We start from the raw sequence: 135,890 nt of genomic DNA, 5'->3' as shown, positions 1-135,890 counted from the left end.
CAAAATGTAGCCAATATGTGCAGGCAAACTTTAACTCTGATTTAAAACAGAGAAAAAAGGGGGTTTTAAAATACATGAGCGCATTAGAAAGCACAACATTTCAGGCTTCTACATTGCGTGTTTGGGATCCAAGCAGTAATCTCTTCCTCTATGGGCTATAAAGCAGCTTTTAAGTTGGAGGGAATTGAATACTGCGTGCATTTGTTGTTTCTGCAGATGAAACGAGAGGCACAGTCACAGCACCGAGCAGTAGAGCCAATTAGGGTGTAGACGCTTAAAAAATTACTGAATGGTTCTTGACTATCAGGAGAGTTTCTGGAGGGATTTTGAGGACAGCCAGGGGCCATCAGGTTTTAAGAAGGAATTTAATCCATTTAGGAGTGGGATTACGTGATATATTTGCTTGCAGGTGCTGGGGCACCGTGGCCTCAGACTTCTTTTGAGTTTCTCCTTGCTCCCGCGAGCTTTGCAGTACACTGACAATGGCTTCTGCTTTATTTTTATTTTTAAGCAAAACTGTTTAATTGGCAAGAGGGAAAGAGTATCTGGGGATGTGATGCTGTGGCAAGGCTCCCCTGCCCAGGGGAGCTGCATGGGGATATAGGCAGGACTTCGTCCCATGTATCCAAGCCTTGGTCTCGCGTGTTTAGTGCATTATTTTGCCAAGGGAGATTTGTTTGGAATCACTCAGCATCACCTCTGGTTTGTAGGGATGTGTCAAAGCCCACAGTAAGGATGAGAGAGCAGAGCTGGTTTTAAAGAAGCAGGGGCGTTTCTAATGCTGCAAGACCTCCTTTAGTAATGTCAAGTTAATATCAGACCGTTAGGAGAAATTGAGAAAAGTAATTAAAATTTGATGGGGAGGTGGCGCCAGGGTCTCTTGTCCCTGACTCACCCCAACTTGGTGTCCACACATGGGCAACCAAAAGCCAAATTCCTACTCAGTCCACTGTGTTTGGGTTATTTTCTGTTTATTTTTTTTTTCCCATCCTTCCTTAACTAGAGATGCATTTATTGCTCCAAGCTGATGTTTTCCGGTTGGAAAGAGGATCTTGGAAATGCCCTGACATAGTCCCCCATTGTGCTTACATCCACCTTCAGCTCAGTTCATTGGAGGCCATGCCCAAATAAACACAGAGGACTTCATAAAACCAACAGCTAAGGAGGAGCAGACCTACCCCCCAGCCTCCTTTGTCTCTAGTAAGAGGCTGTCTTGAATTTAATTAGGCTGAGAGTAACAAAAGAGGTGGTGGTAGGGCAGGATCTGGCCCTTGCTTGCTGGCTGTTGGAGAATGGTCCGGCCCAGAGCATCCCTTGAAGAGTCCTGATGTGTGACTTGATTTTGTGCACTGTGAGCTGTTAGAGGGGGGAGGAGAGGGAGAGGAGTGGCAGGGAAAAAGCTGTCCTGGTCATCCCATAAGTATTTGTGAATTTGTTAAACAGAAAAACCCAAAGCTGGCTGTGCTGGTGGAGTGGAGGCAGGGTGGTATCCATCTCCTGGGTCTCATCCAGCACAGCCGACATCTCACATGAGCACATAGCTCCAGAACTTTGCACCCCACTAGACTGAACCCCAAAAAGGTCACTAAGGGGGTGTCAGTTTAGTCCTGCTCGTGATGCCCATAGGATGGATTTGCTGAGCCTGGTGCTGCTGGTCCATGCTCCTGAGCACGCCCCATTGCAGAACATACTCATATTCCTAGAGGGTTATACATTTATATAAATGTTATGTAAAATTATATCATTTAATATAAATTTTTTTATACTTTTCCATGCCAGGAGGGATAGAAATAAGTATTTATACCACAGGAGGGCTGAGCCATGGGATGCTGCTGCCCACCTTAACCCTCTACACCTCCCTGCTCCCAGCAGGGATGCATCCAGATACCCTGCCCACCAGACACATGGTGGGACCATGCCAACACCTGCGATGCCTTTGAAGATGCGTAGGTGATGAGGCTATACAGAGACAGAGGTGGGCTGGGGATGTTTCGGTGCAGCCACCCTGTCAAAATATGAAGTCCTGTCAATGCTAAAATGCTTGCAAAAATCAGATTTTTTTTCCCCCCCCATTTTTCTAAATTTTCCATGAGCTTTCATTTTCTTGCAGAACAAAACAAGGGAAGTAATAGCCCCCATGTGTGCACACTTGTAGGTACGTCATATAGAGATGTATGAATGGCGGGGGTCGAAATGAGCTAGAACAAGCCAATATATTTCTTGTGCATACCCATCTGCAGCCCAGGACCTCCTCTCTTTAATCTGCACGGGTAAAGGTTGCTGTTATAGATGTATCCCTGCAGGTAATTCCTGTGGGCAGGCAGGGTGGCAGGACCACAGGGAACCGGGGAGCATTTGGCATCATTGCAAGTGCACTGACATCAAACCAACGTCTGCAAATTGCTGACAAACTAGGTTTCCTCTGCGATGGATCAGCGTTGCTTGCAGCCCTTGATCTCTATCACCGCCAACAGAAGCTCTTCAAAAATTTATAAGTTGCCCTTTGAATGACACAAAGAGTGTTATTACTCTGCCTGATGCTCAAAGCTGTCAGCACTAGACATAGGAATGCAGCTGGCCAAGGGACATTGGAGCTGCAGGGAAGGTATCTGAGCTGCTCTGAGCATTGCTGATGGTCTGATGTATTGTGGGGATTTCTCCCAGTGTATCCCAGGACCTTGGAAAAGGGCTCAGGTGCAAGGAGGAGCAGACTGGAAGTGGGTGTCCTTCTGCAGGTGCTTGCAAGCAGCCTCTGGGTACTCCAGGCTGGTAGTTCCCAAGGATGGGTTGAGCTTGGAGGGCAGATTGATGCCCTGGAGACATCTCCACTGCTTGTTATTTTTGGGAGTGGAAAGCCCTCCCCAGCTGATGCTCTTTGTAGGCTCCCTGGTGGGAACAATGCTGGGTTGACTTGGTAGAAGCTTGGTTAAATGTCCATCATGGTCAGAACAAGGGATGGAGGACTCCAGTGGCAAGAGGGATTTGCCTTGCAATGGGGCTAGAGCATCGTTCAGAAAACACATTTTGGATATAAATTTGATGCTGGGCTGGAGGAGCTGTGTGCTTGTTGATGGTGGCGTGGAGATGCTCCCTTCAGAGGTTTGGCTCCGCAGGTCTCAATATCACTCTGTCAATACATGGTGAAGTCAAGGAGGCTATAGGTTTGGGCAAAGGAGATGCTAACCTTCCTGGGCGTGCAGGATCAGGCCTGATGAAGGGGTGCTGTGTGAGCCCCAGGCAGCTGAAGCTGGGAGCGATACCCCTGTGAGATGTTGTAGCACCAACACCACGCAAATGCAGGTGCATCTGCTGAAATCCCACTCCAGGTGACTTTTGACTCCAGCAAAGTTGGACAAAGAAATGGTTGTGTCCTGCCACCCTTTGGAGGGAAAGAAAACACAAACCACTTGTTTCTTTGAAGCCATGTTGGAAACCTGATGTTCATATGGAGCAGATGGGTTGGTCCCACCCAGCCCCGAGCATCCTGCAGTAGCCATTGAGTTTCATTGAAATTCAGCAACTATATAAAAGCTCTGCATTTCTATAAAACTTAATTTATTGATGCATATTCCTCTGGCTGCCTTCTGTCTTCTACTCTGGGGTTTTGGCAGGATTTATGGCCAGATTTTGTGTTCATTAGGAGGAAGGCCCCGCTGGCGCTTGCCCACATGCAAACCTCTGGGGTGTCCAGGTCTCTGGGGCTACTCTGGAAAATTTTTCGTGCAAAACAGCAAAAATGGGCTGGAAACATAGCTCTTCTCTCCTGGATGGCAGGGGTGATGTGCAGTTGCCTGTCTTTGGCCAGACCCTGGGGACAGATGCTGAGTGCCCTATCACTTTGGTGGGAACACCTGGGCCCCTCTCAGCTGTTTCTTCTGAGTAGATGGAAGTTCGACACCAATGATCACCTTGGACATCTCCATGAGCCTTTGAATGGTGCAGGAGGTTGTTTTGCACTCAGAGTGGGGTGGTGGGATTGCAGCCCTGTTGCTGTACCCTGACAGCAATGACAGCCACCGCATTGGCCCCAGGTTTTGCAGGGGCAAGCTTGCATCTCTGGAGGCCCTAGCTGTGATGCCAGCAGGGCAAGCCAGGACCGCTTTGGGGTGCATCATCTCACCTGCACCATGGTCTGGTGATGCTCTATGGAAGGAAATAAATGGAGACCATTGTCTGTGTGAAGCACAGGTGGCTGTGGGGTGTGTCAGTGTCTCTGGCTTGCTAGGAGAAACCCTGTCCTGGAGGGATGCCCAGAGCATCTATCACCCCCTTGCACCACCCTGCCTAGGGATCGCCCGTCCTCGGGGACATCCCCAGCATCCCCCCACCACAGCTCACTTACATACCATCGTGGACTATGACTCACACACGCAGTTGTCCCCACCACACACCTCTCTTCCTTCTCACCCCCAAGCACCTAAATATACCTCCAGCTCCACACTGACACCCCCTCCTGCGCTCCTGAAACCCCACGCCTGCTTTCTCCCACGTTCCTCCTGCACTGATGCTCCCCACACCCCATCTCTCACAAAGAGAAGGGTCCTGTGGGGACACCAGGGACAGCCCGTGCCTGCCCGCGATGCTCCAACCCATTTCTCCCCCGCCACCCGCCTCTGTCAACGTCCTGCCGTTTGTATTAACGCACCGCTCACAATATGAGCTGTGACGGAGGAGATATATTTAGAATAAATGCCTTGCAGGTAATTTTTTTGGGGGGGAAGCAGGGTTTAATTTTTCACTGTCAAGGTTTATCCTTGGGGTCTCTTTCAGAAGCTGAACGTCAACGTCAAAGCCCCCAGGTAGCAAGTGCTTTCGGGGACCCCCCCCGCCATCAAACCTCACTTCTCCTATGCAGATCAGAAACCCGGCAGCACGCATCCGAACCGTCCCCAGACTGTCTACCCATCACTCCTGATAGATTTTTGTGGCAGGATCTCTCTCAATAACTCTTTCTTTTTGGACCCCTTGATCTCGGTGATGTCCCACAGCAGTGAGTTCCCCCAGATGGTTGTGCCCTGCAGCTAAGCAGCCTGTGCTCGCATTCTTTCCCTGAAGGTTTGCATTAGGATAAAAGGGATTTTTTTTTCCCCCGGTGCTCCATGTGCTTGCTCCAACTGTCTAGCAAACACAACATGACTCAAGGTGGTTTTGGTTAGGCTGATCCCAAAAGATGCATGCTTGTACGCTGCCAGCCTGGCTCATGGAAGGGTGATGGCTCCCACCAGGCACATGGCCCCCAAACCCTGCTCTCCATCCATCCATCTCTTCCTTGGTTTTATACCTCTCCATCTGTCTAAGCAAGGAGGTGTTTTCTCTCTTGTGGATGTATAATGTTGCCTCTTACACCTCCACCAAGCAGGCCTGCGATGCAGCTACAGCCTTTCCTCACTCTCCCCATCATCCAGAGCTCTGTCGGGCCGGGAGGGAGGCTGGGCTGGGTCAAACTCTGTGCACAGCAAGCTCTTACTCCGGCCTTATGCAGGATTGAGTCACAACTTGAGTAGTTTCTGGGTCTCCAGTGAGACTTCCATTCCTGGCAAGCACAGAAGTGGTGCCAGCAAAGGTTGCAGGCATCTCACAGGTCTGCTGAGCCCCATCTTCTTCTTCCTGGGAACTGTCAACATGACGGACAGAACACATTGGCAAGAAAATACGGTAAATCGTAACAAATTTCCACCTTCTACAATGAAATTACCTTCCTTTTTTTCTTTTTCCTGTGGTCTAGAAATAAAGCAGCAGTGGACGGGAAGCCCATCATCTGTGGCGTTAGCTGTCTTCAGCGTAGATGATGTTGTGTAAGTGCAAGTTCCTCGCCGGAGTGAAATGGAGGATGGAGAGAGCCCTTGCTCTGTACACCCTGGAGTACCAGCTCCTCTCCTTGCAGGGGTGTGTACCGGGGAAAAGCAGCAGCGTTTGCCAGTTCTTCTGGGGGGCTTTGGGGTTACAGTCATGCTCTGAGCTCCCCGTGTGTCAGGAGTGAATGCTGCCTTGGCAGCATGATTACCGGAGACTGGGAAAAGGGAGAGGAAGGTTTTATCATTTCTCTCCCCCTTCTGTCAAAGAAGGTGTGTTTTATGTCTGCAGACCAAAGACTGATATGGGAGATCAGGATTTATTTGGGAAATAAAGCTCTCTCTAGGTATTCATTTGGGTTTTTTTTTTCCTTTCCATTCCTACAGTCTATTGGTCTAATCCATTTATATCTATTCATCTATCCGTCTCCTGTTTATCTGGAATATCTTTCAATATAAATCGATGCCTGTTCCTTTCTGCATTATCTCTCTTGCCCTCATATATCACCATCAATCTAACTATAAAGTCTCTCTCTCTTTCTCTCCATCTTCTTCAAATAAATTTTGGCTTTTGGACTGTTTCTCTTTCTCGCTCTACCTGTTGCATGCTGCAACTTCTCCTAACCACAACCACCATTCCTCTTGAACCAAGTGTTTTAAGCAAATGTGTCATTAGCGGGGGATTTGACTGATTATGTATGTTATGTGTTTGGTAATGTGATGTGGAGCAGGGGCAAATCCCTGTGATGGTCTGCACCAGAGAGACTTTGGTGACAAGGAAGTGTGTGAAGCCCTGGGGCGATGTCACTAGGTCTTCATCATCTTGGGGAAGGAATAAGCCCTGCTCTCCAAGCTCTCTTTGGGGCTGCAAGCATCAAGTTGGGCTGCTTTGAAGCTATGTTCCTCCTCCACCTCTTGTTCCTGCCAGTGTGACTCAGAGCTACCTCGGCATTCCTGGCAGGTACTGCTTCCCACCAGCTATCAACAGCTCTGACCGGGTCAAACGCTCATTTATAAATCAGCAGCTCAGTGCTGTTTGTGCATTACCAGGCTGCAGGGATTGGTGGGCAGGCAGTTAAATAATTTTTTCATGCTACATCCCGTGGTGCCCTGGATTAATTTTGTTCTCAATGTATCTCAATTTTTGTGCTGAGGTCTCGTCCCCACTGTACTGCTGATATTTAACCTTCTTGATGCTGGCATGGTCAGCCTGCAGCAGGACGTTGTCTCCTCTGCTAGCCCAGCTCAGTGTTCCTTCCTCCTGGGAAGGGTGAATCAACGCGTCCCAAGCCCCATATGTTTTCTTTGGACATAGACACTCAATGCCCTTTCCACCTTTGCAAGTGATGCTGCTTAAACACATTTCTCCAAGAAGCCCGCTTTGCTCCTCATGCCAGGGAGAGGGCTCAAGTGACCCCCAGCAAGAGGAACATCTCCAGAAGTGACAGGCATTGTCAAGAAGCACAAATATGTTTGCTTAAATACTCCATGTCTAGTTACTGTATTAAATTAGCAACAAGCAGCTATGAGAAAGAGAAGACACACCTTTCTCCTGTAATAAGCTTAGTGATGGAGCATCTATTGGGTATGTTGTCTGTAATGTGCTGGTCATGTGGAAGATGGCTGGCACTGATGGCAATTATTTGAGCCTTTCGGGAGACAGAAAAAAAAAAAGAGGGCTTCCTTCCCCTTCACTTTATCAGTGTGAGGTGGGTGCAAATTATGTCTCCAGGAGGCACCTTGATGTTCTTGTAATAGGGATGCTCTTACACAAGCTGTGGTGGGACAGTAAAGGAGCTCCGTTTCAAGGGGAACAGGCTCTGGAGGATGTTTTTGTCTGGAGATTTCCCCTTCCTCCTGTATTTTCACAGTCTTGGTGTTTTTTTCTGAAATCCCTGGTTGCCTGAATCATGCTACTGCCTGAGAGAGAAGCTCAGCGTTTCCTACAGACAACCAAATACATCCCTAGTTTACATGTGTGACCTTGACGAGCCAAGAGAGATGTTGAGCTGTTTCTGGAAGGGGAAGCTCAGCTGTGTAATTACTTGCATTACCAGATGCTGCTGCCTTTAAATCCCCAGGCAGGGCAGGACACCACTTGCTGCCTGCTGACCTGATCCCCATGGTTGTCCCTTCCCATTTCTTTCTGCCTGAGTCCACCTTCTCCAGTAGGACCATCTTCTTGGCCTGCCCCATCTCTCCCCATGCACACCCTCATCTCCTGTGTTGCTGTCTCCATCTCCGTTATCAAGGGCAGATACCTCCTGCCTCGCCTCCCATCACGTCTTTCTGCAGGGTCCTCATCTTGCACTGTCACTCCTTCCATGGTCCCAGGCAACTCTTCCCTGATACATCCCTCATGCCTTCAGCAATCAGCCCCTTTTTTTTTACAGTTGTCTCCTCACTGTTTCATGGCCAAGTGAAGAAGGATCTTGGCTGGACCCTGCTTGCTTGAAGTCCTCCCCAAAAGCGGCCACCAGCCATGGAGCGCCTCACATGGATTACAGTTTTTGAACACCTGGGTCAAGTCCTTCAGGAAGCATATTGGGCATGCATATGCTTTCCTTCATCTTAGCAACAGCTGTCTCTCTTCCTCATGGCCATTTCTTCCATTGCAGAGCTCCCGTGGGACATGTCTCAGGAAAACAAGGTAAACTCACTGAAATTATTTCCCAAATGTAAGTTATTATCATGAATTTCTCATCAAAAAACAATAACGGGGATTTATCTTCTTTTTTTGTTTTGATGGAAGCCGAGATGCATAAGAGAGCCAGTAACACATATCCACTAGATAATTAGATTGAAAGAAAACCACCCCTCTGATGACAATGAGATGATAAAAGAGATCAAGGTCCCTGGGAAAACTTAATCCTTCCCTTTTTTCCATTACTTCTCAGGTTATTTCACTTTGCTATTAAGAAATTTGATTTGCTGATGAGCAGGAGAGGAAGCTTCCAGACTCAGAAAAAAAAAAAGTTGGGTTGCATGAGGACAAGCTGTTAAAGATTCAGCGATTGTACAAACCCCGAAGGTAGAGAGTCCCCCGTGAATTAGCATTGGATCCAGGCTTTCTGGTGGAATGAGGCTGATTAAACCCTTATTCTGTCACTGGAGATGTCCTGCAGCCACCCTTAATAACAGCAGATAAAAATAGTCTGTACCCAAGTACCTGCCCAACCAAACCTGCCTGTGTCTCTTTGACCGTGGCCACCGGGTGAGGTCTCAGGGGGAACCTGGATATCTGTGTGAGTTCAGGTCTTTCAGGGGTTTCTCGGGCGGGGGGTGGTAATTGTGTCTTTCAGAAAGTTGGTTGGAAGGAAAAGGAGGGCCCCCACGTCCTCGTGATCAAGGCACCTGGGAGGAGCAGACCAAGACGGTTCCTGCTGCTATGTGCAAGGGTGTGTCTGTTGTCTTGCTTGCAGCAAGAGGGGACCCTCACACGAGTACATCTCCCCTCATGGCATGTCCTTCCCCAGGAGCTTGCCCCACCACCGCACAGCTCCTTCCTGTGAGGCTGTTTGCTTGTTCACGGGACAGTCATTTCCAAGAGAAAGCTTCCTCCCAATCTCATGAAGATCCTCCCCTCATGGGACCTCTGCTTGGAGGCCCGCGGGGTGCAAGAGCCCTTTCTAATGAAAAATCTCAACTGAAAAGCTTCCCACCATGGGGAATACACCTCTGTCATTTTTTCTTTAGGTGCCTTTTAAAATGCCCCTCCACTTCTGGTTCCCTCCCCTGGCACTTGGTCGTTCAGTGGTGACATCCCTTCACAGCTGATGGACCCACTGGTCTGACACCCACAGGCAAATGCCACCACCTCTCTGAGAAAGTGGTGAGACCTCCTGACCAGCCCCGTGCGGTTGCAAAGCCAGCCCCTCTCTGGAGTAAGAACACATACCACAGACTCACGGAGTCTGTTGGATGACCATGAGAAGCCCTTCATTGCTTCAACAGTTAGAAGTACTTCACCAACGCCCATCAGAAAGATTCGGACAGTTTTTGTGCAAAGTACTGCAGCTGGAGGCACATGACAAAGTGTGGCCACCACAAGCACTGAACAATGTCTCTCAAACCCTGGGAAGTAACTACCAAAATGGATTGGATGTCTTGTAGCTGCCTATCTATTTTTTCAGTCTTTATTTGTGCATTTACTAAATGCTAGATGTATTGTCTCCAGGTGACAAAGGAAGTTTGGACTCGTGGATACTTGTTGCAGTATCTAGATCTGGAGGCACCAAGGTTGCACTGAAGATCTCATGAGAGCTGAAATAATGGGATCCAGCTCCCCTGGGACTGGGTGAAAGGAGGGCAGCACCTGACTGCGGTGTGCTCCACCCACCCCCCCATCAGTGATGAAGGGAAACTGAGGCAGCTTGTCCAGAGGGAAGGGGTGGCCGGGTGTCAGAGCAGGACATAGACTGCTGTCTTCAAATGGAGAAAGCAAAATAACACATTCTCTGCCTGCCTCATTCCTCACAGCATGGGCTCAGGCACCCATGGGTGCTCAATTCTTCAGCTGTACTGCAGAAAATGAAATATGTTTTGTCTGCCTTGCCAATGGGATGCTCTTAAGTGTAACAGAAAGATGAGGTGTCCCTGTGCACCTTGCAAAGCCATGCTGGGGTGATATGGTCCCCATCCCACCACCATCGCAAAGCTGGTCTGGGATGAGCCTCGTCACCACTGATATTTGGGGTCTGCTGCACCTGGGGGCGAGTGGGCAGGAGGAAAAGGCAGCCCTGTGCCATGCAACAGTGAGCAGGGATCTCCCGTGATGTGGGGACCACCATGGCACGGCCACCCTTGAGCATGAGAATTGCTCCAGGCCTTTCTCGCCCTGCTGCTCAAATTGTCCTTGCATTGCTCCCGAAGGAAGGAATCGGCTAAATGCCACGACTGTGTTTCAGTCGTGATGAATCTGCACAGCTGGACTCAGACCTGATGTCGGGCAGTGTCCTGGCTGCAATCCAGTGCAGGTAATTACACCACGGAGCAATGTCTCCTTCATCCTTCTCTGGAGTTTCAATCATTTCCTGCTTCCCCTCCTTGTCAGAGTGACTCTGGGAGTGGGACGAGACCAGATCCCCACGACGGTGCCTGCCCGACCTGAAAATGAAATTTTTCTTCCACTTGCCATGGGAGGTTTTCCTGCTTTTTCCAGCTCAGGCACCTCTTCAAGGAGGACACACGGCTGCTAGGGTGGCACCAGGTTGTCGCTGCCACCTGGCTCCAGATGGGAGGCTGCAAATTCACATCCAGGAGTTTCGCTCAGCTTTTTAGCATGAATTAAGAATTTGTAGCCAGCCTTTCTCAGAGCAGCGCTCTGCCGAAGTCTGGAGCACCCACTGCAGAGCAGATGATTGCATCCAGCAGGAGCTTGTATTTACATTGTCACCTTCACCCCCCAAGATCAATTTGCATGTGCCCATGAATCACAGAATCACAGAATAGTAGGGGTTGGAAGGGACCTCTGTGGGTCATCTAGTCCAACCTCCCCGCTGAAGCAGGGTCACCTACAGCAGGCTGCACAGGACCTTGTCCAGGCGGGTCTTGAATATCTCCAGAGAAGGAGACTCCACAACCTCCCTGGGCAGCCTGGGACAGTGCTCCGTCACCCTCAGAGAGAAGAAGTTCCTCCTCATGTTCAGATGGAACTTCCTGTGCCTCAGTTTGTGCCCATTACCCCTTGTCCTGTCACTGGGCACCACTGAAAAGAGCTTGGCCCCATCCTCCTGACACCCACCCTTCAGATATTTGTAGGCATTTATAAGGTCCCCTCGCAGCCTTCTCTTCTTCAGGCTGAACAAGCCCAGTTCCCTCAACCTCTCCTCGTAGGAGAGATGTTCCAGTCCCCTCACCATCCTTGTAGCCCTCCGCTGGACTCTCTCCAGTAGCTCTTCATCCTTCTTGAACTGGGGAGCCGAGAACTGGACACAGTACTCCAGATGAGGCCTCACCAGGGTAGTGTAGAGGGGAAGGAGAACCTCCCTTGTCCTGCTGGCCACACTCTTCTTGATGCACCCCAGGATCCCATTGGCCTTCTTGGAAGCCAGGGCACACTGCTGGCTCATAGTTAACCTGTCGTCCACCAGGACACCCAGGTCCCTCTCCGCAGAGCTGCTCTCCAGCAGGTCCACCCCAAGCCTGTACTGGTGCATGAGGTTGTTCCTCCCCAGGTGCAGGACCCTGCACTTGCCCTTGTTGAACCTCATCAGGTTCCTCTCTGCCCAGCTTTCCAGCCTATCCAGGTCATGCTGAATGGCAGCACAGCCTTCTGGTGTATCTACCACACCTCCCAGTTTGGTGTCGTCAGCAAACTTGCTGAGGGTACATTCTAACTCTTCATCCAGGTCGTTGATGAAGAAGTTAAACAAGACTGGGCCCAGTACTGACCCCTGAGGGACACCACTTGTCACCAGCCTCCAACTAGACTCAGCGCCGCTGATGACAACCCTCTGAGTTCTGCCATTCAGCCAGTTCTCTATCCACTTCACCGACCACTCATCCAGCCCACACTTCCTGAGCTTCCCCAGGAGGATATCATGGGAGACTGTGTCGAAAGCCTTGCTGAAGTCAAGGTAGATAACATCCACAGCTCTCCCTTCATCTACCCAGCCAGTCATGTCATCGTAGAAAGCTATCAGATTGGTCAGGCATGATTTCCCCTTGGTGAATCCATGCTGACTACTCCTGATAACCTTCTTTTCTTCCACTTGCTTGATGATGGCCTCCAGGATAAGCTGCTCCATCACCTTTCCCGGGATGGAGGTGAGGCTGACCGGCCTGTAGTTCCCTGGGTCCTCCTTCTTGCCCTTTTTGAAGATTGGAGTGACATTGGCCTTTCTCCAGTCCTCGGGCACCTCTCCAGTCCTCCAGGACCTCTCAAAGATGATGGAGAGTGGCTCAGCAATGACATCCGCCAGCTCCCTCAGCACTCGTGGGTGCATTCCATCGGGGCCCATGGATTTGTGGACATCCAGATCGCTTAAGCGATCCCTCACACAGTCCTCCTCGACCAAGGGAAAGTCGTCCTCTCTGTAGGCTTCTTCTCTTACCTCCGGGGCCTGGGATTCCTGAGGGCCAGTCTTAGCACTGAAGACTGAAGCAAAGAAGGCATTCATTAGCTCTGCCTTCTCCGCATCCTCCGTCACCAGGACACCCGCCTCATTCAGTGAGGTGGTCACTTCAACCCTTACCCAAAGTTGTGTCCAGTGGTGAGTTTCGGAGGACCGGCTCCTTTGCTGCTCCTGGAGTTGGTTTGGGCGTTGGGACCTCTCTCCTGGCAGGGTGGTCTTCCCTTTCCCTTTGCTTTCTCCTCCAGCTGGAGACTTGCTCTTAGGCTGTTCCTTTCCAGTGAGTTTGATGGATGGAAACCTCTCACACGAGTTTGACGCAACGGGAGGTGTTTGGAGACTGCTTTCATCTCTAGATGTATCAATAATTAATACGCCAATCCAGAGCCACGTTATAAATGGGGTAAATACTTTTTTTCTCATCTTTTTTCCTTCTTTTTTTGGTAAGTAGCAAAAGAAAACCAGCAGCTGTTAGTGTCACTGGTCGGTGGGGACCTCTCAATCTTCCTGCAGCGCTTGTACCCTCCTCTTTGCTGCGATGCCCTCTGTGTCCCTCTGGTTGGGGGGTTGGAGATGGCCGTGGCTGTCTCCAGCCCTGGGTCCTTGGGTAGGTGACATGGCTCGGTGGCTCTGTGGGTGGTGAATGGTTTCTGGCTACTTTAAAGTTTAGATTCTTTAAAGCTTTTCTTTTAATGGGAAACACATAAAATGGCATAGAGTTCTCTCAAAGCAGCTGAGAGCCCTCCGGTGGTGTTCAGCTCATTCGTGTTTTGGAGGCTGCTAGAAGGCCACTCTATGGGGACACCTGCATGGCACATGTCTTGTTGCAAGTGGTTTCTCCAGCATCTTCCCATTGACGGTTTTCATTTTTCACTCATTTTTTAATCTTAATGCCTCCAAGACACATATTTTGATTTAGAAATCATATCACAGCTCAATGTGTCTGTCAGGGTTGAGATGTCAGGAAGAGAGGCTGAAGCCTCCTTGGCAGCAAGTTTTCAGCAGCTGAATCTCACAACTCTACTTGGGCAGCAAATGAAGGGCTCCTTTCCAGAAGCCTTCAGTGCCCAACTTGCTGGCTGCTGACTTAAAACATCTTGGTCTCGGTGTCAAAATAGTTTTGAAGGTTGTTTCATCAGCCAATTGACGTTTATTCTGGAGAACACCACCGCTAACATGATTCACCTGAGGCCAATTATACCTGTGGCATTTGAACTGCTTAAAAATGCAGATAGGACTTTCTTCCTTTCTCTTGTCTGCAGGTCGCCTCTGTCTTTCATGATATTCCTTGAGGTTCCACAGTACAAATTAAAATATCATCTTCTGTAACTTCAGCACCTCTTAATCCCTCAAATATCTGCTAAATTACTCTTTGAAATACCTTGGGAGCAGAACTATTTCCAAATGGCATTAGCTTAAATTTGCAATGTCCAACTGGTATATTAAAAACCACTAGCTTTGAGCCCCATTCATCTAATTTTACTGGCTTTAATAGATGTCCTGCCTTCATGCTGAGAAGATTTCTGCTTCTGAGAACATTGCTAACTTTTCATTAAGAGTTTCCAGTGGATAATATCTACATTTGAAAGGCTTTATTTAAGCCATATAAATCAATCCGCATCTGTGATTTATTTCACTTTTTGATTCCTACCCTTTTGAGTTAATACACTAGATTTAACCTAGTCTGTTGGTTGATACAGTCTAGAGGGACGAAAGACAGCGGTAGGACAAGTTGTTCAGCCCTGACATGGAAGATAATCCCAGGACGAGCTGGTGAAACAAGCTTATTCCGATCCCACCCGTTCTGGGTGGTTTTCTTTCCCGTCAGCCTTCTCCAAATTAATAGGACGGGTCTCTGCCTCTTACCACTGGGAAAGGATTTGGTTTCTCTGTCAGCTGAGTAATAGCTCTGTAGATGCTCGAATGCACCTTATGTCTACTGTTTCATCTCCTCTGCCAGAAATCTGTGCATGCAACGAGGGCACTCTGTTTAGAAAGCTGTGGGCTGCCCATGCTGGGGATGTTTGAGGTGGTCCCCTTCTTGGGCTGCGCCTGCGCCTGTTGTCCCCCTGCCAGCAGAAACAGGAGGAACAGTTTTGTCAGATTGTGGACCAGTGTTTCTTCACTGTTGCCATCTGATTTGGACTCAAAAAGGACCACAAACACACAGGTAAAGTTTCCTGGTGGGTGGGCTCCAGGGCATGAAAGCAGGTGGAGAAGCAACCACTTGTCCTTAGCTCAAACTTCCCCCTCAGGAGCATCTTGCTCCAAATTTCCTTCTGGCTTTGGGACGCCCAAGTTTGTCTCTTTGTCAGACCCTCTCTGCAAGGTGGAGCTGAATTGGGCAATGCCAATAGGAAAGGCCCTGTTGAGACCTTCTGCTTCATCACCAGCTTCCATGCATCTTCTTGGGGTGGGCATGCAGTGATGTACCTGCTTGACGCTGGGGCTTATCCAGACCTTGGGGAATAGGACATGGTCTGCTTGCATAAGAAGTGGAGACCAAAGCTTGAACCCACATGCTCCTACAACAAATCATAAAGGATCCACCATTTATGTGGTACCCGACAGGGATTCATCTTCTCCAAGCATTAGCTAGGTGCCCTTCCAGCACGTTGGAGCTGAAATGGGTTGACAGGCAGAGAAAAAGCTCAAAACTAAGAGAAAAAAAAGTGGAGAAAAATTAAAGAAAAGTCTTTGAGGGTTGCTAACCTGGCGCCTCTGAAAGCTGAGCCGAGCTGCCATCCACGCGCAGCTCTCCTCCAGCTACGTGGGCGAGGGAGAGAGCAAGAGGAGCTGGAAGTACAGAGGCTGCCAGACGAGGAAAGAAGCTGCAGGGGAAGGGAACCAGAGGGAGACGCTCTCAGATCACGAGCACCTTTGAAGTGTGCAAAGGAGAGGAAATTGCTCCTCACCCCGCTTGGGATAGCAGGCTGGCATGCCGTGACTTTTAAATTTGATTTTAGCGAGGTGGAGGTGAGAGAGGGAGGTGGGAGGAGGGGGGGGAGACTGTCGTGTCTCTTGTCATGAAAGAGGGATTTCAAATTCTCCAGCACAGACTCATTTTTCCTTTGAAAGTCATCCCTGGGATGTGGTCTGATGAAAGATGAAGATCTCCTGCTAGGAGATAATTCGCTGCCCATCTGTGCAGTGTTGGTGCCGTGGGCTTGGGGTTTCCACCCCACTGCACACAGGCCAGCGTGTCCCCTGGCTGGGACATCGGCTCAGCCCCAGGATGGTTGGGACTCCTGGGCAGAAGCAAGGTGCCAGAGCGGAGGGTGGGTCTACAAGGTGCCCCCTCCTGAGGCCCACGCTTGGCTGATGGAGCCAGGGAGCAGAGAGGGAGTTTAGTGACTGAGGGGCAGGGGACATAGCTCGAGCTGGGTGGTGGCACCTTGCTGCATTGCCACTGCTGCTGATGGCGTTGGCAGCTGCTGGGGATGGAGCAGGAGGGTGATGCTGCCCGCACCAGCCGGTGCTGAGCCAGCTTTGAGGTACTACTTGATGCCCATGGGAAGCCACTGGGCCACCGTGGGGACCAGAGGCTCGACCCACCTGGTGTACCCCAACCTTTCCCTTTGCCTGGGCACAGATGGGAGACTACCAGCTCTGGCATGACCATTTGCATCAAAAAAAGAAGTGTTTGGGCAGCACTCGGGCTCTGGCTGATGGTTTCTTCTCTGGTGGGGTACAGCAGGAGGCTGGGCTGGGCTGGACAGATGGTGGGGAGGGGAGACGTGATCCTCTCCCACCTTGGCTTTCATTACCCTGCTCGTTTGCAGGGACCGTGCACCAGATGATGCTTCCTCCGTGTTTCCAGGTTGGTACAATTGCACTGGGCATCCTGATTTTTCTCTTGCTCCTCCAGCATGTCCTCACCCTGCCAGGGAACCCTGACACCCTTGGGGGTGCCTGTGCCAGCCCTGGCTGGCCCTGCAGTGCTCTGCTCCAGGGACACCCTGTGTGCATCGATTTCCCCGTGCAGAATCAGGCAGGATATTCACTGTGTTGGATTTCAAGGAACAAATCCCTCACTTCCTTTGGGTAGGACTCTGGTACTGGGGCCAGCTCATTTCCAGGCTGGCTTCCAGCAGTGAAGGGTTGGAGGCCACATGGCAGCTGCTCAGATGATGGGGATGGAGCTGCCAGCAATTTTCTGCTGTGACCAGAATGATCTTTAATAAATGCATCAGGGATTTCTCTCACTTTTTTTCCCCCCTCTCCTCCATGCCCTTGGAGTTTGGATAAGCTGTGGCATGCTCAAGCGGTGGGGACCACTTGGCAGGCAGAGGAGCATCACCAGCTGGGGGGCATCTTGGTGAGTTGGTTCCATGTCTCCACTGGCCAGGTACATTTGAATGAATGTATTTCTTTTCTCTCTGTTTGCTCCTGGAGAGGGGTTCCCATTACCACAACGGACCTGGTAAGGCTGGGAAGAAAGACAGGCGGACAAAAGGGAGCCATGGGCATGGGCACAGCACAACCCAGGGTCTCCCCTGCTTCTGTTTGCACCCAGAAATTGCTTATCTCAAGAATCCCCCTTTTCCCCCTTTTTCTCCCTGTTTCTGGGAGAACTTGGATATCTGTTCCCCCTCTTGCTTTTCTTCTTCTGATGCTGTGAAACCTGGGATGCCCAGCCTGGCTGAGGAACCCTGGAGCTCTGACCATGGCCCCGGGGTCAGCTGGTGAATCCCTCGTCAGTGTTAGCGATGTACCAGGCTGGCTATGCCAGTACTCCCTGCGGGAAAGAAAATAATCCCCAGCCCTCTGGGATATTCAGAGAAGCTCCTGAAGGGGAAATTCATGATGTCACTATTGCTGTTTTCTTGCAGAACACACAGTTTTATTGAACTAGAAAAATTCCTAGAAGCATATTAGTACCAAAAAGAACCCCTTTATGGCAAAAGTCTTGTAACGGATCTTTTCAATCTCATTTCAGTTAGATAGTCAAAATGTTTCATTGAGATGTTATCACTTTAATTTCATCTGGACCGTTCTACTGTCTCGTTTATGCGTAGGCTTCATATTATGCCTCGCATTACACTGTTCAAACATTATCCTAGTGGAGTGTTGTTAACTTATCAAAATGAAATTCCCTTTTGGAATTTCCTACCGGACATAAAATTCCTTCCAGTGGTGCTAAGCTAAAAGACATGTTTAATTTTGGGCTACAGCACCCCTTTTCTAGATATTTTCTCGGTGACAGCAACTAGTAGTTCACTCTGAACCCTACAGAAGGCAATTTAGCCCTGAGCATTGAACTTCATAAGCTTCCTGTCTCTGAGTCCTCCTAGGAAAGATCAGGAAGTGTGGGCTGGATGAGCGGTCAGTGAGATGGGTTGAGAACTGGCTGAATGGCAGAGCTCAGAGGGCTGTCATCAGCGGCGCTGAGTCTAGTTGGAGTCCTGTAGCTAGTGGTGTCCCCCAGGCGTCAGTACTGGGCCCAGCCTTGTCCAACCTCTTCATCAATGACCTGGATGAAGAGTTAGAATGTACCCTCAGCAAGTTTGCTGATGACACTAAACTGGGAGGAGTGGTGGATACACCAGCAGGTTGTGCTGCCATTCAGCATGACCTGGACAGGCTGGAAATTTGGGCAGAGAGGAATCTGATGAGGTTCAACAAGGCCAAGTGCAGGGTCCTGCACCTGGGGAGGAACAACCGCAGGCACCAGTACAGGCTGGGGCGGACATGCTGGAGAGCAGCTCTGCGGAGAGGGACCTGGGTGTCCTGGTGGACGACAGGTTAACCATGAGCCAGCAGTGTGCCCTGACTGCCAAGAAGGCCAATGGGATCCTGGGGTACATCAAGAGGAGTGTGGCCACTAGGTCGAGGGAGGTTCTCCTTCCCCTCTACTCTGCCCTGGTGAGGCCCCATCTAGAGTACTGCGTCCAGTTCTGGGCTCCCCAGTTCAAGAAAGGTGAGGAGCTACCGGAGAGAGTCCAGCGTAGGGCTACGAGGATGGTGAGGGGACTGGAACATCTCTCCTACGAGGAGAGGCTGAGGGAGCTGGGCTTGTTCAGCCTGAAGAAGAGAAGGCTGAGAGGGGACCTTAGAAATGCCTCTAAATATCTGCAGGGTGGGTGTCAGGAGGATGGGGCCAGACTCTTTTCAGTGATGCCCAGTGACAGGACAAGGGGCAATGGGCACAAACTGAAGCAGAGGAAGTTCCAGCTGAAGATGAGGAAGAATTTCTTCCCTCTGAGGGTGACAGAGCCCTGGAACAGGCTGCCCAGGGATGTTGTGGAGTCTCCTTCTCTGGAGATAGTCAAGACCCACCTGAATGTGGTCCTGTGCAGCCTGCTCTGAGTGACCCTGCTTTGGCAGGAGCTTGGGCTGGGGAATCCCCAGAGGGCCCTTCCAACCCCAAACATTCTGTGATTCTGTGAGTCTGTTTTGTCACCCAGGGTGCCTCCCAGCACCACAGAAGCAATTGCTTCAAGCTGAGCTTAATTACTCTGATAAATTAGATAATAAGGGGTGGAGACAGGAAGGTGCATAGGCAAGGCGGGGGGTAATGGTAGAAGAGGGGAGATGATAAGGTGGAGGTGGTTCCTCTCTGTAGTGGCAGGCTGCTGGGAGCTTTCTTGCTAATGGAGGATTCACCGTGATCTGCTGCTTTGTCCTGGGGCGATGCTGTGAGTTACCTCTGAATAATCCTCTGAGGATGGAGCTGCCCACCTCCCTGGGTCACCCTGTCCCTCTGACACCCCTGAGGGACACACCACACGTGGAAACTATCCCTGTCCTCTGTAGCTGGTGGCTTGGGTGATGTTAGTTGTGCTCCTTTGGTGATATTTATCCCCAGTCCCCTGTCTTATTTACATTGCTGTTTCACTTTTGCTCTCCTCTGCTGTCCCAGCCCAAGAGCCGTTGGTTGAAGTCTGTGCCCAGGTAGGCAGCAGTGTTGGCAGGAGAGGGAACAGGGTTGTAAATGCCCAGCTTCGGGCGATTCCCTGGGCAGAGGTGTAAGTAGCTGCCTGGGATGAGAGCTGCCTGCCACTGCCTGACCCCTCAGGGTGCTGCTGCAGCCCCCCGAGCCGTCCGTCTGCAGGGGGGCACCCACCCTGTGAATTTGCAGGGGGATTGCTTTTGAAGTCTTATATTGAAGTATCAAATGAATCCGTTCCTTTTGTTTGGGGGATTATTTATGACCCCCAGACCCAAAATGGAAGCTCCCCTTGGCCAGCAGGTCCCGGCGAGACCCTCGCCACCCAGCACATGGCTCCATCCCTTCAGTCTTTGGCAAGACAGAGCTATTTTTTTATTTATTATTATTGCATCTCTCTGCAGAGCTATCAGATGGAAAACAACCTTTGAAGGAAGGCAAAGAGCCCATGATCCTCTACTGTGGGTCGGGGTCTGCTGTCCTGCTCCCCTCCAGGGTTTTCGGGGTCCTTCTTTACCCTCGTGCCTCACAGCTGGCTGGTGAGCTGCATCCCTGGGATGGAAACATCTGGGAGCCGAGCGATTTGTGCTCATCGAAGTCCATTATTTTGGTATTTCCTTTTCCAAAAAAAGCCTTTTTTTTTTTTTTTTTTGCTCTTGAACATTTTGAAAGGAAACATCAATTTCTTGCAGCAAAGTCATTGTGGCATCCAAAAAATTCATGGAATTTGGCAGAACTGGAAGAAGTTTGATCTCTGGACTGTCAGAAACAACAGAGAGGAAAGAAAAGAGATCAGTCTGAGCAAAAAGCAGTTTCTCTCTCTGCATCGCCACCCTGACTTGCATCTCTAGCTGAGAGCAAATCCTTCCTATAAAAAAATGCTACTTTTTTTTTTTTTCCAAGCATGCACACAAGGCAGTGTTTAGCCTGATATTAATTGGGCTTGGGATGCCACAGAGGTGAAGCGGTCCATTTTGGTGGACTAAAGACAGGTAGATTGGATTTCAGGGCTGCAGCCAAACAAAAAATAAATCCATCTCTTCCCTCAGTCGCCTAAAGGCCAGTTTTCATTAGAGCAGCCAAAGTGGGGGGGGGGGGGGGGGGGGGGCAGGGGGGCAGGGAAAAAGAATAAAGACAAGAACAGGTCAGCAAGTAGGGAAAGGAAGATGCGATGTAGAGTGAAGAGACCAGATTGCCTGCCTGGAGCTTGGGTTGTGATTTTATTTCCTTTTCCCTATCAAGGGTGCAAGATAAACAGAGACAGAAGGTTGGAAAGTGTCCCAGAAAGGTCTCTGCAGAAGGAGGCCAAACGTATTTAAAGTGGATAAACAGCAGGCGAAGAATTGCACCAAAATTTTGACTCAAGGTGGTACGAAATTAAACTCTTTAAAGCTGCTGCAGATGCATCAGGTACATGATGTCCATCCTAACGGCCCCCAGCCTGCCTTTAGAGACTGGAGGGCTCCAAAATATCCTCTGAGCTTGAGTCTGTCCCCAAATGTCCACCCTCCCCGGGTACCAGGGCTGGTGGGTTTTCCCCATCTGCACGCAAGGATGCTTGGTTGGGATTCGTGAGCATCTTCTGTTTTAAGGCATCGTCCTAAGAGGACATCACATGGCTGTATCCATCTGACTGTGAGATGCTGAAACCTCCCCTGGTTTTATCACTGGTGCCATCAACATCTCTATCTCCTGTCTATTTTCTGCTTTGGGAGGGATTCCTGTGTTTATGGGCTTGCTACACGGCACAGAGAGATAAAGTGTGGGTTGTTGGCACCCCATGCATGACACCAATGTCCAAGCATGGTGCCCAATGCAGTGGTCGTTCTGGTGTGGTGTCACCAGGGTACGGAGCAGCTGTGCTGGCATGGAAGGAGAAGAACTGTGACCGAGTTGAGTACCCACCGACCCCACCAGCTGGGCAGCCCAAGAACTTCAATGTAATGCTTCAATATATAACCATACCTATGGCTTTATTGCGTGGATGCCATAGCGGGCTGTCAGTAGCTTGAAACTGGTGATTGATACCTGCTTGGTGGCTCAGCAGGGTCAGGAGGAGCAGTACAGGTCCCACTTTCTGACCATGGCAAATCCTGCTGTGTAGAGGAGTACCTCCTCATGGACCCCAGCTTCATCAAGGTCTAGGCTTCAGATCAATGCTGTGTGGAGGTGGGGGTGCTGACACCTGCCATGGACTTTGGGGGTCACTGCAGTGACCATGCAGGGGGACTCTGAGGGAGATGTTGGAGTGTCCTTCTGGGTGGTGGGAACTGGAGATCAGGCTGTGCCAGAGACTGGAGGCACCTTGCGCTTGCCCTAAAGCCACCACTGCATCTGGAAACTCATTTTGCTGGATGGTTTGGCCATGTTTTGCTTGGAGCCGCTCATTTGGGAAATGTTTTTCCATGGAGTAAAGAAAGAAATCCCAGAAGAGGCTTGGTTAACTAAGATGGAGTAAAAGGGGGTGGCAGCATCCGTGGTGGGAAGCATGCAGGTGGACCTCAGCAGGTTGAAGGTCTGCATCCAAGATGTGTTCCCCACTGGGCACCATCCTGCACCTTGTAGGTTCTTGTTGTGGAGCAGGACTCCCTCGGGTGCTGAGAGCAGGTGACCCTCACCTCATTAAGGGCCTAAATGACCTTGGTTTTGCTGTATGAGTGATCGCACAGCATCAGTGGGGTGCAGAGTAAGGTGGATAGCCAGAAAACATGGCTTTTGAGGTTATTTTGTAAAGTAGGTGACTTGGTTGAAGCAAACCTCTAGGAAAAGCCTCTCTGCTCATCACACGTGGTTTTACTCCACCGATGGGAAAGCTCAAATCTGCTGCTGGTGTCGGAAACCTGATCAAAATGGGGATTTTGGGGCAGACTGCAGAATGCAAGGGGTGAGGAAAAAAGTACAGGACCTTAATTTGAATGCTTCTGGAGATTTATGGGTTTTTTCCTTGATGTCTTTTGTGTTATTGAAGTGGCTAGCTTACCAAGAAGTTCGTTTTTAGTCACTGCCATGAGATCCTTTTGAAAGAAAACGTCATGAAAATATAAATATGTGTGCTATTTTAATGTATTTTTATATTTTATATTTTTATTTTTATATCTTTTATATATTTTTGTTTATAATCTTTTTTATGTGTATATATGCCCCAGTGGTGTCTCCTTTATCCCCGGCAATCTTGCAGGGCTGGTGGAAGGGGAGATCTTCTGGCACAGAACATAAGTCATTCTGAAAAGACTAACCCCAAGAAACCACCTTCTTCTTCGGATCTTGTGTCTCGGCATCCCATACCCAGGCATCGCTGCCTGATTTATCTTCCCTACCTCGACCGCAGCAGGTCCTAGTCCTTGGGACTGTGTGTTTGCTAAATCAGATCAGAGTTGGGCAGCGAGGAGGCGAAGGGTGGACATGAAAGTTTAATGGCTCTGTGTCTCTAAAGGCTAAAATCAGGCTGCTCTGGGTGTGTTGATTTCTTTTTTTCCTCCATCTCACTGGCTGCTGATTTTAGCATGTTAAATGTTTAAAGAGCTGCTTCCCACACCAGGACCTGCGGCGGGGACCCTTGATCTGACGCTTGGGGAGGATGGAGATCTAATACCTCCCCCCCCATGTGGGGCTTGGTGTTCAGGCAGGAGCCCGTATCCGCTCAGCTTGGCAATAAACCTTCTTTTCTTCTGCAGAATGAGAGAATAGCGCCGGTCCAAGAGTAAATAAAGGTTATAATACCCAATATAAACATTCATTGGCGTCCTACACCCACATGTCTGCATGTTGCCTGGTTACAAGTAGAAAAGGCTAGTGGTTTATTTATCTAGGAAATATGTCCTGGGTATAACCTCATGTCTGAATTTAAACCAGTGTAATCCACTCCGAGAAAACAACAGGAGAGGTGATCTCAGTGCAATTTGTCTCCTTGCCCCCTGTAATTTTCCAGCTCGCCCCGAATAAACCTTATTTCCAGTGACTGAAACCTCCAGATTAGGAGTTTGCAGTGGGCTGACAATGTCACTGAATAACCTGCCAATGATTTAATTGCGGCGGGTGGCTATTTTTGAGCTCGTAAGCCAAGCTGAGGGCAGTTGTTCTTATCTATTCCCAGTCTCTTAGTGCATTTCTGGATCGGAGCATCTTCCCCCAGCCCTGTTGCCAGGGGCCAAGCCAGATGGGCTGTGTGTCGGTGATGCTACAAGGTGAGGCAATGAACTTGGAAGGCTGTCTGGATCTCTGACTCCCCTTTTCCACTCTCTCCTGCTGGTTTTTGGTCTGTGCTTGCTATGTCTGACCCCATTTTGCATCTCTTCCTTTGGTCCTTGCGAAATCTGGCTCTGTTCTTCTAGGTCTGCTTGCTTTTTCAGGTTATGTTTTGGTGAGGATCCACCGCTGGTCCTGTTTCCCAGATTGCAATGCCCCAGAACAACATCCAACCTGTCCATAAAGCCTGAGCCAAAGTAAATCTTTCCCAATAGATGGGGAACTTTCCTTGCATTAAACACCAAGCTGAGCTTATGTATTTCCCACTGAAATCCAAGCCTGGGCTCTGTAGAAGGTGCTGGTGTGCAAAGTTAAGTGATTCATGATACCACATTTATGGCAGATCTATTCTTTGCATCCCAAGGCATTTTCATGCAGGCGAGGACCTGTGAACTTTGAGGAGTTAACAACATTTTTTTGCTTTTTACGTCATTGACATAAAGTGTCAATATTACCTCGATTTCTTTCAAGAAGCCAGTTGGCGGGGTTGTTCATTAGGAAATGGCTCAATAAAAGTGCTTTTTAAAAAATTTATTGAACTCGTGAAAACCCAGGTGCTGCGAAGCAGGGTCTGTAAATCTTGGTGGGAATTCCCAGCAGCTGCTTAATTTGGCCACATCAGATAATCAATACGTGAGGCTGTTACATGAGATGGATTTGTGGGTGTTTGGGGAATGTCCTTTTCTAGTGCTGATGGCCTTTTCCACCTGGCTGCGTGGGAAGAACAAGGCTTGGCACTGCTGTCCACTACTATAGCTTCTCTGTGGGCTTAGAAATGGGTTTAAGCACGGCCTTGGGCATTGCCTGCCTTCACAGAGCTCTCGCCTGCCTATAGAAGCAGCTCTCTTGATGCCCGGAAAGGTGTGTGGCTCTATCCCCTGAGATGGAGATGCTCAGTGCTGGCAGCGGTGCAAGGCTGAATAAGGATAAGAGCAGAAAATCCTGGTCCCTGCTGCCCTATCACTCCCAAACACCTGCCAGCTGCTTGGAGGTGGGTTTGGGGGGCATCTGGACCATCTCAAGAATGGTCATGGATGATGCAGAAACTCGGAGCATGCAGAAAGTGAGGGTGATGGAGATGTCAGGATGAAATTTTTGTGGTGATGCTAGGCTGTGGAGGGAGCTCAATGTGAGGTCATGGTGAAGGATGAAGGGACCGGCAGCTCCCTGTTGACCCTCTCCAGCACACGTTGCTTTGCTTATTTCCATCAGACTCTGCCATTCAGGCTTCGCAGTTACAAACTTTTCCATCCCGCATCCCAAGAAACTCTTCTCATGCTTAATACCCGTTATTCAGTCTCTTGTTTCAAGGCTTTTATTGGTTTGTCCTCTTGTCAAGTTAAACATGAGCTGCACAACCAGAGGTATTTATCAGAAGAACAGGGCTTTTCTTCCATGTGGAAAACCCCAAGGTCGGAAATCTTAAGCCAGCAAAAGCACAAGAAATTACCTTGGATCAGCCACATTTGATATGTCATCGCCTGGCTGGAAACGCTGCATTTATTTACATGTGCGTTGGGAAGGGGAAAGAGCGATGCCTTTATTGTCCATTCATCTCAGCTCTGTTCCTTGCCTGGTTTGATGAGCTTTGCAGGCACTCACTGATAAATCTTTGATTTCAAGGATCCAAGGTTATGCTCTGTTTCTCAGCATGCTGAGAATAAAACATCACCCAGGGCACATATACGTGAACATAATCGCTTACACTTCTTAGCTGATCTGGGTTGGGAAGGACACTTTTATTTCATTTCTTTGTTTTCTGAGCTTGAGTGAAGCTGTTGTTGGAGAGTGTGGTATTCCCCTAGCAGCAAGTGTTTGGGAAGGGTGGAAGAACCCTCTCTAGGTTTGTGGAGCTGCCAGAACAAAGGCATTTCCTTGCGACTAGCTCAGCAGGCAGCCCCAGAAGGAGTCACGGGCCACGAGTCAACCTTTCTGCTGCTTGCTTCTTTCTCCTGCCATGCAATGGCAGAAATGTGCCTCGACTTCGCCTGTGAGCCTTGACCTTGGGGTGCAGGATGCCCTGTAGCAGCGTCCTGGGGCAGGGGGAAGACTCTTGGCTCTACCTGCCCCCAGCCTGCTTTTTCCACCCGGACCATCCACGTGTGTCCTGGGATCTTTGCAAAGAGGGTTAAAATACTCCAAGTTGTCAGCATGCATTGGAGATGGTTTCACTTTGCTCCTCTGCTCCCAGCAAAGGGGACCCTGCCACTCCCACGTCCACCTCATTGTGGTGGGAGCTGCTCTCCTTCTGTGCCGACCAAAGCGCTGTGGTCCATGCTGGAGAGACAGCTCCTCAACGAGAGCTATCCACTGCAAACGTCTCCTATGTGATGCTCCTTCTCACCTTTGCAACCAGACACCCAGGGCACTGGGGCAGGTTGTGCATACAGCTTCACCCTTTTGGTGAGGTGGACCTCCATGTGCTGTCTTGTCCCTCTTTGCCAGATCCTTGGACCTACCTGCTCCTACTAGCAGGGAATAAGCAAGTCCCAAGCACTGAAGCAGAAAAAGGATGGGACAAGGAGGAAAAACATGCTGTTTTGCCAAGCTGAGGAGCATTACTTCATAATGGAGACATGTTTGTGTAGCAGCTGCGTATGGGCTTGCTCCCTTCAGGATTTTCCCATTAATGAGTCTTTGTGAATGTTCCGAGGCATACAAACTTCAAATAGATAGCTTGTCAGCTGGGAACTGAGCCTTTTATAGATCTCTTTGATGGAACAGTTTTTAAGAACAAAACTGGGGACAGGGAGGGAGAGTTTGCCACCCTCCATCCATAAAAGATGAATAGGTCTCTGGAAGATGCTGTCAGAGAAGCTAAACAGCGATTTGGATGATGGGGGTTTGCTGCCTGAAGGGGCTTCTTCATTCCAACACCCTGTCCTGCCTCACTGAGTATCCCTGCCTTCAATTTCTTTTCAGCACAATCTTAGCTGTGTCAAAGAACTCACGTCCTCCTTTCTCTGCTCATTTCTGTGGGTCCAACTTTGACCTACTCAAGCAGGAGACAAGAGCTCCTTGGAAATACCTTAGAAATTTTTATTTATATTTTTTTTTTGCGTCAATATTTCATGATCTCTGGGAATCAGAAGACAGAAGAGCATAACAGGTAAGCTCAACTCCTCAGGCAGAGTAGTTCAACTGCTCAGTGATTGCAGACACACAATTTTAGGACATCAGGCTTCCAGATCATGGGTCTGAATGCTGCCTTAAAGTAGTCTTGGGTGGATGTGAGATGGTTAAAGGTGGAAATAATCACATTTTGGCTTTCAGAGGTTTCAGACAGATATAGTATGGTGTCCGCACCTTTCTCTTGTGTGTCTTGTGTCTCTTAGCTGCTGTGCTAAGAATTGGAGCTCCCTGGGTGACAATTTAGAGGTGTGTCAAGGGAGATCAGAGGGGTGGAACGGCTTTAGCACAGAAAGCTTAAATAACCTGTCTCCCATCAGCACAGGGAAGATATGATGGATGGGGTCGGTGACAGAGGTCTATAAAAACCCAAGCAGTGAGGGAGGAGAAGCAGGGAGCAATTACTCTTCCTCACAAGGCGACAACCAGAAGACATGAGATGCAAGAAGTTTTAAAACAAAGACGGGACTTGTTTGCACAATCCATCATTCAGCTCTGTTGTTTTAGCCCAGAGGTGCAGCATCCCAGGCAGGACCTGGTGGCAATGGGTCCGGCTGTTTCGAAATGGTGTGGATTGATTCCCTCTCATGGTGAAGCTGGAGTTTTAGAATTTCCCTCCCTCTTTTTGAACAAAACACGGTAGGTTTTGCTCCTTATATTTTCACTCAGTTTTCGCTTTGTCTCCAGGGTTGAGTGGGATTTTTCATGGCATATGGCTCATGAGGGATTACCTCCTCCCCTGGCTCCAGGCAGACATTGCTCAGAAGGCTTGTAAAGGAGCTGAATTGCAATATTGAGACCCCAACCACAGTACCCGGTTGTCCTCTGGGCAAAGGAATGGTTCAGAGAGTGAGGTTAGACCACAAGGGTACGTTGCGGGGAGGTGGAAGTCATGTACCGTAATGCTAGCTGCCCATCTTCATGCCATGCAGGAGATGAAGTGTAGGCAGAGGTGAAGTCCATCCTGGGGGTTCACCTGGATGGTGGAGGTGGTGTTTGGGGGTACAGTCTGCTCTCTGTGGCATCATCTGGCTTTCCCCAGTCTTGTGCTAGGCAAGGCTTTCTCATTGCTTTCACGCCCTGGGGAACTGGAACACATCCTTGTGTTAAACAGAAAACTCTACCTCAGCCTCCAGCTGGGGCCTCTGAAGCAAGTCTCCTCCCAGGGGTGCCATCACCACTTGACCTGTATGAGTTCCCGTCTCCCTGGTTCCACTTCAAAGAACATTTTCTCAGTCTACATGAGACTGAATTAATTTCTGGTCTGGTCTCCCAAGGTCGACAGCCAGCCGGAAAAGGTTCTGGTTTGCCACTCCGTATAGTCTTGAGAAGCCCAGAAGTGGTAGATATTGAGGGATGGTGTAGCAATCTCTCTTTCCTTTCTATGTTAAATAACTGGAAAAGACATTATTTTTGTCATTAAAAATTCATTTGGAAGTGGTGAGGTTTCTGAAGATGTAATTAGCTGAGTTCTCCTCCTCCATCAGCTCGCTCCAAAGCTACTTGGAATCACTCTTTTCTCTCTTCCTCCTCATTTTTCTCTTTCTTAGCCCGTTTGCAACTTGCTTAGGCTTCCCTGGACACTGAGCAGGGCAGATCTTTGCCAGTCTCAGACAGACGTGAAGACAAAGTAGTTAATAAAGGAGACGAGATCTGGCCCAGTTACTCCTCACAAGACAGCTCTGAAAAAGCATTACTTTATATCTAGACCTCTCTTATTTAGTGTGCTGCGTCACCTAACATCAGTTCTCCAAGTGCAAACACTGCTCTCTGAGCGGCTTTTCTCTATAACTATTTGGGCTAGCGGGACAACTGTCTTCGTCCTAGGTGGAGGGATGCAGGAGGCAGACAAGGACTGTGGGCAAACCTTCCCTTGAGCATTACTCACCCGAGCATCTCTCATCCCATCCTGGGCTTTAGCAGCTGTGTATCTCAGCTGATCGGTGGTTCGTTTGCGGTAACAAGGGCTGGCTGATTGATTTACAGTTGCCTGCAGCCGAACCAGCCAGGCTTTGCAGGCTCCCAAAACGTACCCAGGCTCTGCACTCAGGAGTGGGATGGACTCTTCCTAACTACATCTATCTTCCTTTTTAGGTTATTTTTGGGTTTTTGCCTCATCTGAACCTAGTTCCTGTTTGTGTTCTCCCTGTTTTTTTGTTCGACCACCTCAGCCATCATCTGGATGTCTGATCCATCACTTCAGGTACAAGACCAAGGCACAGACTGTATTTCCAGAAGCAGGGTCTCCACGTGGGGCAGATCATGTTCAGCAGGCATCTGCAAAGTCCTCGTTGTGGCTTCCTCTCCTTCACAGTGCCCTTAAGTCCTGCCTTCACTCCTAGCTTCCCCTTCAGCAGTCATTTCCAGTTCCCTGCCTTGGAAAACCCTTCTCTTGGAAAGCACTTTCTCCTCATCCTTGGGTTCCCTGGGTCCCAGCAACTTGGCAGCCAGATCCTGGCAAAGTTTTATTAGCTCTGTCCGATGACTAACGTGGTTTCTCGATTTCCAGGCAGCAGCTGGTTCACATCTGGCTGCCCTGGCTCCATGGGTCAGTGCATTTCTGCAATCAAAAGGGCTGGGAGTGGGTGGGGGAAAGGAGACTGAGGGGGTCTCAAACTTCTGTTGCAAGCTTTTACTGAGAAAAATGAGATGTGGCATCACTTCCTTTGATTCAATGATAAGGTTGATCTGCTCCTGCCTCCCAGCAGTCAGAGGATGGCAAGAAGCTCTGCCCTGGTTTCCTTCCCTGTAAAATGCAGCAAGGACAATGCCTGGCTGCTTGGAAATGCTTAGCTGGCAGGTGGATGGCCTTGCTCTTCCAGAGGCTTTGGTCTGCCAAATGATCAGCTGCCGAGGAGTTAAACTACTGTTTAAAAGAGTTCTCCGTTAGACCTCAAGGATGGGATGTAGCACCTCCAAGACCCTTTGTCAGGCTAGTTTCCCCACACGAGTTCGTGTTCCCCTTACACCCCAAAGGTTGGTTGTGTGCTCAGGGCCCCTACCCCCCAGCTCTGAAATCACAGTTGAGATTGATTATGATTTGTTCTTTTAATTAAGATTGAGAGTCTGGAACCCCAGGGTGCACCAGCCTCGGGAAGAAGGACAATTATGCAGCAATTACGCAGCCTTGTAATCACATTATACATGGGATGTAGACTGAGATCTACCAAAGCCATTGTAAATAGGCCATCAGCAAACCCAAGAGATGCTAAATGACCTGGGCACCTTTAGCTCCTTGCTGAGGGGCTTGGATTGGTGTTGGATAGGAGACACTAGTGGAGAATGCCATGTGAGCTCATATCTTGGTTGAACTCCTGTCCCTGCACCCTCATAGCATCCATCAGTGCATCTCTGCCCGGCAGGCATGTGGTCCCCTCCCCTACTCTTATGAGCGGGTGATGCATCAGAGTTACCACAGAGCTGGGAGATGGTGAGTGCCTCCTCCCAAACCAGGGTGTCTCAGCTCATCCCTCCTCCTAGTCTCTGCTGGTACATGGGGCTCCCTGGGTCTGGGCAGCCCTCCTGATCCTTGTCTTTTATTCCAGTTGGAGAGGAGTAAAAACTGGGCAAGCCTACACCATACATTTTCATAACACTCCTCCAGATACTGTTTCTAGCCCAGGGGTTAGGAGATGAAAGCCCAACTGTATATACACAGGATGGTTGAAACAAACAATAAAGGTGTTTTGGAGACAGGGTCTGAAAGGTCAGGAATCTTTGACTTGTGCCTTGATAAGCACTGGCCGAGCTGGCATCGCTCAGGACCTTGGGCATGTTCCAGTTTAGGTCTCCTGGCTTGGAAATACACTTTGACGTGGCTCACCCAGAGCCAGCCCAGGTTTTCTGCACTGTGTTTCTCCAGTCCCATCACCCCAGGGTGGCAGAACTGCCACATGGGTGCCAGTGACACAGACATGGTCTGTTTGCTCCCAGGATGGCCAAACTTCTGCTGAAGCCCACCCTTGTGAAAGGAGGGAGCAGAAGCACAAATTCACTTGTGTTTTGCTTTGGTTTGGCGCTGGGTTCAAAAAACGTGTATTTCCCTGCTCCCCCTCCCTTCAAAGAGCCAGGCAGCAGTGTTGGCACTCCGATGCCTGCACAGCCCTTCCTCCAGGACCAGCGTCGCGTTATTAAGTGTTTCTTCTGTTGGACGCAGAAATCTCAGATTCCAATACCGATTCTTCTCCTGGTTTTCATTCCCTTAATTCCTCCTCTCTGGTTGTTTCTAACTAGCAATGCTAACCCGCGCTGCACTCGCCATTTATCCTCTGCTAAAAGCAGGCTTGGGCTGGAATTAAATGGAGCGATGCGGGCTCGGTGCTGCTTTTTCCCACCGAGGGAGCTGGGGTACGGGGTCAATAGGAGCTGTGTCGAAACCAAGCAGGTTGCTGATGTGGTTTATGAGCCTTTGGATAGTGTTTACCCAGGGGAGCTTTTGCTACCCTTGCCTGGCTGACCCCGCTCTCCTCTTGCTTGTGGAGAGCGAGAAGATGCCCATCAACAGGGTAAGCAGGTTCAGCAGCAGGGAGGGTGGCTTCATGGGGTCCCCAGCCTCACTGGGAGGTCTGCCTTTGTGGCATCTGAACAGGAAAACACCCTCAGAAAGCTTCCTTTTTCCTCCCCATTTTTCTAGGAGAATAAATAAGTCCTTGAGGGACCAACATCTGCTTGCCTAGTGATGCTCTGTGCTTATCCTCATCTGGCTTTTCTCGCTTGCTAGCTTCTTTTTCTTCTTTTCTCACAGTTTACAAATTAGTCAGCTTTGCCCAGTGAGGGAGAATTGATTCTTATGATGAAACACCTTTATTTTTTAAATTTTTTTTATTCCTTTCTCTTTTTAAGCCTTTAAACCCAGATTTTCATTCCCCTGAAAGCAGCCAGGAGAGCTCTGAAACGAACCCAGACACCTTGTCACACTCACCGAGAGCTGCGAAAACAGTCTACTTTCCCCTTGCCCGGCTGGTAGTGAGAAATTTTCCTGTCTGAGTTTAAAGGCAGTGTCTGGAAAGCATCTGGGGAGGTCAGGGCTGGCTTGCTGGTGGCATGGAAGCTGGAGACAGTGCTGTTTGGCAGGGTGATTTCTTAGGCCCTGTCTAGCCAGTGTATGGATCTACAGCTCCGGGACCCAGGGGTGGGGAGATAGGGGAGAGGATGCTCCTGCCTCCTTGGAAATGGAGTTGTCCAAGAGGGGTGACTATATGGGGCTGATCTTGCAAAAGTGCTGAGCATCCCCCTCCCGTGTAAGGAAGTGCAGCTGGCGTCCACGTCCCTGCAGCACCCTGTGAGCCCTCTCCCTTCTCCTGACGCAAGGGTGCCCCAGTGCATCTGGGAATGCAAAAATCCGGGCTGAAATCTCTTCTGCTGAGCTGTTCAGGTTTAAACAAGCTTGTGAACAGGGGCTGCTTTAGCAGGAAACCCCAAAACTACTTGTCCAAGTAGTGTGGTTTGGGACACTGCCACTTTTATGAGGGTCTGTCGGGCCACGAGAGCAGATGATGGCCCAAAAGCCACTCCTGGGGACACGGGTAGGGTGCCCAAGGTGCCACGTTGTCGTCCCCAGGGCCTGGCATCCTCCCTGCAGCCAGAGGTGTGGAAATTCCTCATGGGGCAGCTCCCAAGATGAGATGTTCATTGTCAACAGCACTCGAAGGTACGTCTGCCTGCCAGCCCGTCCCCTCACCCTGAACACCCCTCTGGGTCTGAAACAGGGGAAAAAAAATAATGAAAAATACCATTTTGTTCCAAGACCTGGAGTAGTTTTTCAGCCGTGTCCTTCCCTGCAGGCAGAACTAGGAAGGGATGTGCAAGGTGTGTATGACAAGGTCCAGCTGTCACTGGAGGTGCAGCACAGGGGTTTCTTCCAAGTCTGCAGTTTCGTCCGTAAGCACCAATGGTAGCGAGGAGGGGAGCGTGGGGTCCCCGGCAGGGTTACGATGGCTGGAGTTTCATTGTCCAGCCATCTGCAGGAAAACTAACCCTGTAGGTGTGCACAGAGCTAGCTGCAAGGCTGGTCAGCTCCCTAACCCAGCAGACAAATAGTCCTTGCAGGAAGGATGGGGTCAACGCCACCAAGGGCCATACGAAGGTCCTGCATCACCCTAAAATGCTCTTGGAATTGTGTGCTGGGACTGTTAAGAGGCTGCAGTGAAATCCTCCCTCCATTCCGTTACCCACAGCAGGATCAGGACTATCAATGCTGGATTTTTACGAAATTGAGACACTGGGATGGGTGTCTTTGCCCCACAGTGGTAAAGGATGGCAACCCACCAAGAGCCACTCGTGCTACCCCCTGGCTGGTCCAGTCTCAGCACATGTCATTGTATTTCTGAACACCTTAAAATCCCCACAGCTTCTCCAATTTATGGCATTTTTCTACCTCTTTTCTCAGTGTGAGCTGCAGCTTTTGACTGCTAGAGCTGGCACCTGCTACAGCATCACCTGGAGCCATCAGCTTTGCAGCGATGGGTCGAGTGACCCAGCGAGAGGGAATTATATATAGCAAGACAGGAGATAGAGATGTCATTAGAGAGAAACTAGGAGCCAGGAGAGCACCTCTGGGCCTGTTTTTTTTGTGGATGAAAGGAGCTTACTTCATCGAAGAGCTTTATTATATTCAGATTCCCATTTAGGTTTCTCCAAGTTGTACAACAAAAGGAATACTATATGATCTTGCAAAATTTATGTTACAAATCAATGTAACCTGCATAAATCAACGCAGTCGAAGCAAGAAGGTAAGGGTTGGGGTTTTTTTTCCAAGTGCCTTGCTGTGACAAAGTTGCTGCTTTAGAAATGAAAGATGCTGCGACCAGCTGGAGAAGACCTTAGGAAAATGTCACGCCTTCAGCAAGATACATCTCCTTGCTCCCTTTTTTTCCCTCGACTGGGTAAAGAAGAAATCACTCTCCAACTTTCTGCACAAAGTGACCTGCTTAGAGAGCCGATGGGAGTTCTACACATTGCTCAGAGCTAAAACTTCTTGTAGACGTAGATAAGCGTGCAGGCAAAACTTCAGGGCAGCAGGGATGGTGGGACTCTCGGACCAGGAGGAAATCTGGGGTCAAAATCAGGGTAGGAGGGGGCTGTCTTGGAGCCTCTTTCAGTCCTCCAGGTAAGGAAATCAGCTTTGCCCTCTCTCAAGATTGTTTTGCCCGTAAAGGTTTTCCCCCAGGGTGTTTAGGTATGTGGGATGTGATGGTGTGAATCAGCCTGGTATGAACACTCTGCTCCACATGTCCAACTTGGGTTGACATCTCTCCCTCCAGGCTTGGGCCTGCAGAGACTGCACATGAGAAGAGGCCAAAGCATGGTGGACAAGAAGCAGAAGGAGAAGATCCTTCTGCTGAGCTACTTGTGCAACCCAGAGGCTGGTAAGCAGGCAGGGGGGACTGGGTCATGCACGGCCCCCAGCCGTCTCTAGGGAGGACCTTTCCCACTGGCATTTGGCAGTGCCAATCTCATCTCTGCCCTCCAGCATAATGAGCAGGTCTGGGTGGCCTCTCACCCAGCAGAGTACCTGCAAGGCTTTCACAAGATGCTTCTGCTCTTCCGTCTCATGGTTGAGAGGGAACACGAGGTCTATTGGCTCTTCCATTTCTTCCTCAAGAAACCAGTAAGTTTCTGGGTGCTTATTCCTTGGATCAAACAGTCAAGGTGGTGAAAGTCCATAATTGCTCCTGGCCTGATGCTCCTCCACCCTGGGGCAAACAGCCACCTACAGCCTTCAGCTCCCATCTGCCCCCCACCAGGCATGGTCCCTTCTCCCGGTGACCTCTCCATGAGCATCAGTTTGGGATGGCCCTCATCCAACTTCCCCTGGCAGTGCTGATCCCTGCAGTGGATGGAGTTGTAGTAAAGGGGTCAAATCCCCTACTATCAGGGCTTTGGGCTTTGTGGTGATGGACAAGCTGGGCCATGGAATATTTCCCTGCCCTGGGTTCCTGCTTTCCATGTCCCTCAGGAGCACAGCTCTGTGGTGAACATAGGTGTGGGGAAGAGCTTCTTCATGCTGAAGACCTCGGTTCCTTTTATGGATCCTACCTTTGCAAAATACCCGGATGAGTCTAAAGCCCTCCTCAGCACCCCCTAGACCCAGCAGAAAACACCCTCTTAGATCCAGCACCATAATTTCAAGGGGAAGCCAGCAAAGGAGAGTAAATGTTTGCACAGCGACTGGCAGGTCACCTAAACCTGCTAAATATGCTGATGACGTGGGTCAGGGCCACTGAGCAGGGGTCATGCATCTTGGCCCTCCTGAGATGGCTCTGTGGTGAGTTTCTGGAAGACCTTAACCCTTTGCGCTTGGTCTTCTGAGTTTATCTCCTTTACCTAGTGAGCTGCATGAAGAAGGACCTGAAGCTGCAGCCGTTGAGGTCTCCTGAGGTGTCCTCCACAAGCCAGCCATGCCCATGTCCAAGCCAACGCTGCTTGGGTGGAAAATGTTCCCTCTCCTCCAGGTTTAAAAGCCTGATTTTCTCTGGCCAGATTGGCTTTTGCCACCCATCCCCATGGCTCGCAGCTTCTCCTGTTTGCCCTTAAAATACAGCATTGTCTCTGACCCGGGGTTTGCTTTTCTCATCTTTCAGAAGGAAAAGGCCCGTGTGTTATTCACTCCTTGGTTCCCTGCTTTTGCTTCTCCTTCCAGCGAGTATTCAAGTCCTTCGACAATGTCTGGAGGCTGTGGGAGGTGAGTGTGTGCTAAAGTCCCATCCTTGGTCATCCCTACCTGCCCTTCATCTGCCCAGGCACCCTGAGCATCCCGCATCCCTCCAGCCAGCCCCATCCATCTGCGGCTCCTGGTCCATGGGAATGTCAGAGGTCCCTCTCCTGGCCACTCCTTCCTCAGACCCACTTCCCCATGGCTTTAATTATCTCAATAAATATTTGCACAAACTCCCCCTGCCCTCACCCATCTCAACGAAGACGGTGCAGCCAGTATTTTTTCTCATTATCCTCCGGCTGATGGGGAATCACCTCTTCAGAGCCATCCGTGGCTCAAGAGGTCCCTGAACTGTAAATTGCTTTTTTTTTTTCAAAGGACTATATCAAAACCAAAATGTAGGGACCCCAAAAGTACCCATGTGCATCAGATGTGCGGGTTGCTCTGACTTTTTACGACCTGTCACAGCCCTGTAAGACACCCACCCATAACCTAGGGGGTGGATCTGAGGTCTTCTGAGAAGGAACATCAAGGAACTTGGGTTGCTGCTTTATTTATTCTGTAGCTTGTCAGGGAACTTAACTCGTATTTGAGGGTCTGGTTATCCAGGTTTGGAGCTTTTGCCTGCAGACTTCCCCTGATGTTAACTCCCTCCGTGCCTCTCTCCCATCTGCCCCCCGAGGTTTTCCTGGTGGGAAAGCCCTGCCAAAATTCCTAAGTGCTTGTGGCCTTGGTGGTGCGGGAGCAGGTCCTGCAGAAGAACAGGAGCAGGAATGACATCCTGGTGGTGAGTGGCAAGAGTGGGGAAACGCAAAAAAAGAAACGGGAGAAAAAAAAGGAAAAAAGGGGGTGGGGAAGAAAAGAAAGGGAAAAAAGGGGGAAAGCCCTTCTCCTTCGCATTGCAGAGAGCCAGACGGGCTGATCTTCTCCAGTACCAGATAAGTTCACGACAAAATAAACAAGCACGAGGTGGAAAATCGCTCCTGAAACGGAGCATGGTGATGTGCTGGACTGTGACTGCTGCTTCAGAGGGGGAGATGCTTGTCTTGGAGAGGAGCTCCATGAGCTGCCCACGTCTCAACCCCTGTCTTGTCCCCCCCCCCGGGTACCCCATCCTATGTGATGCTGGGCAGCATCTCCCAGAGCCCTCCTGCTTTTTCTGTCTTCTTGTCATCAGGCAGGTAATGCCAGCACCAAGGATGCGGGAAATGGATGAACAAATCCCAAACTGCTAAGAATTATCACACCCCCCCCCCCTTTTTTTTTTTCTCACAGATGGGGAAACTGAGGCAAGCAGTCACTGTGCACCTTGCTGTGGAACAAGGAAATGTTGGACTTTGTCATCTCCCCAGAAAGGTGAAAGCCACCAAAGGGCCATAAATCTCAGTGAGGGTTAAAGAAGAAACAAAAGACTCCAGCCAGAGTGAGGCATTCATTCATTCATTCCTCTCAGGCAGGCGAGCAGGTGGAGCAGAATATCTGCCAATACATTCAAGGACCGAATAAGTTTGGGAGCGTCCGGTTGGATGCTCATACGGACCCGCTGCCACCGAACGGCTTTTATCACTCCAGACACTTCTGCTGACACGGAGCGATTTGTTTTGCAAGGGATGCTCCCTGGGCAGAGATCAGGGGAAGGCTGAGCTAATGCTGCCTGACATACTTCATTTAGGAGATAAGATGAGGTGGAGAGGAGGAGAGGAAAGTTAGGAAAGCCTCCAGGGAGAAAAGCCCTCCAGTGCTGGGAAGGGCAGGGTGAAGGCGTTGGGATGATGGTGGTACCTGAAGCCAGGTATCCTGATCCAGGGCCAACCAGGCTGCTAAAAGCAGTGGTTCCCAGGCTCCAGCAAGGAAGAGCTGGCAGAGTTGAAGGTGTTTCATTATTATTTTGTTGGCCTGGGATATCTTACAAAGGCAGAACATGATGACGAAGCATAGACGTCCCTCTCCATCTTCAAGAGATGCTAAAGCATGCTTATCCCTATATATATGAAGCCAAACATTGTTCTCCAGCTGAAACAAGAGAGATTTTTAATGCTTCCTGTTTTATCTGGATGGGACGTTCCTTAAGGCAAAAATTGTCTTGCAGAGGGAATTCATTGCTTGCGGTGAGGGTGAGAGGAGATACGGAAGGCCGAGCAATGCAGTCATGTCAATCTGGCTTAGCTTGCGATGGTGCTTCTGCAAAATGAGGGACAAAAGGTGATCCCTGCAAAAATTCAACATAAATCGATGTGTATTTATTTACTCAATTCATTTCACCCTGTAGCTAAAATCCAGGAAGGTCTCAGCCTTGTTTTCCCCAATACCATGGTGGAGGAGGAGGGCTGGCCGTGCCCACCTGAGCATCCCCATCCCGCTCCCCATCTCAGGCTGGAGAGTGGTTTGGGTACCTGGGAGCCCACGGCATCCTTGTCCCCTTTTGCCACCTGATAACCTGACAAAAGCCCTTCTCCTTCGCCAGCAGCTGCCTTTGTGGCCATGACGGCAGCCCCAGCAGCAGCAGAAAGGGGAGGACTCCTCCTGCTTCACTTGGTAAGGTACCTGGAGGTACCCGCTACCTCCTCATGACGATGCCACAGGCGCCAGCTCCTGCTTCATCCTGAACCAACCGAGCGATTGTTCTGCGATGAATTTGTTAGGATTAATTACACTGCAGCCCTGCTGAGATTTTTAACAAGATTATGCTTCCTGAGCCTCGCTGCTTCGTTTTCTCCTCCTCCTCTTTCCTTTTGTTTTGGTTTCGGCAGCCGCCGGCAACAAAAGCGCCACGCGGCCGCCCCTCCCCCCGCCGGCGTGCGGAGGAGAATGGAAAGAAAGAGGCAGAAACTGGTGGGTCGGGATAAGGGCAGTTTAACAGAACAGCAAACAGAGGGAAAACAGGAACAACAACGATACAAATTAGGAGAAAACACAACCACGAACCGTACAACAGCCGCTCTCCCGAAACCGGACCGGCGCTGCGCCCGCCCAAGCCGCGAGTGCCTTCCCGCTGCACCGCCCCCCCCACCCGGAACCCAGCGTGACGTCACATGGTATGGAATACCGGGCTCTGTTTGGCCAGGTGGGGTCAGCCCCCACCCCCCGGCTGTGCCCCTTCCTGGATTCCGGTGAAAATTAACCCTGTTCTGGCCAAACCCAGGACATTATCCACCCCTTATTCCATACCATCTACGTCATGCCCAGGTCCCCCATTGTCCAGTTGATCACCACCACTTCTCCTGTCTCCAGATATCATTCCTTTAGTCTATGGATCATCACTCTAAAGTGTCCATTGAGTTCATTTAATCCATGACTTCAGGCTCCATCTGTCATTACGGTCTTCCGTGGCAGGGGAGGTGATGTGTGGTGATGGGTGGTCACTTGCTGCATCCGGAGCTCACGGCTGATGTATCTGGTGCGGCCCGTGCCCACAGTCTGCAGGAGACGTTGATCTTGATGAAGTTGCTGGATGCCAGTTGTTGAAAACCAGGTCCAGTTCCATCATTGCTGTGCTCTGCTAGGTTTTCATCGAAAAAGTCCATCCTTCTTTAATCTGGAGAATTCTTACTATGCTACTACTGGTACAAAATATAACAATTATAACAGTGATAACAGACAGTGACAGGATTATTTAACAACTAACTTTATACAACTTATTTATGGACTATTCTCGCCCAAAATTAAATCCCCATGAGGTACACATCGGACTTCCCCATCCTTCCGCATTACCCACCAGGTACACCCAGGTCCTTGAGTAAAAGCAATCCCGCGGACGGGCTTGCCTTTGCCTGAGGCAGGACTAACCCAAACCGTCTTCCCTAACATGTTCCGCATGTGCACTACAGGAACTTTATCCCCTTCTACTGGGCGCTGAGGTTTTGACTGGGCAGGACCAGCCCGGTTGGTGGACCCTCTGGTGTTAACCAACCAGGTGGCCTTTGCCAAATGGGTATCCCAATTTTTGAAAGTCCCACCCCCCATTGCCCTCAAAGTGGTTTTTAGTAGCCCATTGTAACGTTCAATCTTTCCAGAGGCTGGTGCATGGTAGGGGATGTGATACACCCACTCAATACCGTGTTCTTTGGCCCAGGTGTCTATGAGGCTGTTGCAAAAGTGAGTCCCGTTGTCTGACTCGATTCTTTCGGGAGTGCCATGTCGCCACAGGACTTGTTTTTCCAGGCCCAGGATGGTATTCCGGGCGGTGGCATGGGGCACAGGGTAGGTTTCCAGCCATCCGGTGGTGGCCTCCACCATTGTGAGCACGTAGCGCTTGCCTTGGCGGGTTTGTGGCAGTGTGATGTAGTCAATCTGCCAAGCCTCCCCGTATTTATATTTTAGCCATCGTCCTCCATACCACTGAGGCTTTACCCGCTTGGCTTGCTTGATTGCAGCGCATGTCTCACATTCATGGATAACCTGTGCAATAGTGTCCATGGTCAAGTCCACCCCTCGGTCACGAGCCCATCTGTATGTCGCGTCTCTTCCTTGGTGGCCTGAGGTGTCAGGGGCCCACCGAGCTATAAAAAGTTCACCCTTATGTTGCCAGTCCAGATCCACCTGAGCCACTTCAATCTTAGCAGCCTGAACTACCTGGTGGTTGTTTTGATGTTATTCAGTGGCCCAGCTCTTAGGGATGTGGGCGTCCACGTGACGGACTTTTACAGCCAACTGCTCTAGCCGGGCAGCAATATCTTGCCACAATGGGGCAGCCCAGATAGGTTTGCCTCTGCACTGCCAATTGTTCTTCTTCCATTGCTGCAGCCACCCCCACAAGGCATTGACCACCATCCAAGAGTCAGTGTAAAGATAGAGCACTGGCCACTTCTCTCGACTGGCAATGTCTAAAGCCAGCTGGATGGCTTTCACCTCTGCAAACTGGCTGGACTCACCTTCTCCCTCGGCAGTTTCCGCGACTTGTCGTGTAGGGCTCCATACAGCAGCCTTCCACCTCCGCTGCTTCCCCACAATGCGACAGGACCCATCCGTGAACAGGGCATACTGTTTCTTATCTTCTGGCAGCTGGTTATACAGTGGGGCCTCTTCAGCACGTGTCACCTCCTCCTCTGGCGATGCTCCAAAATCTTTGCCTTCTGGCCAGTCCATGATTACCTCCAGAATTCCTGGGCGACTGGGGTTTCCCATTCGGGCACGCTGGGTGATCAGCACGACCCACTTACTCCACGTAGCATCGGTGGCATGATGCGTAGAGGGGACCCTCTCTTTGAACATCCAGCCCAGGACCGGCAATCGTGGTGCTAGGAGGAGCTGTGCTTCAGTGCCGACCACTTCTGAAGCAGCTCGAACGCCTTCATATGCTGCCAGAATCTCTTTTTCAGTGGGAGTATAGCGGGCCTCGGATCCTTTGTATCCCCGGCTCCAGAACCCCAGGGGTCGACCTCGAGTCTCCCCTGGTGCTTTCTGCCAGAGACTCCAGGTTGGGCCATTCTCCCCGGCTGCGGTGTAGAGCACGTTTTTAACATCTTGCCCTGACCGGACTGGACCAAGGGCTACGGCATGAACTATCTCCCATTTAATCTGTTCAAATGCCTGTCGTTGCTCAGGGCCCCATTCAAAATCATTCTTCTTCCGGGTCACGTGGTACAGAGGACTTACAATCTGGCTGTAATTTGGGATGTGCATCCTCCAAAAACCCACAGCACCCAGGAAGGCCTGTGCTTCCTTTTTGCTGGTTGGTGGAGACATAGCTGCTATTTTGTTGATGACATCCATTGGGATTTGACGGCGCCCATCCTGCCATTTTATTCCCAAAAACTGGATCTCTTGCGCAGGTCCCTTGACTTTACTTCACTTAATGGTGAAACCGGCTTTCAGAAGGATCTGAACTATTTTCTCCCCTTTCTCAAAAACTTCCTCCGCTGTGTCGCCCCATATAATGATGTCGTCGATGTACTGCAGATGTTCTGGAGCTTCACCTTTTTCCAGTGCAGTCTGGATTAGTCCATGGCAAATGGTGGGACTGTGTTTCCACCCCTGGGGCAGTCGATTCCAGGTGTACTGGATGCCCCTCCAGGTGAAAGCAAACTGTGGCCTGCACTCTGCTTCCAAAGGGATGGAGAAGAATGCATTAGCGATGTCAATTGTAGCGTACCACTTGGCTGCCTTTGACTCCAGCTGGTATTGAAGTTCTAGCATGTCTGGCACGGCAGCACTCAGTGGTGGTGTGACTTCATTCAGGCCACGGTAGTCTATTGTCAGTCTCCACTCTCCAGTAGATTTTCTCACTGGCCATATGGGACTATTAAAGGGTGAGCGAGTTTTGCTGATCACTCCTTGACTCTCCAGCTGGCAGATCAGCTGATGAATGGGGAGAAGGGAGTCTCGGTTAGTACGATACTGTCGCCGGTGCACCGTTGCGGTCGCGATTGGCACCTGTTGTTCTTCAACCCTCAGCAACCCCACAACGGAAGGATCCTCCAAGAGACCAGGCAAAATGGACAGCTGTTTAATTTCTTCCGTCTCCAAAGCAGCTATGCCAAAAGCCCACCGATACCCCTTTGGGTCCTTGAAATACCCTCTCCTAAGACAGTCATCCCAAGGATGCACGGAGCTTCGGGGCCGGTTACAATGGGGTGCTTCTGCCACTCCTGCCCAGTGAGGCTCACTTCAGCCTCCAATACACTCAGCTCTTGGGACCCCCCTGTCACTCCCGAAATGCAAATGGACTCTGACCCTTTGAACTCTGATGGCATTAAAGTACACTGTGCACCAGTGTCCACTAGAGCTTTATACTCTTGTGGATCTGACATGCCAGGCCACCGAATCCACACCGTCCAATAAACACGGTTGTCCCTTTCCTCCACCTGGCTGGAGGCAGGGCCCCTCTAATCCTGGTCAGAGAAATTGCTGCTCACCTGCTGTAAGAATGACTTGGAGGTCCCCTCCAGAGGATCAGAATCAAGATCAAACTGTCTACCTGCTCTGGAGAGCTGGCTGCTGGCAACTGGAGCAGCATTTTTCCTAAGAGAATCCCCTTTGGTGATTGCTTTACCTCGCAACTCACGTACTCGCGCCTCTAGACTTGAGGTGGTTTTTCCATCCCACTTCCTCATGTCCTCTCCGTGGTCACACAGGTAGAACCACAGGGTGCCCCGGGGTGTATAGCCTCTGTATTCCCTCTCCTGAGCAGAGAAACGTCTGCCCCTAATAGCTGAGACACTGGCCCGTACAGGTGGGGAGTAGGACATATTCTTTTCTAGTCGCTTGACCAGTTTCTCCACAGCTGAGACAAGGGAGGAAGAGAGACTTTCCTCATATTGCCGGAGCCTGACAGCCACCTCATCCACTGCTGGTGCCTTTTTACCTTTCCAGTCTATTATTGCCAGTGAGTTGGCATGTGAGGAGGGTGCGCTCCGCACAAACTTCCTCCAAGTGGATTGTGAGCACTGGAGTTCATCTGGGTCTGTGGGTACCTGCTCATCGTCTGTGTCACAGTAAACCAGCTCCCGCACAGCTAATTCCCTCAGGTACTGAATACCCCTTTCCATATTTGTCCACTTGCCAGGATAGCATACAAAATCATCACTGAAGGGGTACCTCTCCCTCACGCCTGACAGAAGTTTCCTCCAGAGGCTGAGGACTTGTTCCTTTTTCCCAATGGCCTTGTCAATGCCCCCGTCCCTGGCCAGGGATCCCAGCTGCTTGGCTTCCTTGCCCTCTAACTCCAAGCTGCTAGCCCTGTTATCCCAGCACCGCAGCAGCCAGGTAGCAATGTGCTCGCCTGGGTGGCGGCTGAAATCTTTCCGCATGTCTCGCAGCTCACCCAGGGACAGGGACCGGGTGATGATCTCTGTCTCTATCTCCCGTGATGACCCTGGCTCATCATCATCCCTCCCGGAGCGATCTGCTCTCTTTGCGTCTTTCTTTAGTTTTACGGGGGCGACTGCTACCGGCACAGGTTGGTCATTGGGCTCAGTCACTGTGCCTGTGGCTGGAACTGGAGCTGGAGCAGCTGCTGTGCCTGCCAGGGAAACCGAGGCAGACCCTGCAGCTGTGGCTGCAGCAGCCGTGGTGCCGGTCGGGGGGGCTGTGACTGCCTGCTGGGCTGGAGGGGCTGCAGGGCCGGCTGGGGTGGCAGCGCCAGTCGCAGCACCTGCCTCTTCACTTCCCCCCCTTTCCGCTTTAGGGCACTGAACAGTGTTGAACAGGGCAGCTCGGTAGGCGTGGGCCAGACCCTAGCACGTTGCAGTGATCTGTGTCTCTCTGGAGTTCCCAGGGTGGCAGCACACCTTTTGCAGATATTTTACTAGACTGTCTGGATTCTGTATTTGTTCAGGGGTGAGTTTAAAAAACACCGGTGGTGCCCACTGCCCTAGGTACTTGGCCATGCTGTCCCACACACCCAGCCACTCACTGCTATCCAGCCCTGGGGCAGGTCTCTGCACGATGTTCTTAACGACTTGTTTAACCCTAAACAAAACCTGCAACCCCGCTGGCCTGAGCATCCCACGGGTACTTGAAATTCTCAAAAGCCGTTAGGACCAGCCTGAGGGAGAGAGGGGGGGCGAAAGAGTGGGGGAAGGTGTCTCCTTCGGTTTTCCCCACAGGCTGGGTTTGATTATTAACAAATTTTAAGACATAGGATCTGAGGTATGGAAATGACCGCAGCGCCGCATGCAAATACAAGACTAATTTCATGCACAGTGATGTTATCATATCATAAGTCGATATCGTACAATACAGCAAAATCATCATCTTAATCCTTTTTCCAGTGATGATGAACAGCATGGCAGTAAACACATACTGCAAATAAGGGTTCAAAAACCACAGCCATCTGAACAAAGTCAGCAACATTTTTACCGGCAACTGTTTAACTAACACAGAAAAATGCCTATAAAAAAATTTAACAAAATCTAAGAAAGTAGTTTTAACACCCGCTGCTCAGCCCTGCCGTTATTCATGCCCCACGTTGGGCGCCAATTTAATGTTTTGGTTTCGGCTGCCGCCGGCAACAAAAGCGCCACGCGGCCGCCCCTCCCCCCGCTGGCGTGCAGAGGAGAATGAAAAGAAAGAGGCAGAAACCGGTGGGTCGGGATAAGGGCAGTTTAACAGAACAGCAAACAAAGGGAACAGTAACAACAATGGTACAAATAAGGAGAAAACACAACAACGAACCGCACGACCCAGACAGCCGCTCTCCCGAACAAGACCAGCATCGCGCCCCCGCAAGCCGCGAGTGCGTTCCCGCTGCGCCGCCCCCCCCACCGGAACCCAGCGTGACATCACGTAGTATGGAATACCCGGCTCTGTTTGGCCAGGTGGGGTCAGCCCCCACCCCCGGCTGTGCCCCTTCCTGGAGTCCGGTGAAAATTAACCCTGTCCTGGCCAAACCCAGGACAGTCAGACTCAGCCCATCCCTGTGCTCAGGAGTGGGTCCCTGGGATGGGATGATAAGATGAGATGATGGGATGAGACGAGAGCAGCTGAGGGTGCTCAGCACCCAGCGAGGGGGTGTAGGCAAAGGGACTAGATGGATGCCTGGAAGTGTTCTAGGCCAGGCTGGACAGGGTTTTGAGCAACCTGGTCTAGTAGAACGTGTCCCTGCCCATGGCAGGGGGGTTGGAACTAGATGATCTATAAGGTCCCTTCCAACCCAAACCATTACATGATTCTATGATGCTACATCCTTTTTCGCTCTGGGCCAATTCAAGGTGTCCATGCACCCCCTTTTCCTCCCCCTCTCTTTCCCACAGGGAGGCAAAATGAGGTACAGCCAGGGCAAGATCCATCCAGATTTTCAGTTCCTTCCTCCAAGACCAGTGAGGCCAACTGGAAAGACTGGGAGCTGCTGGGAGTGTTTCAAAGGTGAACAGGGGTCTTCTGGAAGGACTGGGCTTTACTTCTGCTCCCCAGGGATGAACAGCTGGAGGAAAGATCTCCTCCATGGGGTACAGATAAGGCAGCTCCCTAGGGGTGTGGGGAGAAGGATTTGGGGTTGCTGGAGAAAAAAAAGTGCTTGTTTCTCCCCAGAAAAACCCCAAAACTGCTGTGGTTTGGGCTTTTTTTAGCTCCCATTTCCCAGTCCCTTCTCCACACGGACACAGATGCAGAGCCGCTGCTTCCGTTTCCTCACGAGCAACAAAGCAAATAAGCAGATTTATATGAAATTTCCACCTCTCCTCAGCCCAAAAGCCAATTTCTCTTTTTCCCCAGACAGTTCTTGTCGCTTTTTCAACTGCTTCTAATGGAGATGTCCATCACCGAGTGCGCCGGCGAGGACATTAACCCAGATACGATTCCAAGCAGGAAGGGATGCATTAATGACCATTTAAACTTGTGTATATAGCTGGTCCGGCCGAAGATGATGGGCTGATTTCTCTTGCTTTCTTGACAGGTGAATTTTTTTCCTTCTCTTTTAATCCAAGCTGTGTGCAGGGCTGCCCAGGCAAGCTTCAGCCTTGTTTTGGCTGGGGGAGAGGATGAGCGTCACGGTGAGATGCACCCAGACACATAGTAAGACCTCTTACCCCTTCCTCCAGGAAGGATTTAATCCTGCAGAGCTTCTGCAGCAAATATTAAGGGGAAAAAAAAAAGAAAAAAAAAAAGGCAGTTTTTCCTAGCTGAGAATGGCAAAAAGGAGCTGGGTTTGAGGTTTTGCTGGTAAAACCAGGGCTAACCCACGCTGAGCATCCCTCTAGCCTTGACCGGAGCAGAAAACCTTCTTTTAAGAGTAAGTGCTGAAGTCCTAATGTTGCATTATATAGCATAAAGCAGAGTAATACTCAACAAATTACGCTAATGCTGCTTATTTGCTCTTGTTACAGAGAGTAATTGCTCACCCAGAAGCTATTAAATTAGATAAGAGCAGAACAAACAAAACTATTCATTTTATTCGCTATATATTTATACACCTACCACTCCAGAGGGTAAGCAGCCACCACTCTCCGGGTGTTAGCTATTCCACTTGCGAGTCAGACAAAGACATTTGTCACGGCTGTGGGTGGCGTTTCTCCTTTTTAAATCGGCTGTAGGAAAGACAAGGGCCATGTTGGGGTTTATTTATCCTCCCTGTCATCAGCTCAGCTTTCCGCTGGTGGTTTTGGGGCTTCTCCCAGGCAAGGGGGGGGGAAACTGAGGCACGGGAGTAGCATGGCTACAACCCCACCGCTGACTATGGCTGGTGAATTAAATGAGGGTTTGGGGGACCCCCCTGCAAGCACACGCTGTCCTGGCAAGGTCTGGGGACAATCCTTTGCTGGTGGCAACTGCCACCACTGTCCCAGCACACCTAGGAGAGTCTGAGCAGCTGCAGGCAAGAGGGCGGCGATGGGTTAAACCTGGGGCAAATATTAAATACCTGAGAGCAGCCAGAGGGAATAAAGGGGAGGAGGAACAGGGTGGTGGGAGGAGGTTCATTGCTCCTGGTGTGGGGAGATGGCTGTGGCATCCCTACCAGCCCACGTGAGACTCTTTTGGGGTAAACTGGGATTGGGGGGGGGGGGGGGGGGGGAGGGTCTGAAATGCCCCCCAGTTCCCAGCTGGGTTGTGGCTGGGACAGCTGGGGCTGCGGGACAGCTTTGCCCTGTCTCTGTCCTGCTCAGGATATGGCCCTGTCTCCTGCTCCCTGTTTGCAGCAGCCCAGGGCTGGGATGAAGCTGTGGTGAAGCAGCTGGTCCAGCTCACGGTGAGCATCGCATCTTCCTCCTCGGGGTCCCATGGGAGGGATCACAGGGGACTGCAGTACCCTAACAAGGATCTGCTCATTAAACCTGCTCATTTAACCAAAGTTACTGCTAAGAAGGAGAAGCTCAGGGTCCTCAGGCTGGTGGCTTGCTTCGAAACGCGCTGCTGTGCCCATGGAGGGGCTCGGGGTGCCTGGGAGCATCAGCAAGGGGCGGGGTCTGCATCCCCTGGGACCCAGCCAGCATCACCCCCCTGAGCAAAGCGGCGAAACTCGTCTGCTCTATTTAGGTTATAGACGCATCCTATAAATAACTCACTCCAGAGATGTCTGCTGCAAACAACACACTTTAAAAAACATGTTATTATCCACTCTGCCTCCCTAATTAATTCCATCTCCTGCCATCCCTGATCGAAGCCCGCAGGGTACCCGGTATGCGTGCTGCGCTGGGTACCCCTGGAGGGGTGCTGAGACCCCCGGGGGGGGGGGGGAGCTGAGGCTGCTCGAGGGATGCTGAGACCCCAGGCTGATGCTATGGGGACGGGTGAGACAGCGGTGGGTGGTTTTTAGGCTGTTGAGGCTGCCATCTGCCGATGCTGGGACAGCCGAGCCACCTTGGGTCACCCCTTCTGCGCAGGGAAACCCTCAGTGCTTGCATTAAGATTTAATTAAAAAAAAAAATAAATTAGTTATCCCCTGAGAATAGTGTGTTTGTGTTATTTTAGCTGCTGGGAGTAATGGGCAGAGCCAGGGAGGGCTGGCCTTCAGCTGGGCGCTGCTGGGGTTGTTCGGTCCCCGGGTGCTGCCGCGTTGGCTGTGATTAATAATTACGGTGCCTTGGTGGAGAGGCATGAGTGGTGTGGGGGGAAACGTTTGGGTTCACCTTGTGGAAATCAACAGGGGGATGGTGCGGAGGTAGAAAACTTCCCCTGGGGCTCCGCTGGCGGTTGTAATTGGGGTGCTTCTCTTGCACAGCTGGGTGCAGACAGCCCTGCCAGACCTGGTGGTGCACCCACGGCTGCTCCGGTGCCTCCAGGTGAGAAGGTGCTGGAGAAAACCTCACCCCTGGCTTCCCAAAGGAAGCTTTAATGCCTTTTTTTGCAGCAGCAGCAGTAGCTGATGGATGCTCCTGAGCCTCTGTCCACCTCACACAGAGCTGGATGAAGATCTCCTCTGCACCTAAACCAAGCCCTGGACTCAGCCAGCCAGCTGTGACCATGGGAGCGCGGGAAGGCTACAGGGGAAGGAAGCCAGAGATGATGAGGGTGATGCCCCTGGTGAGGTTCCCCCCCCATCTTCCCTGTTTGAGGTAAGCATTGTCCCCCAGCAAGGCTGGCTTGCTCCGGGGACCGTGATGGTGACCAGGCTCGGGGTGTGAGAGAACGATGCCCTTTGGGAAGGCTGGTGTAGCTTCGAAGCTTCACGGACTTTGTTCGCGTCTCAAGGAGCGTGATGGATTTTCCTGACGTAGCTAAGACCCAGGTTGGGTGGCAAAGCATTAAAGCAATCCAAATTGGCTGGCAAACCAAGGCAGGAGTTTTGGGGAGATAAGGGAGGGAACATTCCTCATGCAGAACCGCTGAGGTTACGGTGATGACAACTTTATTCAATTTACGTGAGCTAAGAGAAACCTCTGGTGGAATGCAGGCGCTCCTCCACATGTGCTGGGAGCAGGCAGCTGTGCAGATTAAAAGGATGCTTCTCTCGGTCATCTTTAGTCTCCCCAACAGCTGGTCCAACACTGAAAGCTAATTTGAGCTACCAAGACAGGTCTCAGAAGCTGTATTTCTCCTCCACAGGCTTTGACTAAAACCCTGCCACCCTGGATGGGATGCTCAGCGGTGGCTTGGGCTGGGACAAGAGCTGGGAATATGGGTGAAGCCGTGGGTTCTGCCAGCTTCTTCTGGCTGTGGATGTCCCTGCCAGCTGGATGCTGAGGGACAGCATCTCCTGGGGACAGCGATGTTCTCACAGAATCACAGAATGGTCAGGGTTGGAAGGGACCTCTGTGGGTCATCTAGTCCAACCCTCTTGCCGAAGCAGGGTCACCCAGAGCAGGCTGCACGGGACGACGTCCAGGCAGCTCTTGAATATCTCCAGAGGAGGAGACTCCACAACCTCCCTGGGCAGCCTGTGCCAGGGCTCTGTCACCCTCAGAGTGAAGAAGTTCTTCCTTCAGACAGAACTTCCTCTGCTTCAGTTTGTGCCTGTTGCCCCTTGTCCTGTCGCTGGGCACCACTGAAAAGAGTCTGGGCCCATCCTCCTGACACCCACCCTGCAGATATTTAGAGGTATTTCTAAAGTCCCCTCTCAGCCTTCTCTTCTTCAGGCTGAACAAGCCCAGCTCCCTCAGCCTCTCCTCGTAGGAGCGATGCTCCAGTCCCCTCATCATCCTCGGAGCCCTCTGCTGGGCTCTCTCCAGTAGCTCCTCATCTCTCTTGAACTGGGGAGCCCAGAACTGGACACAGCACTGCAGATGGGGCCTCACCAGGGCAGAGTAGAGGGGGAGGATAACCTCCCTCGACCTGCTGGCCACACTCCTCTTGATGCACCCCAGGATCCCATTGGCCTTCTTGGCAACCAGGGCACACTGCTGGCTCATGGTCAACCTGTCACCCACCAGCACTCCCAGGTCCCTCTCCGCAGAGCTGCTCTCCAGCAGGTCCGCCCTGAGCCTGTACTGGTGCCTGGGGTTGTTCCTCCCCAGGTGCAGGACCCCGCACTTGGCCTTGTTGAACCTCATCAGGTTCCTCTGCGCCCAGCTCTCCAGCCTGTCCAGGTCTCGCTGAATGGCAGCACAGCCTGACAGTGTATCCACCACTCCTCCCAGCTTTGTGTCATCAGCAAACTTGCTGAGGGTGCACTCTAACTCTTCATCCAGGTCATTGATGTAGAAGTTAAACAAGGCTGGGCCCAGTACTGACCCCTGGGAACACCACTAGCTACAGGACTCCAACTAGACTCAGCGCCGCTGATGACAGCCCTCTGAGCTCTGCCATTCAGCCAGTTCTCAATCCATCTCACTGACCGCTCATCCAGCCCACACTTCCTCAGCTTCCCTAGGAGGATGTTAAGGGAGACTCATAGACTCTCATCCTTTTTGGAAAAGAAACCCCCTGGATTTGCTTCCCAAGCTGCTCTTGGCTATAAAAAACCCTGAGGCGATGCTATTGCAGAGCTTTGCCGACATCTCTGATGAGGCTGGCACGCAAACAGGGAAGCGAATCAGAAGCAAGTTAATTATAAGCTCCATTAGGAAACGCAGAGGGAAAAGAAAAACACCTTTAATTGCTAAATGTGATAGAGGAACGTCAGCGTAGAAAGCAAGGAGCGCTGCAAGGGTTCGGAAATATTGGGAAGCCATAAAGCAAGTTAGGGGAGCGCGTGTTCAGGAAGGACCACCACCCCTTGCAGACCCTCCCCAGCCATCTCGGGGCCGAGCATGGGGTGGGGAAGGGGCAGACCAAGCCCAGGTGAGGTGGTGGCAGGGCTGGGACCTCCCTGCTCCATCCCGTAGCTTTCTCCATGTAACTGGTCTTGAGTTTCACCTTGTTTGTGGTGTTGCCCAGGTTGGGGAGGCAGGAGGAGAGGAGCCACATCACCCCAAGCTTGACTTTTAGTTTTATTACCCTGGATCGTATTTTTTTCCCCCTCTTTCCTTGCCTTCCTGCCTCAAGACTGGCTCTAGGGATGAAAGAGCTTGCACAACCCTCGTTCAGTTTTGGAGCTCCTTTCCACAGGATGCCATTGCCAGGCAAATTTCATGGGGGAAAAAAGACTTTTCGGGACAAGATGATCCGAAAAATCCCTCTGCCACGAGCTACTGGAGGAAACTCAGCATCACTTCATGCTCTGCCTTATCCCATACCCACCCAGGGAAACCAGGAATAGAAAAGCTTTTTTTTGTGAGGCAGCAGGGTTTGGCAGGTTCGATGGCCGGGGCAGCAGCTGGGAAAACAAGTCCGCCTTTCCCTGGCTTGGAAATTACCCCATGCTTAAAATCAAGAAGCGGATGGTTGAACAGGGGATTTTGAAGGCATCAATTGTAGCTGCTGACCTCCGTGCCTGTTGGCAGCTGGCAGAGAAGAAGTTAAGGGCTTGTTTATGTTCATCCAGTGAGTGTTTCAATGGAGGTGCAGAGATAAAAGTAATAAAGCGTCTTCCATTTAGGTTGGTGGATAAATGAAGTTTCACACACACTCCCCTGCTGAAAGCGCTTGCCGGCACTGGCTGGAGGGTGCGGATGATTTACGTGGAGGAGGATGCTCACCAGGTTTCCTTGGCTGTGAGCTCCTCCGCCTGCTGATGGATGCCAAAACACCGGGTGGGATTTGTGCACGTCCTGGTGTGAGCGTACCCTGTGCCAGCCGGGAGAAATTCCCCCGTGCCTCAGTTTCCCTTCCCAGCAGCCCAGGGCGGGAGGGAGGTAAATGCCGGGCCACTCACCCAGGCATAGGGGTGAAGGAATAGAGCAGGGGACATCCCCACTCCCCTGAGGTCTATCCCAAAGGATGGCTGAGACCTGCCACACTCATAGCATGCAAGGTCTCCCACCTCCCTTCCCGTGCAACTTTCCGAGCAATCAGAGGGACACAGAGAACAGTTATTTTGATTATTGTCTTTTAATCTGCATTATTTTTTATATTTTTCCTTTTTCATGTGTCTAGGGAGAGCAGAGCTGTTGGATCTCAGGGAAAGGATGTGATTCCTCTGCAGCGGAGGCGCGAGGAGCTTTCCTTGTCTAGTGAGGCTGCAGCATCTCTAAGTTTGGCTGATTTGGGGGGAAAATTAATAGGAAGAGACTGGCTTTGGCAGGCAGACGTGGCTGTCCTTGTCCTCTGCCACCAGCTTAGCTGAGAGGCCTTCGTCCCATCCGAGGGGTTGAAGAGATGGGGGATGCTGACCTTGCTCCTGGGGCGTGGTGGTCCTCGGTGTGGTGGGGATTGGAGAAAAGAGGGGTATTTCTGCCATAAACTGTTTAAAATTGCTTGTGGGAGTAATCTGCTGTTCCCCAAAACAACCTGTCGTGGGGCAAGAAAGCAGAGATTCATTTTCAGTTAAATTCCCCTTTTTCTCCCCCACACTTTCCCTCACCTGGCTGAATTGAAAAAGCAAGTCAGTGCTGGAAAATCCATATTAAAAAGGAGGCAGAAGAATCCTGGGAATGAGCTTTGGGGTGAGTTCGATGTGGATGGAGCCAGAGGAGCCTTCGTGCCACCATGTCCCACAGTGACCACGCATCCCCGTTAATTCAATGAGGTGACACCCAACTACTCACATGAGTGGTTATCCCAAATTGCCTAAAAATAAGAATAACAGAAAACCAGCCTTTAGGTAATTAAGTTGCTAAGTAATTTAATCACTTGGGAATGAAACGAATTCACCATGTTGGCAATAATTTCTGCAAAGGGAAAGCAGAATGGACTGGCTGAGGGGTTAACTTGAAATTTGGGGGTCGAGCCCAGCAGGGAGGGATGGAGGCACCGAAGCGGGGCTGGGGGCTTGCCCCAGGCCAGCACTGCCTCAGTTTCCCCAGCACCGTGGCTTCGCCTCGTCCTCTTTTTGGGAGCCACCCCAACATCCTCGGCTCTGGTGCTGGGTACGGGCACCCCCATGCCATCCTTATGAAACGAAGAGGGGAGAAAATGTTTCGGAGGGGGGGTCCAGCCCCTCCGCCCCCTGCTCCCACTCCGCCTCGGGACTGGGTTTCTGCGGGGCTAGGGTGGGAGAAGCCCCCGCTGGGGTGGCTCTCCCCGCCGCTGTCACCCCGGGTGCGGTGACACGGCAAGCGTGGGCTGCTGGCACCATCTAGTGGGAGTGAGACCTCCCGTCCACCGCGACACGGCCCCTCGTGTCCCAGCGTGGTGGCCCCGGAGCCCCTCGTTGAGACAGATGCCCTCCGGCCACCCCATTCCTGCATCCTCTCTGGTGATGCTGAAGGCGGGTGGGGACTGTGGGGATGCGGGGGGGGACCCTGCGTGGCCTTCAGCCTCCCGGTTAAGGGCTGTGGGACTGGTAGCCTGTCCCCTCGGCCACCGCACCCCGGTGGCATCTCAGCGACCTGGGGAGCGGGACGGTGTGCGGAGGCAGGCAGGACCCCCCACCCTTGAACCAAACCTATAGGAACCCCCCCATCACACCTCCTGCCCCACATGGCAGTGGGGTAACCCTGTCCCTGCTGCGTGTCCCCCCCCAAACATCACACCCAGTCCTGTCCCCCCAAATATCACACCCAGTCCTATTCCCCCTCCCCCCAAATCCTGGCTGCATGCAGGGCTGGGGTGATGCGGAGGGGAGCGACACACGGCCAGCCCCCCGTGTGCCCGTCCCCACTCAGGACAAGAGGCCGTGGGGCCATGGGGCTGTGGGAGGAGGAGGTTAGGCCACGCTTTCCTTCTTGGCCCGCGCCACGCTGCCTATTACATCAACTCTGGTATTTCCAGTCCCTGCGGGGAGAAGGGAGGAGCGCAGGCGGGAGAGAGGAAAAGCAAAGGAATATTGGGGGATGCGGGGAATTGGGAGGTCCCATGGGGGGGATTCAGGCCCTCCGGTAAGGCCCGGTGCTGGGATCCCCCATGGTCAGGCTGGCTTTGGCCCCTAGCTGCATCCTGGATCCATCCTTGGCTTCGGGGCTGGGAACGAAAGCGGCAGGAGGGGGGGAAAAAGGGGAAAAGGAAAAATCTACACGTGGAAAACACACGTCCCTACGGCTGGGACTTAAAGCAACAGGAGAGTGCCAAGGCCGGCTCCAGGGATGGGGGAGTGGGAGGGGTTGGGGTGCCCACCCCTGCTTTCGAGGTGCTGCCTCAGTTTCCCAGGGTGGAAGACGGAGGGAAGGCTGCTGGCATGCTTTTTCCCAGCCCCATTTCTTCCCCGAAATATCCCCCTACGGATGCGGGGCTGGGGTCGTGGAGCTGTAAAAAGGCCGGGGTGGGGGGATTCTAGGGGTCCCCGGGAAGGATGAGGCGGCAGGGCCCCGGTGCTCTGGTTGCACAGGCCCTTATTCCGGCGGTGCGGAGGAGCAAGCCAGGGCAACGGCCCCATCATGGTGATGGATTTGGGGTTCGCACGGGCCAGATCAGGCTGGCAGCAGGGTTGGGGACCCCCCGGCTTGGCTCCTCAGGTCCCCTCTTTTTGTTTCATATTTCCAGCCCTGATTTACCAACTGGTCTTTGGTTTTATTCCTCACCGGAGCCTGTTCAAAACCTTTTGTGCAGGATCCGTCCTCGCTTGGGATACAACGTCAAGGGAAAAGCCCCCAGATTGCCACCAAGAGACAAATTCTGGGGGAAAAGCTCCGTTTTTTTGGCACATTTTCTCCTTTGAGATCTCTCAAAAGGTTTTGTCAGGGAGTGAAGGCGCTTGCCCGGACCCTCACCCCGCGTGGGACAGTCACTGGTGTGAACCTGGGTCCCTTTCGGGGGGGGGGGGAACGGGGTCTTTGCCAGCAGTGGAGGCGTTGCTCCCCAAGCCCGCCCCCTCTTTCGAGGCCATTGCGTAACGCCCAAACCCGCAGAACTCAACCCGAATGTCGCAGGCGGGCCAGGGTTCAACAAAAAAAAAAAAAAAAAAGCGTCGAGAGCCGAAATTTCGGCGGGGTTTATACCGGGCGGACGCGCAGCCGACGCGGCGCAGCCCTCCCTCCCGGCTCCCGGCGGGGGGGGCAGGAGCCGGGCCGGAGGCCGGGCTTTAGGACCCTGCGGCGCCGCCGCCGCTTCCCTCCCGCCGCCGCCGCCGAGCGCGGCCGCTCCGCCCGCCCCGGGAGCCGGGGCCGGGGCCGGGGCCGGGGCCGGGCCGGGGTCGGGGGGGAAGCCGGGATGGCGGGGCGGGGAGCGTGGGGGCTGTGGGCAACGCTGGGCTGCGGGCTGTGGCTGCTGGCGGGCGGGCAGGAGCCGTGGCGGCAGCTGATCCGGTGGGAGAACAACGGGCGCGTTTACAGCTTGCTGAACACCGGCGCCGAGTACGTCCCGGCGGGCCAGGAGAGACCGGCGGGGGGGAGCCGGTTGCTGCTGGCGGGGGAGACGAGCGGCGGGGCGGGCAGCGTCAGGCGGCAGGCACCGGCGGTCCCGCCGCGGCCGGGCTCGGGGACGGTGCGGGGGCAGACGCGGCACCCCTTCGGCTTCGGGCAGGTGCCCGAAAACTGGCGTGAGGGGCCGGTGGGAGACAGCACGGCTCAGCAGCGGGCACGGCCCGCCGGCCGCCTCCGCCAGCCGTCCTCTTCCTCCTCTTCCTCTTCCTCGGCCTTCGCCTACGCCGGGCAAGCGGCGTACCCCCAGTTCCCCTTCGCCCCCCAGTACGAGCCCTACGAGGCACCCCGGGCGTACGACGAGGCGTACACCTACTACCGCAGCACCGGCACCGGCGGGGCGGCCGTGGCTTCGGCGGCGGCGGGCGCTAGCGTGGTGTACCCCTTCCCACCCCGGGCACGCTATGAGGACTACGGGGAGGAGCAGAACCCCTATAGAGCCCAGGGTTACTACCCGGCAGCCGAACGCCCCTACGTGCCTGCCGCCCCGCAACCGGGCGATGGGCTGGACCGCCGGTACTCCCATAGCTTGTACCACGACGCCGGGGGCTCGCCGGAGCAGGGCGGCCCGGACTCATACGCCAACCAGCAACCTGCCGGCCATGGCGTCGCGTCGGCCGATAACCTGCAAGCTCCCGCCGGGACGGGGTACAGGGGTCAGTACCCACCCTACGAACCGCAGCCGCCTTTTCGGGCACTGGAGCCTTACGGGGTGTCTCGCCCCGAGTCCTACGTGCCTGCCAGGAGCCCCGAAATGCCACAAGCCGTCCCCGATAGCCAAGCCCGGGTCAGCGTGGGCAGCGTCTACAGGCCCAGCCACGGTGGACGGGGTGAGTCTGGGGGGGGGACGCTGGGGCGGGTGGCAGCTCCCTGGGGTGGGATGGTGCCCCGGGTGCTTCGTCACCCGGGGAAGGGGCACCTCCGAGGGCAGAGCCTTCTGCACCCATGTCTGGTGCCAGTCACTCTCCGAGTAGGCTGCCCGGGTGCTGCGGGGACAAATGTGGCCAAGGGCCACCGAGGGGCTGTTGGAGACCTTACGTGTTTTGGGAATGATGGTTGAGGTGGTGAAAAATGGGGAGGAAAGGGAAGGGGTGCAAAGGAGCATGTCCCAGCGGGCTTGGGGTGGATCTGTGCCATGTCCCACATCATCATCCCATGCTCCTGGGGTGGGTCTGTGCCGTGTCCCACATCATCCCATCTCCTGGGGTGGGTCTGTGCCATGTCCCACATCATCCCATGCTCCTGGGGTGGGTCTCTGCCGCGTCCCACATCATCCCATCTCCTGGGGTGGGTCTGTGCTGTCTCCCACATCATCCCATGCTCCTGGGGTGGGTCTGTGCTGTGGGATGATGGGACGCTCTCCTCATGGGGTGGGTCTGTGCTGTGTCCCTGGTCATTCCACATGTGTGGAGCGGGTCTGTGCCACGTCCCAGGTCATCATGGGGTGGCTGTGGGCCGGGGGCATGCCATGCTCCTGGGGTAGGACAGTGCTGTGTCCCAGGTCATCCTGGCCATGTCCCCCGTGCCGGGGCAGACTCAATTCATGAGTGGGATCTGTGCCACCTCGCCCAGGGCCAATCAGCCCCATTGCCCCTCCGTGCCGGCTGCATCGGGGCCACAGCAGGAGACTAAGGTCGCAGCAGGGATGCCGTCACTTCACATCCTACCGACCCCGATCCTGATGAAACCCTCTGGCTTTTGGCTGAGGCTTGCCGAGAGTGTTTTTTGCACCGTGGTGAAATTGGAAGCAAGGCTGGAGGGCATGAGGAGCAGCAGCCTGGGGGATCTGTTCCCTGCCTGTCCCTTGGGAAACCCATCTCAGCTGGAGCCTCTGACCCGTCTGACCCCATAACCCATCCAGCCCCATCCCTGGTTTCTGAGAAAATCCCATCCCAGGGGGGTTCCTACTGGGGAAAGCATTCATCCTGGCCCTGCCCCGTTGCGTGCGAGCAAGTAAACACAGCGAGAGCAGCGCGGCTGGGTCAGCCCGAGGTCCGACCGGCCCTGCCGAAGATGTGTGGGAAAGGTCTTGGGGACAGGGTTTGTGTGGAGAGGATCTTCCCGGATCTCTGCCCTCCTCACCAGGAGCAGCCACTCCTGCCGGGCGAGGGATGGAGGGGCGAGGGATACAGGGGCAAGGGATGGAGGGGCTGAGGGATGCAAGGATGAGGGATACAGGGGCAAGGGGTGCAGGGATGAGAGATGCTGGTGGCCTTGTGTCTCTGGGGAGGGACCCCTGAGGACGGTTGCACTGCAGATGACCCGAGGCAACAGAGGGAAACAAGAAGATGCCTGCCAAGATCTCAGTTGGTAAAGGCTGTGTCCTTCAAGGATCCGAGGTGATGGTGTCGTGGCTCTGCTAGGGACTCAGGGTGCCCATGGGTGGGTGGACAACCCTCGCTGGCCGGCAAGCCCATCAATGGGACGCCCATCAACAGGACGCCCATCTCTCGGTGCAGGAGCCCCCAGCCTCCTTCTCCACCTTTTTCCTTGATGAATCTAAAGAAGGGAATAACGATCATCTGACCAACCCAGGGAGGTGGCTCTCTGCAGCCAACCCGCTGCCTGGCCTCTCCTCCAGGTCACCTGCTGCTCTCTCCAGCTAAGCTTTGTTTGGGGAAAGCTGTCACCTCCCTGGGGGGGTCACCAAAAAGACCTCCAAGGCTGTCACCTGCAGGGCCACCCTTCAGGCAGGTTTCTTAATTGGTCAAAACACTTTATAAAGCTGAATCAGATGTTAATTATGCGCCTAAACTCTTTAAGAGCCTCCTAATCCCACCCGATCCGGCAGGAATGTGCGGCATTCCTGGCCTCTTGCTGGGGGACCTGGGGGATTAATTAAGCCATTAAATCCCACCGGCTTTTATGAGGGGTTTTATTGGAGCTTGCCTCCCTCCATCAAAACCAGCTGATGAAGACACCTTGGGAGAGTTGAAATAGTTGCCAGTCCTAAATCTATAGGTGGCCAGGCTGTGGTGGGGGTGGGAGACGAGCATCTCGTGTGGCTTAGTCAAGAGAGTGAGATAAAGGCAGTAGACAAGACTGGCAAAGAGATGGGAAGGGGACACCACAAGTCTTCATGTCTCAAGCTCACGGCCGCTGCGGAGGACCCAAGTGTCACCGAAGTCTTGCCCAGTGGCTGAATCATCTCATGGAAAGGAGGTCTTCGCTGGCAAAAGCCAAGCCCACGTGGCATCTAACCCATGAGGGTAGATAGCCCACCCCTCTTCATGGGATTCAACCAAGGTGCCAGTTCTTACCGGTGCTCCCCACTCTTGACTGACCCCCAGGAGGCATCTCCAGGGGCTTCCTCACCCTGACCCCTCCACGGACCCCTCCTCTCTGCTCTCCTCCATCTCTGGCAGGGTTTTTTGCCTTGTCCTCATGCGAATGGGTCGCCTGGAGTTGGCGTTTGAATAGGAGCAGGTTTTGGAAATCCTGTGGAGTGATGGGGATTTTGGTATGCACTAAGCTGGAGTCGTGGTGGCTGTGGTGACACCCGAGGATGCTGTCACCCATGGATGGGGCACCTGGGCCAGGAGATGACAATCTTACTGGGAAAGTCTCCCTTTCGTGGGCTTGGGGACAGGTTTGGGTTGATTTTGTTGCTATCTTCAGGCATTTAAGAACAACCAGGGATCCCGAGAAGATTTGGTGGGGTGGGATGAGGTTCATCTCAGTTGCTTGGGGTTGTCCCCACATCCCCATCCCCACTGCTCGTAGCCACCCCCTTCGGTGGTCCCTGCGTCTCTGGGGCTGGGACCCGGCACTGCCGGGCACGGGGAGGCGAAGCAGCGGCCCCCTCGGAAAACTGCCGGAGCCGGGATTTTTCGGCTAAGCCCGGCACACCTGCACAAACAGCGCGGCGGGGAGCAGGCCTGCCTTTTTTTATTATTCTAAATTTCACAGTGAAGAAGAAGGAAATCTTCTCTGGCAGCTCCCCGGGGCAGGCCGAGGGGTGGAGGAGGAAAAACAAACATTTTCTTGCTGTGGTCGTCGCTTTTCAGAGGCGATAGCGGGGGGTTGCCAGGGCCCCGGACTTCCAGGAGGTGCAAAAGTGCTGGCTCAGCAAAAAGGATCAGGGTTTGGCCAGCCCGGGCTGGGGACAGTTGGGTGCCCTGCTGTGACAAGGGGACGTTTGGAGGGTGGTGAGGCCGGATCCTGCCATCCTATTAACCCCAGTGACGCCGGCGCTTGCGGTTTGACCCTTCGCTGCCAGGCCCGAGCTGAAAATCAGGCGTGAGACCCTACAATAACAACGGGGCCATCCAGGGCGAGCTCCATCGTGGGGGGAAAATAAAACTCCCCGTTGGTGAAGGGGTCGGGTTTCTCTCCGGAGCGTCCAAGAATTCATTATAAACAACAGCGGGGAGGAAAAGCTGTTTTATAAATGATGACAAATGTTCCTCTCACAAGCGGGACGGGGCCCAGGGGTCTTTCTCTGTCGCTTTTTTTAATTATTAATTTTTTTTAAGTGTGGGGGGGAAGCCTTTCCAAGTTCTCCCACTTTTCCCCCTGGCGTGTGCATCCCCCCCTGGGTATTACATCAGCAGCGATGACCAAGCAAGCGGGGCAGGAAACGAGCTCCAATGGAGTGACGTGATCCCTCGAGGGAAGGCAGGCCAAGAAACAAGAAGGCATTGTTCTTTTTGCCCACGGAAAAAAGGGAAAATTGGGATAAAAAAAATAGGAGGGGAAAAAGGAAATGTTTTGGAAACTGTCTGGGTGCAAAGGGAGGAGCTGGTGTAGCTGGAACCCCCCGGTCCCTTGGAAGGGGATGGGGATGAGAGGTGGAGATGAGAGTGGGAATGGGGTTGGGGATGGGGACTGGGATCAGGATGGGGATGAGGATTGGGATGGGGTTGGGGATGGGGATTGGGATGAGGATGGGGATGAGGGATGGGGATTGGGATGAGGGATGGGGATGAGGTTGGGGATGGGGATGAGGGATGGGGATTGGGGATGAGGGATGGGGATTGGGATGAGGATGGGGATGAGGATTGGGATGGGGATGAGGTTGGGGATGAGGGATGGGGATTGGGGTTGAGGATCAGGATGGGGATGAGGATCGGGATGGGGATGAAGATCGGGATGGGGATGAGGGATGTGGATGAGGGATGAGGTGGGGGATGAGGTATGGAGATGAGGATGGGGATGGGATTGAGGGATGAGGATGAGGATGAGGATGGGCATGAGGATGGGGTTGGGGATGGGACGAGGGATGGGGATTGGGATCAGGATGGGAATGAGGGATGAGGATGGGGCGCGGGATGAAGGATGCAGACGAAGACGGAGATGAGGATGAGAGATGGAGATGAGGATGGGAATGAAGATGGGGATGGGATTGAGGGACGGGGATGAGGATGAGACATGAGTATGAGGGATGGGGATGGGGATGAGGATCAGGATAAGGATGGGGATGAGGGTCAGGATAAGGATGGGGATGAGGGTGGGGATGGGGACAGGCTGGCGCACTCGCAGGAAGGCGAGATGCTAAGCAGAGGTTCTTGCAGAGCAGGGCTTGGCTTTGCAAATTGCGGTGGGCAGGGAAACTGAGGCATTGAGCGCTGGGGGAGCATCCCTCCAGCCCAGTCCTTCTCGCGAGGCAGATGTAAGGATGCTTTCCGGGTGTCCCGGAGGAGCCTTCGGGAAGGGGAGGTGTGAAAGGGCGTTGCTGGGGGAAGCAGCACCGGCTCCAGCTGGGCTCTGTAATGCTTTTGGAAAGCAGCACCCACCCGTCCCTGCAGCTGTCTGTCTGTCTGTCCGTCCCTCCACTCGCAGCTCACTTGGGCTCGGCCCCAAGCCCAGGGCAACATCAGGAATAAAAGGGGAGGAGGGATAATGGCGCGGGGGGGCTGGGGTTAGCAGAGCCCCCACTTTCACCCCGGTTTTGGGGGTGAAAAAGAGGAAACGGGGTGGGAAATAGGGACTCCCCTTTTTGGGGGGTCATGTCACTCCCCATCCCTGGCTGCTGCAGGGATAGGAGCTGGGGGGTTCAGGGGGACCCCAATAACCCCTCGCAGGGTGGCCGGACACAGCGGCCGCCCAGAGCTGGGTGTAATCGCTTCCAGGAGGACGGGTTGAGCAATCCCGCTGTAGGAAAATGGAGGATTGGGATTTGCCAGCGGGAGCCAGGGAGGAAGGGGAGGGGAAGGGAGGATTTTCCGTCTGCAGCTTAAAATTAAAAAAACGTGGTGGTGACCAAAGCAAAACTTCCCCATGAGGTCGGCACTGGCTGCTTCGAAGAGGGGACTGCTGCGTCCCCAAGCCTTGTCCCCAAGCCTTGTCCCCAAGTCCTGTCCCGGTCCTCAGGGCTGTCCCCATCCTCCTGGCAGGTCTCCCCGACTTGGTGCCGGACCCCAACTACGTGCAAGCATCCACCTACGTGCAGCGAGCTCACCTGTACTCGCTGCGCTGCGCGGCCGAGGAGAAGTGCCTGGCCAGGTAGGAGCAGCCGTGGAGTGCAGCTGTGTCCTGGGGCGAGGGGCAGATGGGGACACGGGGGGAGTGCGGGGTCCTGGGGCGAGGGGGAGATGGGGACACGGGGGGAGAGCAGGGTCCTGGGGTGAAGGGGAGATGGGGACACGGGGGGAGAGCAGGGTCCTGGGGTGATGGGGAGCGGGGAGGTGGGAGGGTATGGGAGGGGGGGAAACGGGGATGTGCTGATGGGGGAAGGAATAGGAGGATGGAGGAGAGGGGAAGGAAAGGGGACAGGGAAAGGAAGGATGGGGAAGAAGAAAGGGGAAAGGAAAGGGGAAGGAGGAGAAGGATGGAGGAAAGAAGGAAATGGGTGAGGAAAGGGAAAGGAGGAAAAGGATGAAGGAGAAGTGTGGAGGAGAGAAGGAAAAGGGAAAGGGAAGGCTAAGGAGGAAAAGGATGAAGGAGAAGGATCAAGGAGAGGAGAAGGAAAGGGGGAAGGGAAGAGTGATGGGGAAAGAGGGTGATGAAGGAGAAGGATGAAGATGAGAACGAAAGGGAAGAGGGAAGGAGAAGAAAAAGGGTTAAAGAGAAGGATGAAGGAGAGAAGGAAAGGGAATAGGAAAGAAGGAAGGGGAAGAAGGAGAGGAGGGGAAAGGAGGGGAGGGGAGGGGAAGGGAAGGTAAGGGAAAGGAAAGGAAAGGAAAGGAAAGGAAAGGAAAGGAAAGGAAAGGAAAGGAAAGGAAAGGAAAGGAAAGGAAAGGAAAGGAAAAAGGAAAGGAAAAAGGAAAGGAAAAAGGAAAGGAAAAAGGAAAGGAAAGGAAAGGAAAGGAAAGGAAAGGAAAGGAAAGGAAAGGAAAGGAAAGGAAAGGAAAGGAAAGGAAAGGAAAGGAAAGGAAAGGAAAGGAAAGGAAAGGAAAGGAAAGGAAAGGAAAGGAAAGGAAAGGAAAGGAAAGGAAAGGAAAGGGGGGAGGGACAAGGGCAAAGCACAGAGCTAAGCAAAGCACAAAGGTGTCTGGTGTGTGCCGCAGTGCAGAAGACCTCTCCTCTCCTCTCCTCTCCTCTCCTCTCCTCTCCTCTCCTCTCCTCTCCTCTCCTCTCCTCTCCTCTCCTCTCCTCTCCTCTCCTCTCCTCTCCTCTCCATCTTTTTTCGTCATCTCCTTTTCCATGGAGGAAGCTCTCCATGCCAGGGCTGAGCCTGTGCCCCGTGCTCGGGCGGCTCCTGTCCCCCGGGGCTGGGGCTGAGGGCAAGGGGACATTGGCATTGACCCTCCCCGATGTCCCCAGCACCGCCTACACCGCTGAAGCCACCGACTACGATGTGCGGGTGCTCCTGCGGTTTCCCCAGCGGGTGAAGAACCAGGGCACGGCCGACTTTCTGCCCAGCCGGCCCCGGCACAGCTGGGAGTGGCACAGCTGCCACCAGTGAGTCTCCCCACCTCCCCTCCATCACCCCCTCCTCTTCGTGGGCCTTTGAAGGCTCTTTTAATGGCACTTCCCACTTTTCAGGGCTTTGCTTTGAGATCTTTGGGAGGGGGGGGGCGTCACCTTGCTTCACACCTGTGTCCCTAAAGCCACCAAGCTCCTGCCTTTAATGTCCCCAACGAGGGAGCTGGCAAGCCGGGGTGGACCCGGGGTTGATGGGGAGCCTCCAAAACCACATCTGGGGAGGGGACGGTGCCATTTGGGGGGGGGGGAGGTGGTGTCACCCTCCCTCTGTCACCAGGCACTACCACAGCATGGATGAGTTCAGCCACTATGACCTGCTGGATGCCACCACGGGGAGGAAAGTGGCCGAGGGCCACAAAGCCAGCTTCTGCCTGGAGGACACCACCTGCGATTTCGGCAACCTGAAGCGTTACGCCTGCACGGCCCACACCCAGGTGCCTTTGGAGGGCCGGGGAGATGCTCGAAGCGTTCCTGGGGCTTCACCAGCACCCCCCCCCCAGCATGCCCTGAACCCCCTTTTTGCCCCACAGGGCCTGAGCCCCGGCTGCTACGACACCTACAACGCCGACATCGACTGCCAGTGGATCGATATAACAGACGTGCAGCCGGGGAATTACGTCTTAAAGGTGGCCGGAGCCGCAGGGGGAGATTTTTACCCGATCCGGGGTCGGCTTGGGATCTTCTCAACCACTGGGTTGGGGATCACGCACCTTTTTTTGGTGCCATCCCTGTAACACAGGTTTAGGTGCTGCCCGTCCCCCATCCCCTTACTAATTTTTGGAGGTATTTTTTCTTTCCCCCGTTTTTAGGTTCAAGTGAACCCCAAATACATCGTCCTGGAGTCAGACTTCACAAACAACGTGGTGAGATGCAACATCCATTACACCGGGCGCTACGTCGCCACGACAAACTGCAAGATTTCCCAGTAAGGCGATGTCCGTCTGTCCTTCTCTGTCCCTCCTTTGGCAAAAAAAAAACGGGGTGGGAGTGGGGGTGGTGTGTGTGTCAGACCTGAGCGGTTTAATTCCTTTTTTCCTCCCTTTCATCTGGATTTTCTGCATGAGCATCCAAAAACCAGCTGGATCTGGCCAGTGGTGGAGCTGGGGGTTGGTGTCTCGCTGCCTTTTGGGGTGTTTATATTGAAATCCCTTGTTATTCTGGGGAAGAACGAAGCTGAGTTTCAAATGAACCCCCCCCCCCCCCTTCTGCCTTTAAAATAATGGGTTTAAATGTCATCCTAAGCACATTCCCTAAATCCTGGGGGGTTTTTTTGTTTGTTTCTTTTCTTTCAGATCTTGATGGGAGTGGGGCCGGAGGGACGTCACCTGCCTCAGCCTCTGTCCCCCTCTCGAGAAAGTGCTTGAGCTGGCTCCTCTGTCCCACCGGAGACCCCGGGGCCCATCAGCAGCTCCTCAAGAACCTCCCCAAAAAAGACCCCATTTTTCTGCACGTTAGAAGGAGGGGAAGCGAGAAGGACTCTTTGAAATATTTTTTTATACTTAACTTTTCTTTAGCCTTCTTTTTTTTTTTTTTGTCTCTCCTAAGGGAAACTGATGCTGAGTTTTAGTAGGAATAAAGGCAGGGGGCCATCAATGCTGTATAAATTATGTAAATCGCATATTAGCAATAGAGAGCGCTGTAGTCTTTAACCCCTGCGGCATTGTGTTTTTTTTTAGGGGGGGAGGGAAGAAGACAGCCCGGATTTGGAGGTGCTGCCCTAGCAGGGATGCTCAACCCCTCTTCTGGAGGCGGCTGCTACGCTGGGATGCTCCGGTTATTTTGGGGACTGAGGGTGTTGGAAATCCCATCACCTTCACGAGGGGCTTGCTCCCTCTGTTCAGCCTTTAAAAACAGGGTGGGAGCCCTGGAGATGACTGGAAGTCTTGGTTTATTATTGTTTTTATTAATATTATTATTATTTTCACTGGCTTTAAAACCAGAAATCATTAAAACAAGTTGCTTTGGAGGGTCTGGTGTCTCACTGAGGCTGGGGATCTCTCCCGAGGGGTCACCTGGGGAAAAGCCGATGGCTTTTTCACCTTGGCCTTTAATTCTGGATGCTGGGGAGCGATGGGCACAACGCCTGAAGGGGGGGGGGGGAGGCAAGTATGCGCCCCCCCCCCCGACACCCCAAGCCCTCCTGGCAGCCTGCCCTGGCTGGGGAAGGGGCGTGGGACACGGCCACCCCCTCGGTGCCACCCTTCGTGCTCTGGGAACCCAGCCGTCCGCTCCTGCCCCCCAACCCCAGGCCCCGCCCACAGCCACACCCTCTACAGCTTCGCCCCGCCCCCTCCCCGCCCATTTAAGCACCGCCCGCCCCCTCCCCGCTGTCGTGGCCTTTCCCGGTTCCCCCAGACCGGTCCTTCCCCTTCCCCCGGCCGATACCGAGCCCGGCCCGCTCCGCCCCAGACCGGGGAGCCCCGGGAGAAGAGCCGCCGGTCCCCCCGCTCCCCCCAGACGGCGGCTCTGCGGCTGGTCCTGAGTCCCGAACCGCCCCCCCCCGGCCCTGGAAGCACAGCCCCGGGCCGGGAGAGCTCGGGACCGGGGTGGGGGGGGGGACTGGCCCGGGGCAGCCCCCGCCCGGGAGAGCTGCACCGGCCTCCCCGCGCCTACCGGAGCGGCGGGGCGGGGCCGAGGGGCGGGGCCGGGGGGAGATGGCGGGGCGCGGCAGTGCCGGAGGCTGTAGGGCGCATGCGCGGTCGGGCCCGGGAGCCGGCGCCGCCGGTGCCGAGCGTAGGGCAGGGGGTGGCATAGCGGGCGGTGGCACGGGCGCTGTGGGGCTGGAGCTGGGACGTCGCCGAGCTGGGGGAGGGGTGGGATGAAGGCCGAGGGGACGAAGGCCGAGGGGACGGGGGCTGGAGTGACGCAGAGCCGGAGCCGTGACGGAGATGCTGGGTCTAAAACAGAGACCCTTGGGCTGGAATGGGAAGCCTGTGGGGCTGGCAGCCAGGCTGCAGGGGTAGAGCTGGAGCTGAAACGCCGCAGGACTGGCGCTGAAATGACAAACATGGGGTGGGGGGGGTGTGGAATCAAGACGCTGGGGCTGGGGGGGAAGTAAATGATCATAGAAACATCGAGGCTGGGAAGGATCTGCGGAGAGGGACCTGGGAGTGCTGGAGGACGACAGGTTGACCATGAGCCAGCAGTGTGCCCTGGGTGCCAAGAAGGCCAATGGGATCCTGGGGTGCATCAAGAGGAGTGTGGCCAGCAGGACGAGGGAGGTTCTCCTTCCCCTCTACACTGCCCTAGTGAGGCCTCATCTGCAGTACTGCGTCCAGTTCTGGGCTCCCCAGTTCAAGAAAGATGAGGAGCTACTGGAGAGAGTCCAGCGGAGGACTCCGAGGATGATGAGGGGACTGGAGCATCTCTCCTATGAGGAGAGGCTGAGGGAGCTGGGCTTGTTCAGCATGAAGAAGAGAAGGCTGAGAGGGGACCTTAGAAATGCCTCTAAATATCTGCAGGGTGGGTGTCAGGAGGACAGGGCCAGACTCTTTTCAGTGGTGCCCAGTGACAGGACAAGGGGCAATGGGCACAAACTGAAGCAGAGGAAGTTCCAGCTGAAGATGAGGAAGAACTTCTTCCCTCTGAGGGTGACAGAGACCTGGCCCAGGCTGCCCAGGAAGGTTGTGGAGTCTCCTTCTCTGGAGATATTCAAGCCCCGCATGGACACGATGCTGTGCAGCCTGCTCTGGGTGACCCTGCTTCGGCAGCGGGTTGGACTGGGTGACCCACAGAGGTCCCTTCCAACCCCGAACATTCTGTGATTCTGGGATCTTTGAGGTGACGGAGCGCAGCCGTTACCCCAGCCCTGCCCAGCCCCACTAGGCCATGGCCCTAAGCCCCGCGTCTACTGGTCTTGTAAATACCCCCGGGGATGGGGGCTGCCCCACAGCGCTGGGCAGCCTGCTGCAGTGTCTGGCAGGCCTTCGGGTGAAGAAACATTTCCCAATATCCCATGTAAACCTGCCCCGGCGCAACCTGAGGCCTTTTCCTTTTGCCCTAACACTTGTTAATAACCTAGGGCTGGGGCTGAAATATCGGCCATGGGGCTGGAACTGGCATGAGGCAGAGCTGGAGTAAATGCTGTAGGCTGAGATCTGAAATAAAAACTCTAGGGCTGGGGTTGGAGCTGAAAGGATGCAGAGCTGGAGCCGAAACACCAGCCGAGGCGCTGGAGATGAAATAAAGGATGTAGGGCTGGGGCTAAAGCATCACAGAGCTGGGGCTGAAATAACGACTGTAGTGTTGGAGCTGGAATACGGACCCTGGGCCTGGGGCTGAAACAAAGAGGGTGTGACTAAAGCTGAAATAAATAGTTTTGGGCTAGAGCTGAACTGAAAGCTGGGGCGGAAAATACCGACCGTGGGGCTGGGTCTGAGCTGGAAGGCTGTGGAGCCGGAGCCGAGCTGTGCAGGGCCAGAGGATCCATCAGCGGGGCCGGGAGTGCTGGCGTGGGTGAGGGGGCGGGGAGGAGGGGGAGCGTATGGACCCCCCGAGGGGAGCGGGGTGGGTGAGGGACCCCCAGCCGCGTGCTGGGACTGTCACTTGTCCCCTTCCAGGAGGGTCCCCGCAAATGCGCCCTTCCACAGGAGTTGGGGTCCTTCTCTGGGTGAGCCGGAGCCCCCCGCACTCTGCTCTGTGTGTTGTCGTCCCCCCCCCCAGGAGCAGAGGCCGGGGGACGCAGCTGGAATCCCTCTGGGGTGAGGGACTGTCCCCAGCATCATCCACGCAGAGCCAGCGGTGCCACCCTGGAACCCTGCAGAGAGGGCTGATGTGGGGGACCCCCCTCCCAGGAGCTTGGGCGGGGTTCCAGCAACCCCACAGCCGCGTGTCCCCACGTTTCCCATCGCGGAGGGAGCAGCACGCAGGCGGTTTGTCCTTCCCAGGCTTTATTCGGCTCTCGCCCCGCACTCACGCCGAGGCATGGGCGCATCTCCTGCTCCCCACGCTGATGGCCAGCACCACCCCAGCCAGCCCCAGGCCGGCTGCCACGCAGATCAGCCCTGTCCCCACGCCGGACACTGCCGTCACCCCACCTGTAACAACACGGGGGGCTGTTAGTGCTGGTCACCAGAGCCATGCTGCGGGGTCACAGCAGCGGGGACTCACCCTGACCTCCCTCCTGCCGCTCTCCCACGGCGCCCGGGTCCCTGGAGAGGAGCACAGGGCCGATGACCACATCAGCTTCAGCCTCGTTGCCTGGGGAGGAAGGAGCGATGAGGCTGGCTCGCCCACCCCAACAACCCCAGGGTGTCCCCTCCATCCCCACGGCACCTTACCGTTGGTGTCGCGGCGAAAGCGGTGGCTGGGCCATTGCTCCAAGGGGTTGAGGCGCCGGGAGAGCGCGGGGGACTCACAGTTGCCCATCTCGCAGCAGCTGCAGATGTCCCGGGTGCCTTCCACCGGTGCCCAGCTGCAGTGGGGTGGGAGCATTGTCACCGCAGCCCCCCAACAACTGACACCCACGGAGCATCTGTGCCCCCCCGAGTCAGGGTCTGTGACGCAGCCCCATGCTGCGCCTGAGCTGTGGGATGCTGGTGGGGACCTGCCCAGATGCGTCCCATCCCGGTGCAGTGGCTACTCACGTGTTTCTGGCTTTGTTGAAGGAGCAAGCTTTGTTCAGGGGGTCTGGGGCTTGGTCGGCTGGGGTCACCTTCAGGTGGCAGGTGATGTAGATCTGCGTGGAGGGCGGTGGAGAGAGGTGGGGACCCGCTGGTGGGGGACACCAGCTTGGTTTGGGGCTGGCAGGGGGAGGACACACGCGGCCTTACCAGGTTCCTGGCGTCCCCTGCGAACCTGAACACGTCAATCCTGAAGCGCAACATGTCCTCCCGGGGCCGGGGCGTGATGAAGGCAGAGCTGGTGTCATCTGACCGCCCATCAACCAGGCACCTGGGGTGGGATGGGAGGTGAGCATCCCGGTGGGTCCCCCCGACCCAGCATGGCCACCGGCATGTCGCCAGGGCTCACCCGTTGAAGTCGATGATGGCGTAGTGGGGTGAGGAGTCGGTGCCGGGGCTCAGGGCGGCCACGCAGCTGTCCACGAACAACCGCAGCGGCACGTGGCTCTCGGTGCCCACCTCCGCTTGGATGTTGAGGACGTCGCCCAGTTGGAAACCGGTGAAGGGTCTCTCGGCGCTCCAGTCCTCTGCAAGGCAGCGCCAGGCTGATGAAGATGGGGGGGGGGGGGGGGGGCGCTCCAGCTTTCCCCGAGCTCCCGTGGGACCAGAGCCAAGGCTCAGCCCAGCACTGGTGTTTGCCATGGGGTGGGTTGGCTTCCCCAGTGGGGTGCTTGGTCCTCGAGCTCCTCTGCACTAGGGAAAAGGGTGGAAAATCCCCGTCCGCAGGTCGGGATGGCTTCCCACCTACCGTTCATGAGGCGCAGGGAGAACACCAGCCTCTCCTCCGCTGACAGCGTGGAGCTGAAGGGAGCCCAGGTGGGCCGGATGGCGTTGCTGCTCACGTTCTCCCTCCTGGCCAAGAATCACCAAGCATCAGGATAAGGCCCCGTGCCGGTCTCCAGGGACCGGGGCAGGGGGTACCGAGGACGGGGAGCCCTTACCTGGGGTAGTGGCACTCGATGGGGATGACAGCTGGGTTGCTGCGGATGATCACAGGGTTGCTGGCAGGGCTGGGGTCATAGTTGAGGAGCGTGCGGTAGATGATTGAATCTGGTGTGATCTGGGCAGGAAAGCATTGAGAAGCCGGTGGAGAGGCCACCCCACCACCCAGGCATGTAGTTGTCCTTTCCCAATTGGGAAACGCTAGGGAAATCCAAAGAAAGGGGGAAAAAGGCCGGGAAAGAGGGATGGAGGAGGAGCCCTGCTCTGTTCTCAGCAAGTTAAACTTCCCAATGGGCCGAAAGACGAGCGAAATGGGTCTGACATGGGGGTTTTGCACCATCGGCCTGTCTCCAGCTGAAAGGGCAAAGCAGCTTTGGGGAAAAACGCTCCGGTTTGGGGAAGATACCCCTTCATCCTTCCCCTGGGGTGTTCCTCAATGGTGCTCTGTGTCCGGCACCCAGAGCTTCCCTGGCATCATGGGTGATGCCCGGTCCCACAGCCTAGAGCTGCTCCAGGGGTGGGATGCCAGGCGGGATCCCGGGACTGGGGGAAGCGCCGAGTGGGAGAAGACCTTACCTGCACGATGCTGCCGCACTCGTGGAGGCCGGCGGTGAAGGTGACGGTGTTGTGAGCAGGGTTCAGCGAGGAATGCTTGCACGCCGCCGGCCCCAGCGTCAGGTCGGCCGCGTTGACCAGGCGGCCAGTACCGAAGAGGTCCCTGTGCACTATCACCACCAGCTGAGCCTCCTGGCACTGCACCGTCACTGGCTGCTGGCTGGAGACGGCTCGAGATTGGGGGTCTTCCACCCAGGACCAGGGGTGGGGTTCTGCCCGTGCCCCCCGGCTCGCCGGGTCGCCCCAGGAGAGATGCCAGGGTGGGTAGGCAGCCACCTCGCCCGCTGCCCAGCAGAGAAGAGCGAGGATCAAGCCGCTTTTGGGTCCCATCCCTCCTTCTTCCAACAAACCCCGGCACAGAGAGCTGGGGCTGCTCCTCCAGCCTTTATATCCCCCCGGCAGCAGGAGCCATCCGCCCCTGGGCTCCCGTTTGGGGACCAATGGCACCCAAAGGCCAGCCCTCGTGGGTGCGGGGAGAGGGGAGGCACAACCGAGTCATTTCCGGGGTGTCAGGACCCCCCGTTCCCGGGCTGCCCAAGGCGAAAAAAACATCCTCGTCAGCCTCTTTGGGGAAGATGTTTATGAAACTCAGCAGAAGCCGGAGACGGGGAGACTGGTACAAAGTGGCTTGTTTAAGTTAGAAGGTGATAAGGGGCTTTTCAAGGCTGCTGGGGAGGTGACAGGAGCAGGGAGAGCAGGGTCCACAATCCCAATCTGGGTGTTCCCCGGCCCCTCCGCGGGGACCATCCCTGCTCGGCGCCATCAGCCCCCCTGGGACTTTGGTTTTCCGCTCAGATGCCAATGTGCTGAGGGGGCTGGAAGCCCCCGCACTCACACCTCCAGCCCAAACAGGGGCTTGAAGCATCTCCCCCCTCCTCAGCAGGGCCGGGAGCAGGATGTTTGGTCAGCGCTTGACCCAGCAGCAGCTGATGGAGCATCCTCACCCCTGACATGAGCGCAGCCGTTCTCAGCCGGGGCTGAACAACCCCCATTTCAGCCTCGGCAGTGAGGTCATCGGCTGCAGAGCCACAGCCTTTCTTTTTATCTCTCCTGCCCTTCCTCAGCTCTTTGGCTTGTGCTTGTTGTGGTGCCTTCAAGGAAACGGGCTCAGGGTAGAAGCAGCCAGGGGCGAGGTTCTGCACCCATCGCTCCCTTCCCCAACCGCAGCATCCCAGTTTGTATCCCCCCTCCCTCTGTGAGAAGGGCTGAGCATTGCCCCTCTCCTCACAGCTGGAGAACTGGGAAAACCACTTAAAAATCAACCCTGCATATTTTCAAGCCTTATTACTGGAGTTTCTGTCCCCTCTTTTTCCCTGCCAGGGCTCTGCAAGCTTCCCACGGGCTCCGTAGGAGGGATGCTCCATCTCATACCCCAAGTCTCTCTCCATCTTTTGGGATGTCCCTGGCAAGCCTCAGGGACAGTAGAAAGCCTCCAACTGGGATGTTTGAGCTGGAGTGGCTGAGCCATTTCTGGGAAAACTAAAAGAAAATGAAAGTTCTTGGGGTAGACGTTGGCCAGCTCGCTCCTGGCAGAAATTCTAGAAAAAATTACGGATCAGAGTAAAACCTTCTGCCTTTCCCCCCAGGTTCTTTCCCCGGGGAACCGATGCCACGTCCCTGCTGCTGTCAGCAGGTCCAAGACTTTGCCTTCGTGTTTAAAATACCTTGAGACTGGCACTTGCGTAGAAATGCCAGGGATTCCAGCAGGCTGAGCCCCATGCATCAGGGAGATAACTGCAGTGGGCGATGCTGAATCAGTAAATAAGCAGCTTCCCCCTCCCGGGGGAGGGCATCGCTGCTCGGCCAGGTCCTTGGCTGCAAGGACTACAGGCAATGCCCAGTCTCACCCCATTGCATCCCAGAGAGCCGCAGCTCAGGGGCCAGCTCTGGCCTCAGACTGTGGGCTTCTGGGTACCAGAGCTTGATCCCAGCAGGAGAATAAATCCCTCTGATGGGACACCTTGTGTTTGCACAGGTAAAAGCAGCAGGAGCAAATCCCAAGTGGAGAAGCAGAGATATTTACCTATGAAAAAGGGGATTTCTGCTCCCAGGTTAGCCTTTGTCAGGATCAGCTGTCCCATCTTTATTCCAAGCACAACACAACATTGGCCATGGACCAGCACAGTAAGTTCACTTTTTTGGAGTCAGAGACCAGAAAGTCCCAAGGCAAACACTAACACCAGTGGTCTTCCCCTACTGTATAAAGAGGGCACGAAAGCACATCTCATTTTTCATTATAACAAAGTTTTAAGGCAAAAATCTCTCATCAGATGGCAAGGTCAGTGCTGCCATGAAGCCTCGCTGGAGCCAGGGATACTGCCCAGGAAGGAGCAGGAGCTGCCAGAGCAGTAGGGCTGCTCTGGAAAGGCAGAGAGCATTTCCCCATCCCAAATATCTTTGTAGACCAGATTTAGCTGATATTTGTCTTCCTTGCTGGAGCCAGCTGAGGTATTTCGCTGAGGTGGCTGCAGAGCCACTATGCCAAGTGGCCTAGAGAAGGGTGTTCATTGAAAAGGCACCTGTGTGTGCCTCGGCAAACTGGAGAGCTAGTCCCTGCTCAGAGCACGTGTGCCAAGGGGTGGTCAGGGCACTGGACATCTAGGGAAGATGCCGATCAGGAAGGAATCAGTTATGTGAAGATTTAACACATGCCAGCACCCACAACTTGTGGCCTGGGAGGTTCAGGTTGGGCGAGGAAAAATTTCATCTTCATGAGGGTTTTGCTGCCCTGGGCTGGGCACGCAGCAGTGGGGGGATCTCCACCTACAGATATTCCCCAGCCTCAGATAGGCCAACACCAGGCTGATATATCTGGAGGCCTTCCGAGATCACTTCCACCCACGTTTCCATGCCCCACTCCTCTTCCTTCTGCCCCAAAAGCAGATAGCTCACAGCTCTCAGAGGGTGGTGAAGACTCCTTCTCCCAGCTATTGCCCCTAAAAGCTCTACCTCCCACCTTGCTGCAAGACAAGCACCAACCCCTCCCAGCAAGGGTGAGATTGTATGGATGAGGAAAGAAGCCATATTGGTTCTGCGTTGGATCAGGGAGCTGCACTGACTTTTGGCTGGAGTTGTCAATCTCGTAGTTTTGAGGGAGGGCTAATTTGCTTTTAGCCAAGGGACAGGACTGGGATTTAGGTGACCTAAAGCCTCAAACTGCATCTCCATACCTTGTGCCATAGAGATCCCAGGGCAAGGTGACATCTATCAAAGGGCATCCAGCTGAGGGTCTCCAGGGTGCTGGATGACACCTAAAGACATGCCAGGCTGTGCAGTACACCACTTTCCTCTGTCCCTCATGACCAAGAAAGCTGCCCAAGTTCCCCCAGAGCAGGCTAAGAAGTTCCCCAAGTCCTCCTGCCCCCTGCAAACCAGCTCAAGAGATGGCCATGCTGCCAGCAAGCCTCAGCTCCTCACAGGTCTCAGTTTTCCATGAATCCAGCCACCTGAATTTGCTCTGACAACAAACATCCCATCCTAAGATGTTCAGTTGGTCCAGTTCCACTGCTGCCTAAAGCAGGCTCCTCTCCCAGCTAGAGGAGAGCAACAGGTCCCGGGTTCGGGGCAGGAACATCTTGCTATGCGGCTGCTCTGCTGAGCAGAGGAGCCCAAATTTCACCACAATGGGAAGAAAAAGCATATGTGCATCAGGCATGTCAGAAAGCCCCTTTGTGGAGGGGGGCTGGGGGGCAGAAATTCCAGTCCCTGCCCCAAGGACTGTTTATACATTTCAGCCAAGGCTTGTTACATATAACTATGTGTAAACAGACCTTGGGGCAGGGACTGGAATTCCTGGCTCTGGCTGTCCGACGAAGAGCCCAACCCACCAATCCTCAAGTTGTGCTCCCTTCCTCATCCAGCAATGCCTGATTTCTCTCCCAGAAGCAGCTTCAGACAGGAGGAGAGTAGTCCAAGTTTTAGTAAACCCTTAGCTCCCCTTGACTGGTTGAGTAGAGTTCCCAGTATGGAGCAGACCCAAGTAGCTCCACAGAAAGGTAAAAAGCTTTGAGGCTAAACACAACCCCATGCTTCTAGAGACAAGACAGAATCTGGAGGGGTTTTTTTCCCCACCAGCTAGGTGCTCTAGGGGAAGTTCAGAGGTGTAAGGCTGTACAAAGCTCTGCTGAGGGCTTCTGGAAAGCAAGACATCATGATTTGTTCTCAGGAGGCAAAGCAGCACAGTTAAAGTTGCATGAAGCCTTGATTAGCTTAGGCTCCAGGAAGACTTCTCCACTTCCCCCACCAAGCCTCTCAGTCCTTCAACTTATTTTTTACTGGACAGACTATAAAAGTTGAAACCTGTGACTTAAACGGGGTTGCTGGGCTTCCGGTAGACAGTCAGAGCTCCCAGAACAGCAAGAATCAGGATGACCACACCAGCAACAGCAGCTAGCCCCAATACCATCCACAAGTGACCTGCACCTAGGAAGAAAGAGGTGGTTATGGCCAGAGTCAGGACCTGCCACACAAGCCACCCCCCCCCCCCTTCTCTGGGTTTGCCCTACCTTGTGAAGGCATCCTCCTAACTGGATGATCCTGCCAGCTGCGGATGAAGAGAGGTCCAACCACAACATCTGCTTCTTTCACCAAGGGATCTGAAAGGGAGGACCTCTGAGCACTCACAAGCTTGTTTGAACATCCAGCTCTCCCAAGCCTTGGATTAGCACCGAGGGGCCAACAGGCAGAGGCAGTTCCAGCCACCCAGCTCTGAGCAAGTTACCACAGTAGTGGCAAAGACCAGAGGCATACTGTGACCTACCAAGCTGGGAGGGCAGTTCTCTCCGAGCACGTCCTCCTTGCCATTGAGAGGGAGCATGGAGCCTCCTGGAGTGCCTAGCCAAGTCACAGCTCCTCATCTCACAGCAGGAGCAGACATCTCGGGTGCCTTCCACAGGAGCCCAGCTAGAAGAGAGCCTGGTGAGCAGCCCACCCTATGGTAGGAATCCCTCACATGCTTCGAGGCCTCCCACCCAGATGGCCAACCCCACCTTCCTGGAAGGTGGCACACCAGATGAGAAGCCCAAGCTCTTCATCCTTGGGCAAGCTGCTGCTCCAGCTACTCACAGGTTGCTAGCTTTGTTGAAGGAGCAAGCCTTGTTCAGAGGGTCTGGAGCTTGGTCAGCCAGGGAGATCTTGAGGTGGCAGGTGATGTAGATCTGGGGAGACCAGGCAGAGCAGAGAGGTTAGGCTGTTATTTGCCTTTATGGCTTTCCCATGCACCATGAAGTTGGTCTCCAATGGGACCACCAATTCCCCAGGGCAGCTCAAGCCCCTCTGCTTCCTTCAAGCCACTTAAGGGTTCAGCTACTGAAGCCCATCAGAAGGGCTTGTCTTGACCAGTATCAGAACTGGTCTCCAAGGAGGATCCTTGGCTCACAGTGACATGATCCAGAAGCAGTAATATAATACAGGATGACCTCATTCATGCATTGCTATGAGGCAGTTGCCTTGGGAATGCAATTCTAGACAAAACCATATTAACTTCCTTAACGGAGCGAGGCTATAGCCCCAAGGGGCTTTAAGAAGAATTTACCAGATTGCTGGCGTCTCCTGCAAACTTGAATGCATCTACTGCAAACTGAAGCACATCTTGCCTGGGTCTTGGCGATATAAAAGTTGAGGTTGCATCATCCAGTTGCCCATCCACCAGGCACCTAGACACAAAAGTGAGGGCCAGCAGGATCCCACCGTCAGTAATACCCATAACCTACAGAAAGGCATCTCTAAATAAAGGGCACAGCCAGCTCTTACCCACTGAAGTCAATGAAAGCATACTGGGGAGAAGAGCTCCTGTCTGGGGTTGGGGTGGCCACACAGCTGTCCACAAAGAGCCTCAGAGGTGCATGGTTCTCTGTGTTGACTCCAGCTTGGAAGTGGAGGACATCTCCCAGTTGAAATATGGTGGAGACTCTCTCAGCACTCCAGTCATCTGGAAGGAGAGGGGTCACCAGGCACTCATGCATGGGAAGCCAGCTCATGCTTCACTGCTTCCACCCAAGGAAACCCCAACAGGCACCAAGCCCTGGGTACTCACCAAAACTCTACCAAGCCCCAGCTGCTCCAGGAGCACTGGGGTGATACCAGGACCAGCTGTACCATCTAGTGGAAGCATGGCCAGCCCAAGGTGCTCTGCACCAGAGGAGACCCTCACCCAAAACCTACCATTCATGAGGCGCAGGTAGAAAGGCAGCTTCTCCTCAGAGGACAGGGTGGAGCGGAAGGGCACCCACGTGGGCTTGACACCATTGCTGCTCACATTGTCCCTCCTGGGGAGAGATGCCCATGGTTAAATTCTCTGTGACAGCAGAAGGGCTTGTTTGGTACTCAGCTGCATTGGCTCACCTTGGGTAGTGGCACTCAATAGGAACCACAACAGGGCTGGTGCGGATGACAACAGGGTTACCAGTAGGAACTGGGTTGTAATTTAAGCTCGTGCTGTAGACTAGAGCATCAGGGGTCACCTGGGGAAAGACAAGGCACATTATCCAGTCATTAAGAGCTCTTTTCTTTTGGCCACACACACAGAGCAGCACATTTAAGCCTGGAGACTCTGTGCTGAGATGTTTCTCCTGGTCATCAGCATTTGTGCTGGAGGCAGGTGAGTGGCACTCATCCTGCTGCAGGGATGCTCTGCACTGGGAAGCTGTTCCAGCCTGTCCCAGGACCGCCTCTGGTCAGCAGCAGAGCTGGATGCAGGGGTGCTCAAACTGATTCTTATTTTTCTTCTCCTAGTTTCCATGTCCCAGAACAGACAGGAAGGTCTGCTCCCCCAGGGTATCAGAGGGTGACTTCTGCTCAGGGGGATTTAAGGAAGATACCTGCTGGCTGAAGTATGGGGGGGAGTACCTGCTCACCCTTGTGGCCCCAGGCCTTCCCCAGGGGAGAGAGACCACTTCACATTGATGTTTTCTGTGAAGTAGCTTCATGCTACACTCAATCAGCAGTAAGCAGCACTCAGATGCCTCCTGAGGTAAGCATCACTGCTGGCTTGCTGCAGTGGCTGCCAGCACCAGGTCATCTGGGCTTCACCCTGGAGGTGGCAGCAGCAGCATAAATAGCCCTGGGAGATTTAGATGCTTCTATGTCCATCAAGAACACGTAATTTCTCTGCCTCTTGCATGCCCTTCCCTGCTTACCCAACCCGAGAGCTAGTCCCAAACAGGGCAGCACAGCTTCTGCTGCCCTTGCAAAGCAGGCGGAGATGTTCAGCCCTGGGAAAGGCTTCAGAGCATTTCCCTGAGCCCAACTACACCACAACCCCCCGCCAGTCTCAGCAGCCCGAGGCACCGAGGTGCAAGACAAGAGGCAGACCCTCACCCCAAGGCTCCAGCCCCCCCACAGCCTTACCCTGAGGGTGCTGCCACACTCATGCAGTCCAGCCATGAAGGTCACCGTGGTCTCAGCAGCACTCCAGACTACAGGCAGGCAGGCAGCTGGGCCCAGGGTCAGCTCTGCAGCCTTGACCAGGCGCCCCGTGCCAAAGAGGTCCCTGTGCACAGTGACCACCACCTGGGCCTCCTGGCACTGCACAGCCACGGGGTGCAGCAGGGAAGCAGCCTGGAGCTGGGAGACATCCACCCACACCCAGGGAGAAGGCTGGGAAAAGGCATGGAGCTGCCTGGAGGAAAGATCCCCCCCATAACCCCATAGCTCTGCCTCCCCTCTAAGGAAGCCCCAGGGGCTGTAAGCAACCACCTCTCCAAAAACCCAGCAGAAAAGAGCAAACCCTAAGCTGCCTCCAGGCCTCATCTTGCCTACCAGGGTGTAGCACAAGGAGAAGCTGCTGCCCAGGGACCTTTTATAGCCCATACCTCCCACAGCCGCTCCCACCCCAGGTGACGTTCAGCACACCTCTCAGAAGGGCTATTGGCAACAGCTGGGAGCACCAATTCCCTGGGGAACCCATCCTGGTGGGCGCTAATGAGCTAATGAGGTGCTGGATTGGGTCTCTTGCCCACAGGAGAGATGCTGAGTTTGCTGTGCAGCCAACTGCAGTTTTTTCCTGTTTTTTTGGTAACAACCAGCTCTGTAAGATCCACAGAGATGAAGATCCAAACCATATGCCCCATCTCCAGATCATGGGGCCCTTCTGCAGCAGGGTCGCTGCGGGATGGCACGGGGGGGTGACACTTTCCCAAGGCAAACCCACTCTTCAGATGCCCAAACTTGTCCCTGTCCCCAGCTCCTTCCAGGTGGTGATGATCCTCGTGGAGCTGCTCACGTCAAGGGCAGCTGGGGATTTCCAGGACGTGAGAAACTCATGGCTGGCTCTTCACTACTGAGAAAAAGTTGATTTTTTGGAGGAAGAAGGGGAAATTTAAACTTGAATCAAGTGGAAGGATAAAAGGAAAAGGGAGAGTCATGGAGGAGATCCCCATCGGTTGCCCTGAACCGCATCCCTGCTCCTGCAGGACAACACTCCACACGATGGCGTCCACATCAGCGCTGCCGCCCGTGTTCCCTTGTGTTTCCTGGGATTTTAGCAAAAGGGAGGAAAATGCTGGCGCACATGCGGCTGTTTAACTGTTTCCTGAACAGACTTGTCCCCTGGGGCCACCACCTTCCTGGGCAGGACTGGTGTTGAAATGAGTGGTAGTAAAATCATGAATACAATAATCCTTAACAGGAATAATAGTAAAGCTATTAGATACTAGAAATAATAATTATTTCTAATAATGATTAGAATTATTAGACCTGGGGCAAAACAGTCCCCGTGGTGTCTGGGCAGTCCATCCCTTCCTGGGATGATTCAGCAGCAGGTTGTCCCCTTGGTGGTGCCCAGAGGGAGGGGACCGGGGCAGGCTGACCCAGCTGAATCACCCTTCAAACCTCCTTGTGCCTGGTTAGAGGCTGTAAATCAGGAGGAAGAGCAGTCTGTGTGTTGAAGTGACACTGGGGAGGAGCATGGCTTTGGACAGGAGTCCTTGTATGGGGTTTTAGGGACAGCGCAAGGATGTTTGCTTTGCTCCCACCTCTGGGTGAAAGTTGGTGTGCTGATTGCTCACGCAGGTGAGGACCAGCTGAGATGCCCACAAACTTTGGGTGACAGCTGTGGTTGAATCAGGCTCTTTTGGCATGATCCAAACTGGACAGCTGACGGTGGGCAGGACAGCTGTGCACCATCCGAAGGGAAATGACTTGGGTCGTTCCCACGGGGAGCAGGCTGACAGGCTTTCTCGGCACCTCCCTGAGCAAACAGGACCTCTTGGTGCTCTCTTGCTTGTCTTCAAGCTAACATCTATCTTGGGGATAGCCACATGTCTCACGTACACGGGTCATCCCGTGCTCATCGTGCTCATCTCAGTTGCGTTGTGGGCTCAAGGGGCCATCACACTGCAAAACACCCATCACCGCAGCACCCACCACCCTGCACACCTGCCTTTTCAAGCAGGTGGGTATTGTGGGAATGGGGACCAAAAGGAAATCATTTGCAATGCACAACAAATGAGGGAAATGATTTATTTCTTCTGCGTCTGTAGGCAGGTGCACGAGCCAAAGAGCAATGAGGCACATCCGCAGACTAAGCAGTTCCCTGGTTGTCTTTGAGCTTGGAAAGCAGACGAAGAAGTAGGACCAAAGGATGATTTGCAGTTCTTCCCACAGCCATGCCCCACACAGCAGCTCATGGGAACACAACAGCTCTGCCCAACCTGCTTCCTAGCAACAACGACCATCCTTGGTCCTTCTCAAAGCTGTCCAAGGAGAGAATATCGCTGTCTGCCAAGGTACGAAAGACATGTCACCCTTCAGATGTGGGGCTGTCCACCCCTGCAGTGAGTGCAAGGGCCGATGGTCCCCCGATCGGCATCACCAGCTGTGCTGAGAGGTGGCCCTGGACAGCCAGCAAGGTGGGCAGAGAGCAAGCAGGGAGCAACCCTGCCCTTAGGGTCTACCTGAAAAAGGACCAATTCCCCCTCAAGCCACAGATATGGAGTACACACTGGGCAGAATCCTATGGAGGAGAGGGGACCAAAATGCAGCATCATGTAGCCTAAGAGTATGCAAGCAGTTGAAGGAACATAGTCTGGGTTCTCCATCAATCTCCACCAAACATCTTGTCTTTGAACAAGACAATGCACTGGGACATAACTGTCCTCCTGGGAGGTCTATGGATATGCTGCAAAATGCCCTGCCTCGATGTCTACACCCTGTAAAGTCTACCCATGGTTTCACCACTCTGGATGCCGCTTACATGAGTGCCATCTGGCACGTCTTCCAGCAGGCTGTCCTCCTTGGCGAGAGTCAGGGGGGACACCAAACAGCTGGGCCCAGGCTGGTCCAAGCAGCTTCGCTGCTGCAACACCATCTTGTTCCACCCGTCGTCGCTGTCTTCAACCTTCCTCACTTTCACCGGCGATGTCAGGACATTTGCATTTTGGACTTTCTTCCTCTCTGCAGGGGTGGAGGTGGAGACGTAAGTGTTCAAAGAGGAGCCCCATGAAAGCAGCCCTGCATGGTCAGGGATGGAGATGTCCTTTGCCACTAGAGCACAGCTGACCAAGCTTGATGGCACGGGTTTGTCCCTGCCCAAAGCAAGCGCCCTGCTTGCCCAGGTGGTCTCTGCTGCTGCGGGGTCACCCAGCACCACATTCTCATTTCTAGCATGAAGCCCCTGGCTCTCCTGGGTTGTGGCCACTGCAACCACCTCGGTCAAAGTCCCCTCTCTGCCTGACATGGGTCAGGAAAACCTTCTGCTTTGCTTAATGGCTGCAGAGGAGAAGATGGGAACCTCCCCTTCTTGAGCTGGGGGAATGACTCATCTTTATCTTCTTGCTTCAGCCCTGAGGCTCCCAGGCTTTGCAGGGCTTGCAGACAGGGCTCGGCCCTTCTGATCCTAGGCCGGGGTGGCTGGGGACATGCTCTGCAGTGGGGCAGCCTGCGGGCCTCCAGTCCTGGTCCTGTGGTGGCTGTTTTGTCCCAGGCAAAGGCAGGCGGGTCTGATGCTAGACAGGGTCCTTCATGCGCTATGGGACTGGAAACCAGAAGAGAGCTTGCCTTCAACATCGCTGAAGGCCACTTCTGCTTGAGTGAGGCACTGCCCTTCTTGTGGGAGAGAAGTCTGCCCTGGCTCTGCAGTCCTACGCTTAGCCAGCTTGGCTGATCTCCTCTTTCAAAAGAGAACTTGGAAAGCAGCAACCAAATGCCAGAGCTCAAGCAACCTTGCGAAGGCTGGGGGTAGCCCCAAATTCCTGTCGGGTAAGGGCAAAAATCCCAGAGCAAAGGAAACCCAGGTCTCACGTGGTGAGAGTTTTCTGTGGCTGGAGCTGGGGTGGCTTCTGAAAGAATTAAAACGCACTGAGCTGAGAGGAGGGCGAGCAACGCTGGGGACGTCTGAGAGCAGCAGAAGGTGCAGGTGGCTCTGGGGCCACTTCCTTGGAGGGTCACCTCTTGGAGATGCTACCGAGGCCGAAATCCAGCAGTGAGCTCGCAGGCTGGGCTGGAGAGGTGCCCGTTCTGCCTGGCCACCCACCAGCTCCTTCACCCACCCTTGCACTAAAGCCTCTCCTCCACCTCTCCCATATGGGTTTGCTGCCCTCCCACCCATCGCAGACCCATAAGCCAGACGGTCACATGTGCTGTGAAGGAAAGAAGAAAGAAAATCAGTAGGATCACGCTGTTCCCAAGCAAGTTATTGCCACGCAGCAGTAAGGGCTTGTTCGCAGGGGAGATGCTGCCTTCCCAAACCCAGCAGAAGACCAATGCACCGCTCATTCCAGGAGGATTTATTGGCATAGCAAGGTGAGATGGAGAGCCCGGTCCCCATAAAGGCCTTGAAAGGGTTTTCCAAGCAGCCGCAGTCCATGGCAAGCATTCTGGTTCGCAGACCCTCACTTCTTCCTCCGCTTCTGAAGTCTGGTGCTGGGCTTCCCACCACGCTTGCTCCTAGCGGGGTGCCTTGATCTGGGGCATTCCCCCTCGGAGGCTGGGCTGGAGGGCTCCGAGAGCACTGGGCTGGTGGGGGGGTTGGCAGGAGGGCGTCTGGTGGTGGAAGGGGCCGCAGCAGCCGCTGGGACCAGTGGTTCATGCTGCTGCGGGGTGTTGGGAGGGAATAACTCCAGCAAGTCGGAGGGCAGTGATGGCCATTCCATCTCTGCGGTGGGGGGGTCTCGTGGGGTGGCCACGGGCTGCAGCAAGGGTGCCACAGTAGAGGCGATGGTGGCCAGGGAGCGGGACATGGCCCGGATCTCCCGGGTCACGGATATCAGGTGACTGTTCGCCCTGCGCTGAGCTTGCAGGAGGCGATTGCTGATCTTCAGGAGCTCTCCTGCCTGCTGCACGTTGGACCTGGTCCAGCCACCAAAATCTTCCCGCAGGGAGGCCAGAGAGTCCTGGATGCTCCTGGGAAGAGGCACAGTGTCCCCATGGGCTGACCCCGAGACTTCCTCTGCTTGTTTATCCCTCTGCATCGGAAGGACTGGAGGTGCGGGCTGGGTGGGGGACATATCCCCTCCCTGGTCTGGACACACATGTCCTCTGCCACCGGAGGGGTCCGACACGGGAGCACAGGTCTTGTGGTGGGCAGGCAGCCTCGTGGGGAGACCTCCATGCAGTTGGCAACGCTCCCCAGGAGGCTCAAGGTCGAGGATCAGGGTGGTCTCATCATCGGATGGGCAGTCGTGCTGGGGAGTGGAGGTACCTGTCGTGGGGAGAGAAGCTGAAGGGAACAGGAGGGGAGAATCAGGGCTCAGAGGGTCCTCCCAGCCTGCTACAGTGACAAAGGGACGATGCCTACCATGCAAGGAATAGAGTGGGAGGCAGCTTGTCTCCAGGAAACCCCAGGCTCCATCCATGACATCATCCCTGGACTTGTCTGTGGACCATCCATAGCCCATGAACTCACCCACAGAATCACAGAATGGTAGGGGTTGGAAGGGACCTCTGTGGGTCATCTAGTCCAAACCTCCTGCCGAAGCAGGGTCACCTACAGTAGGTTGTAGAGGACCTTGTCCAGGTGGGTCTTGAGTATCTCCAGAGAAGGAGACTCCACAACCTCCCTGGGCAGCCTGTTCCAGTGCTCCGTCACCCTCAGAGGGAAGAAGTTCTTCCTCATATTCAGACGGAACTTCCTGTGCCTCAGTTTGTACCCATTGCCCCTTGTCCTGTCACTGGACACCCTGGGGAGCTCAGTGTTGGACATCCACAGAGGGCCAAGGAGGACACTGGTCATAGCCCAGGTCTGAAGACAGCAGCAGGGGGATGGAGCAGAAGACCCTGCAAAGTCTCTTCATCCCATCGGTTTTTTACCCCTCATTTTCTGGAAGGATGCTTCTGATCAAACCTGGATCCTCCAGCACACCATCCCTGCCTTCACCATTCCCAAACCACCAGCATCTCCACCACAGTGCTGCTGCCAAAAGCTGGGGGAAGACCTGGGCAAACCCAGCAGCGGCTGTGGACCTCTTGCCATCCCTGTCGAAGAGTGCTCCCAGGGAACATTTCGCCTTCCTGGTTGGACACGCCATCCCCAGGCAGTAATCACAACCCAAAAGGGGAATTGCCCCAGATGGCTGTGGACAAAGGTTGAACAAAGACAAACTGGCTGTAGGTCTGAGGAGCAGAAGTGGTCAGGGGGTGGCAGGACACTAAGGCCTGGAGGATGGTTATAAGCCCTGAGGGACCTGCATGTGTCGCCAGGACAAACATTTCTCAGAGAGAACGTGGAGTTGATCCAGCCCTTCCACCTGCTTCCTCCTTGCCAAGACCAGCCTCGGCGAGACCTGCTCCATGCGCCCCATCTCCAGCTGCCACTCACCTCCCTTGTCCTTCAACCCGTGGTATGTCTCCATCCCAAGAGAGTCACCATGTTACTTCCCATTACAACCACATTTGGGGGACCACCATAAGGGCAAGAGGCGAGCATTGTGTTGGCAGTGAGGGATGCAACACCTGCATCCCGTCCTTGGGAGAGATCGGAGGGTGCCCACCGCACCAGCAGAGGCTGGAGGCACAGGTCCATCAAGTCACCACGCAGAAGGAGACTCGAAACCCACGCAGAATATGGTCTTAGATTAGGGATTAGAACCTTTAACTCTGCTGTCGCTCCCCCTTCCCCAGTGTGCCTGGCCACGCGCCTCCTCACCTGGGTGCCCGGTGACGCGCTCCACCAGCGCCTGCAGCCTGGCCCTGCACTCGGCCAAGTCCCCAGGCTGCGCTCGGTCTCCGGCCGTCGCCGGCTGCAGCCGCTGCAGCTCCTCCAGCGACTCCTTGATGAAGGGCTGCATGTCCATCACCTCCTGCTCCGTGGCATAGAGGCCCATCTTCTCCACCAGCCGCTCGCCGGCCTCCATCCGCCGCAGCACCCCCTCCATGCTCTGCAGCTCCCTCGCCAGCTCCCGGCGGCCCTGCTCCTGCCGCGCCTCCACCAGCCCCAGCAGCTCCTCTTCCTCCCGACGGATCAGCCGCACCAGCTGCTCCACGCGCTGCCGGATCAGCTCCCGCATCTCCCGCTGCGCCTCCTCCAGCCGCGCCGCCTCGTCCTGCAGCGCTGTGAAGGTGGCCTCGAAGATGCTTCTCTTCTGCTTCAGCTCCCGGCTGATGGTGCCCAGCTCCTCCTGCCTGCGCCGGGTCTCGCTGCGGACATCGCAGAACGGGGCGTGCTGGCTGTCCAGCAGCGCGCAGACACAGCACAGCGCCTTCTCGCACTTCTTGCAGTAGATGCTATGAGGGCAAGCACAAGCAGAGTGGTAATTTTGACCATGCCCTTTACAATTCATTCATTTATCAAACTGCAAATTCATTAATTCATTCATTAAGTTACCACCACGTTTGGGCCAGGCGTTTCGTTTTACACTCTCCCAACTGCAAAAAAAAAGTGTTGGTTCACTATATCCACAGGGTTTCTGATCCTCTGCCAGGCTGGCTAAAGTCACTGCGGTGGCTGAGCAAGTGTTAGGGTAGACATTCATCCACGCACCGCAAGGGGGGTGAAGAAATGAGCTCTCTACACTTCCACGAGTGCTTAATGGACTTACGTATAAGTACACAAGACCAAAGAGTATCTTAGCTCCACAAGATGCCTAAGGCAAGAACATAAGAAGTGGGGAGTGGAGATCATCACACATCACTGATTTAAGTCCTGGTAGCCTTGGCAAGTGGTGTGCTAGCGACATGCTGAGGGGTTCCATCTGGGCCATCGTGGCTAGCATCAGTGCTGGCCTCCACGGATGCTCCAGACCCTCCCCCTCTTGCTTGGACTTTTCCTTAAAGGCATTTAAATCTTGTCCTGCATTGCAGCCATGCTGTTCCCCAAATCCTCTCCAAACTGGTCTAGCACCATCAGCAAAACACACCCTTCTCTGCTGTCTGTCACAGCAGCTGAAGCAACAGGCCTTCTGCGTACTGAGCTCCATCAACCTCACTCTCCTTACCCCAGCAAGGAGCAACCCACACGCTCCCCTCCCTCGGTCTATCTGCCCCCACTCTCCCATCATCAGCTCGAACCCAGCTTCATCCAAACCCTCCTTCCATGCCCTAGAGCCCATCGGTCACTACTTCCCACCCATCTTCCCCATGACATGGTGGCAATCAAGGCAGCAGAGGGACAGGGACACCCTGCTCAGTCCCATCATGGACTAGCCCAAAGAGATTTTTGACAAGAAATCACCCAGACAGGGACAGACCTCCTTAGACCCACCTTACAGTCTGGCTCTTGTGGGTCGGGTTGGAGCAGGACAAGTTATCTGTCCTCCTGGTGTCCTCGAGAAAGTCCTGAGCAGACCCTGCCCTGATGTCCACCACCTTCTTGACCTCATGGCTCTCCCGCTTCAGGTAGCGCTGGTGGGCCTCGAAGCACTTGGTGCAGAGGAACTCCTCACACTTGGAGCACCAGAACTCGCTGGCTTTCATGCAGTTGCTGCAGAACAAGTCAACTCTGTCAACGATGTTCTTGTAGACCTTGAGCCTGGCCTTCAGGCTGGTGAAGAACAGATTGTCCATGTCAGGGACACTGCTGGCCTGCGGGATGGCTGTCCGGCACATGGGGCACTGCCCAACGAGCTTGTTCTTCCTCAGGCAACTGAAGCACAAGGTGTGGAGGCAGGTGAGGAGCTTGAGGTTGGGTGATTCCTGCTGGCAGCCCTCGCAACGCATGAACTGGAAGTCATCTTCTAGGAGCTTGGGGAGGGAGGGAGAGGGAAAGAAGAATGAGCGCTGGGGGGTGTTTTTAAGAGCTTCTGAAACCACATCCTGGGGGGAGAGGTGACCTGAAAACCCTGCTCAGAGCAACCAGTGAGCAACCACTTCCCACGAGCAATGCCCGGGCCCTGTAAGCAGCCTGGAGATGGCCTGTGCACCCTGGCAAGGCTGAATGGACAGGACCCTGCTGCAAAGAGCAAACGGGACGGTCCCCCTGGCTGTGGGGCTGGGGGGGGCTGCACAGGGGCAGCGCAGACGATGGGGCATGGAGGAAGCATCTAAAGACCCCTGGATGCCACCCTGGTGACCAGTCACCTGGTGACTGTCCTCCCTGCCGTGTCCCTACCCACCTCCCTCGCTCAGCCCATCCCTCTGGCCTCCCGCCTGCCCCCCACCCCCCCACCCCGTGCCTTCGCAGGGCTTGGGGGGGGGGGGGGTGTGGGGACCACCCCCCACCTCCCGCCACCCACCAAACCGGGCACGGGGGGAACACCCCATAAACTCTTATCCCCATCGCCCCCCCCGGCCTCACCTTGGGGACTCCCTGGTGGCCTGCCTCCCCCCCCCCGAGCCCCCCGCCCGGCCGGAGCCCCCCGCCCGAGCCCCCCGCCCGCAGCCCCGCAGCGGCCCGCGCTCACCCGCGGGCCGGGGCCGGCCATGGCAGCTCCTCTGCCTCCACTTTCGGTTTCTGCCGCGCTGCAAAGAACTCCTCCTCCGCGGCTGGGCACCCCCCTCATCCCGCCCCCCCCGCGAAAAACCCCTCCAGGAGGGAGCAATCCCGGAGGAGACCCCAAGACCTTCCCCCCACAAAGGCGATTCCCCAAGGAGCAGCATCCCCCAGCAGGGGATGGCAGGGCCCCCACCGCCCTGCCCCACTCCCGGCGGGGGGGGGGGGGGGGGGGCTCGACTTCTGGGGCCACCCCGTCCCTCTGCACCCCGGGGCTGTGAGGGGGCTCAGGGACTGTCCCCTGCCTCGGAGAGCGTTCCCTCTTCCCGCTTTGTCCCGGGGGGCTCGCTGCGTCCTGGCTCTCCTTTGCCCTGTCCTGCAGGGCATCCGTCCCTCCCAGTCATCTGCACCGTGGCGACCACCAGGAAGGGGGGGCCACAGCAGAAAGGGGACCACCACAAAAAGGGGGACCACCACATAAAGGGGGACCACCACATAAAGGGGGACTAGCACAAAAACGGGACCAGCACAGATAAGGGGGACCAGCACATAAAGGGGGACCACCACAAAAAAGGGGGACCCCCACAAAAAAAGGGGGACCACCACAAAAAAGAGGGACCACCACAAAAAAGGGAGACCACCACAAAAAGGGGGACCCCCACAAAAAAAGGGGGACCACCACAAAAAAGAGGGACCACCACAAAAAGGGGGACCAGCACAGATAAGGGGGACCACCACTTAAAGGGGGACCACCACAAAAAAAGGGGGACCACCACAAAAAAGAGGGACTACCACAAAAAAGAGGGACCGCCAGAAGGGCTTGGGGTTCAGCCAGCCTGGCAGCTCCAGAAGCAGAGGGCATGGTGGGGCACTACTGTGACCTCCTCTCAGGGCTTTTGATGCCTGGAGGATCTCCAAAGCTTGGCCCAGGCTGGTGCCCACCCAGCCCCAGGCGCTGAAGATGACATTTAGCAGGTGGTTTGGCCTGATTATATCCGCGCAACATTTCAGTTTTGAAACATACCAATTTTGGAAACATTTCAGTTCTCGTGCCCTCGCAGAGCCGGCCAGCAAGCCTGGTCAGGCTTGTCCCACTGGTCCAGCACAACATCCCAGGGGCTGGTAAAGCTGCCTGGAGCTCCAAGACATTTTAACCACTGGGGTGCTGGGTGCTGTTGGGGAGCTGAGCATCCCCGGAGAGGCCAGGCCACATCCTAACACCTCATCCTCGCCGTGGCAGGACTTCATGTGTTCGTCACGACTGTATGGTAAGATGGAGTCACGCCATGCAGCCTCCTTGCCTGGCAGCATCTCCCATGCCCTGGCCAGCACGTGGCCTCTTTGCCCAGCACCCTGAGGTCCCTTGGGGAAACCGAGGCACCGAGGGTGCGGCCTCATCTGCCTGCAAAGTCATCAGCCCACCACGGCCCGAGTGCAAGGCTGCAGATCAGGTTTATTGTCCATGGAGAGTGGATAGAAAGGAAGCTTACAAAATAAATAAATATCTACATATGCTTCTATACAGTCCACACGCCCCCTGGGAACAGACCTCACAGCACGCATGCAAAAGCACTTTGAAGCATAAATTAACGCAATCACTTCTTACAAACCGCTGTGTCGGGAAGGCCCAAGACCTCCAGTGCCGCGCTGGACCCCAGCCCCAGCCCGCTGGTGGGACCCCAGCCTGGTCCAGCCAGCCTTCGTGCCCCGCTTCGGCTGCCCACCCCCAGACTACCATGCTTGGCCACAGTGTCCCAGGCTCTTCCCAGTCCGATCTGCTCAGCTCGTGCCCCTTCCAGTCCAAGATGCCCAGCCACGCAGCCCACTGCAGGGACAGCAGGACATCAGTCTGTGCCCTGGTGGCATATTGGCCAAGGGGCATGGAAGCAAACCGGCACATGCTGGGGTGCCAACTCATTCCCATCGTGTAACATTGTAGGCAAAGGATGGGTAGGGGAGGTGAAACCAAGGACAAGCAATGGAGCTCAGCCTCAGTTTCCCTGCTCAGGTCTTCACCTAGCTCCTGCAGCTTCCACTGGGAGGGCAGCAGGAGCTCCAGCCGGGCAAGGTCCCCACCACACAGCAAGCTGCGTGTCCCCCGCCTTTGCACACCCACAAAGACACATGCACACAGACACGCACCCACATGCACGCTCTATCGATGTTGCTTCATCGCCTTGACAACCTCCTCCAGCTTCAGGGCAAGATGCAGGTCGCCCTTCACCTGCAGCCTCCCGCTCATGTAGGCACTCAAGGGGCGCAGGTCGCCCAAGAAGAGGTCCTGCAGGTCTTTCTCCGCCACCTCCAGAACGACGTCGGGGCTGCCCTCCGGAATGCCGCGGCCAGCCCGCCCGCTGCCTGCAGGACACGATGGGTGGGAGAGGGAGAAACAGCAGGCTTCAGGATTTGGCCTTGCCTGCTGCCATTTCCCCCCAGCATTTCATCAGGACTGGCCAGATGAGAAACAAGGGCCTGGCAGGGCGATTTTGGAGATGGGAGTCCTTACTCCTGATGGAGATAAATTTCTCTTGTGTTGCTTCACCAATGTCCCGTGACAGTGGTTCACCTCCAAGCCCTATCCTGCTTTTGCCATGGTGTGCTGGTTTGGGCTGAGATAGGGTTAATTTTCTCCACAGTAGCTAACACGGGGCCATCACTCCAAACGTCCTCCCCTTCCTCCTCCTTCCCCCAGCTTCTGACTACTGAGCATGACGCCATATGGCATGGAATATCCCTTTGGTCAGTTGGGGTCAGCTGTCTCGGCTGCATCCCCTCCCATCTTCTTGTGCAGCCCCAGCCTACTCGCTGGTGGGGTGGGGCGAGAAGCAGAAGAGGCCTTGATTCTGCTCAGCAATAAAGAAAACATCCCTGTATTATCAACACTGTGATCAGCACAAATCCAAAACGTAGCCCCATACCAGCTACTGTGAAGAAAATTAACTCTATCCCAGCCAAAACCAGCACACGTGGCCACTAGGAGAAGCATCAACACCCGCAGGGGAATGAAATGAGTGCTGCAGTGCTCAGCTGATGGACCCTGGAGCCTTTCATGGAGCTACCAAACGGGCTTGGTTTTGGACCCCCTACCACCAAGCTTGGTGGGGCTAGCAGCATGCAAAGGGGGCACGGGCACGAAACACTCTCCCACCCCCAACACAACAACCCCAAAGAGCGGTGACCTGAGGAGAGGTCTATGAAGTAGGTGCTCCGGGCGCCGCTGGGCAGGGCGATGTCCACCTGGTAGGATGCTCCCACCTGGCCAACCAGGGCCTCGGAGAGGACACGCTCCACTGCCAAGAGCAGTTCCTCTGCGCTGGGCTTCCTCCGCATGCTGCTGGCGGTGGTGAGGAGGGTTGCGGTGGGAGGTTCCACCTTGTTCACTGTCTCCACGCTATCTGCTGGGGACAGAGGGACAGAAGTGCATTGGGGGGATACCTCCAAGTGGTGAACTTCGCTGGTCTGTGTGAACCACCAGCGAAGGTCTCTGGAGGAGAGAAACACACTTATTCATCAAGTTTCCAGCTCAGCAAGAAGAGGACAACATGGTTTTGCCAGTTCCTACTGCCTGCTCCTCTGCCTCCCACGGGTTACTCTTCCCCTGCTACCAAGGGGTGGAAAACTATCCCTGAAAGAAATAGTGGGGCACAAAATGTTGAAAAAAAAATCCATGTTGCCCTCAGACGTGACCCTCTCAGCAAGCTCCAGCTCTTCCCTATGTTTGCCTGAGGGAAATGCTGAGGTCTGAGTTGGTCTTGAGCCCAGGTTCCTGCAGACCTGCTCCTGCCCTCCCCAGTCCCATCTCCAAGGTCTTGTTAGAAAGGTGGTGGTGTGCCACGTGCTGTATGGAACCGTGCCTAAAGCGGTCCTCTCTCCTCTCCCTACCAGCCTATTTATGCTGTGCTCCTAGAAGCGTGATACCTCCCAGACTTTGACTCCTCTGTCAAACAGCCAACAGACACAAAGGTTGTTGGGTAGGAGGGACACTCCCCGCAGAGAAGTGGTGGCCCTGGGTTGCTTACCTGCCTCTGGAGCACTGGTCCCACTGCCCGCCAGAGCCAGGGTGTTGCTGAAGAAATGGGCAGCCAGCTGCTGAATGGTTCCATCCAGCCCCTCCAGCCCAGGGACAGGTGGCAGGGTGGCCACAGGGCCCACCAGATTCTCCTGAGGTGGCTGCAGCACAGCCTCCATGTTCAGCTCCACCCGATCCACCTCTAGGCCCCAGGACTTGGTCATGTCGTTAATCTCCAGCTGCAGAGCCAGGAAGAAAGTGAGAGGTGTTGGCACCCCAGGCAGAGCTGGAAATGTCCATGGAGACCACCCACCGTAGCACCCCCAACTGCAGGCATCCCATAGCTTATACTGCTGCTACCCACCAGCTTTAGATGTGGGGTGTTGGACCAGGCTCAATAGTCCACCTCATCCAAGCTGTCCACTCTCATGTTCAACCCTGCTCCCCCCTCACTTGCTCTCCTGGCTTGGAGGAGGTTGGAATACGGACGACAACTAGGACTCTGTCTTGTTCCCCTTTCCAAGGCTCCCTGCCAGGCTGGCCCCTTTCCTTGCTCCCTCCTGCGCAACGTGTCCTGGCATGGTGCTCCACAAGGCAACATCTCCAGCCTCCAAACCACCCCAGACACCGCAGAGACACCAGTACATCCCCCCTGCCTCCTTTCATATCATCCTTTGTAGACATTCAATCCACAAGCTCTTGGCCTGGCCCAGGTCAGCTGTGGGCACTACTCATCGCCCCTCTGCCACTGTCCTGCCCTGCTTCTCTTCTCAAAGGCGCTTTCCAGTTTGCAGCCCCCTCCAGACATTTTCCTGCTGGAGATATGGAGGTCAAATTTAAGCCTGCCAAAAGCACATGGGCTCTTCTGTGTAGCCAAAGCCTGTGGAGATAAGCCACAGAGCTCCAGAGATCCACAGATTGAAGGTATCTGCTCCCCACTAATAACCACGTCTTCCCAGCTCCCCTTCTTGGCCAGGTCCATGGCCAGATGGACCTTCAGCAGCTACAGCTTTCCCTTACTGTTACTTCCACACCGAGAACCCAAGGGTTTGTGGGGCTTGGGGTACTCTGTGCAGGGCTGGGGCAGTCCTCACCAGTAGCTGCTCCCCAATCCTCAGCTTCTCCACCTGGATCTCACAGAGGGTCTTCTTCATCAAGGTCTTGGTCATGGCGTTCTGCGCCGTCATCCGGGTGGCTGCGATGAGGTCCTTCACCATCATGACGGACAACACGGGGTCCCACACCCGGAACTGGACGTCGGCGCCCATGGAGATGACCGCCCCATCCTTGGAGGTCAGCTAGGGCAGACGGCAGTCAAGATCTCTCCCCTTCTCCACCCCATGGCCCAACCCTTGTGCACATAGCCTGGGAGCAAAGGCATTCACTTCTTTCCCAGCTGGCCACCAACTCTAGATATCTTTATTAAGAGGGTTATTAGACACAAAGCCAACCCAAATGATGAAGTTTGGGCTGGTCTGAATGGTGAGGACAGTTACCAGCATGGGGCTGTTATTGAGGGACATCTGGGAAGGATTGGGATTGATGTTCTGAGATGTCTCCAGCCAGCAAAGTGCATTGAACAAGGTGTGCAAAGTCAAGAGGAGCTTTTCAGCCGCAGGCAGTTAAGGACTCTGGGTTCACAGCACCAGCTAAGACCCCCCATTCACCTCGCCGTGAGGATGGAGTAACTGATAGTAGGGTCCATACACAGCACCAAGGGTCAGACCATCCCCAAATTCACCTGCTCCAAGTATTTTCAAGATGTCTCTCCATCCAGTCCTGAGGCCCAGTGCAGCTCACCTTGCACGGGGGCACGTTGAAGGCTCTTGTCCTCAGATCCACTCGCTGCCAGTGATCGATGAAGGGCAGCAGCAGGACAATGCCGGGTCCCTGCGGTGCCCGGATGCGGCCTAGGCGGAAGACGATCATTCGCTCGTAGGCGGGCACGATCTGCAATGGGAAAGTTTAGACCAGGGCAGAAGTAAAACCCAGGGTCCTGTGGTGCCAAGGAGTGATGGGACCAGAGGCAGCTGGAAACGGTCTCCCCATGGGGGACAGGTTTTCCTCCCTTACCTTCAAGGCAAACCATCCTGAGATCGGGAAGGTGATGACCATCAGCAAGAAAACCAAGGAAGTGATAATCCCATGGCAGATCGAGGACAACCAACCCTGCGAGGAGTCTGCAGGGGGATGAAAAGAGGGATGTACTGCTCCAAAGCCCCCTTCCCTGCCTCTGAACCCCCAGCCACGCCTCTCCCACCCACGCACCCCAGGGAAGCCGGCAGCGTGGTGGGCACCCAGCCAGCACAACACCCTACAGTGGAAGTGGCAATAGGGAGGAAGGCAGCAACTCCCCTCTAAGGTTGGGACTCACCTGTGGTATTCCCAGCTGGCCCCAGAGGATCTTTCTTGGGTCCGAAGGAGAAGAAGCCCTTCTGGACACCGTAGAGCCCGATGCTGGACTGCTGGAAGCGGTCGAAGTCTCCCAAGGGAAGGGCCTGGTATCCCGACCGGCTGAACATGGTGCTCACGCCTTGCACGGGGCCCCGCTCCCGGTGCTCAGAGCCCCCTAAGCCTGACTCCCCACTGCCATCGCTGCCACCTCTGCGGCCAGCACGGCTTCTGCCTGCCCCTGACCCGATGCAACGTCCCTGCCCGGCTGCCTGCAAACCTCCTCGCCCTGACGTGCCACCGGAGACGCCGGAGAAGATCTGCCAAGCCCTGCTGCTATGGCGGAGGATGCTTGCTAGAAGAAATCAAATCCTTCAGGGGGTTTCCTTGCTGGGGCCTCACCCGGGCTGGGGGGCTGGGGGCTTCACATCCTCTCGGTGATCTCCTGGGCAAGAGCCGAGCAACAAAAGCCGCGGCCCCGCAGCCGCCCTCCACTTTGCACCCCCTTGGAGCTGGGAGATACCCCCAGGTTGTCCCCGGCCACCAGCCCCGTGGCCCTGGGGACCGGAGGCTGTGGTGAGGATACTGCGGTGGGGAAGGAAGGAGCCGCTGGAGCTTCCTGGTCTGCCTGTCATGTGGCTGCTGACGGCACGGGGACGAAACGGCTCACGCTTCACGGCTCACGGCTCGGTGAGTTTTTCCGGAGAGGCCCTGACCAGGAAACTGCTCCGTTGGCCATGGGGACAATAGAGTCCTCCATCGCACATTCACCTTGGGGGGCTCCGGAGGGTACCCCAGCCCCTCAGGGAAGCGGGAAAGGTGGTTTTTTTTCCCAGCAATTCCTGCTCCGGCATGGCCTTCTCACTGTGCCAAAGCCCCCCCCACCCCATCTCGCTGGCCTGCAAATGGCAGCGGAGGCCAAAGAGCAGCCTGGAGCAGCGCTGCCAAGGACCGGGGAGGGGGGGGTGGAAAGAGGGCAGCTTTAAAGCTCCCCTTGCCTGAAGCAGGGCCCTGAGATGCTGCCCCACACAAAGCTGCAGCTCTGGCAGCTGAGCCGGCACCCAGACACTCACCCGAGTACAGCTTGGGGACCTTATCCAGCAGCTCAAGCAGGGCTTTGCCATGTGACCCTCCCGGTACCAGCATCCGTCCCACCCCGGCACCAGCACCCTCCCAGTACCAGCATCCCCTCAGCGAATTTCCCCTTCCCCCCCACCCCCGGCACCGCGCACCTCTCCCGCCCGGCGAACCCTTTGCCTTCCCCGCCTTCTTCCCGCCAGCTCCTCCTCCTCTCCCCCCCCCCCAGGCAGGTTCAGGAAACGAAAGTGCCCGGGGAGCGCAGCTCGGCCCCGCCGCCCCATGCCCGACAGCCCCGCCGCCCCCCGGCCGCCCGGCCCCCCAGCAGGTATGGGGGGGAGGGTCCCCGCTTTTCTGAAGGGGGAGGCGGGACGGGGGGAGGCAAAGCCTGGGCCAGCCCCCCCCCCCCAAGGGAGCCGCGGGGATTGCCTGCTTGGTGGGGGGGGGAGTTATTTTTTAGGGTGCAAAACGATTGCATGGGGGGGGGAGGTGGTAAGTGGGGTCCCCGCTTTATTCGGGGGGCTCCTGCCTGCGCTGCGGGCTGGGGGAGGCCCGGGGGGACGGGGGTGGGGAGGGGGACACCGCCGGGGACAGGGCTGGTGCCAGCACCCCGGGAGGTTTTGCAGGAACCGGGGGGGGGGGGGGAAGCCCATCGCCACAGCCCCCCCCCCCGCTCGCAGGGCGGGAAGAGGCGGCGGCAGCAAAACGAAAGAAAAAATAAACGGCTTGCTTTGCAGCCTGCGTTCCTCGCCCCCCTCGACTTGGAAATCCAAAATTCCCCGAAGGGAAGGAGGCTGGGGAGGGGGGAGGAGAGCCTCCGAGGGTCCCTCACTGAGGGCAGGAGGGAGCACAACCCTTTGCAGCCAGCAGAGAATCTCCCCGGGGGGAGCACCCTTGGCCTTGCCGCCGCCACCCACTCGTCCTTGGGCAAGAGGGGTGGAAAGGGGCCACTCAGCCGATTTGTGGCTCCGTTCGCCCTTCCGTGCGGCCGGGTGGGTAAAGTGGGGTGCCCACGGGTGGCCTGCATGGCCCCCGCGAGTGGGACCGAGCCTCCCGTCCCCCCCCGGCTCCCACACTGCATCCCACCTAGATGGAGACGCTGCCGCTGCCCCCATGGAGACGGGACCCCAGGCGGGGCCATCCCCGTGCTCCACTGCATCCCACCCGCCCGCGGTGGAGGATGACTTCCAGTTCGTCCTCTGCGAGGGCTGCCGGCAGGAATCGCCCAACCTCAAGCTCCTCACCTGCCTCCACACCTTGTGCCTCGAGTGCCTGAGCGAGAACAAGCCCGTTGGGCAGTGCCCCATGTGCCGGACGGCCATCCCGCAGGCCAGCGGCATCCCCGACATGGACAATCTGCTCTTCAGCAACCTGCAGGCCAGGCTCAACATCTACAAGAAGATCAGCAACAGCGGTGGCCCTAGCTGCAGCCGGTGCCGGGGGGAAGCGGTGGCGGTGTGGTGCTCCGAGTGCGAGGAGTTCCTCTGCACCAAGTGCTTCGACGACCACCAGTGGTTCTTCAAGAAGAGGAGCCATGAGGCCAGGAGGGTGGAGGACCTTCGCGCTGAGTCAGCCCATCGGTTCCTGGAAGACACCAGAAAGTCCTGCAACCTCTTTTGCTCCAGTCCCAGTCATGCCAACCAGGGCCACATCTCCAGGTGAGAGGGGTGCCTTGTCCCCAGGTCCCATCCCGCACAAGGGCTTTGGGGCTGCTGCTCCAGGACCAGCTCTGCCAGGCGGGCAGAGCCAAGGGGGTTTCATCGCCTCAGAAAGGCACCACTGCAACCCCAGCGAGAGCCTGGGCAGGAGCAGGGTCTGAAATGGGGCTGGCAGGTCCTCGGGAGGAGGGAAGGGAGCGAAGGTGGGTTGAACACCCAGCTTTATGCCCACATACGCTGGTGACAGGAGGCAAAGCCCTTTCCTGCCCCCCGGCCTCATTTTCCCCTCTCGTTAAACTCCTCAGCTACCCATTGGGGGGGGCTTTTCTCCCCCTGCTCACGTACCGGCTGTGAAGGATGCTCCTGTTTCCTTCCAGCATCTACTGCAAGAAGTGCGAGAAGGCGCTGTGCTGCTCGTGCGCGCTGCTGGACAGCCAGCACGCCCCGTTCTGCGATGTCCGCAGCGAGACCCGGCGCAGGCAGGAGGAGCTGGGCACCATCAGCCGGGAGCTGAAGCAGAAGAGAAGCATCTTCGAGGCCACCTTCACAGCGCTGCAGGACGAGGCGGCGCGGCTGGAGGAGGCGCAGCGGGAGATGCGGGAGCTGATCCGGCAGCGCGTGGAGCAGCTGGTGCGGCTGATCCGTCGGGAGGAAGAGGAGCTGCTGGGGCTGGTGGAGGCGCGGCAGGAGCAGGGCCGCCGGGAGCTGACGAGGGAGCTGCAGAGCATGGAGGGGGTGCTGCGGCGGATGGAGGCCGGCGAGCGGCTGGTGGAGAAGATGGGCCTCTATGCCACGGAGCAGGAGGTGATGGACATGCAGCCCTTCATCAAGGAGTCGCTGGAGGAGCTGCAGCGGCTGCAGCCGGCGACGGCCGGAGACCGAGCGCAGCCTGGGGACTTGGCCGAGTGCAGGGCCAGGCTGCAGGCGCTGGTGGAGCGCGTCACCGGGCACCCAGGTGAGGAGGCGCGTGGCCAGGCACACTGGGGAAGGGGGAGCGACAGCAGAGTTAAAGGTTCTAATCCCTAATCTAAGACCATATTCTGCGTGGGTTTCGAGTCTCCTTCTGCGTGGTGACTTGATGGACCTGTGCCTCCAGCCTCTGCTGGTGCGGTGGGCACCCTCCGATCTCTCCCAAGGACGGGATGCAGGTGTTGCATCCCTTGCTGCCAAAGCAATGCTCACCTCTTGCCCTTATGGTGGTCCCCCAAATGTGGTTGTAATGGGAAGGAACGTGGTGACTCTTTTGGGATAGAGCCATGCCACGGGTTGAAGGACAAGGGAGGTGAGTGGCAGATGGAGATGAGGCGCGTGGGTGGAGCAGGAGCTCGCAGAGGCTGGTGGAGCATGTCACTGGGCACTCAGGTGAGGACTTGCCACAGGGATGGACCCAGCCACCCCACAGCCCCCCAACTTGGGCCAGCTCAGAAAGCCATCATGCAGCTCTGGGTCCCACCGGGCTCAGAGCCACCTCCCTGCAACAAAACGAGCCCCAGTTCACTCTTGCAGGGTGCTTATTTCCACTGGGGCCAAGATTTGCTCCTTTCCTGACATGGCCAGAGCCCCTTTTTGGTCTCCCACCAATGCGACAGGCTCTGGTGATGCTGATTTCTGGGTCTCCAGAGGCTCCTAAACCCCTTGGCCATCACAAGCCGAAGGGCTGGGAAAAGGGCAGGAGAGCAGAGCTGCCCCTTCCTTGCTGCAGCCGCCGGGCAGGTTTTTCCCAGCTTGGCTGCTGCTGCTGGGGCCGGGTGGGAGCTCCGGAGGCTCTGATTCGGCATTGCAGCCCCTCTCTCTCTTTCCATTGCAGCTACCAATTCCCAAGCTGTCCCCATGGTCGAGGTGGCGCTGGAGAACGACCTGGTGAGATGTCCATGTTTTGTCCCGGGACACTGCCGTGTGGGGAGGGCTACCGCGTCAGCCAAGGCACAGATCCCCCCCTTCCTCTCACCTTTGCATGCCTTCCCCAAGAGACTGCCCTCCTCGGCCCACCACTCCCTTTTCTTTCTTAACAAGCCCCCAGGGCTGTTTCTGCCTGGGCAGAGAAGAACCTACCTTGTAGCCATCATTTTCCGCTATCCGGGTGTGCTCCTACTCCATCCCGCTTTTCCAACCCTGCTGCTCATCCCTCGTTTTCAGCAGGGAAACCATAGCCTCCCCTGGCCGTAGCGCTGCCAAACACCCGCAGCTCAAGCACAAGCCTTGAGCCAAGCTGGAGGCCCCAGCTGTGCCTCAGTTTCCCCCCTGCTGAGGATGTTTCTACCCCTCCCGTGCTCTGCCCGCTGCCCGGGGACGCCCCAGCACTGCAGAGGGGTCAGTAGCCTCGAGGTTCACCCTAACGCTGCTCCGCGCTCTCTCCACAGCAAGAGGAGCCAGTCCAGCCCGAGAGCCAGAGCATCTTGCCCACCTTCACCATCAACCTGGAGGAGATGCAGATAGGCCCGGTAAGAATGGCCCCAGCCAGGTGGGAGCCTTTGGGGACTGGAAGATGCCACCTCGGTACCTGACATCCCCCATGCTCTCCTCTCTCCAGGCTCTCCCCGTCACCGCATGGCCCAGGCGGAGGTCACACAGCACGGAAAGCGACAGCCAGGTCTCACCCAAGATACTGAAGCTGGAGTGCAACACACCGATCCCCAGCGACCCCAGTTCAAACCAGTGCGATGACAGAGGGGGGCCCAGCACCTCCGCACCGCGCCAGAACTGCAGCAGCATCCTTGCCACCAGCAGCCACGCTAATGATGCAGGTGGGGACCAGGGACGTGACCCTCCTCATTACCCCATCTCTTGCCCCACTTCATGGGGGTCCCCCATCTTTCCCAGCCTCTGTGCACTCAGAGCCTTGGCCAAACCCCCCTGGGTCAGAGAAGCAGAGGGTGGCAGCTGGTTCCAGGGGGGGAACACGAGGGCAATGCTCAGAGGTGGACGCGGATGCTCCATCCAGCTCCATGTCCTGCCTGCAAGGTAGCCAAAAACCAAGCCTAGGGATGAGCATGGCAACAGGGCAAGTGTGCAGAGAGACTCTCCTGCCTCCTGCTCCAGGAGCTCTGGATTTTCCCCGTTGTGAAGAACACTACGATTTTTAGCAAAGCACATTTTCTTCCCTGAGCTCACCCAGCCCCGCTCCAGCCTGCTGCAGCATCCGGCAGCGAGCGGGATGATGAGGGGACTGGAGCATCTCTCCTACGAGGAGAGGCTGAGGGAGCTGGGCTTGTTCAGCCTGGAGAAGAGAAGGCTGAGAGGGGACCTTAGAAATGCTTACAAATATCTGCGGGGTGGGTGTCAGGAGGACAGGGCCAGACTCTTTTCAGTGGTGCCCAGCGACAGGACAAGGGGCAATGGGCACAAACTGAAGCAGAGGAAGTTCCAGCTGAAGATGAGGAAGAACTTCTTCCCTCTGAGGGTGACGGAGCCCTGGCCCAGGCTGCCCAGGGATGTTGTGGAGTCTCCTTCTCTAGATATATTGAAGAACCGCCTGGATGCGGTCCTGTGCAGCCTGCTCTGGGTGACCCTGCTTCGGCAGGGGGGTTGGACTGGGTGACCCACAGAGGTCCCTTCCAACCACTGCCATGCTGGGATTTTGTCCCGGGCTCAGCTCTGCAAACAGGAGGGAGGGCGAAATACATCTTCTGGAGGGGCTGGTACAGGGTCCATGGGGTGAAGCAGCAGTGGAGAGGTTGCCCCCACCTTGGGGTGCATCCGAGACCACCCAACGGCTGGGTGGTTCATGGTCCTGGTAGAAGCGTTTGCCCTCTGCTGCAAAAATCAGGAGATAAGATCAGCCCTCCCATGGGAAAACTAGTGTGGTCCAGAATCACAGTTCTGAAGCTTCAGCATCCTCCTGTTCCTCCTGCAGAAGACACCAGCATCATCATCTGCAGCTCGGAGGACAGCGAGGAAGACACACCGGTGAGTGTAATGCCAGACCTCCCTCCTTGCTGAGCCATGGAGAAGAGGCAGCTGCCCCCCATCATCTCCGGGGTGCCTTTCCCCTTCCTCCAGCCGTGCTCCGACCCGAGTCTTCTCCCTATGTGGCATCAGCCAGAGACTCGCTTGCGCCTTTTGCTTCCCATTTGGTTGCTCTGAGGTGGCGGGGCATCTGCGCCATCCCAAATCTAGTCCTCCTGGGCTAAGACCTTGGCTGGTATCTCCTGGTGTTCTGGAGCAGCCAAGGTCCCCTCTTGCGGGCAGCAAACCCTGCCTGGCTTTGCTATGAGGTGGGATCCCACACCAGCCGATCCCTCAAGATGACCCTTTCAAGTCAGTCCTTATGGCCTCTTCCTTTCTGCGTCAGTGGGAAGGTTATTACCAGCTTAAAAAAAATCAATTTTCATATACAAATCAACTTTGCGAGTTGAATGTAGCATCCGTGCTTGGAGAGCTCGTCAGTCCTGTGCCTACGCAGGCTGAGAAGCTCCCCGGGAGCCACTGGAGCAGGCAGGGACCACCTGAGCAGTCCCAAAAGTGACATTTCCCAGCTCCCTGTGGTGACATTTCCCAGCACTGATGCTGCAGGCTGGTGAGTTGCGACCAAATGGCTCTGGCCGAGGTGGTTAGATGAACCAAGGGCGTAGGGTCGTGCCGAGATCCCCTGTCATCAGCACGGGAATCCCTTTGGAAATGAAGCAAGAGCACAGCTGATTTGGGACTGGGGGGGTTGGTTTTCCAGCACTGGCTTAATGAGGGGTTAACAGCCCCTTTTTTTGGTGTAAATTAACGCAGAAGCTCTTCTTACTCTTCAATAAAGCTGTTTCCAGATTAAATCCCAGCCTGCTGCTGGCTTCCTTATTAATTTTTTCCTTTGCTGTTTTTCCTTGCTCTCTTGATTCATCTCTAGTGGGGGGGGGAAGAAGTTGTGGGACTAAAACCCTGTCCCCGCTCCCTGCTAGTGCCAAAAAATCCCAAGGCTGGGGCTTTTTGGGGACATTAGCAGCTTGCTGTGAGAAATCGCTGCGTGAATCAGGTGTCCTTTGGTAGGACGTGGATTGAAGGGTGTAGCAAAGGCGCAGGCTGGAAAAAAAAAAAGAGGTTTCAGGGGTGTAAACATCTCACCACTGGTCTGGTGCTGGGCACTGGAGAAATGCAACCTTGAGAGCTGGGAAAAATGGGTTTAAAGCCTGGAAAAGGGGGGGAAAATAGGAGCTGAGTGAGAAAAAAGGCTGAGGAATGGGATGGGGCAGCAGGATGCAGCCCAGGGAAGCTGCAGCCTGCACGGGGTGGAAGGCAAGGGCTGAGGACTCGCCTGGAGGCTCAGACATCTAAAAGGAGATTTTGGGGCTGGGGAGGGACCTTTGTGGGGGTCACCCAGGGACTGTCATGCTCTTCACACCGAGCTGAAGCTGCAAGAGCATCACCAGCGCCCAGCTCTGCCCGGACCCATCGCCCACAGCCACCGCGGTGCCGCGAGCACGTGTCTCTGCATGGGTGATTTTCCTCCCCAAAGATCTGACGCGTTCTCCCTCTCTGCTTAACCCTTCAATAAAACCTTTTTGCCTAGAAATTTCATTTGCTTGTTGCTGGTTTGGGTAACAAGAGCATCTGCGACCGCATTTTATCGCCAGGTTTGGTTCATCTAACTCCCTTCAGGCCAGTTGGTCACTCTGGGCACAGCCAGGCGAGGGGGACACGGGACACTGCCACCACCCCACCACCAGTACCATCCTCCTCCTGTCCCTTCCCAGGCAGAGGAACCCCATATGCCCTTCAAACACCTAATTTTAACACAATATTTAAGCCATGCCACATCCCCTGAGCCAGGCAGCGCCTGGTTTTGCTCACCTGCCTGCAGACATCGGTCCAGCCATGTTTCCACCGCTCCTGGTCTGCGGGTGGAGGTGCAGAGAGCTGCTGCGGAGGAAGATGGATGCTGCAGGTTGCCCAGGCCAGGGGTGCAGGATTGTCCCTGGGGGAAACATGGAGGAAAACCCAGGATTGGAACCTCTTGAATGCCTCGCTGTCCTACTCCTCCCATAAGGAGACATTCCCTGCAGATGTCCATCCCCGCTGAGGCTGGGTGGGGGATGGCTGATGTGGGTCCTTTTACTCACCCTCAGGAAGCACCGCTGTAGGCACAGCATCTGCTGAGCTTGGAGAGCCACCAAACCTCCTCCTGGCTGAGTCCCCTTTTCCTCCAGGCACCAACCAGACCTTCACATCTAGCGGTATCTCCTGTGGCGAGGTTGCTCAGCCACTTTTACGTCCCTGCATGAGCTGCATCCTCATGAGATGTGCAGAAGGGGACAGCAAGTCCCCAGACCTGCGCGTTATGTCCCTCTGGCCATTGCCAGGATCCCACCCCCTGCTTAGGACGAGCTGCGTTCAGGGCTCTGCTCTTGCTCACTTGGCCCAGACCCTGGTTCTGGGCTCTCAAGGAGGCTCCCCATGGCCAGCCCACTCCTGAGACACGATGCACAACCAACCCGGCCCAGCAGTGCTGGGACGTGAGACCCCATGGATTTCATGCACACAACCATGTCCTTGCCCACAGCCAACGATGCACCCAAGGGTGCTCCTCACACCTTCCCAGCCATGTCCAAGCAGGTAGATGGGACCAGGCTCCCTTCTCCAATCTCTTGCAGGCTTCCAGCAAGCCCAAGGACATCAAGCAACCCTCCAGCCCCACGTGGTCTGGGAGCGGCACCTCACCCCACCACAGCCCTAGCCCCACCAGCCCCTGGGATGACGAGTCGGAGCAGAGCACCTTGGTGTTCCTCAGCTTGAAGGTTGACCAGAAAAGTGAGCACTGCCATTCCCGGGCACAGGGGGCTGTGGGGCAGAGAGAGGCACCCCCAAATGCTTACTCCAGCCCCATCCTTTCCCCTCCACAGCCCAGCACATCATGGAGGTGGCAGCAGCCAACGGAGAGCACACCTTGAAGACGCTGATTCAGACGCCCGAGTCGGTGCTGGCGCTGCTCTCAGAGGGTGTCCCCATGGAGGTGGCAATACAGCACCTCCTCTGGTACCTCTCCCCGCTCCCCAGGCCCATCCTCATCGTCTATAACTTCTGGGCACCGGAGCTACCCACTCTCCTTAAAGCCCTGGATACCACTGGCAGGAAAGTGGACTTCTGCCATATGGTGGGTGGTTACGTGGATATGTTGTCCTTGATCAAAGAAAAGCTGCCCAAGGCCCCTGCCTACAAGCTGAAGAACCTGCTGAGAAGGCATCTGCAGCAGCAGCTCAACCAGGGCAGCGCGCTGGCCATGGCCAAGGCCTTGCAGGAACTTTGGGGAGCCCTTGAGCTCCCTGCCCATGCTGACGCGGGGATGACGCTCACCCACTGCAACCTGCAGAGCTACACCGTCCTGCAGTCCCTGGTGCAGGAGAAGCTGCTCACCAGGAAAGCGGCCAAGATCCTGGCCCGGCGAAACCTCATCCTCTGGGAGCTGGAAGAGGTGTGAGAGCAACCATGGGGTGAGCCGAGCTGGCCAGGCCTCAGGCTAACTGCACTGGGGATGCAGGGATGCTCACCACGGATGCAGGGATGCTCAATGGGGCATCAGACAGGACTCGCAGCCCCTCTCTGCTCCCGGCATGGGGTTTGGAAGATCCAGAACCCTGGGTCGGCTCTAGGGGGAAGAAACCCACCCGGTCGAATTAATACCTTTATAAAATACATGACACGGCGTAGACCAGCGTGATTTCTTGGGGCTTCTCGCATGCGAGGAGGCAGTGTGCGGGACACGTCGCCAGGTGGCCTCTTCACACAGCCGCGCGTGGGCTGGCGCGCCCACACGTGTCCCACGCGTGTCCGGTCTGGCACCAAGGGAGAGTGGTCGGGGATAGGGCAAACGGGTCCTCTGGGTGGCTCGGGGAAGGGAGGGGTGGGGGAAGATGGGCAGGAAAGGGATGCAGTGAAGGACTTCTCTGAGAGGATGAGGAGGGAGCTGCCAGGCTTGCAGAACTGGGGAGAGGCATGACACCCACCCTCACCCCCCATCTTCTGGGAGCCCCCCAGGAGCAAGCAGTGAGCCAGACACAGCTTTGAGCTATCAGCCTCCCCCCCCAGCCCCTCCTGCCTTCCCTGGGTACCAAGGTCCTGCTGCGGCCAGGACAGATCCGGCACCGCACACCAGTTCATCGGCAACGATCCCAAAGGAGCCCCCACGGGGCACACAGGGCTCGTCACCAGTTTCAGACGATGCCACCTCACCCTGGGGATTCTCTGGTGTGCGATACGGCGTTGTGCGCGGGGAGAGGGCTCTACAAGGGGCAGAGCCGGAGGAGAGCAGACCCCATCTGTCTGCTGTCACCGACCTCATCAAAGTCTTGTAAAACAATGGCGAAGTCAACGGGCTGCAGGAGCCGGATTAGCCGTTTCTTTGCCCTGAGCTGCCGTAAAGCTCACTCATCCGGCTAGAAAAGGGTTTGTCACCGCAGGGGGAACAGAGCAGCATCCAACGAGCCCCAGCACTGCAGGAAAGGGCTGCAGCTGGGGTACCCCTGAGGGGCGAGGGCTCCCCAAAGGTCCCAGCAGCCTCGGTACGCTTGCAGGCCGGTACAGCCCTGCTTGGACCTCGCTCCCAGCCACCCCGCAACAAACCCCCTCCAACCCAGAGGTGTGAGGAAGAATGGGAGTCTCTCTGGCGGGTTTTTTTTTTTAGAGCGATAAATAACTTCACTAAATTAAGCGAAACTCCTGAAATGATATATAATATGCTGCTTGCTTGATTGGCTGTTATTAATAATGCATTGCTCAATCTAAACCATTCATAAAACCACTCTCTGCTAGCCCCAAGCAAAGTGCTCTGGAACTCGGGAAGGAGAAAAAAAAAAGGCAAGAAGGAGCAGCATAAATCCTTTGTGTTTATGAAAATGGATTTCTTCCCCCAACAATCAAGCAAAACTAATTAGAGCCAAAGGGCCAGTTCCTCTGCATTTGATTACACCCTGCAAGCTCACACAAGTTGGCTGTCCAGGGTGGGTGGAAATCCAAGGCAGGGGAGTACATGCCTTGAGAAAGGTTATCTGGATTGTATTTCTAATAAAAACATCAGCCTGCTAACATCTGAACAGATTTGGATCCCAAGGACCATCAAGAGCAAGGGCAGGGTGGTCAGGACTCAAATATTTGGAGAAGTGGGGGGGGGCAAAGCTGAGGGAATCCCTGTCTAGGTGGAGAAAGCCACACCGTCTCCCGCCAGCCAGGAGGCTCCCAGGGTGGTGGCTTGATGCACTCACCTGAACTTGGGGGAAGCTGGCTTGGAACTAGAAGCTGGAGAAGCCAGGAGAGCCCAAACCAGAGGCTTGGCCTTCTCCTCCTTAAATAGGCAATGGTCCTGACCAGCCTGGTGAGGAGGGCTCCTCCCTCAGACACCAGTTGGAGATTAATGGTGTAAATCAGCAGTCCCTCACTGGTGGCAGTGGTGAGCCTGTGATTCCTCCAGCTGCGAGGCTGCCCTCATTTACACCAGTGGGAGCCGTGTCCCCAGAGCTGCAATGGTCAGCACCAGCTGTGAACCTGGCCCCCAGCCCAGCTTCTATTTGTCACAGGTTTGGGAGCAGGCTGAGACTTAGGGTGCCTGGGGTGAGAAGGAGAGGTTGACAGCCCCAGAGCTTGCTCTTCCATCCATCCATCCATCCATCCATCCATCCATCCATCCATCCATCCATCCATCCATCCATCCTTCCACCCATCCATCCATCCATCCATACACCCACGCCTCCATCCATCCATCCATCCATCCATCCATCCACCCACGCCTCCATCCATCCATCCATCCATCCATCCATCCATCCATCCATCCACGCCTCCATCCTCCACCGTCCTCTCTTGGAGTCTCGTCTGAGGGGACTGAAAAGCCACCACAGCACACTGTTGCTATCCCCTGTGCTCAGCCCATGGGAAACTGAGGCACAACCAGTGACACAAACCCCACGCATCATGTCTGCTGGGGAGGTGTGAATGGGGAGGTGGGTGGATGGTGTAACCCACAGCCATGCAGCTTCATGCTACGACGACCTCCTGAGAGTGTAGGTTAGGGGCTGGTGCTCAGGAGCAGGAGGAGGGATGTGTTATCCATCCCATCACATGTGCTTCATCCCTTGGCCCATTTCTAGCACAACACATTGCCTCCGATGCTTCTGAAACACTGCCACTGTAACTAGGACACTTGGGTTTCTTCATCTTGCTTGATGAATGAAAGCGTCTTGGGAAGAGCTCAGCATAGTGCGGTGGATAGCAGCCAAGCCAGAAAACAAGCGTCCTCTCCATCTTGGCCGCATCCTTGTGGCGTTTTAACCTACTTCCATGCTCCTCAAAGCAACTTCGCATTCTCTGTGTCTGCCACCTGAGCTCTGCAGCCCAAGTCCCAGCCATGGGTCAATACCATCAAGGGCTGACCCATGGTTCTGCAGCCCCACAGCAGTGTGGAGAGCTTGGGACATGCGACGACCTGGCGCGCAACAGCAAGGGGTGAGGAGCAATATGGGTACACATCTGGCCTGCTCGGAGACGCTGAGCACCCAAGTGTTGCCCCGCTGACCATGGGACTACCTGCCATGGGGCTTGGGAGAGGCCGGCAGCCCGTGGGCATTCGGAGAGTGAGCAGAACGATGGGGGGAAAAATAAAAACACAACCAATAAAAAAAGCTTATAAACCACAACTCCGAATGTCTGATGCCGTAATTCTCCACGCTGCAAATTGCTGGTGCTTGGGAGAATGTCACGGTAAGGGTGAGGGCATGCTTGGGCATCCAGCCAGCCGCAGGGATGGGAAGGGAGTGAGTCACGGCTCGGTCCCGAAGATGCGGGGTGGTCCCGCTGGACCGGAGTTTGAACGGCCGTGATGCTCGGAGAGTTCAAACTCCGGTCCAGCGGGAGGGGAGACAGGGAAGCGCCGCCCTGCAGATGTCTGCACTGGATTTGAAGCCATGCCTGCCTCCTGCTTGACCCCTCTGCAGACCTCTGTGGCCCCACAAAGCGAGGTGGCCTTGTCCATCCTGGATCGTGCCCAGGGCTTGTCTGTGGGGCGTCACTTGGGCTGGGCCAAAACTGTGCCAGGGAGCACAGTGACGGCCATGGTGCAGGCAGCCATGGTGCAACACTCGGACAGTGTTGGTTTGTTGCATGGTAAGTAGGGCTTTTTGGTGGCCACATCACCCAAGGGCCTCGCTGTGGGTGTCAGCCGCCCGCCAGCCCTCACATCACAGGGCTGAAGGGAAACTGAGGCGCATCTGAGACCGACTGCTTCGGCCGAGGTGCTCCGCGGACACCAGGCACCAGGCTGGGGGAGCTTTGGACACGACTTCTGGGAGGGTGGAGGTGCCTGGAGCTGGCATCGAGGATCAGACCTGCGAGCAAGCAGGGAGGCAGCGAGACCCCCACCCCAAGGCCCCCCGGGAGCCCCTCGGGACGTGCCCAGCCCCCGCGGCGGGGGGAGCGGGGAGCCGCTGACTGTCGCGACAGAGCCGGGTCGGCGACACCGGGAGGACGGGGCTGACCCGTCCGAGCCCATGCGGAGCCCGCCCCGGCCCCCCCCCCCCCCCCTCCACCCCGGGCAGAGCTCCCGGGAGCAGCCGCCGGTGGGGCTGGGAGGGGGAGGGATGCGGGGTGGTGAGGGTTGGAATCGATCCCGCTCACAAAATCAATGATTCCTCGGGTATCTCATGGTGGGGGGGGAGGCAGGGCCGGGGGTGCGGGGGGGAGGGGGATAAGACCCCCAAGTCGATGCGAAACAGCAGAAGGGGAGGGGGGGACTTCCCCGTTACTCCACCGTTCCAAGGGACTGAAACCTTCAGGAGCAGGAGGAGGGGGAGCGGCCCCGTCCCGGGAGCCCCCGGCAGCCCCCCCGCATCTTCCCCCCCCCCCCCCCCAAAAAAAAATGCTTAAAAGCTCTTTGCACACAATTAGCGAGGGAAGGGAACCACCAGCGACGGGACGGGCTGGGGCGGAGGCACACGCCGCAGCTCGCCCCGCAGAAATACCGCATCGCCCGGGCGGGGGGGGGGGGGGGGGGGGGGCTATCTACCGGGAGGGTCCCGAGCCCCCGTTCCACGTCCACAAACGCTTCCCGAAGGGCTGCGGGCCCGCGATGTCCCGGGAGGACGGAGCCAGCCGTGTCCCGCATCTATCCCGACAGCATCCCGGTCCCTCCGGGAGGGGACCGAGGGAGGGGACCCGAAAGAGGGGAGCGGGGCGGGGGCTGAATTCACGGCTGCTGCCGAGCGCGTGTGTACCCGTTGCTCTATGGGGAGGGCGTTTATTTTGGGTAATTTTTTTATATTTTGCGGGGGGGGGGGGTGCCGTTCCCGCCCCGGGAAGCAGCCGGCTACATCCCCGCCGGAGGCTGGCGAGCGGCGGCGGTGGGTGGGTGGTGGGATGGGAAAGGGGTGGCGAGGAGGGAGGGGGCAGCCGTGAGGAGGGGGAGGCTGGCAGAAATGCTAATTCCTTCCCTCTCGCCTCGGCAGCCCAGTGCCCGTACGGCCCCGCTCCGGTTCGCAGCTCAGCCCGGAGGGGTGGCGGGGTACGGGTGGGGTCCCCCCCCCGCCTCCTCGCCGCGCCCCTCACCGTCGGGTCCGGGCTGGGGGAGGCTCCTCTGTGCCACGGGGCTCGGGAGGAGGATGCGGAGGACCAGGAACAGCGAGGAGAAGGGCTGCGCGTTGCTTAACGCCACTTAGGAGCGGGTAAGGTGCGGGGTCACCCCCGGTGCGGCGAGGCGGGGTACAGGGGAGAAGGGATTGGGGGGTTCAGGAGAGAGAGGAAAATAAGGAAGGAGAAAACTAGGGAGAGACAGGGAAGGGAGGGAGAAGAGTGGCGAGAGGAAGAGAGAAAACGCTGGAAGGAGAAAGAAAGAAAAAAGAAAAGCAAAAGAAATTTTTGTACGAGGAGAAATTAAAGCAGAGAAGAAAGAAAACGATATTTAATTTTTTTTTGGGGGGAGGGGGGAGGACAAGCGCGAACAAGACAAGAAAAGAGAGTGAGAAGGGTGGGAAGAACCAGAGGGGAAAGGGAGGAAAACGGGGGAGTGGAGGGGAAGCGGGGAGCGGAGCTGGGAAGGAGCGGGGGTCGCGGGGACGCAGCTGGGGGGAGTGGGGCACAGACAATGGGGCACAGCCCCGCCGCCGCCTCTCGCCGGGCGCGGGCCAGGAGCAGGGAGAAGGGACCCCCCTGAGAGCCCCTTGTGTCCCTTGGCAGGGGGAGATGGCCCCGCTGCTGCCTCTGTGGCTGGTGGCCCTGGTCAGCATGGCCCGGGCGTGCCCCGAGCCCTGCGCTTGCGTGGACAAGTACGCCCACCAGTTTGCCGACTGCGCCTACAAGGATCTTCAGGTGGTGCCCACAGGGTTGCCCTCCAATGTGACCACCCTCAGCCTCTCAGCCAACAAGATCACCTCGCTGCAGAGGCGTTCCTTCGTGGAGGTGACCCAGGTCACCTCCCTTTGGTTGGCACACAACGAGATCCGCTCTATCGAGCCCGGTACCTTCGCCATCCTGGTGCAGCTGAAAAACCTCGACGTTAGCCACAACCAGATTGTGGACTTCCCCTGGCAGGACCTCTACAACCTCAGTGCTCTCCAGCTGCTCAAGATGAACAATAACCACATGGCCCTGGTGCCTCAGGGGGCTTTCCACACCCTGAAGGACCTCCGGTCCCTACGCATCAACAACAACAAGTTCACCGCCCTTGCAGAAGGTATCTTCGACTCGCTTAGTTCCCTCTCCCACCTGCAGATCTACAACAACCCCTTCGAGTGCTCCTGCAAGCTCCAGTGGTTGAAGAAGTGGATGGACAGAACGCTCATCTCCATCCCTGAGAAGGACTCCATCGCCTGTGCCCTCCCGGAGCAGCTCCGAGGAGTGCCAGTGGGGAAGATCCCAGACGTGCAGTGCACCTCACCTACTGTGCAGCTCACGTATTACCCCAACCTGGACATCACGGAGCTCTTTGATGGCTTCACTCTGACGCTGCACTGTGCCGTGACCGGCACCCCACCACCCGAAGTGAGCTGGAAGATCCTCACCTCCAGCCAAACCCTGGAGCTCAACGGGAACCCAAAGGAGGGCGCTGGGAAGGACCTCCCCAAACAGGATCCTGAGCGCTTCTTGGTCTTCAAGAACGGCACCTTGGTGATTCCCCACCTGAGCAAGCGGGAAGAAGGCACCTACACCTGCCTGGCCACCAATGAAATGGGGAGCAACCAGACCTCGGTCAACGTGGCCGTGGCGGGCACCCAGAAATACGCGCTGCAGCCCGGGAGGGACCCACTGGGGGGTAAAGCACAGCCAGGTGACAAGAAGCCTGGAGCCAAGGGAGCAAAGAACAGTGTGCTCATGCCAGATGACAGGAACAAACCCCTCGGTCCCACTCGGCAGAGCCAACCATCTTTGGCAGCTGGGACAGAGTCCACAGGAGGTGGGCAAGTCCCTTTCCAGCTTCCACCCTTTGAGAAGAAGTGTGGCTCCACGCAAACCAGCAAGTACATTTCCAACCACGCCTTCAACCAGAGCGGTGACTTCAAGCAGCACACATTCGACCTGGGGGTGATCGCCTTAGATGTGTCGGAGCGCGATGCCCGGGTGCAGCTCACGCCCACCTACATGCAGCCCGAGAAGGTCCACCTCAGAATGCTCTACCTGTGCCAGGAGAGCAGCCAGGGCCACGCCTTGGTCCAGTGGTCCAAGATCGAGGAAGGGGTGAACTCGTACTGGTTCCAGGGCTTGAACCCCGGCACCAACTACTCCGTGTGTCTCACCTACCTGGGGGAGGACTGCCAGGTCCAAGTGGTCTTCACCACCAAAAAAGAGATCCCCTCGCTCATCATCATCGTGGTTGTGAGCATCTTCTTGCTGGTGCTGGCCACCTTACCCCTGATGGGGGCCACATGGTGTCACCTCCTCTCCAAGTACCAAGGGAAGACCTACAAGCTCATCATGAAGGCCCAGAACCCGGACCAGATGGAGAAGCACATGGCCGCTGACTTTGACCCCCGTGCCTCCTACCTGGAGTCTGAGAAGAACTACAATCCCAGTGAGGTGGGGGAAGCGGATGTGGAGGAAGAAGATGAGGAGGAGGAGGATGAAGGAGGCAGGCGGAGGAGGAGGAGAGAAGCCGAAGGGGCTGCGGAGCTGGAGCGAGAGGAGAGCATGGTGGCCAGCTCCATGGTGGAGTCACAATCCAAAGCCAACGGCGAGGAGTTTGAGGTTCGCTCTGAGTACAGTGACAAGCTGCCGCTGGGTGCCGAGGCCGTCACCATCTCCCAAGAGATCAATGGCAACTACCGGCAGCGCCCGCACTGAGCCTCCCCGCATCCCCTCCGCTCCCCTCCTGTTCCCCCCCTCTCCGCTGCCAGAGGCACAGCCGCTGCCGTTCCTCCGAGAAAAGACCGAAGCATCCTTAGCAACGCTGGCCTGACCTTCCTCCTCCTCTTTTTCCTCCTTCTCCTCCCTCAGGTGGCATGTCCCCGGGGAAGGGACTTCGCCCCGGGGATGCCGGGTGCCGGCGGGACCTTTCTCCCACGATTTCGTTTTCCGTTTTGGGTACCGGTGGTCTTTGCTCCTGGCTTGGCGACGACACCGCAACGATTCCCGTTCCCCCGCTCGCCTCTGCCCTCCGCTCTCTCCGTATTTTCTTTCCCCTTAAAGGAAAAAAACGAAAAAAAAAAAGAGAGAAAACGGATATAAGACAAAAAGCCGATATCCCAAAACCTCTTTTTTTCTGGAAACGGTTCTGTCCCCACCGGGTCCCCGCCGCTCCTCGGTCCGGTCCCGCCGCTCCCTCCGTCCCCGGTGAGTCCTCTCCGTTCCCCGGCCCGGTCCCACCGCTCCCCGGTCCGAACCCGCCGAAGCCCGGTGCGGTCCCCACCGTTCCTCGGCGTTACCCTCCCCGCTTCCCGGCGGGTGCCCATCGCGCTCCGGTGCACCCCGATTTTCCCCGGCGGGTGCGGGGGCCGCTCCCCGGGGGCTGCCCTCCGTTCCCCGAGGGGTGCCAGGGCTCCGCAGCCGGTACCGGGGCTCCCCGGCGCGATCCCTTCCCCTCTGCCCGGTGGGTGCCGGGGTGCGACCCCCGCCGCTCCCCGGTGCGGTCCCCGCGGCGCCGTTCAGCACCCGGCGGGGATGGACAGCTCCGCGCCCCCGCCCGCTCCCCAGGGCGGCGGCCGACCCCCCCCCCCCCCCCCGCCCGACCACCCCCGCTCCCATCCCGACCCCCCGGTCCGGCGGGACCCCTCGATGTGTTTTGGGTAGAGTAGCCTTGTAGCCAAGTGTCTGTGCCGTAGACATGCCCGTGCTGCTGGCGGGTGGGGGGGCCCGGCCCCGGGAGGCGAGGGGTCTCCGCCGCCCCCCCCCACCTCCCCGCTCCGGTACCCGGGAGCCCCGGGGCCGGCGAGAGCCGCGGGCGCCTTTCTGCGAGCTTCTGTCTGTGAAAGAGTCAATAAAAGGGATTGAAAGTGGAGCCGGGTCCGTGCTTGATGGGGGCGAGGGAAGGTTGCACCCGGACCCCCCCCCCCCACACACACTGTCCTTGGGGTCTGCCCGGTACAGCCCCCGGTACAGCCCGGCACGGCCAGGGCGACCCCGAGGAGGGGGGAGACGGCATGGAGACACATCGACATCGCCGCAGCTCCAGGCGAAGCACACGCACACACTCTATAAATGTATAGCGATATATTTCTGCCCTACACCATGCGCGCATACAGTGTATGTGTTACATTTCTGTATATGCACAGTATCTAGAATTCACATGCGTGCTATACGTATAGATACACACCTCTATGCTGTGTACACTCATTTTATATATATACACAAGCTGTGTGTACACACAAATAGTTGTCATACACACGTACTATGCACACACATTTCGTATGTGCTCAGCCTGCACACACAATTTAAATATACAAAAATACAGCATATGTATGAAAATAGAACAAACCAAATACATTGCATACTCTGCAGGCGCACTCTCTATGAACTGTCTATACAGAAAAATGCAAACAATATTTCCCCACAGCACATACACACTCTCTCTGCGCACTTACCAACACTCGTATGCTATATACGTACCTATGCAGTAAGAATACATATAACATACGAACACAATTTGTATAAGCTCTATATATCTCCCCACACACCATGCATATGCTCAATATGTGTACAAACACACGCTAAATACCCACACTACCCATGTACACACATGTTCTTTCTCAGTGCACGCATGCACCCAGTGCTCGTCCATCTCCTATACACACCCTGGATATACGTACACACATGACTATGCTCCTGGCACCGTGCCGCCCCACAGAGCCATGCTGGGGATGCCAGGGCAGGATGGGGCTCCCTGGGCAGGGGTTAGTGTCACCCCGGTCCCCAAGCGCTCCCAGCCCCGAGTCTGGGGGTGCTAAGATGGTGCCTGGTGGATACACCCCCCCAGCCCGGCTGGGAGCATTCCCCTCTCATCCCGCTGATAATTTAAGCCCACAATTACACGGCGAAGATTTAAGGCTGCCTCTGATTGCTTTTCTTATCTGGAGCTACGAAGCCACACGCCCTTCTAGTGCCCCTGCTCAAGAGGCAGCGTCCTGCCGTCATGTGGGGACGGTCACCCACTCGCCAGCACCCACGGGTGGTCCCCGAGGCCCCACTGAAGCCCCTCATCCTCCCCAAACGCAGCCTCCACATCCCAGCAGAGGCCCCCCCCAAGCAAACACTCGTTTCTCCATCCTCCAGGGGACGGCTTTCTATTTTTAAGTCCGGCCTCTGCATCTCTCTTCTGCAGCAGGGAACGGGGGGGAGACAGACAAAGCAGGCTGGCACACGAAGAGGCGGCGGGCAGGGGGCTGCCCACCCAAATCCCCCAAATCCTGAGAATTCGAGGCTCTGCCGCAGCAGCCCAGGTGTTTGCTCTAGCTTTGAAAACCCCATGCCGAGCAGAGACTCCCACTTGTAGACAAATCCCCTTCTGCAGATACATTTATAATTGAGTTTCACGCTTAGGAACATATAAGGAATAGAAAAAGAACAATCATTTCTGCCTCCATTTAATTAGGGAGTAATAGATTTCCCCGCCTAACGTATCTACAGGGAATCTCGCTGTGATGCCGATGCCGGATTACTCTGAGATTTGCTCCTTTTCAGGAGGGCACTAATTAGCACCAGGTACCCAAAGGCACAAGAAGGGAGCAGGGATGGATCCTCCCACCCCCTCCAAGTCCTTGGGCTTTCTCCTGGGAAGAGTTAAAGCATCCCGGCAGGGTGGCTCAGCCCCTCCTAAGGCAGAGCCCACCGGGGTGCCCACGCGTGACGGTGACGTGCTCGCACCCACACAGCCCGGGCTGTCACACGCTTATGGTGTCACCTAAACTGTGGGAAGGCGTCTGGCACCCTTGGCCCAGGACAGTCCCAGAATAACGAAGCTTTCAACGCCCCCCCCCCCCCCCCCCCCATCCCCAAATGGTCTCCTATTCCGGATCAAAATCTCAAGGGAAAAGAGCATTGCCCTGTTCCCTGCGCTGCGATCGCTGGCAGCACTACAGCCCTCACCCGCTGCAGGGGTCGTGCCTAGATGGGGTCACTGGTGGAGTTGGGGGTCCCTGCAGAAGCAGTCAGAGCGGCATCCTTCACCCAACCCGTGGGTATGAGCAGGCGGAATTAGGCCTGGTCCTCTGCAGCCACCCCTGCTCTGCATCCTCCGCTGGCTCAGAGCCCCTGAACCCCCCCAGATGGGCTCTGAAGATGTTCAAGACGTGCTTCGAAGCTCAGGGGCTGACGGACCGCCCGCCTCCAGCCAGACATCAGCCTGCCCAGCTCCGCGATGGTGGGCACCAGCAATATCCACCCACGGTGAGGGGGTTCAGGAAGCAGCCCCCACGCTGGCCCTGTCCATGAAAGCATCACGCCCCAGAGGGGCAGTGACAGCCCCCACAGATGCCTTGCAAAGCAGGTCCTGGCCCCCCCTGGAGAAAATCCCTGGCTCACCCGGCACGCCTGCACGTCCTGCAGCAGCCACGCTGCGAACTCGCCCCATGAACTGCTCCAGATTCAAAACCATCCCCTTCTCACTCACACGGCACGATTTTTAGCCCCGAGCCTGTTCACAGCCTGGCCTCAGCGACGGCTGCGTCAGCGGAATTGTGAAGACAGGGAGCTGTGGCTGCGACACACGGAGCTGAAGCTCTCCCGGGGGTGGGTCCGGCTGCCCCCTGCTCCACCTTCATCTGGCTCAGGGCCTTTTCCAAGGATGAGCTGGCTTGCTCCAGAGCGGAGGTCCTTGCACCTCTGCAGACACCTCAGTCTTCCCACGCTGCGGGCACTTCACGCTGCTTTGGCTCCAACCCCAGCTCCACGCGAGGTGGGTTTCCTACCAGAGATGCCCCAGTTTGGCCAGGGGATGAGTATGGGAGGGGCAGGGACCGCTCAGCATCCTGGTCCTGGGTGCCCACCTCTGCCCGAGTAGTCCTGCCAGGCTGGAGGACGGCGGCTGCAGGATGAACACCCTGCGATCTACTTTTAAAAGCTTTTATCAGTGGTTTATTACAGGGCAGAGAAAATGGCTCCAGGTGACATCCTTGTAACTTGACAGCTCGTCCCCTTTCCTCCTGTGACCCTCACTAGCCTCTGGGCACCCACCCACCCTCCTTCCCACCCTGCCCCGGCCCTGCAGCGGGGTGTCCTGCCGTCCCCTGAGACCTCGAAGCCTTGCACCCCCCCCTCAGAGCCAACTCACCGGCCAGCAGCCTCCCCAAGTCCTCCAGAAGCCGCTCACCCTCCGCCCTGTCCCCCTGATGTCCCCCGCAAGGAGTGAGACGGGGTGGACCCCGAGATGCGGGGCTGGGGGGGGGGGAGGGGAGGGCAGAGGGTCGGATGCTCCAGGGGCGGAGGGGGGGCCCCGGCAGCAGCTCCGGGGGGAGGCGGGCGGAGGAAGGGGCCCCCGCAAGCCTTTCTTCCGAGAGCGGGAGTGGGTCGGTGCCATGGAAAACAAAAGGGCCCGGGGGACGGGGAGGGGAGGAGAAGCCCGACGAGAGCCGAGGGAACCGGCGATCCACACACACACACACCCCCCCCTTCTTCTTCTCCTCCAGTGGAGCGAGGGCGACCGGGCTCCATCCCCCCCGAAGCTGCCGGTGAAGGGGCAGGAGGGGCCGGGGGGGAGCGGGGGGCCGAGGGGGGAGCGCCGGGGCCAGGGGGGGGAAGGAGGGAGGGCTGGATGGTTAATCACGGCTCTGGTATGCGGCGTGCCGGCCCTGCTCACGCCGCCCCCGGGCTGTCTCCGCCCGAGGGGCAGCGGGAGAGGCGGCGGGGAGAGGTAACCGTGCCCCCGGGGGAGGGGAGCTGGGCTGCAGGGGTGCTCGGGAGCTCGAGCGGTGCGGGACCCCCCCCCCCCCCCCAAAAGGTGCTGCCCTGGGGGTGCGGCCCCAGCTCCGCTCTCCCTGTGCCCCGCAGCGCGTTGGTCGGGGGGGTGGGGGTCTTGCCCCTCGCTGGGCAAGTTGGGCTGGGGCGGATACGGGGCACCCCAGAATGACACCAGCCGGGGGGCTTGAAATGCATCAGCCGAGGGGGAGCCCACCCCCTCCCACCCCCCCACTGCTGGGCTTTCACCCCTCCATCACCCCCAGAGCCCTCGGGGCTCTTTCCCCACCCCTTGAACTCCAGCCCTGGGGTGGTCTGTCCCTGCAGGACAGGACCCTTTGTGTCCCTTTTTTGCCCCCCCCCCCCCCCCCCCCCCCCGTTGTTGTGTAGGGCTTAGTCAGTGTCCCCCTCGCCAATAAAATGTCTCCCCCCTCCTGCTCTAAATGACAGGGTTGGGGACTGGAAGGAGCAGCGAAACTTGCCTACAAGGCAGAGACAAAGGGGTCTCCTTGCCAGCTCCTCGCAGAGCCGCAGTTAACCTCTTCCCTGGTGGGACGCGGCTTCCTGACGCCGGGAACCGAGCGTGCACAGTCCCCTGTGCCAGGCAAGGAGAAGGGGAGTAAGGAGTTAGCTCAGAAATATTTCACTCTGAAGACTTCCAGCAGCCAGGGACCCCACACTCTCTCGCTGAGAAAAAGCACTGAAGAAGCTGTTTTGGGTTTTTTTCCGTGACATGGAAAAATATGGAGATGGGGGGTTGGCCTGAGGTCTGAGAGCGTGCTGAAAATCTCAACAGCTTCGGGCTTTAGGGAAAGGCTGGTTGTGAAAGGGCTGTGGCTCCTCCGTTCCTGCGAATTCCAGCCTCAGCAGGGTGAGCTCTCTGAAGCCCCAGCTCCCACTTTGCTTCCCAAAACCTGGGGAAAGAGCATCCCGGGGGGAGGCATTTTCTGGTGGGGGAAGGAAAGGGTTTAGGGGGAAGTTCTCCACTCGTGGAGGTAGTCGAAGGCTCTGCTCTTGATGAGGAAATGCCTTCCTCAGATTAGGGAAGATTTCAAACAGCCTTTTCCAGCTGAAGTGCTGGGGATAATCGCTTGGATGCTTCGCTCTTCTGCTGCTTTCTGTTAGAATTTGGCAAGAAAAAGCAGATCCCCATCTTGGCTAGGCCCATCCCGCTCATTCCCCCCCACCTCTGTTTCCCAGGAGGAAGAATGAGGCTCCTCCTCTACTGCCTGGGGCTGGCCGTGCTTCTGGGGCCCTGCCTGGCCTGTCCCAGCGCCTGCTCCTGCTCCACCAAGAAAAACGGGCGGCTGTTGGCTGAGTGTGCCTACAAGGATCTGCAGGAGGTGCCCGAGGGGTTGTCCTCCAACGTGACCATCCTCACCTTGTCGGCCAACAGGATCGGCTGGTTGGGACAGGGCTCCTTCGCTGAGGTTCCTGAAGTGCAGTCGCTGTGGCTGGGCTACAACCAGATCGGGGTGGTGGAGCCGGGGGCTTTTGCCTTGTTGGTGCACCTGAAGAATCTGGACCTGAGCCACAACAAGATAGCAGATTTCCCCTGGCAGGACCTGCGTAACCTCAGCAGTCTGCAGATCCTGAAGATGAACAACAACCGCCTGGCCGGGCTGCCCCGGGACGCTTTCCACTCCTTGAAGGACCTGCGCTCCCTTTGGCTCAACGACAACGAGTTAACCACCTTGGCTGAGGGCACCTTTGACAACCTGCCCTCCCTGTCCCAGCTGCAGATCTTCAACAACCCCTTCAATTGCTCCTGCAAGGTCTTCTGGCTGAAGAAGTGGACTGAGAACACTTCCGTCTCCATCACCAAGGGGGGGTCGACCCTGTGCATGGCCCCTGGCAGGCTGAAGGGCAGGGCGGTGATGGACATCCCCGACCACAACTGCATTGCCCCCTCTGTGCAGCTCACCTACCTCTCCAACCTGGACAACACCGTCATGTACGATGGCCTCACCCTGACCTTGCACTGCAGCGTGGCAGGCAGCCCTCCACCAGAGATCAGGTGGAAGATCAAGACCTCCAGCCACCGCGTTGAGATCAATGGGCCCAACATAGCACGGGATGGAAATGTCAAGCAGAGCCAAGAGCGCTTCTTGGTCTTCAAGAATGGGACCATGGCCATCCCCAACTTCAGCAAGGAGGATGAAGGCACCTACACCTGCCTCGCTGTCAATGATGTGGGCACACGGGATGTCTCGGTCAACGTGGCCTTGGCTGGGTCAGAGAATCCAGCTGAAGACCTGCTCCAAGACGACCCCCAAGCCAGCCACCTCGGGGGTCGGAGCTGCTACAAGGGGGATGAAATGGATCCCTCTGGTGCCGGAGAAAAGCTGGTGATCATTTACCACATGCCGAGGGAGTCAAAGAGCAGGGCAGGAGGAACGGTGCCCCAGGTCCACCTGGGGACCCTCCTGCTGGCTTTGGGCGTTGCGCTCTGCTGTTAAAGGGGGGAGAGGGAAACGGTGCCTTGGGGGTTAACCCTCTTTCTGTAGCATTTATCTTCACGTAGTGCCATGCGTTTGCTGAGCTTCTGGGATCTCTGGGCGGTCAGGAGTCAAAGGGGGCCAAGACTCAGGCCCAGGGCTGGTAGTTCAAGCCCTCCATAGATGGGGGTCAGGGCTGGGCTCCGTTAATAGAGAGCTTCAAACAAGCTTGGGTGATGGCGAGCAGATCCACACCATGCTGCCACTTTCTAGGCATCCAGATCTGCCACCTCCCGACTTACCTCCCTCCCGAGACCAAAGTGCGGCTGCAGGATTAAAGTCCACCCACAACAGGGTGACCACCACCTAACCCCAGAGCCCACCACCATGAGCCCTCCTCCACCCGCAGCAGCGAGCTGTGACCAGGGAGGGGATCTCTCACAAAGAGAATCCCATCGGTCCAGTGGCACCAAAGATGACATCCCCGCCATGACCAGCACCTGGGCTCTTGACCAGGTGAATCCTTCCTACCACCAACCTCACGTGAAGCACCAGGAGCAGAAGCACCAGGCGGAGCATAGAGGAATAGCTTGGCCACAGGGTCCCAGGGTCCCAGGATGCATGGCTTTGAGGGACAGAGGTACAATGGTCCTTTGTAAGCAGGATGGGTATGGTAGGACACGCTGGATGGGGCCGTGGGCTTGGATCAAGGCATTTTTGTGGAGCAGGAGAAGGTTTTCCACAGGCTTCATCCCTGCAGGAGCACAAAGGGCTCCCACGGGCTGGGTGCTCGGAGCACCCAGGGTGCCTGCACCCTCCCTGCACCTTGCAGGATCAGGCCCTGCCCCTCTCAGTTCCTCTCCCAGACTTGATGCAGATGATTTCCACACCCCACCCCACCCCTGGCTTCCTTTTCACCGCTGAAGCCTGCGGCCCAAAACACTCGGCTGGGCTGGACCCACCGAGCTGCCCTGCTCTGGCTCCGACCCCAGCGGGGAGGGATTGAGCCCAAAGAGACCAAAATAATTTCCCAGCACTTCTCTCTGATGGGAAACCGAGCGGGGGCTGTATGACGGAGTGGGAGAAAGATTGGGAAAACCCGGGCGACAGAGAGAGAAGCTGAGCTGACCTATAAGCCATAAACACACTCCTTAAGTGCTTTAGAATTCCCACGTGGGACATATACACTATACCGGCTGCCGCAGGGTGCTGGGGGACCCCTTGTCTTATGGTGGGGGGCTGAGCATCTCCATCTCCCCCACCCCGAAGCACGGGTGGTCCGGCTTTCGTACCTTCTGCTGGCGCTGGATGGACCCTTGCAACGACCCTCGCCTTGTAACCAAAGCTGTATGGACAGCAATAAACACTTTATTTTATTATTATTTTTAAAACAAGCTGGTGCATGCTGCCTCTGTGCGCCCCCACATTGCCCAGACCCAGCATTATCTGGGGTGCCACAGCTCACCACCAACCCTCTTTCCCCCCCCAGCTCCCCCAAATCCCTCCCTGTGCTGTAGCATCCCCCCCATGATGACCCTGGAGGGAGGATGCATTTGTAGGGCACCCAAAACTGCCCCCATCGCTGCCTGCAGTGGGCAGGGGAAGGCAGCGATGCCAAAACCAGCTGAAAAGCAGCTGTCCCAGAGCCTCAGGCCTCCACCCAAGCTCTCCAGCCCCACGATTCGTTGTCCAGCCAACTTGTAGGGTTAAGGAGAGGGGCAGCCGATGAGCTGCCACACACCAACACCATCTGCGTACGGCGCCGAGGTCTCCGCGGGGGTCCCGAGCCAGAAACAGCCAGCAGCTCCTCCTGCACCAAGGGCCTTTGAAGCTAGCAAACAGGCGCATATTTTTCCCATTACAAGCAGAAAGGATGAAAAACATTGGGGTGCCAACAAGAGTTTCAGTTTCATTTTGTAGGATACAACTTTTAACATCAATTTTATCCCAGCCAGGGCCCCTCCCCTCCCTGCCTGCCTAGGAATAGCGGGGTATGGGAGCTTATTCCTGCAGCTTCAGCTGGGAACAGGGTTTGGAGCCTGGGATAAGGATAAAAAAAGAGTAAGATTTAGTCTGCCAGCAGTTGAAGCCATGCCTGAACGTCTCTGCCTGCCTTGCAGAGCCCGTGCTCCCCCTGTGTTTGCTGGTGCGTGGCTGTTCTGTCACCAGAAAGGTGAATTCCTCCGCTCAGAGCTTTTATGGCAAGTTATTAGCAATATTAAGCATCTCTCATTCATAACAAACGGCACCCTGCCACGTGGCTCCTGGGCTGGATGCAGCAGGTGATCCCACGCTTGGCCTCACCATCCCGACCCACCATGGCCACCAGCCAGTGCAAGCCTGGGGTGCCACAACCCCTCATCAGCTCCTCTCTGTCCCTCACATTGGCAAAGCCACAGCATGACCCAGACCTGCGTTTCCATTCCCCGTGTGTGCCATTTTTTGTTAAGGGCTGTTTTCAGCCAGATCAGCTCCCTGAACCACCTCCCCATCATTTCAGGGTTGGGTGGGGAGGACTCTGGATGCGCGGGGGTGATGCTGTTGCATGGCCATACCTATGTTGGGGGTTTAGAGAGGAGGCGAGAAGCCACCATGAAGAAGAGCTCAGTTCACCCCCAGGGCACCCTGCTTATGTCAAAGGAGGGAAAGAAAACAAACAGACCAGTGAAGCCACCTCCTGTCTTCCTCCCAGGGCTGTAGTCCCAGCCTGCCGCCTGCCAAGACATCTCCAGGAAGCCTGGGGCAGGGCTGTGTAAACAGATGCCGAAACCCAGCTCCACCCATGGCCCAGGGCTGGAAAAGATTTGCAGGATTACCAAAGGCTGCCTTCAAAACCCCAGTGCCTCAGAGGCTGGAGAAGGGTTGGGATGAGCTGTGATGGAAAGATGAAGCCTTTGCCACAGGGCATCCCTTCACCTGATACATGCAGGACACCCAGCGCCCACCGGCACCGCATCTCTCCTGTGCTCAGACACGCAAACCCCAGGACGCAAAGCCCAGAGCTGGGAAAACAGAGGGAGTTGGACCTTGGGCTCCTGCTGTCTTATAAAGAAAATGGACCCAGATCTGCCTTGGGTGTCACTGCTGTCACCCGGTTTGGTGACATTGTGCTATGCGCCAGACAGTAATCAAACATGATTAAAACAGTGTTGTTCAGGGCAGCAGATGTGACAGGGCTAGGAGCACCCAAGCGCACCAGGTAGCTCTTCGGGCAGCAGATGAAGGCAGGGACCCCCCTCTCTTTGCTGAGGTGGAAAGGGAGGGGGGTCAGGCTCCTGGGGAAAGGGAAGGCTCCCACTCAGGGAGCTTTGATGTTGTGGGGAGATGCCAGGACACTACAGGCAAACCCCAAAAGCACAGGGCTCAGCATCACTCAACCCCAAACCACACCAATGGTGCTGCAAGCACCTCAGCAAGAGGGCATGGGGTCCTTGAAAACCTGCAAAGAGCAGGTCTGCTCACCTCCAAGGAGATCCCTGGGGCAAGGGGCTCAAACCCCAGGGAGCAGAGGGGATGGCCCAGCAGCCCTGCTCCATGCAGGGTGGGCTGCAAAGTCTCCAAGGCACCTGCTTTAGCAAGGCTGAGATGGTGTCAAGAAGAGTAAGGAGACATGGGTACAACTTACCAAGAGCCCTGCCTGCAACCGCAGGCTGAAGCCAGGCATCCTTCAGGCCACTGAAGTCAGGGTTTGGTTTCAAGGGGCACATCAAGGGAGGAGATTATCCAGACACAACTTGGACACCTACCTTTGGTGCTGTAGCCACAAAAGGTCCTGCTTTGAGTCCCGTCCTTCATGGGAGCTGTGGTTTATGGGCCAGACATTTTGACGGGAAGGCAAACTGATCAGCTTTGCCTTAAAATTCACCAAAGATGGGAAGAGGGATCACAGATTTGGTCCCAATCACCCCCAGGTCAATCAAACCTACTGCAAAGCCTCTGCTGAGTAAAATGACCCCCAGCCATCACCTGAGACATGGCTACAATGGTCCTCATGTCCCTCCTGCCAGGTATGGCTTACTCGGGAACAACCAAGAAGTCAAGAACACCCGGAGTGTAGGAGAGAGGTATGTGATTTATTAACCTGCCCCAAGTCGGCACATCCAAGCGAGGTGTAAAATTGCGTTTTATAGATTCAAGCTCAGCTCACTTGGAGGTCACCAGCTGTGGGGAACCGCTGGCTTTAAACAAAATGGGGTGGCATCAAGAGGCACTGGGGGCACAAGACTTACAGGGAGCAGAAAAGAAATGGCTCTGCAACCTCATGGCCCAGAGCGGATGGGGATTTCAGCCTTCACAAAACTGGGGAAAACACACAAGTCCTGGGGGTAGGTACAGTGCCCGAGGAGAGCAAGGATCAGACCTGGAAAGGAGAAGCTGGGGATGGGGTTGGCAGTGGGGATCTTCTCCATGGGGAGACCATGCTGAGATGCAGGTAGGTCCTCGTGATCAGTCTGCTTGAGGATCCCTCCACACAGACAACCACACGCTTTCTCCCTCTTTTTCTTACTGCCATGGTGCTGGGTACTAGTGCCTGCCTTGCCATGTGTTGGAAAGGCAGCCGTTGAGAACTGGTGGGTTCACTGCAGGAGTGACTCTTCGGAAGGTGTTTCTGAGATGCCTGGAGGGTTTATCTTGGCTCACCAACCCCTCTCCATCTAGGTCATTCTTGGAGGCGACTCATTTGCCTTGTCTGTCTTCACCTCTGGACCTTGGTAGTGGCTCAGCATGGACCTATAGCTAAAAACCAGCCCACATCACCACTGGAGAGGGACCAGAGGCTGGAGAAGGGCAAGAGGTGCCCAAAACTCCTGCCAGCACAGGAGGAGAGTCAACGGGAGACAGGGATGGGATGGGACTGGAGTGTGCACGGGAGGCAGAGAGTGGTGGGGGGCTTCTCTGGCGGTCAGGGCTTGGGAGGGCTGAGCTGGGTGCCATTGGCTGTGGGATCGGAGAGGGCGGTTTTCCGGCAAGCCATCAGCGAGGGGTTGTTGAGGAGGGTGTAAGCCAGCCACCAGCGGGCTCGGCTCTGCTTGAACCTGGCTCTGCTTGGTGGTGCCTTCTTGGGCTGCATCAGCTGGACTCCTGAAAGGAGATTGGGGAGGGGGTAATGACAATTCCAGCCCCAGCTACCCCTTGCTGCGGCTGCCCAGATGCCATCTACACCCTGGGGTGAAAGCATGAGCCACATCCTGCCCTTGCATGGGCAGAGGAATGGGAACAGCTCCTGAGATGGAGATGGTCACACACCAAACAGAGGAGGTGGCACGAAAGCAGAGGGAGCAGCAGAACCACAACCCTACACAGTGCCATTCCCCCAAGGCATCACCAGCATCTCTAAAGGAAACCCGCAGAGGAGACCCCGATGCCGCCCCACAGTGATAGCCATGCAGCCCTCCATACGGCAGTGGGAAGGTCTTACCTTCTTCCACGTTGCCAGCCCGGAGCCCCTGCGGCCCCTCCGGCCTGGCTAGCTGGAGCAGCAGCAAGCAAAAAGCTTTCATCACCGGGTGGGACTGGCTGACCTCAATTTTCAGATAGTGGCAGTAAATGTGGTAGCCTGGGGGGAACACAGCCCACAGTAAACACGTGAGGGGAGGCCAGACTTCATGGTTCCCCCCTCCCTCCTGCCCTGGAGTGAAGGGAGGGTCATTTGCCAGGCTCCATCTTTGCCCTGCTAGAGCAGCTCTGTCTCCAGAGCTGGGGATGAGCTCTGCTCCTGAAATCCCAGCAGGAAAAGCAGAGGGAGAACCAAGCTCTCCTGCCTTTAGCACAGGAGACCTGAAGGTCTGCTGCCCATGGGAATGGGGTCTGGCCACCGGTGAAGCCCAGGGGACCCCAGCAGGGCATCACCCACCTTTGGGGATTGGTGGAAAAGCAGGACAAAGCGGGCACCAGGAGGAGCAAGTGGTTGTTATCCCACCTGCCCATTTCTGAACACAAAGCATGAGGTCCTGAAGCCCGTCTTGGTCCTGGCAGCTCCAGCAACGCAGGAGCCCCTCGTCATGTTCCCTGGGAGCTCTGCGATAGGACAAGGGTCCCCATGCTCATATGAAGGTGCTGAAGATGGACCTCCCCAGCACCCTACCTGGGTCAAAGGTCTCCACGCCGCGGTTAAGCAGGCTGATGTCCAGCTGGCAGAAGTGGACGACGTTATAAAGGGCAGAAATTACCATCCTCCACACCCCGGCCAGGACACCCACCAGGACGTTGATGGGGAAGAGCAGGTAGGTGACTATGTAGAGAGCTCGCCTGCGGGTGGAGAAGGAGGAGTAAGGAACACAAACACCATGGGACAAGAAGCATGGCCCTTCCCTGCCAGAGAAACCTCCTGCCAAAATAAGCCTCCCACCCTTCCCTCCCTCCTTGGCAGACACTGTCCCTGTTTGAGGTGTCTCCATCCCATGGAGAGAAGCAAACACCCTTGAGGGATCTTGGAGATGAAACAGCCTAGTGTGCCATCAGGACTTCAAAGCTTGGCCTCCAGCATGCATAGGGTCTCCATTTCTCCTTGAAGACTTAGAAACCAGGTAAATTGTGAATATAGCAGTTTGGGATGGAGGACACCAGCTCCTGTGGAGGTCGGAAGAGCCTACAGCAGGCTCCCTGCAATGCTGGGCAAGTGATGGAGATGATGGAAGTGCCTTGGCTGGACAGAGCAGGACACCTAGATCCATCTGTCACCCTTGTCTTCAGCATAACGAGACATCTTAGGCAGCGACACCATGCATGAGTGAGCAACCACATCCGCTGGCAGCATCTGAACCTGTCCAGCCAATCCTGAGGGATCTGGGCTCTCTCTAAGGCTTGCAGGTGGGCATGGTGGAGCAGGGCACAGACGTCACCAGCTTCACCCCATGAAAATCAAGGCTGTAAATGGACCACGGCCCTCTAAAGCATCTAAAGAAACCTGTCTGGGAGCATGGAGCCACTTGAACCCCCTAAAAACCCACAGGTTTTCCCCCTTGAGCTCATGGCACAGAGGATGCCATGACATTGGGGCCTGTGTGACCCCAGCACAGTCCCGGGCTCCTGGACCTCAGGAGGAACAGCTCCACCCCAAAGGCCCCCCATGTCCCCACACCTGTTGGTGAGCTCCTTCCGGAGGGGATGCTGCTCCAGGAATTGGTAATGAGCTGCCAAATTTTGCACGATGACGGCAACAACCAGGGTCAACCAGAAGGGCCTGGGTGGGAGGGAAGAGACGGATTGGACACCACGAGGGTCCCAAGCATGACACGCCATCCCAGGCAGCAGAAACCTCCAGCAGGAAGAGCCCAAGATAGAGCCTCCCCTTGACAGCGTACCCAAAACCAGGCCATGTCTACGGCCCCCACTTGGGTCTTCCATCCCTCCCCGAGGGCTGTGAGTGCTCACCACATGTTCTGAATGATTTTGAAGAGGTGTGTGTTTGTGCCGGACTGGAGTGGGATGACGACGAGGAAGGTAAACCCCACCGAGCAGATGAAGAAAATCACTTGCTGGATGACGAGACCTGGGAAGGAGACACGGGGAGAGAAACCATGGCGGGGGAGGATGGAAAAGCGGTTCTTGCTCTTATTCCCCAAACCTGTGCTTGTTGCTAAGTGTATCTTTCATTTTAATCCCATAAAAAAACCCTGCGAGATCCTTACCTGCCTCCTCCACTCTGAACACAATGCTCCGTGTGGGATTTAATTACAAGTTCAGCTTTTCTTATCGCTCCTCACATTATTCCCACTGAGAAGAGCCATCACTTGGGGCTGCAACTATGATGCCTCATCATAAAATTCAGCCTGAGCTCTGATTTCTAATCATAAATCACACCGAGATCAGCAGCAGCTGCGGTTGCTTGTGCTTGAGCTTGTCTTTCACCTCCGCTGCTTTGCTTTAACAACTTGAAAAATCAAGATTTGTAAGCAGAAGTTAGCTGCACGGCAGCACAGCAAGATGCAGCCAGCTCTGCCAGGGATGCACCGAGTGCTGGGTGGCTAAAGGAAAGCTGCTTCTCGCTGACAAAGGGGTGCAAGGATCTCCTGGGATGCTCTCCAGCTCCTACCTCTACACTAATCTGTACAATCTGCCTGCAAAATAGGTCCACTTTCCCAAGGGGCGATCCCCAATAGAACTTGTGGTCCCCCCTGCCCTTCCATCACCCCCTGGACCCTCAGCTTGACTCTCCTGTGCAGCCTCCTGTTGATGATATGGTTGGGTGTTGCACATGCATCACCGCAGACGCTGCCCAGAGCCACCTCCCATGGGGCAGAGAGGCTTCAAAACATCTGCAAACCATGGTGGGGTGAGCATTTCTACCTGCTGCCTCAACTCCCCACGTCCTCCACCCATCCGTGGGACAGCCAGCCCTCCCAGCCAGGGAGACCCAGGCTGTGCTGGGGAAGATACGCAGTGAGGAGCACCCGGGATGTGAAGACCAGGACGGGAGGAGACAGACAGTCCTTTGCACGAGATGCTGTGACAGCTTTTCAAATCAAAATATTTGGGCTTGAGCCAAAACAAGTCATCATTCCCTCACCCCCCCTCCTTTTTTTTTTTTCCCTTCCCGACCATTTGGTGTTCAGCATGGTCCTTCCCGCAGAAGGACAGATTGTGTTTGGGGAAAGAGGAACAAAAGCCTCACAGCCATCCCTTTGCAAAATGGGGCAAGAAAGGGGGAAACGATGCTTAAACCCCGGGGTAGGCTGTGCAAGGTGGGAGTCCACCACCCATCCGCCCCCTCCTACTGCCCAACACCCTTTACCCAGGCAGGCAAAAGCCGTCTGGAAGCCGGCAAAGCTCATCCAGCAGACGACGGCTTGTCGGGACGGGCGGAGGATGTGGGCTTTGTAGAAAACATCCAGCACAGCCCCTTGGTAGAGCGCCTTCAGGTTGTTCCTGGGGAGAGGGAGAGAGAGAGCAGCTCCATCCTGGCTCGGTGACAAAGCCAAGGCCGGAGGAGCGGGTACCCCCCGTACCTGTGCATCACCAGCGTCTGCAGCAGCATGGCGCAGGTCAGCAGGCAGCACAGCACCAACGAGCAGATGTAGCAGACTGCGGAGGAGCAGGGGGAGATGGCCGGGTCAGTGCTGCGGCCAGCCCCAGCAACAGGAGTTGTATTGTAAAGTGTAGCTCAGGAGCATTGCGGGGGGCTGCGTTATGGGGCTGCATGGACATACACCCCAGCAGGGTGCCGTGCCTCAGTTTCCCTCCCTACCCCCTTTGCGATACGTGGACCTCCAACCTCCCATGGCAGACATGAGCTGGTGAGACAGTAAAAGGGAAGGGAAAAGCCGAGCAGCCAGAGGAAACACGAGCAGTTAGGCTAGCGTAGCGCCGGAAAAAAACATTGAGCAAGCTGTGATAAGCAGGCAGTGCGATGGAGAGAGCCTAGGAAGATGCTCGCAGAAAAGGGGGTGCTGGGGGCGAAAGCAAGAGGAGGGAAGGAGGGGTGGAGATGTCAGGAAAACAAAGAGGGTGAGAGAGGCTTGATGACTCTGGAACAGCCATAAAAAGGGCCCTCCTTGGCTGGTGGTACCCCAAGGTGTGGAGGAAGGGGGGCACCCCTGCCTTCCCTGCATCGCCCCCATCCAGGGCTTTCAATTATGCAGGGGGCCATGGGCCATCTGCTCGATTCCAGCACATATCAAAGCCCACAACCGAAGGGCAGCATCTGCAGTGCGGTGCTGCCGGCTCTCCCTGCCTCGCCGCCTTGGCATGCGGCAGAGCTGCCTGGCATGGCACCAGGCTCACACGGTCGCCTTTCATCTCTGCACGGCTGCGGCTTCGGCAGCTGATTTTAGAGCCCCCCTGGAAGATGCCCCATCACCAACCGCTTTGCTGGACCATCCTCTGGGCTAGAAATCTCTCCACTAAGTTCTGAAATCCTCCAAAAAAATCACCTGTGGATGCAGGAACCCACCTTCCAGTGACCACAGGTAGTACTTGACGGTGTTGAGCTCCTTCTCCATGTCACCCGGGATGTCCGGGCTCTCCGAGGGCACCAAGCCAAACTGGACCAACAATACCACGATGTCCTTCGTCATCCCCGCCCGTACGATCTGGATGGTGGGGACGACAGCTACCAGGAGCAGCAGGGCAACCTGCAAGGGAGCGGTGCCGCGTGAGCCTCAGGTCACGGCGTCCCGCTGCCGAGCCATCGCCCTAGCTTAAAGACTTAAGGCTGGCTGAGCCCTGGAAGCACATGGCCGGTTGCTGCGGCTCAGCCGAGGGATGGTAATACCTCGAGGCACGCTAATACCATCCCTGTAGCCAAAGTTGTGGCGTGGCAATGACCTCTGGGCTCCTCTGCCTCGGGAGGACACAGCCGAGGAGGCAGGGAGGGGGCCCTGCTTGGCACTGAACCGTCAGCGTCACCTGGTAGACAGCGATCACGGCCGTGGTTATGGACAGGATGAGCTTCAGCGGGACCCGGAAACCTGGAATGCAGAATCGGATGGGTGTATCAGAGAGGAGCTGGGACGTGGGATTACGGGAGAAGAGCGGAGCGGGCTGCAGGTCCACCCAACCCAGTAGCCAAAGCAGGGGAGAGCACTGGAACAAGGCGCTTGCATATGAATAGGGATTTCCCCAGGTAAATCCTGCAAGGATGCGTAGCTAGGAGTAGTTTCTCCCTACTCCGGCTGGCTGGGTTTCCTTCCTGTTGATCCTCCTTTCCTGCAAGCCCATGACACCTCGTGTGCCCTCAGCATGGAGTCCCTTGGGGTGCCACCACCCAGGACAGCCCCTGCTTCTTCCACGGGCAGAAGGGCCAAGGAGTAGCTCCTCATTCCTGGGCTGTGGTAGGGATTTTATCCACTTCCCATAGATTTTATTCCCGTACCATAGCCTTGTCAAGAATCAGGCTGCAATATTAGCACACCCCATGCGTGAACCTTGCTGCCTCAACCCCCCATGTCCCCAGGAGGGCGGGAGGGTGTCCAACTCCCCATCCCAAATTGCAACAGTTTGTGCAAAGCCGAGGCGTCGCACGTGCGGCGGGCGGCAGCTGCCACAGCGCAGATGCTTTGGGGAAGGAGCCAAGAAAGGCATTTGCTCTCCCCGGGGAAGAAGGGGGGGGCAGCCTGTTTGCCGAGCTGCTGCTGCAGCCTACCTTCCTCGGGAGCGTAGACGTAGGAGCGTAAATACGTCTGGACCCTTGAGAGGAGGCTCTCTTCTGTCTTCGTGGAGCTGAAGGAGGAAGGAGACGGTGCAAAGCATGTCTGCTGGGAGCAAGGACCCCCTCCGCCCCGGCAGCGGGCAGCCAGGCAGGGCTGGCACAGGCGCTTGCTGATGCGGCCAAGCTATGGGAAGGTGTTGTCCTTACCTCCCCTTCCGAGGACGTTTGGACAGGACAGCCTTTAGGTACTTCTTGTAATAACCTCGCCCTGTAACCTTAAGGAAAGCAGCAAGAAGTTGCCCGATTCGAGCGCAGCAACACCCCGAGGTACTTGGGGCAGGGAGAGGTGACTCTCATTTGGGGGGGCCTCTTAGCAGAGCATCTGCATCCCACCCTGCAGCTGTCACCTTGGTCTTCTGTCCCCGGCCACCCACCCATTGCCAGCACGATGCCCCGCAGCACCCTCACTGAGGAATGCGGGTGATGGGCTCCCAGCCCTCCTTTGGATAACGAACGTGTCAGAGCGATGCTAGCAGCAAATCTTCCGGCACCGGAAAGGTGGAAATAAGCCTGCCTTGTTCTCATCAACAAAGCAGCCCAACACCAGGCGTACCGGTAGGACAGCCGAAACCCATCTTTCCCATCAGCCAGCTCCCAGCAAGCGCCTGGGGGTCACTTCAGGCCACGCTTGGGCTTGATGGCTTTTTTTTCCCCGAAGTAGGTTTTTCCTCCTCTGTTCCCAACAAAGCCCCGGCATTTCCCAAAGGGCCAGGGATTATCCAGCCTGCTGATAAAAACAAGGCGACCCCAGTCCCAGCCTGAATGGGATGCATTGATGCTTTAAGCCTCTTGTACTAAGGAGTTTACTTCAAAGATGGATTTTTCACTCCCTCTTCAAATCCAGCGAGATAAACAGAGCTGCGACCCGCACCATCAGAGAGACGGAGACGAGGCAGCTCCCAGTGCCGGAGCAAAGTGGGGGGCACGTGCCCTGGGAGCCCCCCAGTTCTGCTGGTCCCCCAGGCAGACAGATGGGCTGTGGGGCAGGACAGCCATGAACCAGCCCATGCTGTTCACAGAACCATGCAGGTCCATCAAGGGATTCTTCTGCACCACCAACCCCCCCCAGCTGCCCCATGGATTTTCATTACCTCCTTATCCAAGGTCTCCTCCTGTCCGGTGAAGCTTCTGATAAGCAGCGCTGGATACCAAAGGCTTAGGAGCACAAGGCAGAGGATGATGGGGACGTAAGAGAGCGTGGAGTAGTACCTGTATATCTGAGGAGAAGCAGAGATGTCACACATGAGACCACCCCAGCCTGGGGGCCTAGCCCTGGACAGGTGACACCTTAACATCGCTTCAAAGAGGTGATGAAAACACCACCTCCAACTCCTGGCCACACCAACCTCCCCGCTCCTTCCCCAGGCAGTGGGACATGTACCTTCGGTGACTGGGGACAATCCACCTTCTGCCAGATGTGGACCACACAGTGGCACCAGGAGAGCAGGCAGCCCACGAGGTAGCTGACCCTGTGCCGGACGGTGGCACAGGCAACCAACGGGTAGTAGAAGGCAGGGTAGTAGAGCAAAGCCAGGATCTTCCAGTACTCTAGATGGGATGGTGAGAAGAGAGGAGGGAGAGCAACATGGGCAGAAGAAGGCAGCACTCTCAGTATGGACCAGGGTGAACAGGCTGCTCAGGGTGCCACCCGGAGCTGCACATCTCCAGGGTAGGGAGGAGTGTTGTGCCCACGGGCCAGAAGGGTGCTCGCCTTACCCCGGGTGCTCTGGGAGGAGTGGGCGATGAGCGGCAGAGGGTCTCTGTCCAAGACCAGCACGCACAGTGAGGAGAACAGGATGCCGAACACCGCAACCACCAGCCCTCGGTTGTCTTCCTCCTCCAGAAAGTTGGCTGGGCTGCAAGCCAAGGGAGGGACGAGCCTGACACCAGGCCATGGGCACCCTGTCCCCACCATCCTCTGCCCCAGAGCTGGTTTATCCCATGCTGCACCCTCAGCATCCCTCCACCTGCTTGGCCACAGGGTGACAGGGACCCTGGGGACCAGGGTGCAAGGCCAGGGTACCTGAGCAGTCCCGGGACACCGTTCCAGCAGCTCCGGTGGAGACGCCTGCGTTTCACCAGCAAAGACAAGCCCACAAGCACAGCCAGCTGCCAGAAACCCAATTGAGGGAGAAATAAATACACGGCAGGGGCTTGGACATGCTGCTATGTGGTGGGAGCCTCCACAGAGACATGGTCTCCACCCGACACGCTAAAGCCAGCCACGGTCGCAGCAGGGACAGGCGCTTCTCGACCCGCTCTGAAGAGTTACGGGCTCTAAACGACTCAGAGGCACCATGTTGCGAAAAAGACAAAATAAATCAAAGTCTTCCATTGACTTCAGGGACAAAACAAAGTCTAGAGATGTGTGAGTCCCATGCTGGGACTCAAACCTCACTCCATCTCAAGCTGGGGAGCCCAGACCTGCTGTTTGGGAGTAGATGGACATGACCTGAGCTGGGGGACAGCAGATACGATGTCAGGGCAGATAACCCACCCCACAGGACTTGGCAGGTACTTACGGAGACTGGTGCCATGCAGATGTGATACAGTCTGGGAGAAATGGTGGGGTCGCAGTCTGGGATTATGCTGGGAAACATGCTGGAAAGAAGGGGATAAAAAAAAAAATATGATGCACGGTTGTATTTAGTCCCAAAAGGGCAAAGCAAAGATGTTGGGGTAATGCCCACATACGCGGCGGCAGTGGAGATTTCAGTCTGATGCTGAGAAGGGGCGAACCTCCAAAGAGCTGGGTTACACCACTCTCCATAATCAGGGATGAAGTCACCCTCACAAGATGACTTGATGATCAAGGTAGAGAGATAAGACCTGGGAGCGGCCCTGAGCTGATCCCCGCGGGGACCGGGTGACCTCCCCGCATGTACAGGGATGCCAAGGCTGAACAGGGGACCACCAAGGAAGGACAAAGTCCCCCTTCACCTCTTTCACACCCATATCCATTCTGGGTCTTTCCAAGGGGTGCAGTCTGCAAAGCAGCAGATCTCCTTGCTGCCTAAAGCGCGGCGCTTATTAAATGCCAGCTGGAAGGCTTGAAGACTCCTTGCAGGGTGTTTTGACACCTTTCCCATGGGAGAGGGACCAGCCCCAGAGCTGGGGGGATGGCGGAGGCGATAGCTGCCCAGGGTAGCTGCATGCGGGACAGGGTCCCAGAGCCACATCCCCCGGCCAGCCAAGGCCAGTCGAGCAGGCGCACCAGGCTCTGCTTTATTTATTCGCTCTCTGGCCTCCACCACATCCCCTAATCTCCGCTTCGCTGCAGCCCTCCTCCTCTCTCCAAGGTCGGGCGCCGTCATGCCCAGCCACCTTCACACAACGCTGGGCAGCAAATCCCTTTGCCAGGGAGCTGAACCCCTTAAGACCAGTAACTTGCAGAGGGAGAACCCCATGAGCCCCATAACTCGCAGGGAGGGAACTCCTTGTGAGCCCTCACGCCCTCCCAAACCCCATAGCGCCGGTGGGGTGGGCAGAGACGGGAGACCAGCTGCAGAACGGAGCCCCACACACAAGGCTGCAGGGAAGGGTTCGACAGTGAAATTAGGATTTCTGAGGCATCAGATGTCCCAGGCTGTCACCAACCTGCCAGGAAAGGCTTTTTAGGACCAAGGGCCATTAGCAAAGCTCAGATTTCTGCCTTTTTTTCTCTGTCAATGGTTGGCCTTGGATAGACCACAAAATTCCTGCTGGCCAAAAATATCCAGGCTCCAGAAATCCAGGGCACTCGCCCACAAGACTGAGAGCACAGGGATACCAAAACCCTTTTTGGTATCACCAGGGCTTCAGCATCTAAATCCAGAGCATCCAGGAGCAATGAGATGGGCAAACCCCCTGGTGCTGCCTCCATCCCTTCACTGACCATGGCTCGCTGCAAAGGAGGACACCCAGAAAATCCCCCCAAAGGTTTCTAGCAGAGGTTTGGGTCATGCAGGTAGGGCCTCACCTGGGAAAACTTGGGCTGGGCAAGGAGATTTCAAAGGCTGTTTCAAAATGCAGAAGATTAAGGATGAGGAGGAACCCTTTGGGCTGGTCGCTGCTGGGATCTCCTCCTGCTTGCCCTCAGGATTAGGTATCAGTCAACTGAGCGGCGTAAAAGCCACCCGCAGAGGACTAAGTCAACAGAGGGACAATAGATGCTGATAGGTGGGCCTTGGGACACCCAGCTTTGAGCCTTGTGGGACACCTTGGATAAGCTGCCCCGCTGCTTGTGCCTCAGTTTCCCCTCCCATAGCATTTCTCTTGTCCTTGGGAAGAGCACCCAGCTAGGAAGACGTGAAGCGCTAGGTCCTTGCTGTGAGGTTGGGCTACGGGGTCCCATCCCCAGGGCAAACACAGCACAGCTCTTGGGAGTTCGCTCAGTTAAAGAGCGGATCATCACGGATGGAGAGGGGATAGGCTTCACTGATACACCAGTCGGGGGGGGGCTGGGGAGCGAAGAACGCAATCAGACATCCCTGCAAGCCCAGGGATTCTCAGCCCTATTTTGCAGGTAAAAAACCTGTTCAGGGTGGCCGTGCCACGCAGAGACCCAGTTGAGCCTCCCAGCCCCGCACCCCTGCCAGCAGTTCGGGGTGAGCTGACACCTCGCTTCGCCCCTGGCCGAAATCAGCATGGCCACGGGGTGCTATGAAGGCAGGGGACTGATTCACAAGGCGGTGTTGTGGCGAGCTCTTCCAGCCCAGAAGCACGGAGCCAGAGCAGCCCGCTCTATGCCAGCAAAGGCTCTGGGGGCTTCGGAGGGGTCAGTGCAGCAGATTAACACCACGCATTTCACTTCGCATTTTGAGGAAGGCTAAGCAAAAGGAGGTGCATGTAGCAGAGATGCCTGCTGTAGGATTTACCCCAGCTCTTGCCAGAAGCACCCTAAAGAAATGAAGCATTTTTAGGGGGCCAAAACAAGCATTTTTCGTCACCTCCCGCTCACCCGGGAAGAAATCCTGGCTCTGCTGCTCAAGGGACGTTGCTCTCCAGAGATGGGATAGAGCAGCCAGGCAGGAGGCTGGCAGCTGCCCGGGGTGACCGCAGTGGGGACAGGGGGACGCGTGGCACCCGTCAGCAGGGTAGACACTTACTCATCCTGCTGCACAGCCGACTCCATGGTTTCGTAGATATACCAGTCAGAAATGAGGTCATCAGCGCCAGCAAAGCCATTGTCCAGCAGAGCATCGTGCATCCCACCGGAGCCATTGGCTGCCATGGCCGTCTCCTTCCCCCCCTCCACGGGCTGGAGAGAGATGGCGAGAAGCAACCAGAGGCAGAAGGCAACCGGGCTTTCACGAGATGGATCCCCCTGGGCTCTTGGAAATGCAGGGACGGAGGCGCTGAGCCAAGAGCCTTTATCTTCTCAGGTCACTCCCGCAGCAGTGTAGGGACCGGGAGCTTTCAAAATCCAGCTGTGCCTCCAAGGATCCACCTTTTATCTGGACTCGGAGGGAGGGAGAAGGGTTGAAACCCTCCCTGCTGCACAACCCGAGCGCTCAAGGCGCACCTAATCATCCCCCGGCCGCTCCCTGCCCGCCGCCGGACGCTGATAGACTCGGAGCCTTTGTTTGGGTAGTTTAACAGTTTTTCCGCCAACGACTCAAAAACCGGCGCAAGGGT

At 55.7% G+C, this 135,890-nt stretch overlaps 9 protein-coding genes across 13 annotated transcripts; 4 read left to right on the top strand and 5 right to left on the bottom strand.

The window, feature by feature from the left end:
• Window positions 1-55,221: 55,221 nt before the first annotated feature.
• Window positions 55,222-64,225, top strand: LOXL1 (lysyl oxidase like 1). The gene is made up of 6 exons (XM_075432133.1): window positions 55,222-56,260; window positions 61,766-61,874; window positions 63,135-63,272; window positions 63,574-63,730; window positions 63,827-63,922; window positions 64,106-64,225. Exons 1-6 carry the CDS (start codon window positions 55,222-55,224, stop codon window positions 64,223-64,225), a joined length of 1,659 nt encoding a protein of 552 aa, XP_075288248.1.
• Window positions 64,226-68,207: 3,982 nt separating this feature from the next.
• Window positions 68,208-70,804, bottom strand: LOC104330664 (zona pellucida sperm-binding protein 3). Its single transcript, XM_075431730.1, has 9 exons — window positions 70,436-70,804; window positions 69,859-69,977; window positions 69,666-69,769; window positions 69,267-69,444; window positions 69,068-69,188; window positions 68,882-68,973; window positions 68,576-68,709; window positions 68,406-68,495; window positions 68,208-68,332 (listed from the first exon to the last, which is right to left on the bottom strand). Exons 1-9 carry the CDS (start codon window positions 70,802-70,804, stop codon window positions 68,208-68,210), a joined length of 1,332 nt encoding a protein of 443 aa, XP_075287845.1.
• Window positions 70,805-74,780: 3,976 nt separating this feature from the next.
• On the bottom strand, window positions 74,781-78,223 carry LOC104330665 (zona pellucida sperm-binding protein 3). Its single transcript, XM_009935906.2, has 9 exons — window positions 77,822-78,223; window positions 76,817-76,935; window positions 76,637-76,740; window positions 76,226-76,403; window positions 76,008-76,128; window positions 75,539-75,630; window positions 75,234-75,376; window positions 74,980-75,069; window positions 74,781-74,896 (listed from the first exon to the last, which is right to left on the bottom strand). Exons 1-9 carry the CDS (start codon window positions 78,221-78,223, stop codon window positions 74,781-74,783), a joined length of 1,365 nt encoding a protein of 454 aa, XP_009934208.2.
• A 4,071-nt stretch (window positions 78,224-82,294) lies between these two features.
• On the bottom strand, window positions 82,295-87,286 carry LOC104330666 (protein PML-like). 2 transcript variants are annotated; one of them, XM_075432089.1, is made up of 4 exons: window positions 87,247-87,286; window positions 86,109-86,587; window positions 84,555-85,132; window positions 82,295-83,129 (listed from the first exon to the last, which is right to left on the bottom strand). In XM_075432089.1, exons 1-4 carry the CDS (start codon window positions 87,265-87,267, stop codon window positions 82,303-82,305), a joined length of 1,905 nt encoding a protein of 634 aa, XP_075288204.1. In that variant the 5' UTR covers window positions 87,268-87,286; the 3' UTR covers window positions 82,295-82,302. The 2 variants fall into 2 exon arrangements, with proteins under 2 accessions (XP_075288204.1, XP_075288205.1); XM_075432090.1 differs by having other exon boundaries at window positions 82,295-83,111.
• A 1,443-nt stretch (window positions 87,287-88,729) lies between these two features.
• On the bottom strand, window positions 88,730-94,026 carry STOML1 (stomatin like 1). 2 transcript variants are annotated; one of them, XM_009935908.2, is made up of 7 exons: window positions 93,659-94,026; window positions 93,358-93,464; window positions 93,085-93,234; window positions 92,379-92,582; window positions 91,295-91,523; window positions 90,455-90,673; window positions 88,730-89,633 (listed from the first exon to the last, which is right to left on the bottom strand). In XM_009935908.2, the coding sequence occupies exons 1-7, from the start codon at window positions 93,804-93,806 to the stop codon at window positions 89,431-89,433; spliced, it is 1,260 nt and encodes a 419-aa protein (XP_009934210.2). In that variant the 5' UTR covers window positions 93,807-94,026; the 3' UTR covers window positions 88,730-89,430. The 2 variants fall into 2 exon arrangements, with proteins under 2 accessions (XP_009934210.2, XP_075287885.1); XM_075431770.1 differs by having other exon boundaries at window positions 90,455-90,670; window positions 93,659-93,900.
• A 298-nt stretch (window positions 94,027-94,324) lies between these two features.
• On the top strand, window positions 94,325-104,051 carry LOC104330668 (protein PML). Of its 2 annotated transcripts, XM_075431768.1 has the most exons (10): window positions 94,325-94,365; window positions 94,982-95,080; window positions 95,843-96,410; window positions 96,788-97,365; window positions 98,218-98,270; window positions 98,771-98,851; window positions 98,941-99,154; window positions 100,264-100,316; window positions 102,986-103,142; window positions 103,235-104,051. In XM_075431768.1, the coding sequence occupies exons 2-10, from the start codon at window positions 95,035-95,037 to the stop codon at window positions 103,807-103,809; spliced, it is 2,325 nt and encodes a 774-aa protein (XP_075287883.1). In that variant the 5' UTR covers window positions 94,325-94,365; window positions 94,982-95,034; the 3' UTR covers window positions 103,810-104,051. The 2 variants fall into 2 exon arrangements, with proteins under 2 accessions (XP_075287883.1, XP_075287884.1); XM_075431769.1 differs by lacking the exon at window positions 94,982-95,080 and having other exon boundaries at window positions 94,333-94,365.
• A 4,544-nt stretch (window positions 104,052-108,595) lies between these two features.
• On the top strand, window positions 108,596-112,791 carry ISLR2 (immunoglobulin superfamily containing leucine rich repeat 2). 2 transcript variants are annotated; one of them, XM_075432141.1, is made up of 3 exons: window positions 108,596-108,618; window positions 108,818-109,033; window positions 109,545-112,791. In XM_075432141.1, exon 3 carries the CDS (start codon window positions 109,551-109,553, stop codon window positions 111,642-111,644), a length of 2,094 nt encoding a protein of 697 aa, XP_075288256.1. In that variant the 5' UTR covers window positions 108,596-108,618; window positions 108,818-109,033; window positions 109,545-109,550; the 3' UTR covers window positions 111,645-112,791. The 2 variants fall into 2 exon arrangements, with proteins under 2 accessions (XP_075288256.1, XP_075288258.1); XM_075432143.1 differs by lacking the exon at window positions 108,596-108,618 and adding an exon at window positions 108,698-108,716.
• A 5,104-nt stretch (window positions 112,792-117,895) lies between these two features.
• On the top strand, window positions 117,896-120,452 carry ISLR (immunoglobulin superfamily containing leucine rich repeat). Its single transcript, XM_075431743.1, has one exon. The coding sequence runs from the start codon at window positions 117,896-117,898 to the stop codon at window positions 119,144-119,146; it is 1,251 nt and encodes a 416-aa protein (XP_075287858.1). The 3' UTR covers window positions 119,147-120,452.
• A 3,576-nt stretch (window positions 120,453-124,028) lies between these two features.
• Window positions 124,029-135,486, bottom strand: STRA6 (signaling receptor and transporter of retinol STRA6). The gene is made up of 17 exons (XM_009935864.2): window positions 135,362-135,486; window positions 132,797-132,875; window positions 132,298-132,383; window positions 131,991-132,130; window positions 131,656-131,822; window positions 131,366-131,491; window positions 130,422-130,489; window positions 130,209-130,285; window positions 129,473-129,534; window positions 129,018-129,198; window positions 128,074-128,149; window positions 127,860-127,993; window positions 126,500-126,617; window positions 126,207-126,308; window positions 125,211-125,374; window positions 124,545-124,682; window positions 124,029-124,207 (listed from the first exon to the last, which is right to left on the bottom strand). Exons 1-17 carry the CDS (start codon window positions 135,484-135,486, stop codon window positions 124,029-124,031), a joined length of 2,022 nt encoding a protein of 673 aa, XP_009934166.2.
• Between the last annotated feature and the right edge of the window lie 404 nt (window positions 135,487-135,890).

This window comes from Opisthocomus hoazin, chromosome 10 (genome assembly GCF_030867145.1).
Source record: "Opisthocomus hoazin isolate bOpiHoa1 chromosome 10, bOpiHoa1.hap1, whole genome shotgun sequence".
In the NCBI taxonomy this organism is placed as follows: domain Eukaryota; kingdom Metazoa; phylum Chordata; class Aves; order Opisthocomiformes; family Opisthocomidae; genus Opisthocomus; species Opisthocomus hoazin.
This window is presented reverse-complemented; position numbering and strand designations above follow the sequence as displayed.

What these genes read in the sequence shown, in the direction of transcription:
- LOXL1 (XM_075432133.1), top strand. Translation starts at nt 55,222, where the DNA reads ATGGCGGGGCGGGGAGCGTGGGGGCTGTGGGCAACGCTGGGCTGCGGG. An exon ending in GAGGAGAAGTGCCTGGCCAG is followed by an intron (nt 61,875 to 63,134) that starts GTAGGAGCAGCC and finishes CGATGTCCCCAG; the next exon opens with CACCGCCTACACCGCTGAAG. An exon ending in CCTGCACGGCCCACACCCAG is followed by an intron (nt 63,731 to 63,826) that starts GTGCCTTTGGAG and finishes TTTGCCCCACAG; the next exon opens with GGCCTGAGCCCCGGCTGCTA.
- LOC104330664 (XM_075431730.1), bottom strand. Translation starts at nt 70,804, where the DNA reads ATGGGACCCAAAAGCGGCTTGATCCTCGCTCTTCTCTGCTGGGCAGCG. An exon ending in AGTGCGGCAGCATCGTGCAG is followed by an intron (nt 69,978 to 70,435) that starts GTAAGGTCTTCT and finishes TTTCCTGCCCAG; the next exon opens with ATCACACCAGATTCAATCAT. An exon ending in ATCGAGTGCCACTACCCCAG is followed by an intron (nt 69,770 to 69,858) that starts GTAAGGGCTCCC and finishes ATTCTTGGCCAG; the next exon opens with GAGGGAGAACGTGAGCAGCA.
- LOC104330665 (XM_009935906.2), bottom strand. Translation starts at nt 78,223, where the DNA reads ATGAGGCCTGGAGGCAGCTTAGGGTTTGCTCTTTTCTGCTGGGTTTTT. An exon ending in AGTGTGGCAGCACCCTCAGG is followed by an intron (nt 76,936 to 77,821) that starts GTAAGGCTGTGG and finishes GTCTTTCCCCAG; the next exon opens with GTGACCCCTGATGCTCTAGT. An exon ending in GCTTTCATTGACTTCAGTGG is followed by an intron (nt 76,129 to 76,225) that starts GTAAGAGCTGGC and finishes TTTTGTGTCTAG; the next exon opens with GTGCCTGGTGGATGGGCAAC.
- LOC104330666 (XM_075432089.1), bottom strand. Translation starts at nt 87,267, where the DNA reads ATGGCCGGCCCCGGCCCGCGG. An exon ending in TGGCCGGCCCCGGCCCGCGG is followed by an intron (nt 86,588 to 87,246) that starts GTGAGCGCGGGC and finishes TCCCTCCCCAAG; the next exon opens with CTCCTAGAAGATGACTTCCA. An exon ending in CACAAGAGCCAGACTGTAAG is followed by an intron (nt 85,133 to 86,108) that starts GTGGGTCTAAGG and finishes TTGCCCTCATAG; the next exon opens with CATCTACTGCAAGAAGTGCG.
- STOML1 (XM_009935908.2), bottom strand. Translation starts at nt 93,806, where the DNA reads ATGTTCAGCCGGTCGGGATACCAGGCCCTTCCCTTGGGAGACTTCGAC. An exon ending in GGATTGGGGAGCAGCTACTG is followed by an intron (nt 91,524 to 92,378) that starts GTGAGGACTGCC and finishes CTGGCTCTGCAG; the next exon opens with CTGGAGATTAACGACATGAC. An exon ending in GACCAGTGCTCCAGAGGCAG is followed by an intron (nt 90,674 to 91,294) that starts GTAAGCAACCCA and finishes CTCTGTCCCCAG; the next exon opens with CAGATAGCGTGGAGACAGTG.
- LOC104330668 (XM_075431768.1), top strand. Translation starts at nt 95,035, where the DNA reads ATGCCCGACAGCCCCGCCGCCCCCCGGCCGCCCGGCCCCCCAGCAG. An exon ending in GCCGCCCGGCCCCCCAGCAG is followed by an intron (nt 95,081 to 95,842) that starts GTATGGGGGGGA and finishes CATCCCACCTAG; the next exon opens with ATGGAGACGCTGCCGCTGCC. An exon ending in GCGCGTCACCGGGCACCCAG is followed by an intron (nt 97,366 to 98,217) that starts GTGAGGAGGCGC and finishes TTTCCATTGCAG; the next exon opens with CTACCAATTCCCAAGCTGTC.
- ISLR2 (XM_075432141.1), top strand. Translation starts at nt 109,551, where the DNA reads ATGGCCCCGCTGCTGCCTCTGTGGCTGGTGGCCCTGGTCAGCATGGCC.
- ISLR (XM_075431743.1), top strand. Translation starts at nt 117,896, where the DNA reads ATGAGGCTCCTCCTCTACTGCCTGGGGCTGGCCGTGCTTCTGGGGCCC.
- STRA6 (XM_009935864.2), bottom strand. Translation starts at nt 135,486, where the DNA reads ATGGCAGCCAATGGCTCCGGTGGGATGCACGATGCTCTGCTGGACAAT. An exon ending in TCTGCATGGCACCAGTCTCC is followed by an intron (nt 132,384 to 132,796) that starts GTAAGTACCTGC and finishes GGTTTCTGGCAG; the next exon opens with CTGGCTGTGCTTGTGGGCTT. An exon ending in CCGTGATCGCTGTCTACCAG is followed by an intron (nt 129,199 to 129,472) that starts GTGACGCTGACG and finishes GCTCCCTTGCAG; the next exon opens with GTTGCCCTGCTGCTCCTGGT.